The 144179-nt window shown below is 38.1% G+C and overlaps 8 protein-coding genes and 1 long non-coding RNA gene across 14 annotated transcripts in view; 4 read left to right on the top strand and 5 right to left on the bottom strand.

Moving 5' to 3' along the window:
• Positions 1-783: 783 nt before the first annotated feature.
• On the bottom strand, positions 784-4841 carry LOC307163100 (uncharacterized protein). Its single transcript, XM_079878958.1, has 2 exons — positions 4696-4841; positions 784-2535 (listed from the first exon to the last, which is right to left on the bottom strand). The coding sequence occupies exon 2, from the start codon at positions 2376-2378 to the stop codon at positions 888-890; it is 1491 nt and encodes a 496-aa protein (XP_079735084.1). The 5' UTR covers positions 2379-2535; positions 4696-4841; the 3' UTR covers positions 784-887.
• A 2212-nt stretch (positions 4842-7053) lies between these two features.
• LOC307162907 (uncharacterized protein) lies at positions 7054-84062 on the bottom strand. Of its 3 annotated transcripts, none has more exons than XM_079878648.1 (5): positions 84029-84062; positions 19182-19481; positions 13722-14033; positions 11580-11897; positions 7054-11495 (listed from the first exon to the last, which is right to left on the bottom strand). In XM_079878648.1, exons 1-5 carry the CDS (start codon positions 84045-84047, stop codon positions 11056-11058), a joined length of 1389 nt encoding a protein of 462 aa, XP_079734774.1. In that variant the 5' UTR covers positions 84048-84062; the 3' UTR covers positions 7054-11055. The 3 variants fall into 3 exon arrangements, with proteins under 3 accessions (XP_079734774.1, XP_079734775.1, XP_079734773.1); XM_079878649.1 differs by lacking the exon at positions 84029-84062 and adding an exon at positions 20054-20133; XM_079878647.1 differs by lacking the exon at positions 84029-84062 and having other exon boundaries at positions 19182-19622.
• Positions 31512-36016, top strand: prf1.3 (perforin 1.3). The gene is made up of 4 exons (XM_079878646.1): positions 31512-31596; positions 32957-33471; positions 34200-35069; positions 35253-36016. The coding sequence occupies exons 2-4, from the start codon at positions 32969-32971 to the stop codon at positions 35551-35553; spliced, it is 1674 nt and encodes a 557-aa protein (XP_079734772.1). The 5' UTR covers positions 31512-31596; positions 32957-32968; the 3' UTR covers positions 35554-36016.
• stx1b (syntaxin 1B) lies at positions 39146-82317 on the top strand. Its single transcript, XM_079878663.1, has 10 exons — positions 39146-39447; positions 55796-55870; positions 59168-59267; positions 68607-68681; positions 70389-70462; positions 71199-71307; positions 71575-71648; positions 73498-73635; positions 75458-75568; positions 77089-82317. The coding sequence occupies exons 1-10, from the start codon at positions 39418-39420 to the stop codon at positions 77167-77169; spliced, it is 867 nt and encodes a 288-aa protein (XP_079734789.1). The 5' UTR covers positions 39146-39417; the 3' UTR covers positions 77170-82317.
• Positions 84063-87840: 3778 nt separating the features above from the next.
• Positions 87841-100569, bottom strand: LOC307162918 (zinc finger protein 646). 2 transcript variants are annotated; one of them, XM_079878667.1, is made up of 5 exons: positions 100401-100569; positions 92338-95052; positions 90807-91958; positions 90635-90731; positions 87841-89470 (listed from the first exon to the last, which is right to left on the bottom strand). In XM_079878667.1, exons 2-4 carry the CDS (start codon positions 94836-94838, stop codon positions 90653-90655), a joined length of 3732 nt encoding a protein of 1243 aa, XP_079734793.1. In that variant the 5' UTR covers positions 94839-95052; positions 100401-100569; the 3' UTR covers positions 87841-89470; positions 90635-90652. The 2 variants fall into 2 exon arrangements, with proteins under 2 accessions (XP_079734793.1, XP_079734792.1); XM_079878666.1 differs by lacking the exon at positions 90635-90731.
• Positions 100570-112859: 12290 nt separating this feature from the next.
• Positions 112860-123198, top strand: gnb3b (guanine nucleotide binding protein (G protein), beta polypeptide 3b). 3 transcript variants are annotated; one of them, XM_079878724.1, is made up of 10 exons: positions 113127-113321; positions 114234-114295; positions 115174-115264; positions 115352-115497; positions 116049-116112; positions 117153-117309; positions 117395-117461; positions 119936-120137; positions 120327-120543; positions 122199-123115. In XM_079878724.1, the coding sequence occupies exons 3-10, from the start codon at positions 115208-115210 to the stop codon at positions 122303-122305; spliced, it is 1017 nt and encodes a 338-aa protein (XP_079734850.1). In that variant the 5' UTR covers positions 113127-113321; positions 114234-114295; positions 115174-115207; the 3' UTR covers positions 122306-123115. The 3 variants fall into 3 exon arrangements, with proteins under 3 accessions (XP_079734848.1, XP_079734849.1, XP_079734850.1); XM_079878722.1 differs by lacking the exon at positions 114234-114295 and having other exon boundaries at positions 112860-113321; XM_079878723.1 differs by lacking the exon at positions 114234-114295 and having other exon boundaries at positions 112938-113162; positions 122199-123198.
• LOC307162954 lies at positions 122237-126276 on the bottom strand. Its single transcript, XR_013821995.1, has 3 exons — positions 125822-126276; positions 124614-124791; positions 122237-122313 (listed from the first exon to the last, which is right to left on the bottom strand). It is a non-coding gene; the product is annotated as an uncharacterized lncRNA (long non-coding RNA).
• Positions 125986-130462, top strand: tpi1a (triosephosphate isomerase 1a). The gene is made up of 7 exons (XM_079878725.1): positions 125986-126106; positions 126816-126939; positions 127047-127131; positions 127297-127429; positions 127602-127687; positions 128860-128947; positions 129901-130462. Exons 1-7 carry the CDS (start codon positions 125995-125997, stop codon positions 130017-130019), a joined length of 747 nt encoding a protein of 248 aa, XP_079734851.1. The 5' UTR covers positions 125986-125994; the 3' UTR covers positions 130020-130462.
• A 3796-nt stretch (positions 130463-134258) lies between these two features.
• Positions 134259-144179, bottom strand: part of eno2 (enolase 2) — a 10355-nt gene continuing 434 nt past the window's right edge. Inside the window, exons 2-12 of the mRNA XM_079878726.1 lie at positions 142170-142255; positions 141753-141848; positions 140546-140604; positions 139604-139673; positions 138512-138645; positions 138160-138382; positions 137853-138050; positions 137002-137203; positions 136813-136921; positions 136615-136673; positions 134259-134889 (exon numbers count right to left, since the gene is read on the bottom strand). Of these exons, the coding sequence (XP_079734852.1) occupies positions 134820-134889; positions 136615-136673; positions 136813-136921; positions 137002-137203; positions 137853-138050; positions 138160-138382; positions 138512-138645; positions 139604-139673; positions 140546-140604; positions 141753-141848; positions 142170-142254 (1305 nt within the window). The 5' untranslated portion in view covers position 142255 and the 3' untranslated portion in view covers positions 134259-134819. The remainder of the gene's footprint in view (positions 134890-136614; positions 136674-136812; positions 136922-137001; positions 137204-137852; positions 138051-138159; positions 138383-138511; positions 138646-139603; positions 139674-140545; positions 140605-141752; positions 141849-142169; positions 142256-144179) is intronic.

Genomic DNA, 144179 nt, shown 5'->3' on the forward strand with positions numbered 1-144179 from the left:
TTCGTCCTAAACACTTTATGACTCGTGAGAATGCCAAAACATTTAAACAGCGACTTGGAACTAATAAGAAACGAAAAAGAAGAGTTTAAGAGAGTCTAGTTTCAGCTTCTTGTAAGAATTTGTTCTTCTACCACTTACGTTCATCTTTGATATCAAATCAAGCTTTTACTGGACTGGAAGTAGACCAGAAACCTACAGGTGCAGAACTTGTTTGTCATGGTTTCATTGATGCCATTTTAACAGTTGGGTGCAAGAGTTACAGATGATAGTTTCAATAAATCCCAAAATAACCGAACTCAAACAATCAAGTAGGCGACACACACCAGCCTTAAATTTCCGTCTTCCATCTATTTTGTCATTAGATGCACAGGTAATCAAAAATTGTACCAACCATTTTGCATTTGCATTTATCAACCATTGCTGTAAATAAAGGGAGACGTGAGAAACCTATTGAAACTCGGTTAAAAAAATAACAGCAGATGTTTTCGGGGTTTTTTTAACATTAGTTTCTTTAATAATTCATTCCAGTACATGGTTTAGGAATTACATATTATCAATAAACGTGTACACGGAGTATTTTACTGGAGGAAAGAAACTAGAATGGCACTCACTACGACACAGATCAGACAAGATACAAAGACTCTCTGTAAGCTCACCGATCCCAAACATAGACACTTTCATAAGAGAAAATCAGTCACGACTGTAACCAAAAGAAGATATTAAGAAAAGAAGAGACGTAAGGTATGAAAACATAATGAAACATATATATTTTATAATATATTTATATATATTGTAGCTTTTATTTTAAAAAAAGAAACTAAAAAAGAAGTGAAAAGCAATAAAATAAAAAAAGAGTAATACTTTTTGAGATGTAATGAGGTTTTATTTCAGCTACTATCGTTACTGAGACTGCTGCCACTGCTAAGATCTGGCCGTTCTCTTTTGTGAATCTGCTCGTGTGCTTTGAGATGACCTGATTGGCTGAAATTCTTCCCACACTGCTGGCAGGTGTACGGCCGTTCGCCCGAGTGAATTTGCTGGTGTGCTTTAAGATGTCCCAAGCGGCCAAAACTTTTGCCGCACTGGGTGCAGCCGAACGGTTTTTCCCCGGAGTGAATCTTCTCGTGTGTTTTGAGGACCCCTGAATTGCTGAAAGATTTGCCACACTGGGCGCAGCTGTACGGCTTCTCGCCCGTGTGGATTTGCTGGTGATTGCGGTAACTCGTCTCTTTAGTGAAGCTCTTGCCGCACAACGAACAGCAGAAGGGCCGCTCTCCCGTGTGGCTCAACTGGTGGGCTTTGAGTTCCTTCGTTTGACTGAAGCACTTCCCGCACTCGGCGCAACTGAACGGCTTCTCGCCCGTGTGCAGCCGCTGGTGCGAGCGGAGGTCGTCCGCTTTGGTGAAACCCTTCGGGCAGTGTGCGCAGGTGTAAGGTTTTTGCCCCGTGTGGATGAGCTGGTGCCTTTTCAAGTTACCGGCCTGCCCGAAGCTCTTCCCACACTGGGAGCAAGTGTAAGGCCTCTCGCCGGTGTGGATGCGTTGGTGAGTCTTCAGGTTACCCAGGGTGCTGAAGCTCTTCCCGCACTGAGTGCAAGAGAACGGCTTCTCACCAGTGAGGTTGCGAGGTTTGCGTGGCCCGTGGCCTTTTGTGCTGGTTTGGTTGTGCGCAGCAGGCGCTTTGTTGGCCTGGACGGACGTCAGTTCGTAAAGGTTTCCAGAGGGGAAATCCGAGTCCATTTTCCCCATGCCGTCGATGACGGTCTCGGGCCGGAGCTTGTTGAGCTCGGTGCGCAGCTCCGCCATGTGGATGGACTCCAGGGTGTTCATCTCGGTCTTGATGTGGCTGGACATGAGGTTGGGTTCGTACTCGGTCTTGATGGCGCCGAGCTCGCTGGCGTAGTAGCTGTGCAGGTCCGAATGCTGCTCCGACTTGATGTACTCCAGGCTGTCCGAGACGTGGGTGATGTAGTCGAACACCAGGCTGGGTTCATAGTGTGACTTGTAGGAGTCCAGCTCCGTGCTGTGGAAGGAATGGAGGTCGCTGTGGTGCTCCGATTTGATGTAGTCGAGGCCGCTGATCTCCATCTTGATCTGCTCGGAGCCCAGCTCGGCCGTGCACAGGGGCTGAATCACAGAGAGGTCCACTGTGCTGATGGGGTCGAGGTCGGGCTCGCTTTTGATGCACGGCAGCATAGCCATGGGCTCCACGATCTCGGACGCAAGCGAGCTGAGCGTAGGCGTGCTACATTCTGACGAGAGCATGGTTAAGGTCGGCGTGGCGCACTCCGCTCGCAAAGAGTCAAGTGGCGGAGAGTCGCATTCCGACACCAAATTATTTAGTCCTAAACTGATGCATTCTGTCTCCAACTCAGCCATCCTGGTGGAAGCTAGTCCACCGCCTGACCGAAGCTTCCGTTATGAGTAATATACCTTACTTTCACAGAGATAAAAGCGGGATTCCTGAGCGGGGATTGTCACTGCTGCCAAGGCAACCTCTGAACTGGGTTAGGAACAACCGTGAGTCCCCTGGCTCCTGGATGGAGAGGAAACAAACAAAGAAAAACATTCAATGTACAGCATTTAAATGTCCCTTTATTAGTATAAAAATCGTAACAACTTCACAAAAGATTTTGCACAATGGTACCAAAATTTAATATCCTGTTGTTAAAGCACATTTGAGCCCATGTCAACAAAAATCATTTTTTGGTGCTGTGTTCCACAGGAAAATTATGCACCAGTGCAAAACGCATTGCCAAAGACGGAGGAGAACCAACACACGCCTAGCAACAGTTGTTCTTTCTGTGGAATAGTTTTCCATTAAAGATTTAAATCCATGACTGTACTGATGTCTTTAAAATCAGACTTCTGACTTATTTTCATTGGCATTTGAATAACTTTGTCATTTTGGGCATCATGATTTAGAAAACTGTAATGTTTTATGTATTTTTTTCTTTTCTGTAAAGCACTTTGGCCTACCTTGGTAGTTTTGTATATGCTTTATAAATAAAGATTGAGTTAAGTTGAGACTTGGTGGACAATTTCATATTGTGATCTATTTTATTTCCAAACAAACACATGAAGCTTTTATAGCACTACTAAAACATAATGAAGAGCAAAGGATGCACATTAGGTGTGTACTTAATGCTTTATCTATCTATCTATCTATCTATCTATCTATCTATTTAATTATATGCAATGGAGAATGATGGGAAATATAGTTTATTCACACAAGTTTCATCACAGACCTGGTAACTGACTAGCTTTATTGCAATTCATAAACAAAATGTATAACAACTATATTGTACAATGAACAATGTACAATTCACAATTACATCTTATGACTTCAAGCCATTTGCTTCTCTCATTATTGATTTGATTCGGTTATGATGTTCAGTTTTCCACTGGTAGGCTAATTTTTATTTGGTGGCATTCATTTGGACTGAACACATGAATGCAATTATTCTGACACGACTTGAAAGCACCATGTGCAGGACTTTAGCTGTCAAAATTGTATCTACACTAAGGGCAAAAGTTTAAAAAGTAATGCAAGATCAAACACCGATTCACATGATTTGATATTTTGCACACTTCAAAAGTCATTTCAAAATGGCTGTTTCTTGAATGCATGACAAACCTGTTTATGCAAAACTCAAAATTAGTTGACACCTTTGGTATATTTTTGCTCTGCAGTACACTAATAAATGCTTATAGCATCAGCTATGAATGAAAACATTAACCTGTTAAATGACACGCATTTTCACATCAAGATGTCAAAGTCAATCTGACACATTGGAGAATCATTACAACCAGATGTTTACATCAGAATTTTTTATGAAATAGTAACACAAAATATAAATACCAAGCAAATTTGTGTGGGAACGAAACAAAAGAGGGAGACTCAAGCTTATAAGTGTATAATTACAACGTCGTCGCGTCATTTGTGTAATTGTGTGTGCTGACTGTCTAGAAGTACACGTTTTGGGCCGGCGAAAAATAGGAAGACAGAACAAAAAAATAAAAAATATAAGAAAACTTTACGTAGATGTACTTTGTAAAAACGAGCAAAAAGGCTCGTTGATTTTTTTTACCGAGAATCACTAAGCAACTAGTCAAGGTAGCTTCGCTAGTTCGCCACGCATCATGCACTTTTCTGCTGCCTTTCTTGAATCTGGCGGCGTTTTTGCACACAATAAATCTTTTGCATTTTCTTTTTCCACCAAGAGAACCGTTTAATCCACGACGCCTGGTAACGGCGACCGTGTTATACAAGCACAGAACGGGTAGCGAATAGCGGGTATATCGGCATGCAGGGCGCGTTTCGGTGTTTCCAGCGGTGGTGATGAAGAACATACAAAGACAGGAGGGTGAAAATGCCACAGCTTCAGCATGCGCGAGCCAGTGGCCATCTTGTTTGTAGCTGAACGTCGCTGCATCAGCCAACTGAACGATCCGCTGAGGGAAAGTTGAGCCAGCTGCAACTTTCGAACGTAAACGTCGATTCGTTCACCTTTGCATAACAATGCAAAAACGCTCGCTGCGATAGAAGAGCGTATGTGGTGAGTTGCATGACTTGCGCGGTACATGCACACTCTCATCACTACCTATCAGGAGAGACAGGAGGAGGAAAAAAAAAAGATGAAGACTGGAGAACGCGAATAAAAACGCTCTTGAGGACGCCTCGGCGATTTTTTACCTGTTCATTGCTTTTTTTTCGGCCGTCAACGCGCCGAAGCGGAACCCACACCAAACCCCTGCCGGACCCGCCACGTCCACCTCGGCCCCAGCGTCCAGCAGCCTCCCTGTCGCACACACTCCTTCTTTCCCCCTCTCTCCTCCCTCTCATTGACTAATTCCGCTTCGTTTTCACTCCAGTTGTCGCTTTCCTCCGTTTCAGCCGTTGTACTTCCGTCGTAAAAATGTAAATGCGCGCGCAGCAGTACCGTTTTCTGAGCAGCTACTTTGTTTACTTCCGACAAATGCTCGTTTTCGTGCGTATTATCAAAGGACGCACGGTCGAGGGAAATGAAATGAACATCTGCACGTACTAAGCTAATAGTGTTTTGTGCGACCAGATGTGTTTTTCATACTCTTGCTCATTTAGTGCTATCATGCATCATCTGAAGGAACACCCATCAGCAGTTACCCCTCATGACAAAAGCTGAGCGCTAGAGAGGAGCATCACATGCCCGGACACTCCAGAGTTGTTATGAAGTGGATAGATATTGCATGGTTATCATCAAGCAATGATGTGTAAATTATGAGACCTGCATTCCATTTTAAATGACAAGTGGGCCATTAGTAATAAATGAAAATTTTATTTGATTCTATTCTTTTGTCTTTTATGCATAAAATGCCAATAATATAAATTGCTGTAGCCTACAAAATATTGAGAGTAAATGGTAAAAATGAATCAAATAAAATGCATAAGAGGTATGTGTTGTGCTGTGGATGTGGTTACTAACATCTGTTACTGCTTAGTACATCACAATAGCATCAAACAGGAAGTCTTTTTCGAACTGCATCTAGCTGGAGGACTTTACTGTAGAATTTATTAGAAAGCTAAAAACACCCTTAGGGATATTTATTTGGTTGTCTTTTGCCCATCTGTGGATCCAGGCTTCGGAAAAACATTCATCTCTCATGATCCCAGCTGTAGTCCATAGAGTTTAGAAACGCACCCAACTCAAAAATGCACTGGTATGAATGAAGGAAGCAGATTTTATGGATGATACAAGATACAATTCAAGACTCAGAATGAAAAATGACAAAGGGTGTAATGGATGCAATTTTCCACCTTTTTAATGTATTGCCATAATTCAGATATACAACTACTTCAAGTCACATTAAAAGACATTTCAGTGATAGAAAACCCCCCCTTTTTTTTTGTTTTTGAAAAAGTAAATGCTGGTTACAACAGGCATTCTTAAGATGTAAAAAAAATCAAAATCATTCAACCAAAAACAAATATATAACTTCCCTATAGTAACAATTTCTGATCATTGACCAAATTTTCTGCAACATTGAAAATAATTAGATTTAGCATTGATTTTCTGTGTATGTGGTTCATAATTACCTGGATCAAAACAATGATTTTCTGTAAATTACACTGTAAAAAAAAAAAGTTGCGTTAAATTTAAATACAACCAACTTGGATGTTTAAGTAATTTCAACTTAAATTACATTAAACTGACTTAAAAAATGAGTTGTCAAAAAACATACGTTGTCATAACTTATTGATCATATAATTTTTTACAGTGTAACAAATATGAATTAAGTAGAGTTTTCATTAATCACCCAAACACTTTTCCCCCCAATTTAGAGATGTTTATTTCAACAAAATTATTACTGAATGTAAACGCAAAGGCATTAATTAAAATTTAACGGAGCACATGTAATTGTCTATTTTCACCATGCAACTATATATGTGAAAAGGTCCTGAGGTAATGAACTGAGCAAACAAACAATCTGATTTCCATGTAAAGCTTTCAGACTACCAACAAAACTGAGGTATGAATGTGTGGAATAACAGTGCAAAATATATACTGGAGAAAAGAAATAAAATAAAGGAAAAGTAAATGGTACAAACGTAATACTTGGCATTTATTGGTCAAATGCTGATCCTCTATAATCCATTCAGAGCTACTCTTAACACAACAGAAAACTACTAAACATGATCCATGGATAAGAGATGATCCAATTGGTCTGAAGAAGAGTTCTCTTCAATACAATGCAAAACAGATAAAAGGAGTCATCATGCAAAACATAAAACAAAACATCAAAATGCTCAAGTAGTTTGTAAGAATACAGTTCTCTGGGAGAATGAATGACTGCAAAGCTCTTAGAACTAATTTTTCTGACTGTTTGGCATAAGGTTGATTTTGCTTCATAAAAAAGGGTACAAAAATGAACAGGCAAAAGCATTCTTACAGGATATCAATGCTGGTCAATTGAGTCATCATCACGTTCAACTTCATGGAAAGTCAGTGACTGCAGACGCGCACACATAAACAAACTATTTTAGGCACTACATACCGCACAAAGTTGCAATGTCTTTTCTTTTTTTACAAGAGACTGCATCACACATTCGCTATTACTAACAGAATAAACAGCTACACCCCAAAGAGATTATACATGCGCAGTTTCTTTAATTCATGGTGATAAATAGATGAGTGTACATGGGGCCATTTCACTGCATTCAATTAAATGCAAAATTCTAGTCCTTCAATGTTCATTTAAATTGCTTATTGTAATCCAGAACAACTGGAAATATACCAATATCACCAGACCCTGTTCAGTCATTTGGATCAATCAACTATAATTCACCCAAAAACGTAAAATCTGTAATAATTTACTCACCCTCATGTTGTTCCAAGCCTGTATGAATTACTTTCTTGTGTGGAACATTAAAGAAGATGTTTTGAGAAATGTCTGAGTAATTTCATTTTTGGGTGAACTATCCCTTTCCAGTATCGTTTCTCCTGCATCGATGGAACAAACAAAGTTTTTTTTAACAATTTTAATTACACAGAAGTCAGATCTGACTAGCAGTAACATGGATAAAGAGAACTACTACAATATCTATAGCTGACTGTTCAGATGAAAGCACTAACCATGAGAAAGGAGGAGTTCTGGTACGTTCTTAGCAAAGGCATGGTGCTAAACAATGAATTAATCAGCTTAAATCTTGAATGATTAAATCTAGGCACTAGCAACAGATGATGTACTTCATTATAGTCTACTAATGAAGTTAAGGGTGTGGTCACACTTGTAGCTTGGTTCGGACCAAAAAAACACATTCTGTCCTGGTCTGCTAAGCGTTCACCCGGTCTCTTTGGTTCATATTTCATTTGAACCGCACCAGAGTTCGTTTGGAAGCGGAGCGAGACCCATCTTTTCAGCGGTCTCGACTCGCTTCTTTGAGGCACACCAGAGTTCAGATGGTAGCGTTCACACTTATTCAAATGAACCGCACTAACAGAGCAATCGCACCAGGGTTCGTTTTTTTCGAACCAAACATGCCAAGTGTAACACACGTTAAGATACTTTATAAACCTGAAAATAAGCTTAGACCCTGTCCCAAATGGAACCCTAAGCCCTTGCAATCTTCCTCCGAGTCCGCACTTTTGTGACGTAATGTGGACTAAACTGACATGCGCACGCAGCAGCCATTGTAAGTTCACAAGACCACAAGTGCATATGAAGTGTGCCATTTGGGACAGGGCCTTAGGGCTCATTATATAACATGTAATGGCCCATAATGAAAAAAAAAAACGCAAATAAAATACTATATAACATGTAATTGCCCATAATAATAAAAAAAAAAAAAAAAATTACAATCTTTTAAGAGCATGTATGTTCAAATAAGGTTCCCTTCATTGTACTCTTTGGGTTGCAAGTTCTTGGTACCTTCCTACAGAGAGATATTAGATAGTGTTAAACAAAATAAGCCACATTTTTAAATGCACAATCTAATAATAAGTAGGCCAACAGCAAGTCCCATTCCATTTGTAAACGTTTCTTTTGAACAGGACCTTAACAAGTCCCAAAGTATATGGTCCCATGGATGAGGTATTGATCCAAGAAGTAACAGTAACACCTTGTACTTTTTTCCCATCATGCTTATTACCGACAAAGATGATATTGTAAATCTTCAGGGAATGTGCGTAACAAGTAGGACTTCGCTGTTAGCGTTCCCTTCGATATAGGGCATAAATTGTAAGTGCAGGGTTCGTCTGCCTCTCTGAAAACTGTAGATAACAGCTTCCATAAGGAAGACTCCATATTTAGATGTATGCCACCGATGCTGGGAAAACCAAATATCACAACCAGCAACTGAGCCTTTCTCAAAGTTCAAGATGTAGAGCCATGCAAACACTACAACGCAATCAGTACAGGAAGACACTACTCTAGTTGAGGATACTGGGAAAGTCAGATCCGCTTATAGTCACTGAAACAAGAATATGAAGGGTTAGGAACTTCAAGTTTCTTTCCAATAACCATTTCAAAGCACTTTTCTTGTCCTCCTAACACCAACTTCATCCTTAAACTCCTTGCCTCTTGAAGACAGCTTCTTGGTTGTGCATGTCATGCGATGATGACCATTGTGCAATTTCAAGTCGAAAACTGCAAGCCATCCTCTATCCATGGTGAAAGGTTAAAGAAAATTTTTTGAATCGGACATACAAGTCAAAACCTTAATCATATAAAAAAAATCCAGTATGACATCTGAACATAAGAGGTATTTCATGTTGAGTAATAAGTCAGTAAGGAAAAGATGGTCGATTTGATCGCAGGAGACGCATTACACTATCTCTTGTTCATTTTTACACATTTAAAAAGTTTGTATAAAAAAAGAAAAAAAAGACAAGACCACCATGCTGCAAGGGATCTAGCAACTGCTCTCCTTTCCTTTTCCATGATAGTTTCATGAAACGTATGAAATATTTACAAAGTTTTATGAAAAGATTACACCAAATGGAAAAAGGAAATTCTTCAATCTTATAGTGATGTCAATATAGCCCTACTCTGATATTTACACTGTGTACACAGCTTGATACTGGTATTTGTTTCTTCCAATTTTCCCCAAAATTAGGGAACCAAAACAAAGGAAAAAAAAACAAACATTTTAAATCATGTCAGATGACAAATCCTTTATGTCCGAGTACCTTTCAACTAGCAAAAAAGGCTGCGAGTTTTTTGTACTTCCTTCAGTACTTGAAACTAGGGATGCTCCGATAGATCGGCCGCAGATCCGATCTCACAAACCGATCCCAATTTGATGACGTTAAACTTTAGCGGCGCAGTCACCTGCAGTCCTGTTCTAAAGAAATATCACGTGTAGGAACATTGGCTAAAGGATTTAACAGACCGTATTCAGAGCAGCGCCATGACAGGTGTGAAAGTGAGGCTGTGAGGGATAGACTTACCGTGGTTTCAATGGCCTCCGCTGTAAAAAGCCCCTAGATCACTTATAATTTTCCACAGATCATATTGGCGGGAGTTGTTCGTCTACTAGAATTTCTCGGAAAAATATTTTTGCAGTGTTTCGTCAGCAGAACAATCCAAAAACACATTAAAAAGTAGAACATCCCACTGAAGAGATATATGTCTATCCCTCACAGCCTTGCTTTCATTCATAAAAAAATCAAAGATGATGTTGCTGTGAATAAGGTCTATAACGAACCTGATTCGCTGCCTCTGTCGTCTGCTCTCTGTGTCTGAGGCAGGGCTCAGGCAGCTCCTCCAAACACACACACACACACACACACACACACACACACACAGAGCAGACAGCGACAGGGAAACTGAGGATTTTTCATTCTTCAGGTCAAATCATATATTCTTGAAAAAATAAGTTTGCCATCAGTTGTCAGAAGATGAAAGCGATAGTATCCTTTCAACCTTTTAAGGGTATTTCCCATGACTGGCATCAGCTCTGTTCAATGCACTGAATTAACACTACTGAAGAGAAATATCACCTTCAGAGTAACCCAGGTGACTCGTTGCTAATCGATTAAGCTTTGTAAAATGGCGCTCAAAGTTAAAATAATTTCAACATCTTGTGGAGCAACAATGTAACTGCACTGACTGACAGCCTGCAATTATGTTCAGTTATAAAGTCTTGTAGGCTCTTTAAGAAGCCAAAGTATCTTAATATGGATGGCGTTTTGAGTCAGCTGTTTTTAAAATGGCCTATCAAAATGTTAAAATCAATATTTGTTGTGCTTCTTTATTTGATTCTCAATTAAAACAATTACAAAATTACTGTAAATAATATAACCAAGGCAACATCTGTGGTATTACTTTATCTGAAAAAAAAAAGAAGCTAACAATTACAGTCAACAGAGCGTACATATCACTTCTATAAAGTTTAAATGATCAGGATCGGCTGATAATGATAAGAAATCGGTAGTCGGTATCGGCTGCAAAAAATCCTGATCGGAGCATCCCTACTTGAAATGAATTTGAGAGTCTGACTCTTCTCTGAAAAGCAACAAACATTTGAAAACATCCCTTTCCATTTGCTAAATTCCCTCTGAATATGAACACGTTCTCATATTGTTTTGTCCGTGTGCGTCCGTAAGTGAGCCTGAAGCCTTGAAGACTGGGAGAAACTCTTTCCACATTGTGGGCATTGGTTGAGCGTCTCCTCGTGCGTTTGCCGGTGAGCTCTGAGAAGATGCGGTCGGCTGAACTTTCTGCCGCACTCTTTGCAAGCATGGGATTTCCTCCTACCTTTGGGCTTCGAGGACTCACACCTGCCCATCGTCTCGTCGTCATCTTCGTCGTCCACCTCGTCTTCATCCTCCACTTCCTTTTTCTTATTCGCCTGGTTACTCTTTGAACCTTTGCCGACTCGCAAATCAGCTGGGTCCACGGACACTTCTTGATTGGGAACAGCATCCATGGACTCATCGTCATCCTCGAGCAGCTGGGATGGAAGCGTCAGGAGTCTTTGCAACATAGACGGGGATCTGATTTGAGAGTCGTCGCCTGTATATAAAAAGAGAGCGACTTGAAACGTTGGTATGCTTTTAAATTATAACCGCACTAGATCATCAGCACAGCGCCACCTACCTGTGGAGCTGACGACAGGAACGCCTTGTGTGTTTGAGGATAGCGAAACGACCTCCATATCGTCTACCTGCAACCAGGGCGGCTGTCCCACCTCAAGCTCCAGTTTCCTTTGAGTGGCCAAGCAAGACGGCATGAGAGCGTCTCTGATTAGGCTGTCCATGCTAGTTACCGAGCCCGAGCTCAGCTCGGTGCGCTCCTCCATACTGGTGGTGACCTCTTTGATTTGCCAGAAGTCACTGCACCACTTCTGCCCAAAGACTTTGTCCAGGATGGGCACCCAGTCTTGAGCCACTGTAATGACAGTCTGCTTGTCTGGTTCTGTTGAGGAAAAAAAAAATCAATTAAGGAGGAAATTAAGAACAATGACTTATTTTTAAGCTTAATTTATTCCATTTAAAAACAAGCTAATAATTAGAGTTATACACTGGATTAAACTGGAAATCCAAATGAACTTTGCTTGCTGATTTAGCAAACAAGGATCCAGAGGAATTTAGTTGTATTTTTATTTGTAAATAATGTAGAAATCGCTTTTAAATACCTGGGACATTTCGCAAAGTGATTTTTCATTTGAAAGCAACAACTTAGAATTACAAGTTAGAATTAAATTGTTAGAGTAACTGAAAAACAATGTTTCAAACATGTTTCAGCACAAGCACTTGGGTCTGGGGCTGTTTATACCTGGCCACTTCATGCGTTTTCTGTGAAAAGACCAGGTGTAAATGCCCTCCGAAACGCATTCGAGACAGATTTAAATCCGATCGCTCAAACCACTTCAGGAGGTGGTCTGGGCCGCATTTCAGACGAAACTGGACAAGTGTAAATGCATCTGGTCGTTGAAACCAAATATGTAAATTTTACTTCTCCCAAAAATGCTTAAAAAATAAATGTGTGAGAGTGTGTTATGGGTTATATGACATGTTACAGCCAGATATGACAGCGCTACTGCAGCACGCATCACCGCAGATGAGCAGCTGAGCGATCTATTCATCAAACCACGCAAACTATCGCAAATCAAAGTGAAAGAAAGTCGCAGACGCTTAACGCACAATCATCTTCATTCAAAGTAAAGAAACGAAATGATCTTACCAGTGCTGTTGCCACTCTCTCCTATTGCGGTCTTTGATTTTGAAATTAGCTGATCAATAAAATGCAGCTCGTATCTGTTGCTTTCGGTGACGTGAACTCCATTAAATCTGCATATAGCACGGGAATTGAAGATCGGATTTATATCCGTTTTGCGAAAACACATTTATGTGACCAGGTGTAAATGGAATCGTTTTGATAAATCAGATAGCTATCTGATCAGTAAAAACACATGAAGTGACCAGGTGTAAACATGCCCTTATTCACTAATTACCTGCAATACAGACAATATCTGTCTGAAGATGTTTAAAGAGAGCAATCTTGGGACGAATTGTTGGCCAGGTCTGCTTTGTTTTTACATAAGAGCTTAAAAATAGAATTTTGAATGAAACCCAAAGAACAGATGGCAAAACAAAGTATTTTTGTCTGGTCTGTCCACTGTTGAACAATAAACTGAGGTGTGCCAAAATAATGTGTTAATAAAAGGGGAAATTCAGTTTTGGTGTGTTGCCGTTTTTGAACAATGGGCATATTTTACTTAGAGACGTTAATGTGCATTTTTCTATTGATCGTGGGAGCTATAATTCGTCAAATCACAAGAAAATGATGCCAAAAAGCTGCATATCCAGCCTGATATCCAATCACAATGTAGGAACACTGTTACATTGACATTCAGTTATAGTAAAGTATTACTGTCAGGGTAGTCTGCTGAATCCTCCGCAACTTAGCTCTCAGAACTGATCTGAAAGACAGTTCACCTGCACCAAATAAATTGCATTTGTACGGTTACCTGGTTTTCATAATTCTTTTAGTGAACCGTGCGCTAAAACAATGCAGACCTTGCATGCAAATAAACAATGTTTTCAGCAGGCACAATTCATTTGGAATCAATTCTTCCCACATTGTTCTAAACAAAAATGAAGCAATTCTATCCAACTTTACATTTCGGTATGTTAAAAAACACTTAATTAGCAAGAATGCTTTAAATTTATTAAAAGTGACACTAAAGACATTTATAATGTCTATTTCATATAAATGATGTCTTTTTGAACTTTGTACCATTGGTGGGTTCAGTTTGATCCTTTTCCCACTCTCTTTTGGGTGATTGGTCCTGCAGGCCTTTCAACTCTTGCTTTTCTACTTTGGAACTGCTTGGAGAGGCGGAGTCATTTTCAAAGTCTTCCGGTACCACTGCAACCACGTCACTGGTTGCCACTACGTTCTTTTCCTGTAGCTGCTCTTTCAGTATCTGGTTTTCCCGCTCCTTCTTGGTGAACTCCAAGAGCAGGTCGTCAAAGCTGTCTTCCACAATTTTGGTCAGCTCACTAACGGCGAATTCCAGCACTCGTTCCATAACAGATTTTAACTGACCTTAAAAATGGAGACAAAATGGGGGACATCATGATATATTTACTATGTTCTTATGACAGAAACAGTTAGTTACTGCAAATAAACCCTCCAATCTCTCTCTGCACCATCCACACACCGCAGAGAACTGCACCAAATAAGACCGCTGGCTGACATTTATGAGAATCACACCAATTTGCTTCCCTCCTTACTCTCAGCAAGCAAAAGTTCAGATTTAAAGCCTCAATTACACTGTCAAGATTTTAAAGCAATCTAAGAAGAATGTCACTACCAAAGGGTTTCTCTCAATGGAGATGGAGAGATGGAGCAGGGATCTCTGTTACATACTGTATAAAATTGAGTGGTATATAATAACATTTGGCATAACAACGGCAGTTTGGGGCCTGCAAACACAAACATTTTAAAACTGGTTTCAAAATGCACGTTTTTTTAAAATGATACCGCTATTGAATTTGTGGAAACGTAGTGTTTATTTACAAAGAGACATCACCAACTACTGGCCTAGCATGAATAACACAGCGCTTTTAGTCGTTTTCGCGGATCCACGTGACAATGTTATCTTCTGTACGCGAAGAACGCAAAGCAAAAACTTTGTGTAACCGTACCCTAAAAAGTAGTCCAAAATCCTTAAAGGGTTAGTTTACCCAAAAATGAAAATTCTGTCAGTAATTACTCACCCTCATGTTGTTCCAACCCCGTAAGACCTTCGTTCATCTTCGGAACACAAATTAAGATATTTTTGATTAAATCTGAGAGCTGGATCACTCCTCCAGAGGCTTCTAAGGCATTATAACTTGCTGGCCCAGAAAATGCATTAAAGACATCGTTAATATAGTCCAAGTGACTACAGTGGGTCAATCTTAAGTTTATAAAGCGACGAGAATACTTTTTGTGCGCAAAAAACCCCCAAAATAACGACTTTATTCGACTATTAATTTCCTTCTCTCTAGGCCTCGAGTTTTTTCACGTAGTATAACTGCGCAGCGCTTCTGTGCTGTACGTCACACGCATCACACACATGACCAGCGTCGGCCAATAGTGAGCCTACGTGTGACGTACAACACAGAAGCGCTGCGCAGTTATACTACGTGAAAAAACTCGAGGCCCAGAGAGAAGGAAATGAATAGTGGAATAAAGTCGTTATTTTTGGGGTTTTTTGGGCACAAAAAGTATTCTCGTCGCTTTATAAACTTATAATTGAGCCACTGTAGTCACTTGGACTATATTAACGATGTCTTTAATGCATTTTCTGGGCCAGCAAGTGATAATGCCTTAGAAGCCTATGGAGGAGTGATCCAGCTCTCAGATTTCATCAAAAATATCTTAATTTGTGTTCCGAAGATGAACGAAGGTCTTACGGGGTTGGAACAACATGAGGGTGAGTAATTACTTACAGAATTTTCATTTTTGGGGAACTAACCCTTTAATGTTAATTGTGTGAGATAATTTTCAGGTAGTCCAATCGAAACTTCAGCAACATAGAAACACAGACAATCACAAAAAAACAATTACAATAAAACTAGTGATTGAAGTCAATATAGAATACATACATGTTTGGTCTTTAAACTATTAAATCATTAACTGTCGATATCAAACTGTGTTGACTAAGAAGATTTACTTACACCACATTTGTGTACACATTTGACACCACAGCTCACACTAATGATGAAAATCTGCAACATATTCTAGACAACATGAAATATCATTCCATACCAGTTTACTTCTGTAATGTGATGAATTGCAAAATGAAACCGGATATTCAAGAAAAAGAAATGTAGTACATGACTTGACTTGATCCTTTGGCAATTGGATGGATCATGCAAAGTGGTCTATAGGCCCTGTTTATATACTTGATATTAAGATGCGTTTTGGTCAATCGGATCACAAGTAGACGAGGGATACACACACCCATTTACACTTGGTGGTTTAATCTGTCTCTTTTGTCCACTTTCAATCACTTTACCTTTTGAAGTGGTCGAAAGTGGACAAGCTCAAAACGTTTTAGACACCATTTACACCTGTATTTAGCGTTGTCCACTTGTGATCGGACTGACAAAAATGCATAGTAATACCAGGTGTAAACAGGGTTTGCAGTATCAGGAACGGTACATTGTGCTTGGTAAGCTATGCTTTTCATCTTCAAACCAAAATTAGGTCTTCAGCCGACAAAGTTTAAATCCCGTCTAGCTAGCGTGCTTCCCGTACTGTTTACGCATCAGATCAGTAGGTGGAGAGTAGGCGGTCTTTCGTGGTCCGAACATTTACACTACGAAAGCAATCATGTCAAATGCGTTTTTTCGACTACCTCTGGAAGTGGTCTAAAGTGGACAAGCTCAAACTGTTTTAGACCCCGTTGACACCTGTATATTTATCATCATCTACTTGTGATCAGAGTGACGAAAAGCACTTCTTAATGCCAGGCATAAACAGGGCTTATATGACAGGAGAGAAGCTGAGGGTGTGTTCACACTTCACACAAAATTCGCTTGGTTTGTTTGGTCCGGACCAAAAAAAACAAACATTTAGTCCTGGTCTTCACATTGGCATTTTAACACAGAACCTAAAGATGCTGAAAATAAAGGCATATTGATATGTTTACAACCTGATTGGTCGGCTTTTATTATGTACATTTCGCAACAGAACTTATCAAACATCCAAAACAATGCTGTGTTCTGTGCTAAATGCACTCGTTGTGTGTGCGTAGCCTACATATGATGGTATTTTGACCAGCTGAGAACTCGTGAAGGAGTCAAAACAGTGGCAGGAATCCCTCCATTACACATACAAATGAAGATCTGCTGCAAGGAGACGCGGTTCTGACGCCTGTACCGAACTGTGATGGGCAACATCGTGACTATGACGAGAAAAAAAGGAATTCTTGAGCATTCCTGCTTAGGGTTAGGGGTAAATCTTGTTTCTTGTCCTGTTTTTGGTTCGTTTACATGTCTTTGGTCCATGTTGCGTTCGTATTTCATTAGACCCGGACCAGAGTTTGTTTGGAAGCGGAGCGAGACCCATCTTTTTAGCGATCTCAGTCTACTTGTTTGATGATGCGCACCAGAGCTCAGATGGCAGCGTTCACACTTATTCAAATAAAGCGCACTAACAGGGTAATCGCACTAGGGTTCGTTTTAATCGAATCAAACATACTAAGAGTGTACACAGCCAGAAAAGTAAGAGTGCTCTGAAACTACTAAAAAAGTAGTTTCAGAGGCTTTTATTTCTTTGGAATAATGAGAACTAATAAATTATTACCAAGCATTAAAAAAGGCATTAAAATCCATTAAATTAAAGATTTTTTTTCGGGCCCAACCATAAAATATGACCAAACAAAAAAGTATTACAATTTAAGATATTTAACACAATATTATTTCTAGGAAATATAAAAATACATTTCTAAAAAAAAAAAAAAACTGATCAATTTTCATTTTTGTAATGCATTTTTATATTTGCTTTAATTACATATATATTTTTTTTAATTAAATGTTATGATTTCTTAAATTTTCAGTTCTCTTCACAAATATATGTCTTCACAAAAAGATTATAAAACAGGCTGCAAATTACACAGCTAATGTATATAAATCTTGAAGGAAAATGATAGCAAACAATGCAAAATATTACTAATTGGTTTGTAGTTTTTTAAAACATTCCTTTTTTTGATGCTCCCAAAACTGTCGCCAGTCATTCTTGCATTGTCTGGAGATTTTGAATTTGAAACAATCACAAAATACATCAGATTGTGTCTGCAAGGCATAACAAGTTTTTCAGTGGCAACAAAGCAGTGGTTTCAAATGGCCTGGAACGATCTCACACTGACACAGGGTTAGTGGGTCATGCTTACTGTTGAGCCCTGATGTTGACTTTAAGAAAGCCGCAATTGAAAATAAAGATTTACCTGTATGCAAGGTAAATATCTGATATTTGACTCTAGTCTAGTGGTGTATCTATATCAAAGAAATTAAATGGGCATTGTTGAAAAAACGTAGGCCTATGCATTACCATAGCATGTTGACATGCAAAGCGTATCATTGGGCTCCTTTGTAATTTGACTGCAGCCCCTGCTTTTGTAGAATGAAGACTCTCATGATACTCCACCCCCCTCAAACCCCAACCATGGATACCCTCTGCAGGGTCTGGAAGGTGTGGCTTCTTCTAACCACATCCATTGGCTAAAATGCAAGGCAAGGACACCCTCCCCATGGCTACCGTCACCGCAGTATGAAAAGCAGCGCTAAGGAACAGCTCAACGACAGAAGCGTCATCACCCAAACCAGCCATTGGCAGCAGTCATAACAAGTCAGCCACACTCTGAACATCAAACTGTCTATGTGTACATGCCCACACAGGCCTGAGGACTGCTAAGAAAGATTCATTTCAAAGACCAGACATCAAAAACTTCCTTAAATGATAAGATTCCACTCAACAAAGACAAAGACATCTGTCTAAAACAATGGCTTGTTGTTCCCTACAGTCTGCTTTGAACAATTCTGCAGACTTGCACACTTCCTTCCCCAGAGAATTTGGTTTTAAAAACAGCTCCTTAACTTAAACAACTTCTATGGATGAGTTCATCTTAATTGCTATCTGAACTTCAGCAAGAAAATTAATAAGTTAGACTTACAAATAAGACTGAAATCCAGCTTTTACTATTAGTCATGTTTTTAGATCAGGGTAGCTGCATGGTTTCTAGCTGGTCTAAGATGGTCATAAGTTGGTGCAAGCTGGTAGACCATCTTAGACCAGCAAGAAAACAGTTTAAGCTGCTTTTTGAAACATGATGTCTGGTAAACCAGCTAATGGCCAGCAAGAAACCAACTACACCATTTAAAGCTGGATTTTCCATCAGGGCATGGTTTGGATTTAACAACTTGGTAATTCGTGCCACGTTTCTGAAATGTAGGGGCGTTTAACCACAATTAGGGACTTGAAATGCATGGGTGCAAAAAAAATAAAAGGGACTAAGTTTATTATGACTTCCTCCTTCCGTTCAAAATGGTGTTTACCCTTGTTTCAGAAACCTCGTCACTGCGTACCAAGCCATCGAGTCAGATTTGCATTGTAAACATAAGCGCTTCAATAACAGGTTATTGTACAATATATGAAAGGCATTTAGTTATTTTCTACTCAATAAAAACACAGTTTTAGCCTTACCAACTGCTCGCCCTTTCTGTTCACGCCTGAGCGTTTCAGACTGGTCGCCACATTCAGAGCTCTGACTGGGGGTGTGTTGCTTTGTTCCATCGTTCGTATCTGTTTTTCTTTTAGACGCATTGCTTTTACCGTTCACTCCGTATTCTAGCTCCCGAGACTGAAGGGTTGCCCTTAAACGCTGATTTTCCTGCTCTTTGGTGGCTGTTTCCAATAGCATTGAATCCAAAGTGGCCCCAACAGTCTTGGTGATTTCCTGAACGGCGAGCTGCACAACCTGCTCCAGTGCGGACTCCAGCTGACCTTGGAAAAACGAAATGTAGAGGGACCCGTTCATGTTTACAACCGCTCCGTTGAAAGACCTCTGTCATTCTTCCTCTTCCCACCCCCCAAAATAGTGTCAAATATACATAAGTCTCCCAGAACAACTGCCTAAAAAACAACAGTTACCCCTTTTCTCGAGAAACACATCGTGGACATGTATACACCCCTTATTACGCTGTACCGTAATCTACACCGCGAAGTCGCACAGGGAGTCAAAGTAGTTCAGAAGCACATTAGAGGATCTTCCCTCAGACGACCACTTCGCCATTTTGCCCCAAATTTGAAAACGTCCTGCGCACATTACCCAGAAACAAGCCATGGCAAAACGCCGTTTCAACATTCAATAAAATAAGTTTGATGAAGCCGTTAGTAGGTTTGTGCATCCGACGTTTTGTTGTTTTGGACTGAGGTCAAGCGGTGAGCATAAATGACCCGAGCAATTTAAACGTCTTTAACATTTAGTAGATTATAGCTATTCAGTTATTGCCTGTTATATACAGTTATGCACTACTTTTTTCGCGCATGCTATTTCGATTTTCCAGCATATTGACTACAGAACGTTTCAGCGTGCGCTCCTCTACTTTAATTACGGTAAAAACAGCCGCTGCATGATCGGCAGAGAAAAGCTGGGCGAGTATAATGGCAGATTACAGATTCAGACGCATGTTGTGGTGCATGGTGCGTTAAAATTGAGCTGGTTTTTTTTTTTTTTATTGCATAAGAAACATGATTTTGAGAAAATAAATCCAAGGTTATTATTAATTATGTGATTATTTATTATATTGACCACGCCCACAAACATTTGAGATAATAGAAAAGCCCATGATGTCTTCTTTAACGTGCAGTATGATGCTGGACTTACAGTGGACAAAAGCATATGACTGAATCTGCTAAATTTTCAGTTAGGCTACTGGAGCCATTGTAAAAGTCACTCATTCATTCATTAGCCTACTTCCACAGGCAAAATGTGTGCCCTCTTGAGGCTTCATGTTAAACAAAAACAAACAAACGTTTATTATTCTACTAATATGACTGCAGTCTTCATCTCTTGTATGTTCATCATGTTCAATAAGTGTTGTTCGTTTCCTTTCGTGTAAAACCTTTTAAATTTGTTTTTGAAGCTGTAAACGGCAGGAAAAGAGCTCCCTTGTCGTGCATAGGATCTGTGGCCACAAATATACCACAGCCCCGGTTCCTGTTCCTCCTAACTGCAGAGTGCAGAGGAAGAAGACTGCGGGACTCACACAGTCTTACTAAACTGTCGGATCTTGTAATGTGGCAAAGTGCGAGGCATAAAGCTAATTCGAGGTATTCTTTCTGTAGACATAATGTACAGCTTCTGTACACAGGATCATAGTTAATTGTTCAAGATCATATCATTATTCAATTATTAATTCATTTTGTAACCTAGGCCTACATATTGTTCATATGTTTTCAGATGATTTTATCTAGAGTGAGCTTTTGAGAAAACCGATCCTCCATTGACACAATTTTCTAAATTCACTGTTTTGCAATTTTAAACAGTTTGCTTTTTCCACCTTTTTTTTTTTTTTTTTTTTTTTTTTTGGTTAGCAGGTGAAGTCCCATTCATGCAGTATTCAACCATTAAACTTTAATGTAAGGATTAAAGCCAGATGTTTATCACGGCTGTTCTTGAAAAGTCTTTAAAGCATGTGTTTAGTAGCCTATACAAGTGACGGCACAAAACAGTTATTTGAGTACAAACATATTCATAGCCTATTTTAACACGACTTGGCAGCTGTAGGCTATTATAATGCCGTTTGAAAGCGACGACTACGTTTGAAAATACATTTCAACCAATAATTTTTATACATTTCAACCAATAATTTTTTTGTCATTTTCTATTAGCAAAGTTTCAGGCATTTGAAGCAGTTAATAAAGCCTCAAAGGCATTAAATGATTCAATCATAATAATAAGAATATTTATATAAATCATTTAAAAACTGACAAATGAAGGATGGACCTTTGTAGTAATTTATGAAATAATATTCTTGTTGTGCAAGTTTTGTGATGTCATTGCCAGTGCATGTAGCTCATGCAATACTGAAGATAAACCATGTATAGGAACAGGGCTTGTTACTATTGTACTGTGAATAACATGAGTTCAGTGATAGGCATGACAGATAAGCAGAAATGTACTCTATCATACCATACCATGTGCCACATTTCACCATGATAATATATATATATATATATATATATATATATATATATATATATATATATATATATATATATATATTTCACTCTATTTAAACAAAACTCGATTTTAAAATCTGCAGCATATGCTTCTTGTATAGGGCCTATACAGCTTATGAATATGCTCTAAAAACAGCACAGTTTTCAAACACCAGGGGGTGCAGTATGATAACTGTTATCAAATAAAACAATGTTTTAATAGCTTAAAATCATCCATTTTGGCATGATGGCTAAAGTACCGGAAATTGCATTAAACTTTTTCAGTGCAGAACAACAGAACAAAACAATGCCTTGAGTAATTAAAAGTAACCTGATTAGGGATTATATAAACAATTATGTTTACATTTAAGTAATTAAAAAACAGCTGCTAGAATTTTAGGTCAAGACCTCCAGTAAGCACAAGGTGACAATCGCTAGGTCAGCCAGGTCCTCACGGTCTCATAGACCTTTAAATCGTTTAAAACAAATAAAAATCATTTATTTCATTATTACAGTGCAATGTAGTGCAGTTTTATGCCAGTTGGATGGTGTGGTCTGCTTTTCTACCACACCAGCAGAGACCAGTTTGAGGATGAATCAAGTTGATATATCCATTTTACCAAATAGGACAGTATTCAGTTCTTACAGCCGTGCACTGAAATTACAAGAACATCCCAGAAAAACTAATTCAGAGCACTTCTCTTGAATTAAACATGCAGAATGTCAAACTTTTTTTCAGTAGAGCTGATATCTATCTTGCTTTTTAAGATTTAATCTAGCTATGTTACTTAATGTGTAGATGTTTTCCTGAGCAACCACTGGCTCTGCACCAAACTCACTACTTCAGACTTATGTGCCCTGGAGAAGCTTGTGTTCTGCAAGTGAACAGCACCTTGTGGTGCCATCTAAAAGTGGCACACAATCATTTTCACGGACCTTTACCTTGACTGTTCCATGCTGGTGATCCATCTTACTCAACCCGAGCTGCTGAGTCTTTAGCCATTTTCAAGAAACGGCTGAAGATGCATCTTTTTCCAACACTTGACCCATTAATATTAACACTATTGTATACCTATTTATAAAAAAAAAAAAAAAAAAAATCTTGCTAGACTTACTGGGAATAGTCACATGCAGCACTTGCATTTTGTTGCCCTAAATGTAATGTAGATGATTTTGAAACCTCCCGACAATATGAGCAGTGGAAAATTATAAGTGATCTAGGGGCTTTATACAGCTTTTTACTGCAGATGCCATTGAAACCACGGTAAGTCTATCCCTCACAGCCTCACTTTCATACCTGTCATGGCGCTGCTCTGAATAAGGTTTATTGCAGTGGTGAATTAATGACAGGAGCTGGAATAAAGTGCTGCAGGTATGACGTCAGAACCCGGAAGTCTAGTTTTCCGCTGGTTCCTTCGAGATTTTCCTATTGGGTTTTATAATGGGGTTTTTCCGTTTATGAGTCAAATAAAACCTGTAGTAAACTTTACGATACTTTCACGTTTTGTTCTACAATGTACACTGCACACACTCACACCCCAAGCTGTCTTATCTAGTTACTTATTAGAAACATACATTTGCAAAAATGAACATAACAGCTTCAAATGGATGTGCATTTTCACTATGGATGTGTGTAATTTACGTTGTAGAACAAAACAAAGTATGTTTACACAGGCTTTATTTTACACCTAAATCAAGGAAAATCTAGAAAATTTGTCTTCTGTGTAGTAGTTACTCCACAACCGCTAAAAAAGTACATTATATATAGTATGAATCTGAATAATCTGGACGTAGGCCTACTACATTCGCCATGTTGCCCTTATCACATGACCTACAGTGTCACCGCCATTCACAAATCCTCTCCCGTGGCCTCATGGGATAGTAAAGTGCCCATATGCACACATCAGAATCTCGCCGGAACTACTCTTTTTTTTTTTTTTGAGTCCTGTGAATTCGGACATATTGTCACATACTGTTTTTCGCCTACTATATTGTAGGTAAGTATGCAATTTTAGATGCAGCTCAGCACTTCATCCGTGCGCAAAATTACCAGTTGTACTATGATGAAAATGCAGCGAATGAATATTAATATGGCTACCTTGCTTCATAACATAATGCACCTATTTAATATACATATTCCCATAGCAGAATTCGTAAATTTACAAGCAGTACGGCTCCTTCTCAGCCAGTCATTTAGGGATAGTGATCTAATGGCTCGTTACGTTATTATTAAAATTCATAAGCCAAGACATGGATAGAAGAATACCACTGAGGCTGAGAACCATCACATCTTATCATATTATCATGAAAATGACCAGTCCAACTCATATACTGAACATAGGGCCTACACAACTATTTGAGTTTTGTTAAAGGTGCCCTAGAATGTGAAATTGAATTTATCTTGGCATAGTTAAATAACAAGAGTTCAGTACATGGACATGACATACAGTGAGTCTCAAACACCATAGTTTTCTCTTTCTTATTTAAATCTCGTTTTTGAAAAACACCCCTGAAAAACAGGCGAATCTCCACATAACACCGACTGTGACGCAACAGTCGGGATCATTAATATGTACGCCTCCAAAAATTTGCATATGCCAGCCCATGTTCAATGCCAGGCGGAACTGCACAGCCGAATCATCAGAAGTTCTGCAGGTGAAGAAACAAGCAGGAGGAGGATCATAGGGAAAATGGCAGATCTATCTATAATCTATCTATAATCGGATACCGCTACAGTTTAATTCGAAGTTGTTAGTTGCTCTGTCCATTTCACCACGGACTGTTTTTCTAACCTGGAACAATATCAAGCAGCCAGGCTTCTCTCGGCGTCTCAAACGGACGAAGGGGGCAATTTCAACTAACGTTATATTCCCGCAAGCGGTAAGTAGTGATTTTATTAACGATAATTTACACTGTGTTATCTAGATCCAGCGCGATATTGTTTTTTCCTCGAGAGACATCGTGGCTTGCAAACGAGCGAACGATGGCAGTTGCTCAGTGTTTGGATGTACAAATGAACACAAAAATATTTTTTTAGCTCCTTCATCCGAGCCTCTGAAGAACCAGTGGGTTATGTGAATTTCTGATGTGTAATTGTTTAAGTTCAGACAGATAATCTTTCTCTCAAAGTCGTTCAACACTGTTTATGCATCAGTAAATCGCGTTGCAGTGATAAGATCTTCATTCACGCGATCAACAGGCTGTCATCTGCTCAGTCCTCATCACTGCAACCTTTTATGTGATGGGAATAGATCTAAATACTTAAAAAACTTATCATGATTCGTTAATCCCGATAGCTGTAATAGTAAAAACGTATAAAAGCTGTAATAGTAAAAGTTTTCCAGATAGCTCTACATGTAATGCCAGATATTTCATATGCAATCATGTCAGCCAATCACAGCAGTGGGCAACAACACTGAAGTCTCACAGCAGACACGCCCCCTCAAACTGAGTGTTCAAATCAAAGGATGAAATCAGGCTAGGAAATATGCCTTTTATTTCTAAATTATAACAAATTTTGATCTAAAAAACATACTAACATTATAAGGGCACCCCAGGAAACATTATAAAATAATAAAATAATCCATTCTACGGCACCTTTAATGCAATTTTAACCTTTGATTGTGTTTTGTTATACATTCCATAACATCAAAAATGTCCTGTCATGGTCATGGATTCATATTATATGTCTGTTTTCTACCAATGTTCTATGTAATTTATTTTCTAAGATTAAAAATATCCAGTAATTTAAAATAGAATTTGTATTGTTTCGTGTGAGGGCGAAACTTCTCCCATTGCATCCGCTTGTCGGAGAAAGTGTTATTGGCAGTACGAACTGACGACAATCTATGGACTTTTAAGGTAATCCGCTATCCTAGCTAGATCTTTTTATTGTTGCTGTTTTATTCGATTTAAATATCTAAATGTTAGTTAGAAGAAGTAAAATAAAAAATAAAAACTTTTAGGCTATCAATCTATACGATGGACATTTATGCTCATCTTTGCTTGTTCCTTTGAATGTATCTTGAGTAAAACGGCTCTATATTTAACAAAGCACATATAAATGACCTGTTACAGAATAAGGAAGTTTGTTGCGCATTAGCCCAATTTAGCGAGTTGACCACCAGAAAGCTGCTTGGTTTAAAAGTGACTTCTGTGGCTATGCAAACCATGCTTCAAGCATTGCAACACTGCTGACAATGGACTTTTTTGACCACACCTTTAACATTTTACTTTAGGGATATGACAGTTTAAGAACAAGAATAATGCATTGTAGACTAGGGCTGAACGATATATCGTTATCGTATCTATATCGAGATATGAACTTTCAAGATATTACTATCGAAAAAAGCAACGATATAGACGATATAGATTTTCCCTCTCCGCGCTCGCCCTGCATACAACTCTGGCAGTCACAACAAACATCAGTTTTACGAGTGCCCTTGAATGCACCGCTAAAGCCAGCGCGCGCACACTACCAGGGACGTGGGAACTATATTGTGAGAGGGGGGGCGGCGTTTCCATGGTGACGCGTCATTGCTTGTCACGTGACACACCGCAGCAGCAACAGCGCTGAATGAATGATGATCTTCCTTTATGTCATTTTTCCTTTTTTATTCAGAATATTCACAAATGTGTTAGCTATGGCATGAAATATCTGATATTCCGATTGTCAAATACATGCAAGTGGAAGTATATTGTTGTTTAAACACCATTATAACGATCGCGTTAGTTGAGCTGTATGCGCGATGGCGGGCGCCGCCGTGTTAGTTTGTGCCGCAGACGCAGTTCAGAGAATCGGATCTGTTGGATTTACAACCTCTATGTTTACAACACGTGAATTCATCCACTTCTCCCGAAATACTTAAAAGTAAGTGGCTGGTGAGCTGGGAATAGAATAGAGTAAACATTGAAGTTACTTACACAATGTGTATCTGATATGAATAAAACGTGTCGAATTATAATGGAAAGGATTATTATTACCTCTTCCATAGACATCATCGTGTATTTTACAAACTCTAAATGTATTTTTTTTAGTACTTACGTAGTCATATCGTATTGTATCGATATCGAGATATCTGGCATGAAAATCGAGATATGAAATTTTGTCCATATCGTTCAGCCCTATTGTAGACTATGTGTATACTATTATGGGGCCCTTATTTAAAGCTTTAAAGCATCAGTCCACATTCAATGTAATTGCATGGAAAAGTAATCAGGACAATTCCTCAAAATAGCCTACTTATTTTGTGTTCCACAGAAGAAAGTAAGTCATGGGTTTGGTATGATTGCTATGAGGTGAGTAAATGATGACAGTTTTCATTTTGTTTGAAAAATTCATTTATTTGAAATAAAAACATTCAAATAATGTAAAAACAATAAAAATATAAAATTATAGAATTTGAATGGGAGAAAAAAAATCTTGAGTGTGCTCTTCGATTGTAAACCCCTGGGGCCCTGTGTCGCCACTTGCCGATGCTGTGCCAAATCCCAGCCAGATTATTACCCCAGTATGGGTAGGTTTAGGATTAGGTAGATGTGGGGTTAGGATTAGGCAACCAGGTAGCAGGGGGGTAATAATTTGGCATGGAGTTCAAATTTGGCACAAGAACTGCTGTAGCACTGAGATGCAGCTTGGCAGGCATTTAAGATAGACTGCAAGTTTCTCCCTTCACTGCCGCTGCACTCAGTGACCTGTACGCGGGTCATAAATTGCAGTACAGAATGCAAAACATCAAGCCCTACTGCAGCAGTGCGCTTGACACAGCCTAGCAATCAATTCAATGGTGTGTTAAAGAAAAAGTTCAGCCAAAAATGAAACATCTGTCATCATTTAGGAACACAAACCAACATACCAACGTTCCATTAGTCTATATGACTTGGCATTTTCTTCCTTTGTGTGATGTGCAGATGATACAGGTTTGGAATGATAAAATGTACATGACAGACTTTTTATTTCAGTGTGAGCTATTACCACATCTTGCATTGCTCAGTAAAGCTTGTATTCAGATCACAGGCCTGTCAGAACGAAGAACTTTACAACTGATGTAACATCTGGGTCGAACTCGGCTACGCTGCTGGTGTAAATGGGTTAACCCACATTCCACAGCAAGTGTTCATGGCCTAGATCACAATCGGGACTAACCAAGATCTGATGCTGCGTGGCACTGGGAACCGAGGTTACAAGTTATATACTTTAAATGCACATTGGTCCCACAACGCAAATTGCTATTTGTGCCTTTAACAAAGTTTGTTCATTATAAATTGGTCAAATACGACTGAGTACTAATTTAAAGTGGATTTCTGGTGTGCCAGAGGTACTGCTTGGATGAACAAAAAACAGAAAGCGAGCTTCAGAATAAATTAATCTAATCACATAAAGAGTTTTCATTGCTATGATCAGTGGCAGAATGAAACCAATAGCGAAACCTTATTGTTCTTGAGGATCGGATGAAAAAAAAATCTTGTCTCTAAAACAATTTTATTCTAAGATTGTCAGAGCTTACTTACTTACTATTCATATTAATTTGCATGTAACATAACTCATTGTTTATTATTATTTAAAATCTTAATCTTATTTAATCCTAATTAGTTTCATTTTGAATAAATCAAGCTATTGTTTGGCTTCTCAGGGCTTCCTTAAAAAAATATTGGACATAGTTGCTACCTCAAGTTTCTAGCTTGCATGAAACTCTGTTGTGTAGGAGAAAAGGGCTGAATACATCAAAATGTCATGATATCTGACATACATTGATCTTCAAATAGATGTTCTGAAGGAATAAAGTAATAAACTACCAGAGCAGAAAGATACGTCTCTCTGGAGGAGTCAGCAAGTTCCTCATCCCACAAAAAAAATCAGCTGCATAATCAATCTGCAAAGAGTCATGGTATTATTTCTGTCACTTCAAGTGACCTTTTTAAATATACCAGGTTAAAAATCTGTTATGCTGGAATCGAACTCCTGGCAGGTACTTAATGGGCAAAGGTGGGTCATTTTGACTTTGGCAGCCGATCTTATTGTAATTTTTCTTGAATTGCACTTTGAAAAGCAATGCTGCATTTAGATACCAGATACAAAATCTTCCAGGGAATCAACAACAATTTCACTCATTAAAACATATATAATGCATAAAAACTTATGACCTGGTTGCAGTTTGACACACACAGATGAGCCGAAACATTATGACCACCTGCCTAATATGCTGTTGGTCCTCAACATGCTGCCAAAACAGCATTGACTTGTTAAGGGATGGACACTACAAGACCTCCGAAGTTGTCCTGTAGTATCTGAGCAGCAGATCAATCAAGTCCTGTAAGTTGCGAGGTGGAGCCACCATGGATCGAACTTGTTGGTCAAGCACATTCCACAGATGCTCAATTGGATTGAGATCTGGGAAATTTGGAAGCCAGGGCAACACCTTGTTCTTCATCATGTTCCTCAAACCATTCCTGAACAATGTGTGCAGTGTGGCAGAGTTGTCCCGCTAAAAGAGGCCACTTTCACCATGGAACACCATGAAGGGGTGTACCTGGTCTGCAACAATGTGGCTCGTGTCAAATTGACGTCCGCATAAATGGCCGGACCCAGGGTTTCTCAGCAGAACACTGACCAGAGCATCACACTCCCTCCACCAGCTTGTCTTCATTCCCCAGTGCATCCTGGTGCCATCACTTCCCGATGTAAAAGATATACACGTAAATGGGACTCATCAAACCAGGCAACCTTCATCCACTGCTCCAAGGTCCAATTCCGACGCTCATGTGCCCATTGTGCCGTTTTCGGCAGGGGACATCATAGGCACTCTGGTTGGCCTGTGGCTACTCAGCCTCATATGCAGAGTGTGTTTGTGACACATTCCTCCCATAATCATCATTCACATTTTGTGTGACTACCACTGCCACAGTAGTTATGTTGGCCTCGGAAAAGACGGAATAGCCTTTGTTGCCCTCATGCATTGATGAGCCTTTTGGGTGCCCAACACCCTGTTGCCAGTTTGTGATTCTCATATCACTGTTGGCAAATTCTCACCACTGCTGACCGGGAGTGACACAAGCCTTGCCGTTTCAGAGATTCTCTGACCCAGTCGCCTTACCATAACAATTTGGCCCTTGTCAGAGTCACTCAGATCTTTATTCCTGCCCATTTCTCCAGCATCCAACGCACTGATTACGAGAACTGATGGTTTGCCCAAACCTTGGGCAAGGTATCTTGGGTATCTACCAAGGTATCTTGGGTATCTACCTATATACCTTTGGGTATCTAATCTACCCAAACCTTAATATGTGGCCTTGTTATGAGATGGTCAATGATTTTCGCTTCACCTGTGACTGGTCATAATGTTTTTGCTCATCTGTGTATAGAATGCATAAAAACATCACAAAAGTATGCAAATCCATGTTAAACAGCAACATGTTTTTGTAAAATACCTTTAAAAGGTATTCAAAGAGGTGAGTGTTTTTATTTTATTTTCTATTAATAGTTTTTTGCAGCTCATTCCATGCCCACGAAGCATAAAAAGAGAAAGCAGTTTTACAAAATTCTGACTGCACCCTGGGGACTTAATAAATGTGTAGATTTAGAACTATAATAGCTGCTATAATAAGATGAACAGTGCAATTGAATAAATGTGAAATGGTTGAAACTATAGAGTTAAAGCCTAATGGTTTTTGAATGCTTTGATGTATTGTGACAGAGGAATAGTGGTTTACACACCATTTCTGCAGACATTGCAGATGAGAGGTGTGAAGAACTTCTGTTTCACTCTAAAAACGTTTAGTCAGATATTCACCCCACATTTATGAATGCTGATACATCGAATACTTGCACCAAATGAAGTTGGTCTAGAACACACAAAGATCTTGATATGATAAAAGTCATTACATGTGAGAATTAGCAAAGCCCAAGTGTCCACAAGAAATATCGCATTGAACCTATTATATAGATTTGATGTTGTATACTAGTAAACCTGCACATTTACTGTGAGGTCCAAAAATGTGTGAAATCGTATACATGGTTGGGTCATTCCTCTAAAATCCCTGAGAGTGCAGAGTACAGAGACTGACTCTTGACTTGGTAGGAATTTTCATCCAAGTTAGATAACCAATCGGGCGCAAATCCAGAGATGCCAATCGCAGCCAGTGCGAAGGTCAACGGTCTGCAATTGAATGCATTAAATAGAGCAGACAGAGAGAAGACTGAATCAAGACTGATATCAAATCGTGATTAGTATGACCCTGCAGTGTGAGCTTCACTAGTAGAAGACTATATGTCATGATTCATTTGCAGTAAGTGCACCTCACTGCCATAGAGAAATATAGGCTACAATACAAAACCTAGTTTTAAAAGTGTTCTCCTGCTTATTGTTACAGCTAGGATGCTGTTATGTTTCATTGTTTCATATCTTTATCTCATATTGAAAAATCTGTAAAAAAAAATTTTTTTTTTGTTGCATTCATCAAGAAAAAGCGCAATGGAGTAACTTGACAAATTAAGTTACAGAAGTGTTATTGATTTTATTGATTGCATAGTAATAGATGGCCTGAGAAGAGTGTAAATAAGTCTATTCCTCACAGCTGGTTGCAAAAAAGGAGTTACAATTTGTTCAGAATCAGATATTTTCTGATTTCTTTTAACTGTGAGAGAAATATTTTTTTCTAGATACCCATAAAGATGTTACAAAAGATGTTAAAAAAGTGTGCTTGTGTCTCTGTGTTGGTGCTGTTGAAAAAAGTGTGAAGGTAACACATAACTGGTGTTTCTGAGTCTGCTCTTTTTGTCCCCCCCCCCCCCCCCCCACCACCACCACCACACCCCTTTTTTTTCTAACATTACGGTTATTTAACCTAATCGTCTGCCTTGCTCTACCCAAAGCTGTTAAGAAAACATCTCAGCAAGGTAAATGTAGATTTTTTGCTTGGTATTGTCATATTTTGTATAGGAATTATAAATTGTAAACTATTCATCTTTCTGTAAATGCTTAAATGTATTTGTATTTGGTACAACGTAGAATAAATAAGTGTTAAATTAGAACACTTTAAAGAATTCTGATAAAGAAAATAAAATTTTCCTATAAATTAAATTTTCCAAGTCTCACTTCAACATGGGAATGTGCGTTTTCTGCTGGACAAATTAGTGGATTTATTTAGTAGTTAAACAGGTCAAGTTTTACTTGCATCAAAAGTTTGGACACTCTTTGAATGCTAAATGTTTCTTGTTATCTTTGGAACCTTTTAATCTACAGCCTTCCACTTATAAGCTTGAAAGTAGTATACATTGTGCTATAAATATAATATTTACAGCCTGCATCCTTCTGGAGATGATTTCATATGATTTTACTCCTTCAAAAATCATATAAAAACAGAGAACTTTAAAATTTAGTAACGGTCTATGTAAGCAGAACAACAGAATTAGTATTTTACATATTTATTGTTTAATTAGCTGTTAAACCTATGAGGAACAGACCGTTTTTCAGCATTGGTTAATGATAGAAATTTGTTGACCTCTAAATATTTAATCAATGATCGATCAACTGACAAATTAAAATATTAGTAAACTATGTATAATATTTATATGGAAATACTTGGTTTGATATTTTGTTATAAAATGTAAAAACACTCAGACATTTTTACGTTAAAGGACAAGTTCGGTATTTTACACTTAAAGCCCTGTTTACAGATCGTTTCTGATGAAATAGAACGGTTAAGATTAAAATTTGGACACATGCTGCTGTCCCGAGAATTTTAGGTTTCTTTCGCTTCTCCCCCCCCCCCCCCCACCTACAGAATGGCAGCCTATGGGCAATGGAACAATCCTAAAAACGCATTAAACTTTCGTTTACAAAGACGTGAATCTCACCGAGTGGTCAGGGGTGTTCACGGATATGCTCACACAAAAATCGCTGCAAAAGATGCTTTCCAACAGGTTTTATTGTAGTTTTTGTCAAACACAAACAAACAAAAACTTCACGTCTTTGTAAACGAAAGTTTAATGCGTTTTTAGGAAGGATTGTTCCAGTGCCCATAGGCAGCCATTCTGTAAGTGGGGGGGGAGAAGCGAAAGAAACCTAAAATTCTCGGGACAGCAGCATGTGTCCAAATTTTAATCTTAACCGTTCTATTTAATCAGAAATGATCTGTAAACAGGGCTTCAAGTGTAAAATACCGAACTTGTCCTTTAAGTGTCCAAATACTTCTTGATCAGTTATTAAATTTGAATAATGTGAAAGAGTATCTCCTCTCATTTTCCTCTCTTTCAGCCTGCAGTACAAATGGCTCCTCTTCTCTTGCTCCTCTTTCTTCCTTTTGCCCTCTGTTGTGAAACGGTCCCCAACGAAGAGTGCAAGAAGCTTAATTTCGTGCCTGGGCATAATTTGGTGGGAGAAGGCTTTGACATTGTGCGGCTGAAGACCACCGGAGCTTTTGTGGTGGATGTGCTTACGTACATGAATGGAGGAGGGAGAGGAAACTGCACTGTATGTGAGAACTCACTACTCCAGGAGAAACAGAAGGTGCCAGCTTCTGTGATGGACTGGCGCGTCAAGGTGCAGTGTCGTCACACCCTCAGTACCAAGGTGTATGAATCGGCCAACTCAGTTCTTAAGGAAACCAGCAATTCCCTCAATATCGGCTGGAAGGTTGGGCTGAGTGTGCCAATGGTGGCAAGTGCGTCTTCTGCTGGCTCTCTTTCCATGTCAGCCAGGTTTGCAAAGAGACATTCAACTCAAGACAAGTACTCCTTCACAGGCCACACCTTCTCCTGTCGCTATTACTCGTAAGTGTGTGCACTCTCAAAAATAAATGATATTGGCATCATATTATTGGGAATAAGTAGGGGGGAAAGCAATTATTAAGAGTTTATGTAATATGCATCTGTACTCGTCCAATCAATGTGATTGACCTCATAAATATGCAAATCATGACATAAGCCCAGGGTTTATAAACGTAGAGTGTGAAATTTCAAAACTTGACTACCCAGGATTAACTATAAAAGATCAGTTATAAACGGTGTGCTTTTTTTATCGCACTGTAAAAACATAAAAGAGGTTATTGTGAGAAAGTTTCAAATGAGAAATAGTCACATTGTGAGATAAAAAGTAGCAATTTTTGACAGAAATGAAAACAAGGCTGTGAGAGATAGAAGTACAGCATGTTCAATGGATTGTACTTTTGTTTAACAACATGCCAATTGTTTAGCTGACAAAACCCTTCAAAATTTCAGTAGATAAAATCTCCATGAAACAGTTTTGAAAGTAATACAAAAAGAAAGTGTGATCTAGGAACTTTATACAGTGCGTGCCATTGTAAACACTGTAAGCCTATCCCACACAGACTCGTTTTCATCCACCTAAAATTCAACATGGCGTCTAACCTAAGGTCAATAAAGTCACAATTACCTTTTTTAAATGGTTTAACTCTATGGTAGAAACAGGCTTTCATATTGAACAGTGTGATATGTGTTATGTTACATTAGATTACTAACATGAAGCATGTTTTCATCAGATTTCGTCTTCATGCTAGTCCTCCAGTGACCAAAGAATTTGCCGGTTCCATCAGTTCACTTCCTGCTATATATAACAGCAAGTCAGAAGAGGCATACAACCATTTTATTTCTATCTATGGAACACACTTCTTGCGGAGAGTCGAACTGGGCGGCCACGTAAAGTCAACCACTGCTGTGAAGACCTGCCAGATTTCCATGTCAGGTCTGACAGCACACGACGTGAGCATCTGCTTATCGAGAGAAGCGTCCGCCGTCATTGAGGGTGTGAATGCAAGCGCGCAAGCAAGCTTCTGCGCAGCCAGGCAAAAGAAACTGGAGAAGAACAGCACCTTCAGTGGCTCCTTTTCCGACCGCGTCACTGAAATATTGGGCGGCAACGGTGAGCAGCATGACATCCTCTTCAATCCAAGCGTCAATAATGGATATGGCGTGTGGCTCAAGTCACTGAAGAAAATTCCTGGAGTGGTGTCCTACACCTTGAGCTCATTGCATATGCTCGTGAAAAATGACTCAGTTAGAAAAGCCAGTCTGCAAGCTGCCATCAGCAAATACATCACAAAAAACGCAATATCAACCGCTTGCCCCTCCAGTTGCAAAGTGGGCCGGCATGACAATAATTGCGCATGCAAATGCAGCGGTCATCAAAGAGTTGATAGTAACTGCTGTCCGAGTCAGCCAGGAGTGGCCACGCTGAAAGTGACCGTGATCAGGGCTGAGGGATTATGGGGCGACTGGTTCTCTAAAACTGATGGTTATGTTAAAGTGTTCTACGGAGCTGCAAAGGCTACAACCCCTGTGATTATGAACAACAACTTTCCTCGGTGGAACTACCTGTTCGATGTTGGAACTGTTGATCTGACTAAAAAAGAGTGAGTAATTACTGTATATTCTCAAACTCCATTTTCATAATCAAAGTTTCAGTTTCTGTCAGCAATACTGTAGATGCTTTCAAAATGTGATAATGCTCTAAAAAATCTTTAAACTTTTAATGTTGTAAAGATGTGAAACTTTAAATAATTGCACATCATGTCATGAACATCCTTTTCTTACAGGTACTTGAAATTTGAGGTGTGGGACCGTGACAACCGGTTTGATGATGATCTTTTGGGAAAGCAATCTTTTATCCCAGAGAAAGGGGACAATGTGCCGAAGAAGTTTGCACTCAAGCACGGCTCTCTTTTGATCTCCTACACTGCAAAGTGTGGCCCAAGCCTTACAAAGCCATATTGTGACACATACGCTCCTACGCCGGGTGGTGATGGTACTCTAAATCATTACCAGCCATTTGGCAGAGAGCAGCCCATTGTGTTTAAAAAATCCAATGGCTTAACAAGAAATGTGTCTTTCCTGTAATACAACAGCTGTAGAATGTAAGGATACTGTAAAATATGAATGAAGGGCCTTCTGAGATAACGCATGTATAAAAATTGCCATAAGCGATTTTAAATATTTGGCAAAGATACAGTGAAAATTGCTTTAATAAATGAAATACCATTGACTTGATCTGTACACAAATTTACAAAAGCTATTTTTTAATAGTCACTTCAAGAACTTGTATCTGAAGTATTTTTATTTTCGATTTTTTCTCAATACATGATTTAATTTTATAATTTTATGTGTATCTTATACAACCTGCAGCAGTATTACATTTAAAACATGCATTTTTCAAAACTTTCAGACTGATGCAATAAAAAAAACTTTATTGAAAAAAAAGTCTATTTTGTCTCTAGGTTTCACTTTAGGTTGCTTATTTCAATCATTATAGTGGGTGAAATGAGGTACTAGATTTGTGAACTATTATAACAATTAAATTTAATTACAGAAAATAAAAGAAATAACAGAGAAAAGGTAAAACAATGGTTCTGATAAATAAGGAAAGTAAACAATTGTTGTAAATATTAAAAACACATGATTATGAAGTACAATTATGCATTGATGGTTCTAATGAAAATGAGTCACATTCAATATGTCGGAAGATGAATATGGCATGAAGAAAGTGATACCTGTCACCTTTCTAAATAAGATGATACAGATGTGATCATGCAGACTCGATGACGCGTTTAAACAGTCATCAGCATCGTAAATCCAGCAATGTTTTTTTTATTTCATTTTTTTTTAAATTGATGACGGGCGTTGAATTGTTAGAAAAATAATGCACACCCGAGGTGGTAATGTTACTTTAATTTTGTGGCAAAAAAAACATGGAAATAATTTGTTATAATAATATTTTTTTGCTCGGTCAGTATCGTTGTGGGTTTTATAGTTCTGTGGTCTGTAAAGATATCTGGAAACATTTGGCAAAGTTATATGGAACTGTAATGCAGTCAAGACCTGCTGGATCTACTTGCACACGAAGAACACTGGTAAACCAATCAGATTCAAGCTTTCAACAGCCCTGTAGTACATGTATAACACTTTCTATTTTATTATCTTCGCATCAAATTACAAAAAAAAGAGTTAACACTGGTTGCTGTGAGTGTGTTTCTAATACAACAACTGTGGGAGTGACGGAAAAATGTACGTCTTTCTCTCTATCTCTTTTTTAAATTATGAAAACACTGTTGTGGAGTTTTTTCTTTTGCTATTTGAGCAAAAAAAAAAAAAAAAAAATATATATATATATATAAAAAATATATAAATGTATATATATATATATATATAAAAAAAATAATAATATATATATATATATATATATATATATATATATATATATATATATATATATATATATATAGTAATGTAGTCTCTCATTCAAGTTTACCCAACTATGAGTACTTCAGCTTCTGAGAAACCCAGAAATGTGAAAAGGGTCAATTAAAAATGACAAATCTTTTTCCTGTAACTGCAGTCTTTCTGAACCAAACAGTGCCCCCTGTAGAAAATATTAAGCTTTACACAATAAGGATCTCCTAAAGGACTTCTGCTGTGTTCAGTTCAATAATTTAGGCCCAAACCTCCCTAAAGCTGGTTCGTCATAATTACTATTGTTAAAGGCCTTATAAACATTAATCTGAATTTAACTTCACACACATGCATATTGGTGTTTGATGGGGTTTATAAATTAAAAGCCTTGTGGTCAAATGCAAGTAATGTATATGAACCACCAAATGAATTGCAAGCGCTGGTGGTGCAGAGATGACTCACGAACATCTTCAATGTCATTAAAACTGCAATGACATTAAAATAGTATTTTGTGTATAGCCTACTGCATATTTCTTCTTACAGAAACATTTGAACATGTGCAAAAAAACATGCAAAAAGTCATTTAATTTTACATGGGCAAAACTGCTTTGTGTATCTCTTCCCCTTAGATTGGGATGTCTTTTGTCTAATATGGAGCCACTTGACACTCTTATGGCACTGGGATTAGCAAAAAGGTGTTATATTATTGACCATATACTTTAAAACCAGTTCCCGTAGTTCACATATCTGAGCTCTGCCAGTCCAGGACAGTGAACTGGGGCACAAAGATGCACTGAAGATCCCTCCAACCCTGATCATTTGTTCCAGAAGTTTCCCTTTGGCAGATGTTTAAAACAATCCAAACCAAGACCAACAGACAACCGCAGTGCCAACGCTGTATCCCTGCTCAACTTAACAGTTTAAGCAGTGTCTCTGTAAAATTTGAACATTCACATATAGGCCTTTAAAATCAGCATGAAATCCAAAATGAATATATTTACTTTTATAATGCATGTTCCTTGCCCTGCTCTTATGGTTTTTGTAATCTTTCATCAAAATGTAGTACTTCGTTCTTCCTATGAAATGACTTTCATAGGATTATTGGATAATGGTTACCAATAATGGCCATAAAAAAAAATGTTTTAATTAAATATTATTTAAACTATTATTAATAATACTGATGCTCTATTAAGAGAATTCATCCTCACATTATAAACTTTCATAAGAAATCCCAAGACATTTCTAAAAAAAATATATATAGTTTTAAGTTTATTTATTTTGCATGAGGATGTGCATATCACACTCTTCAAAGAAAACAAAAAAGTAACTTTGTTAACAGCTATGTAGGATTAGTCCTTTTTTCTTCTGTTCATGTGTAAAAATGCTGAAAGGCACAAGCAGTCCCAGACAGAAGTTGTTCAAAGTTAATGTAAATAATGTTATGTCATTTTATCAGAGATCTGATCATTTACAGCTCAGGCCATATTAAATGTAAAAAAAAATGGCATTTAAACATTAAATGGCTATTAATAACCCATTTATAGGCTTAATTTACAGGCTTTATTCCCATTAAAGTCATCTTAATATGAATATCGACAATATTTGCCTTGGTACTTGCATTTGTTAAAAAAAAAAAAAAAAAAAAAAAAAAGTGGTATTGCTCATCACTAATTTTTGATAGATAAAATTAAGTGTCATTTTACATTTTGTTTACCCACTGAACATTGTAGTTCTTTTGAAAATATGTAATTATAGCAAAATATGCTGCAATTCAGGCTGACTTTAAAAACACCTGGATCACTTTATCTGTTATATTTCCTACATTGCAGATTAATGTATTGACTATATAAGCATGCATTTCTCTTTGTACACATAACAGTGACATTTGAGATCTGAGGTAAATTGTTACCTCACACCAATGGGGAATAAGGTTTAAAATGCATTGAGATAGTATCTTTTTCGATGCGTCCTACCCCCTTTTCTCTCTATTAGAATAAAACAGAACCGCATCGATTATTTCGTGAAGCCAACAAGAGGCTCCTGGTTTTGTATTCCGCCTAATACAAACTACAGTTCCCTACTTATAATGGGGAACGTAGGTCAGTTACGCGCTGCGGAGACACGCAGTACAGCAAGCGAGCGGGATGGGGGAGGGGCAGCAGGTAAAGTTAGACGGCGGCGCATGCGCAGAAGCGCTCCAGCCCTCTGCATCGCTCCCCTCCCCCCACCTCTTTTTTTTTTTTTTTTTTTTTTTTGCAGCATCAGTACCGCGTTCGGAATCGCATTCGTGTGCTGGAGTCAGAGCGCGCTGCGGGGCATCACTGCACCGCCACGGAGGACACACCATCACAGAACCGGGAACAGGGAAAAGGAAAAAAGGCGTGAAATAGTGCAGAGGGGAAGAACAGGGCGCTCTTTTTTTGAAATCACCGAAATCTGTGGGAAATTAAACAGGAGCCAGACATTTGCTAATAATAAATACACGAACGCAGCGGACATCTCAAGCGATATTTTTGGCCAGCACGGCGGGGAAAAATGAAGGATCGCACGCAGGAACTACGAAGTGTAAGTCTTTATTTCTGATGCTTTATCGTTCATCTCCTCCCATATTCTCCGTCTCCTCACTGCAACCGGGCGTCAGCAGCTGACATCTCACTTCTGCCTGCTCACGGCTTAACATTTATGGGCATGGTACGGATTTCATACATTTTCCGATATTTGTTCTCCCTTTTATCTTTTTTCTTTATGCAATTACAAATTTAACCGTCTACCACATTACACGTTATGCTTTTAATAGCGGCTCTCACGCGAGCACTAGCTGTTCCATGTGCGATGGATCGATTTATCGATCAAATACGGTTATATGGCGTAATTCGCGAAATGAGCCCCCCACATTAGCATGCACACAGACTACCTTTGATACATGTCGCCCAGGAGTGTGATCTAGAGTATAGACTGCTGCGGATAGTTAAGCAGTATCCTTACACTGATACGCACCATCCCAATATCTAATTCTATGATCACCACCATGATTAATTATTAATACCTATTTTTTTGTCAAACGAAAATGACATTCATCCGAACAGGTTCCCCCTTGTTCCGTACCCTATGAACTCTATTAGATTTTCCCTTCTGCACCAGAGGATTTTGAGTATCTTCACTAAAGCTCCATTCTGGTTACATGCAGGCTACATCTACATCGGACGCATTTGGATCATTGGATGGGATGTGCGATTATTGCAGCACACATTGTTCCGTTCTAAGCCCCTATATTAAATATGAAAGGGTGTAATATTGTAGGCTATCGCCCAATTGAGCTAAACGAATACAACATGGCCGCCAAAGTATTTCTATTTGTAGTCGCGACGGTATAGCGACTTAATCATTTATTTATTTCATTTTTCAGAAATATCGAAGGTGGGCCTTAAAGCTTTAATGCGTCGCCCAACCTCCACGAATTTTCCGTCGCCAGAGATCAATGGAATATCGTAAAAGGAAACGCCTGAACCCAGTGCACTGCACACATCAGTGTGTAGTGCGCTTTTGCAAGGGAGCGAAAGGGGTGGGGGTGACAGAGAGATATGTACATTAACATGTTTGTAAAACAAAATATATCGGTAACTAAACAACCAAGCCCAAAGACGTGCATCTTTCTCGGTGAGCCACTTGCTTCATCATAAAAAGTCATTAGTACAAAACCCCGACCGGAATCAGTCCACGACTTCTCTTATTCCCCTGGAGACCCGGAGCATCTGATATCAGCATTTGCTTATCAGACGAAACGTAGAAATGTAATCTACAGATAATTGGATTTACAGAATTCGCAATTATACGTGACGCGCGTGCAGACTCCCTAAAGCTGAGTGCTGTATGCTGGCGCTGCCAAACATACATATAGGCTATAGGCTATATAATATATCATTAGTCTAGCTTCAAAAGGTGTTAATAGTTCAGCGCGAATCTTATGCGACATGATTGGGCAATAATCGAATTTTATGTAATCGTCAACATCACTGTGACGTATTGGTCGCGCGGTGAGGGAAGTGTATGGGTTACTTGGACTGTGGGCGTGCGCAGGGCGAGCGTGTCTATGCATAGTGGAGACAAGCAAGGATAAATCAGACAGAATTCATTGACCTTGCCCCTTTCAATATTAGGTTTCATTTGAATAGGGGAGAGATCTGACATTAAATGAATGAGTAAGATTGAATGGGATAATTACAGCCTGAAGTATTTCTAATGAAATTGGGCTGGGAAAGCATTATGTCCACAGTGGCCAAAGCAAACCTTTGGCTCCAAAAAATAAAATAAAAATAAATAAAAAAATAAATAAAAAAAAGGTAAAATAAAATGACACATGACTGTTGATTTATGACTTTCATGTGTACTCCAATGAAGACATCACCATAACAGCCTCGTTCAGATAATTAGCACACTTATTTTATTATGATTGCACTGACAACAGGCAGAAGGAACCTACAGAGAATTGAAAAGAATATCAATGGCAGATCCAGACAATAGACCTCTATGGATCTGGGGCTAGTTGTCGCACAGGAGAAGTTGTCACTCAGGCTATATCTCTGTAATTGTAAGGTTTTGAGTCAAAAGTTAAATTAGACAAATGTGTACATTGGTTTCAAACACCTAGTTAAAAAAATGTTACTTTTTTTTAAAGTAGACATCAAAATATCCAAAGTGAAAGGTTAATGTATATATATATATATATATATATATATATATATATATATATATATATGTGTGTGTGTATATATACACACACACACACACACACACACACACACACACACACACACACACACATTAACCTTTCACTTTTGATGTCTCATATTGTTTTGTTTTTCATAACTGTCTTACTGTTTAAATATAGCCAGAAAAATGAATAGGCTGTTAAATGACAGGTTTCACTTTGATAACTTAACATATAGAGTGACAACATGCCTGCTATATCACAAAAGGTCAATGTATCCTGATTGAACCTTTTTCTTTGGCAGTGGAAATGTTCAAAAGCTTTTTTGGAACCAAGACTTTATAAGGCATCAGCCCGTATCTGAAACAGACTTTCAAAAATAAATCTACTCTAAGAAATATTCACCAGAGTAAAATGTGTGACTCTCCTAATATATGATAATTCCATATCCTAAGCATCATATACGGTCTACAACAGAGAAGTCTTTTCATGAGTAATGCCATGTGTTGGCTGTCTTTTGAAAAGCGGATAGAGTTTATGTCAGCATTGGAGTGTTAATGTGACAGAGCAAGCAGGCAATAAATATGATTAAAAACATAACATTTAACATTTAAACATAACATTTAAAACTAAACATGCACAATGTATTGTTGTGCTTCACTGTGCCCTGTAATGTCCTTGAGAGAGGCAAGGTTGAATGTCTGTGTCTCTCAGCCTTTCTCTTTTTTTTCTCTGCCTCTCAGTTAACAGGCTTGAGGGGTAAAGTCATATTTAAGACTCCTAACTTAAATTATATAGGCAGTGAATTAAATGTGCATTATTGAATGCGAAACAAGTTTTTGTTGTGCCTTCAGAATATGGTATATTAAACAGATAGTTCAATCCAAAATGAAAATTGTTTCTTCCGTCTGCTGAACACAACAGAAGATATTTTGAAGAATGTTGGTAACCAAACAGTTTTGGTGACCATTGGCTTTCATTGCATGGACAAAATATTGAGACATTCCACAGAATAGCTTCTTTTATTTTCCACAGACAAAAAGTTACAAGGGTGAGTAAAAGATGACAATTTTCATTTTTGAGTGAACTATGAAGAAGTCAGCCTGTCAAGTAGACATGTTTTGCCAGACCCAAGCTAAAAGCCCAATAAGTTACAAGATATGTCTGGATGTTATAGCCTGTTAGTATAGGCTCAGTGTTTAAATATTGAAATGTACTGAGAACACTGAATATTGGACTGAATATTAAAATTCATATTTAGTTATATGACTGTACTGAAGAGCTTTCTCAGGTCAGTTGAATGTAGGACATGGTTTCCCACATGATATGTATATTTCAGGTAGTTGGCTAATGAATGGGTGAGAATATGCAAAATGTGGGGAAAATGTAATTTATTGTGCATCAAAATAAATGAACAAGCAAGCAAAACAACATGAAAAATGCATGAAAATGAATAAGTCCCAATAAATTAAGACCCCAATTAATATTTGTGTTGGAAGCCACTGACTCTTGTTGAGTGATGAATACAGTATTTGTAGAGAGCATGGCATAAAGAATTTCTTCATCGTAATCGTGATATGTTTTGCAATGAACATGATATCCAGATTATTGTTTGGTGAAAAACCGCAGGTGTGGACTGACTGGAAAGTTGGCAACCTAATATTAATTTACTCAGAAGCGCCAGGAAGGCAAAGACTATGTGACATCACATACTGTATCTTGCCCAGTTTTGTCCAGAAAAGGAGAGGTCAGACATTGTGCTAATTGATACTAAATGAGTGCTAATAGAACCCACAGATACAATTCAGCAGCACCAATTATGACCATAAACAGGTTGTAAACTATAAACTCAATAACATATTTGTAAACTTAATTTCACAATTCTGGGTGAAGATGTGATATAGGCCTAAAAAATAAATAAATAAATAAATAAATAAATAAATAAATAAATAAATAAATAAATGATCTAAAATGAACACACACAAATATCACTTGTTTTTGACGTTAGAATTTATGAATGACCAAGCAAAAATTGCTTCTGCAAATCAGTAGGTTTAAATAAAAATGGGGCCTAATTGGTTGCATTTTATTTAGAGATTTTATTAGAACAAATGCAGGGAATATGGAAACATAATGCTTAATGCAATGAACTTAAAAAGTTTTTTTTTTGAGTGGGCACTCTTGTTCGGACACAGAAATGGATTGGACTGCCAAATATATGTTTTTATTTCGGAATCAACAAAATTAATGTTCTGGATCACTGCTACCTTATTTAACCCCAAAACAAGCGCTCATTTGTGACTTTGATTGGTTGCTAACCTGTTAGATGCTCAAAAAGGTTTGTTTTTTTAACGTGTGTGCCGTGGTATTAATTCTCTGGACAGATGGAACAGAAGCAGGGAACCCCGGTAGCCGACGCGACACACAGAGAAAGTAAGCAGCGAAATGATAAGCAGCGCTACAGCTGACGGCAGCAAGAGCTGAGCTCATGGGGAAAGTGAACTCAGTATGTGTCTTGTCAGCCGACGGGGCTGGAACAGGTAGATAATAATTGGCAGAGAGTGGGAGACGGGAATATACAGCTACATATGTGAAGCTGGCCGCTGCCCAACAACAGATGCAACAGATAGGTCAAGATAGGTCACGGATGTGGCTGTGTCAGTGGGAAAAGGGAAGAATGAAGCTCTGCAGGTATCAAACTGCAGTAAGGTTAGAGAGGGAAGTGGAATTTCCCCAAATCTCAGAAAAGGCAGAATGGGAAGAGGTAGAGAGTGGAGAAAAGAAAACGGGATAAGCAGTGGAGGCCACAGGTACTGTAACAGATGGAGAATAAATGAGATGCATCATAAAGACATGGTTAGGAGACAAATAAAGGTTTAATGATTCGGTTGTGGGGTTATTGCAGTAAATGTACACTGGGTAGATTTGCTGATGCTGACTGCTTTGTAATACTGTAAAATTAATTTTGAACCTAAACCGATTTGTTTGGCTCTTTTTGCAAATAAATAGCTCAGCGGTAGGTTGTGAAGTGAGGATGCTCAGAGATTAAACTGAAAAGTTCTCTTAAAATAGTACAGATTTTATGAAATTGTTAGTGATTTGTAACTGGAAACTGGGGCTGAATGATACAGACAAGTAGTTAAAAGGGTTAAATGTTCAAGTAGTTGAAGGACTGTCAGGGGATTCTTCACAATCTAAAACCAGATTTAGAAGAAATGTGGCAATGGATGCACCCTATACATGCTAATGACTGTGTCAAGAATCTATAGTGTAGGACTGTAAAACCTTTTTATATTGAAATAAATCAAAGTTTTTGATCTGCTATAAATACATTTTACACAAGTGCACTAGTATACACTTAAGTGGCACTTTAATCCTGAAGGAAAGATCTGGATACAGTCTTGAACATTTCTACAAGATATGAAGATATCTGCTGGCATGTTAGCTTGCAGTATTATATCTGGCTGATACCTCACAGTAACTTTAAAATTGTATTTAAAAAAAAATACAGAGTATATATATTTGGTATCAAGCATGCTTAGAGGATTTATGAGCTATACACTGACCACTGAAAATAGCTATAGTAGGCTTTCTACTCTACTGGTTCGTTGGATGCTAACTTTGTTGGGATGGGAATTGTAAGATCCATTCCGAATCGGATTTCTTATAGCGTTTCTTATTCATTAATGATATTATGAATAGTTTTATTAGTACTTGAATAGTAATTTTACCTAACTATGAGCTTAAACATATTAAAAACAATAATATTTGAATATTATTTTCTTTTAATTTGAAGAAATCTCTTTTGGATGGGTATTTTTACCTCTGATTCAGTGGTGATTAGGCTGATTCAGACTGATAACCCGTGAGTTTCAGATGTTTTATTTTTTTGGACCAATTCAGAACCAGCTTAATGACTCAAAAGAGTCATTTCTTTGCAAATCAGGCAACACTGGTATATGGTTTGTGAGTACAATGCAATAGAAAGCTGGTTGTCTATCTTTTGCACTCACATCTCTCTCTCGCCCTAATCACAATTAATTCAGACTGCAAACACACAATTCAGCTAAATCTATTTCTTTTTGCCGTGGTGCAGCGGATTCAGAATAGCAGTGCAGGAAACATTGTAATGGTACTTTAGTGATAAAGTTTGATGTGTATAGGATGTGCTCCCCTATCGTTTCTCAAATGAAGACCTGGACAGTGGACACATAATAGCATCCAAGGACTAGTTTAATCTGTCATATACTCACCCTTATATTATTCCAAACCAATATCTCTTTGTTTTTTCAATATATATTTTTTTGTCCTAATCACTCTGATTGCCGTGTTTTTTTTTTGTTTTTTTTTGTACTGATGTGCTGGTTGCTCTTTTCCATGCTGTTACAATTAATGTGGACTGATGCTTTCGAACTTAAAAAAAGGATGCAAAAGCACCGTAAAGGTGTCATAATAGTCTTAAATTTCAGTCTGTTCCTCAAACAAAGCTACAGTATGGATTCAGAGACCAGCACATTCTTCAAAATTTCTTTTGTGTTCCACAGAAGAAAGTCAGTCATAGAGGTTTGAAACAACATAAGGGTGAGTAAATGATTTTGAATTTTAATTTCTGAATGGCCAGTTCCTTTAATCTGTCTAAACATATGGGTGGGCGCCCACTGAAATAATTGGATTTTTTTCTCGTATGGTTGCACCACCATTAGCAGTCTTGGCAATTACTGAAGAATTTGAAGAGGGAGGTCCTGTCAATAACAGCATTAGTATTGATCCATTCTTTTATTGATCCATTTTCCTTAAGTTTTTGGCTTTTGAAGAACTACAGACAAATGCAAAAAGGGATTGAATTGCAATGCAATTTTTTGAAATATTGACTCCAATATGATTAAGGTCAACAAAGACCTGACTATTGGAAAAGTGCATGATGAATATAAATTGAAGTTGCAGATGAACAAATGTTCATATGACCTTCTACTAAACTATATTTCACTCACATTTTGCTTAGTCATAGTCAAAGTAAAGCACTGACTGCCACATAAAACACTGTGAATGAACATCTGCAGAGCATCATCCATGATATTGCGTCTGTGGCACATTTTTCACACCATGTAATGGAAAATTCATAATAGACCAGGATAATCTTTTGTAAGCGACGTCAAGCATCAACATCAGGCAAGTTAGACTGAGGTCAGGCTGCATGGGCTTTCAATTTCATTAAGACTGAATCACAGTTTTCCCTTTCTGACCAGCTCTGATTTAATTCCTTTTAGTCATGCCCACAAAATACCGCCCTGATGGGTAATTTCAATAGATCGGCAAGGTTCGCCACGATTTAAAAGTTACTGGGTGGATTTATGCTTTAAATTGACTGCGGACAGAGAATGAGTCAGCAAGTTTCTTGTTCATTCTCCAGAGGCTTGCTGTCATTTGAACCAGATAGTTATTTTTCATACCCGAGTCATTATTGACTAATGTGAAAAGGCAGTGGCTATTCCAGTGGGAAACAGAAAACGGTTTTATCAGTGCTGGTATGTGGTCGAGATGTCAGTCCCAATCGCACCTTTTTGTGTTTCTAAGAAGTGTCTGTTTCTTTGGAGCTGCTGCCACATTTCATGATCTTATTAACATTTCTGATTTTACTGACATTATTGTGAATATCATCAAAATATTTTTTCATGATTTGTTTCCTTATTAAAACACTAAATGTGCAAGGACATGATTAATAGTTTACCCAAGCTGACATGTTGTGTTATAGACTTTCCTGGACACAGCTTCTGTGACATGCAAGCTGTTGTTATTCATACATTTCATAACATTTGATAAAACTAACAATTTATTGTAATTAATCATAAAACAGTCCATGGTTTGCAAGAACTATCACTTTGTTAAGAATAATATTGGTTGCGTGGCACATGCAATATGATTCAGTAGCAAGAATCATGCTAATCAAAACCTTATCTGGTTTTCTTTTGTAATTTGTAAGAGTATAGAGCAATGTTTCAGAAGCATTGTTTAAAACACTAACAACGTGTTTTAACCAACACTGTAATAAGCAACAGGACATTTTGTTGATTGCTGGTTTCTATTTTTGCACTTTTGTGCTGCACTAACCCCACCCACTGAAAAATCTCATTGGTCCAAAATTACATTTCTTTTAGCTGTACATTAAACATCTAATATCTTCATTCTCACATCATACATAATTTTTGCGGATATCAAATTCTGCTGCTGTAAAGTTGATTATATTATTCATTTTCTTAATTTTAAAACCGTAAAAAGATTTTTTACAGTTTTGGTCATTTGTATTTTTTTAATGAAGAAGTTGTGCAGCCCTATAGTTATAAATAGCCCTTGATTCATTTTAGGATTGTGATGTACGGTCTTTTATTTAGGCTTGTTCACATCTGCCTCAATTGATTTCTAATGGCATGAGGTTACTCAAATGACCATATATAGCCTATGCTTTTAGTTCTTTGACAAATGACTCATCAACTGTCTATTTAGTTTCTTCTTGTTATTAGCCTCGGTTTATAGCACAATTGAACTGGGAATAACCCCGTCCCTTGGGTGGAGAGAAGGACATCATGCACCAGACAACACAAAAGACACAATATAATGCATCTTCCTCATCTTTTATACACAGTTATTGCCTGTTTTTTGTTTTTACAGCCACAATTTTTCCCTTAAATGGAAGGTTCCCTTGAAGGAACTTGGATATTGCTAGACATGATGCAAAATTTTATGCAGTAATTATATATTGCATTGCCATAATTAAGCATAGAATCTAATAAAATTATCAATTAAATGTGATTGAGGATAAAGGAAACACTTTTCTAGGAATAATATTGGTTGCATGACACATGCAATGTGGTTCAGTAACAACAATCATGCTAATCTTAATATTGTCATCTCTTGATAATATCTTTCCATGCTGTTTGTACTTGTATTTTCTACAGTTCTCTCTCAGTCTCATGACGGAACACACATCATTTGGTGTTGCTAGATGTGATGCAAAATTTAATGCCATTCCTCAAATGTTTTCTATCCCATAATGCACCATTATATTGAAAGAATCCACGGGTTAGAGCAGGAATGTGATTTACTTCCACTTTAGAAATATAATCACATTTTCCACCACTTCTCGCGGTTCCTCATGTTTGTCAACAGAAACTAATGCAGTATTATGAGGCTAAAGGAGGTTACTGTCTAACGCTGTAAGGACTTCTGTTGCCTGTGGCCAATGGCCATCCTCAGCGCAGATGGGCCAACGGCAGGGATGCAGGATTATGACACTTCTGCATTACCCCCACACCTGATTTTTTACCGCATTATTCCGCGAGAACCCGGCACAGATTCAAGTGAAAATTTCCGAGAGCCTGCCGTGTACTGCTAGCGAAGGTCCTCGTCACCTGCTTGGAATGGGATACTTTTTTTAAACGTCCTTTTCCGGTGACAACTTATTCCGCATCATTCTGGCCCCCCCTCCTCCCCCATCACTCTCTCTTTCCCTGTGGAGGTCTGTCTCTCTCCCCATCCCCCTCTCATTGCACTTTCCTCACCCTCCCCCTACAGCTGCACACTTATTCCTCTTGATTCTCCCTGCCACACACTCATACACTCTTGCTTTCGCATCCTAAGCATACTCACTATTGCTCGATTCCTGCCAAGAGCTTTTTTTTCTAATCGCAATGTGGGTAAATAAATCAAAGTATGAAAAAGCTGAAAGTGACACACATTCATTCCGTGGAAAGCACCACTTGAGCAATTCAGCGTGTTCTGAAACTTATGAATGTGGGCAATTTATATGTCAGAATTTTTTTTTTTGTAAAATAAAGAATAAAATAAGTATTTAAAAATAACAATTAAGTATTTCATAAGAGGCATATTTTATGCACATTTTTTATCAGTATTGTTAATAATATTTTCAAATTAACTAAAGCAGCATTTGATACCTCATATTTAAGCTTTTGGGAGTCTGAAACTTTTATATCATTGCTGAAGCTTTTATATTATTTTCATGCAGTATATTGTGCAAGTCAATTATTAAGAGCAAAAATAAGATACTTGGCGGCATATTTATAACAATGTACACATGTACCGATAGGGAATAAATGCCCAAATTATGTTTGTATGCGTGTTTGTATTCCAATCACTGCGTGGGTACGACTATGCCTGCAGTATATTGTGAGGACAGTTTTATTGCAGGGACAATGTCATGTCCTCCCTGCTGCACACCACCCACCAGTCTTTAACACCGCCAATAAAACAACTAAAACAAAATGGCTTCCTGTCTAGTTATGGTACAGCTGGTTTGCAAAATATACCATTAAAACCAGCAAGTCAGAAAATGTGAATATTTCACTATATTTGTTTCATTTTTGGTAATTGTACACTAGGTGGGATATAAATTCTGGCCCACTAAAGTAACGTAATAGATGCAGTCTAGCAAAATCAGTTCAGTAAGATGGTAAATATTAGTGACAACAAAGTCAACATATTTCATTTTATCTTGACAGCTTGAAAGGGAGGCCCTGCATAATTTAAAGGTAAATATCAGCGAGCTGGATTCATATACTCGGACTAAGTTCCTGTTGCTCTGGTAGTAGTGTATGACTCTGGCAATATCAAGATCATGGGCTTGATTCCCGAGGAAGGCGTGAACCCTAAATGTAATGTAAGTCACTTTGGATAAAAGCATCTGCCAAATGCATAAATGTACGTTATCCATCTCAGACTTTCTATGTAGGTGAGTCAATTACCTGAGCTAACTACCTCCTGAGGTTCATGGTGAATTAGGGCAACAGGGTGCCACTGGGATTTCTCACAATCTGATTCAGAAATCATAATAGTATAAGCCCTACAAAATAAGTGAAAATGGCGATTTTTACAAATGTTAAATGCATCTGGAACAAGCAGCGTATGTTGAGTTTTGAATGCTTGTTTACTTGTTGTCCCAATGCAAGCTTGTCTTGTTTGAAGCTGGTTGACAATGGGACTCTTGATGGCTAAAATTAAGAAGTATAATTATAGACCAGTATAATTAATTGAAGAACAATTTCTGGTAACACTTTATTTCAGTGGTCCACTTTAGACATTCTACTAACTATACGTAACTTTGCAACTACATGTCAACTAACTCACATTAGTTAGTCTAAATTGGACCATCAAAATAAAGTATAACCGGTTACACTTTATTTTACAGTATGTGTACAGTGTAGTTACCCAAGAAAGTACTGGTAATATAATGCAACTACATGGGTTAAGGTTAGGTTTTTAGGGATATTTGTTATTGTAATTGATATAATAAGTACATAGTATGTACATGCGGAACAGGACTGTAAAATAAAGTGCCAAAGGTATACTTCATTTTCCGTGTTCACCTCAGTTGAGTGCACAAGTCTTTCAAAGTATACTTTATTTGGACCTCCACGAACCCTCGTGATGACGAAAATTAATGACGAAAATTATGTCACATGGACCGTGCTCAGACCATTACGGAATGCGGAGGGCTGAAGTATACTTTGGGCTTTAGACATTGATATATTAGACATGATATTCAAAATGAGTCATGTACATCAGTGTGTCTGCATACTTTGTCTCCATGTCCTGAATCGTCAGCATTTTATTAGCCTCTTCTCTCCAGTGATATACAGATGCTGTTGGAGCATGCACATGCTCATCATGCAACATAATCTTCCTAACTTTTCATTAATTTTTTCTTCTTAAGCCATAGCAGGTACTTATGTTCGGCATTTTCCTAAGTATCTTTTGCCCTTATTTAGCTTGTACGCTGTATTAAGGTGGTTCTTAACTGGTGGGCTGCAGATCTGTTCTGATTGGTTTATAAATAATAAACTTCAGGTCAGGCATAGTCTTAATTCATTGTGTTTGTTAAAGTTATGATGTCTTTCATTGAAAATATCAAGATAATCCAAATAAAATGGTCATAAAATACAGTTTCCCCTCACAGCTGTGCTTAGGTTTTGTCTCCCTGTGGCCTGTACAAGTATAAGATTAAAATAATTTAATAATGTCCATGTATTTTTTTTTTTTTAAGTAGCCGTGTAACAAGCAGGGTAATGTACAGTCATGGACGGTCATTGGCAAAACAGACGCTCTCAGGGTGGTACAAGACCAGATCCTGAACACCCTGTCTGGGTTTATTTTGCGATAATGGCCCTCTGATTGTATAATATCCCTTGCTTAAAACCAATCTCAGACATTTGCTGTGTACCCAAATAGACTATAATGACCTTGGGTTGCTTATGCTGTAGTTTTGCAGAGGATCTGTCATAAGGCTGGCAATGAGTAGATGTGACATATCCCCAAGCATACAGTGGTGCTCTTTTTAAAAAGAAAAGCCAATATATGTGAAAAAGAACCCTATCAGGGTTCTTTATATATCTATATTTAATATATATTTGGATTGCAGAGAAGGAAATGTAAAAATGTCCTATACCTACATTGAACCAGAAAGGACTTTGTTTTTGTTTTTTGTAAGAACTGGTCAAATGAATACCCTGAATGCATTGCAAGTCGCTTTGGATAAAATTCAGAAATGTACAAATAATCTGCCTTAAGGAAGGTAGGTTTTGTGTTCACATGACCCCGATATGACTCTCTGCTTTCTGTGTGCAAAAACAGCTAGACAACTAGCAGAATGCATTTCATCTAAAGATGTGTTTTTAAAAGCTGGACTATTTTAAGTTGTGAAACGCCCCACAAACAGCATGAGATGCAATAAAATGGCCAAATGCAACAGCATGCTGTCAGCACGCTAACTATATACTGTAGCTCACTGCTAAAAATATCAAAATATAAATTTACATTAATATATGAAGAGTTCAGATGCAAGTGCCATCTGAAATTTTCTTCTAGAATGATCATTTTTATCAAGCTCGTATATTTAACTTCAATAATTTCACTTAAATGGCAATGCAAATTACCTATTAATTGTCATTTAAGTGAAATTACTTAACTTAAATATACAAGCTTTATAAAAATGATCATTCTAGAAGAAAATTTCAGATGGCACTTAGAGGCTTTTGCATCTGAACTCTTCATATACACTATCGTTCAAAATGGTCAGTATGATTTTTTAAAGAAATCTGTACTTTTATTAAGCAAGGATACATTAAATTTGTCAAAAGTGCAGTGAAAACATTTCATTTCAGCCAAAGAATCCTGAAAAGTTTTCCACAAAAATATAAAGCAGCACAACTGTTTATTAACATTGACAATAATCAGAAATGTTTCTTGAGCAGCAAATCAGCATATTAGAATGATTTCTGGAGGATCATGTGACACTGAAGACTGAAGTAATGGCAGCTGATTCCGCTTTGCCATCCCAAGAATAAAATACATTTGAAATATATAGATAAGTAAGATAAATATATATTTCTTATACAATCTAGATAAACCTCAAAAATGTTGTATTCTGTTGTTTGATGACTAATAATGACATCTTGTGCTACTTAATTTCAAGCCAGTATAAATCTCCTTTTTCAGGCTAATATATTTTGAGGTAGTACCAAATATATCTCTAAAACAATTCTCTAAAATGTCTCCCCTTGTTTTAGCAGAGAATCCCTTCTTGTCCCTCAACAACAAAAGGGATGAAAGCAGATATGAATTGTTTATTGCTGTCCAACTGTGACCCTTGTCTAACATCGTAGGAGATTTATTGTCTCCAAACTCTTCCCCCTGACCTTATCTGTGCTCTCCAGCTTTGTAGACACAGAATGTGTCTTCCCCCAAAAAAGGCAACAACATGTGCAGAATCTTCCATCATCACCCACACACTCACCACACTGGTAGGAGGCTTCGGTGGCACAACTCAGCACTTAAATTCAGAAATCCACCTCTCCTCCTTCTCCTCCTGAAATCTGTTGCTATAGAATTTTTTTGTGAAGGTCATTAGCGACTGATATTGCGGTACCGTAGACATACAGCGCAGGGGACCACAAAGCCACTCCCCGTGAAAGCAGATGCTGAGGGGGCAGGGAGGGCAGGGCTCGGGAAGGGAGCGGCCAGATAAGGGGAGAAGCAGGCGAGTAAACATTAGCACGGCTGATGAGACAACACACAGGTCGCTTTCTGTTACTATTTCATTGTGCTTTGACATGCAATCCTCGTCACAGGGAAATGCATAGAATCCGGTAGCTAAACCAGAAACGGCTAGCTAAAATGTTGACTATGCAATTGTCAGTAAGCTAAAAGCATCAGACATTTCACCTTTGCTCATGGGGGAAGGGACTTTATTGCCATTATCTGATGACGGGAGAGCGAAAATAGCCTCTGCATGAATTAAATGATGCTAGCTGGAGATAGACAGGCTGATGCATCAATCACCCGACAGGCAGACAGTTATGTCTTGCATAGCTCTATATACTGTAGAAAAATCTAAGATTAAAAACATTCAGCTCAAGAAATAGCCAGTTATCAATCACCTAAATGTATTCTTGTAAATTTATGTCAACCAATTCAACACCAGAATACAAATTGAACCTTTTTGCCCACCCACCTTCTTGGCTTTTTTAGCAGCTATTTTATTTTTTCTATTCAAATATAATATATTAGATATTATTATATCGCGCCAGAGCACAAACATTCACCCTCCATTTTTTGCCCGTAGTGTAATGGAGGAATAATGCCATTTATCCATATACTACATACTGTATATATTACTTTTAAAAGGAACACTTTATGGTCTGCCCAAGGCTACAGTGTTAAACAGAATAAATAAATAAAAAATTCTTGACTACTTTATTTATAACTGTCCTTTTTATAGACATAATAGGTGCTTAAGATGACATTAGACAAATATTATTGTTGTTTTTTACTTTGCGTTTATAGTTTTGATTGGAATACATCATATCAAGTTGGATTGTTGCGTACAGTTTTAACTGTACAAGTTGAAACATTTGAAAGTATCCAAAGCTTAAAACAAATATGATCAGAAAATGTCACTTCGGCAGAGAGTTAGAACTCCATGCAGCCCTCATAAAACTCTCCAATGGAAATGAATCATTTCTTCTAAGAATAGCAAGTTTTTGGGAAAACTGTTTCAATATGTTGTTTTCAATAACTGCATTACTTAGTTATTTAGAATTAATTTAATTATTCAATTTTAATATAACCATGCCCTGTCTCTTTCATCTGCATGAATAGAATATCTGCTCTCCGTTTAACTTTATTACAGTTAAAAATATATTAAGAGCCTGCCTGTGGTGATGATAATTGCTCAAAATCCTCATAAAAGCTGTATTAGTTTCATTGGCAACAATGTCACACATTTGTCCAAGAACTGCTTTGTAAATATTAATGATTAACCGCTAAATATTAACAAGTGCCCATGAAATTCCAAATCGTGTTCCAGTAAACAAGATTCCAGCTCACCCTCCTGACTGTCACTATAATCTATGTTTTCTCTTTGGACATAGCCGTTTCATCGGCTGCGAAGCAGTGTGCTTGAAATGAAGAGCTATTAGTTCCCAGTAAAGGTGCAGCGGTTGGGACGGGGGATGGTCTTTATGGCTACACACACACAGGAGAACATCCTATTCCACTCAGTGTGGATTGGTCGTACAGCTAATCTGAGATCACCCTCCAGCTATCCCCAATTCTCAAACCAATATGTGAACACAATCAAACAATCTTTTAAATGTGACACCGTGTGCTCATCTGGAAACATGTGATTTGCATTGGTTTATTAGGCTGCCCTACTTTATTCTATATGAGAAATGGAGAAGCCGCTGGATGTGTTGAATACGGTTGCTCTTTTGTGTATATGGGCCATTAAATCATCACTGTGTTCTTGGCTGAGAATGAGATATTGAGTGAAGTCACCAAAAACAGCAGCAAATGATTATTCTGCATTGATGGAAGAAATGCTGATTAATACTGGTGATTGCTCTTTTTTGAGCAACTGTCTCTTTAAGATGAATCGCAATTGTTGTATTCCTCCTTTGTAAGTCGCTTTGGGTAAAAGCATCAGCTAAACTAATCCAAGTAAATGTTAAATAATTTTATAGTAATACACTTTTCCTATTTACATACTATTTACTGTAGAGGTATGTTGCCCAACATTTCATTTTATTTTCACTCCTTGCTTGTATTGCCCAACATTATAAAAACTACTAAAGAAATGATTTGTCTTGGATTGAGATTATTAAGATATTCTAAGTGATGTTTTTGTTTTCCTCACAGGCTAAGGACAGTGACGACGATGAGGAAGTCGTTCATGTCGACCGAGACCACTTTATGGATGAATTTTTTGAACAGGTAAACTTTATCTTTAGGCAAATATCATATCCAGTTATGATTTATGCAGATGTAGCTGATTTGATTTGCTCATCAGGTTTTGTTCATATCAATCTGTAGTGCTGCTGTCATTAATGCAAAAGAGAGACAAACCAATTACTAAAACATTCTGAGATTCATGTAGAAACCTCGTATTGGCCAGAAACCTCGTATCTCCATATTTCGTCTTTTTATTTTATTTTTTTCATAAATTTATTACTATTGGTCACCCTTTACACTTGTCTGTGGGTTTTGCAAATTTTTAACCAATGAAAAGGATTAAAAAGAGTTTGTGACTAAACCTGCCTGTTGGTAAAACCACGTAACTACACCCCGCCTCAGGTCGTTTGCAGTGGAAGGGTAAATAAATAACTGGTTGTTTGAATAAGTACAGCATTTTCTCTACAAACACTATGGGCCAGATTTACTAAACAGGGCAAATTAGCACGAGAGCACAATCCCATAAAAGTGCCGAAGGGAGAGGAAAGTTCTGTGCGTGATCTACTGACGACGTGCAAATGAAAGAACACAGACGCAGCCGGATCATTTCCATAATGACCAACGCAATCGGCCAAGAGCAGCGCAAATTAGCATCTGGTTTAACATGCTTTTTTGGGCGGTTAATAATGCCCCAAATACCAGTAAATTGACCAGTGCAAACCATAGTAAATCACCTTGCGTGATTCATTTAAATACTCTCCACCGATAAATCTTGTGTCTGAAAGGGAAACTCGTACAAATGCATATGCAATAAGGTCAGCCGCAAAAATAACCCTGTCCTGACAGTAGTTTTTAAACGCCAAAAGAGGATTTGTGTTGGCGCAAGCTGTTAGTAAATCTGGCCCTATATATAAAGGCTTCAGTTTTAATATATTTGAGGAGCAGAGAAGAGTGTCTTAGTGTTTTTTTGTCATCGAGTCATAGCCAATACTGCCTTAAATAGCCTGTGCACAGCACTTCATCTTTTAAAACGAGATTTTGGCCAAATAGAAAAAATAACTGAGCGCCCACATTGCTACAGTAAACGTTATAACCTCTAAGTTGATGAAAACGTAATGCGATGACCTTCACTGCCTCAGAAGGTCGTTCTAATAAAGGACAAAAACACGACATTCACTAGTCAATTTTATTTGAGCTTGATTTTGGTAAAAATGTAAATATAATGGCACATGCACAAGTATATGATCATATAAAAAATCCACAATATCAACTTCGACAATAGTGTTTAATTATTTAAAAAGTATGTTTTTTTTTCAATTCCTTAAAAGCAGCTTACAAGATTTCAGACCTTGGGCCTATATCACAATATGAGGTAAATCCGGCCCAGAACACACTATTTGATTTAAAAAATCTGAACAGATTTTAAAACACTACGCATCATACATTTGCTGACTTTATAAATGGTTACAGAGAAAGCCTGGGCATCATTAAAGTAAATACATATCAAATACTACCGGACTTTCAAGTTATTCCAAACACAACAAACTCACACAGAAACACGCATCTCATTGACAGAAGATGCATGACAAAAAATGAAAACAATGTGTTTTAAAATCGGCTCAAAATATTAAATGTTTGATATCCTATCCTCTGACTGGATGGAATCATAGTCTGAAGCCAAAAAAAAAAGAAAGATGTCTGTGCCCAAATGCCCATCATACACTTCGTGATCCGACTGCACAAAATCTGCAGATTTGCCCTGACTTTCAGCAACTAGCGTTGACCCGTCCAGACTGTAAATCAGGGCAAAAAAAAAGTTGTGTAGTGTATTTCAGCCTTTAACTTCTTAAACTGTAATTTTGATCATATAATTTGTAATGAAAACAATCTACAGTAGTGGTCAAAAGTGATGTACGGAGGGGATATTTGTTTCTGACACTACAAGTTTGATTTAACTATTTAAATATAAGGAAAATATTCATATATTTGTTGTTATATTTTAAATATGCTGGAATAACAAAACACTAAACTTGGTTAAGTTATTTATCTGACAAAATTATTTGGCTACAGGTTTTATTTTACTATGCATAGAAAAAAATGCATAGAAAAACAAAAAGCTCACCAGATAAAGCATACATTGACTACAACAGACTCAGTTACTAATATTAAGTTGGTTTTCTCTTGTTTTTGCATGTGTTCATAATTTCTTTGTATGACAGCCAGGCCAAAAATTATGTCCGAACAATTTGGCTTATTTTATTGCGTTATCACAAACAAAAGTTTACTACAAGCCCAACTACGCTTACAAAATCTTTTATTTATTTAATGATCAAGTCAAGGCAAGTCACTTTCATTTCTATAGCACTTTATATGATACAGATTGTTTTAAAGCAGCTTTACAGTGAACAGGAAAATTATGCATTTCGCTGTTGTTGAAGTCAGTTCAGTGTTGATTCAGTTCCGTTGTAAAGATCATCAATTATTAAATTAGTTCATTTTATCTATATTGTTGAATATTAAGTGTCCCCAACTAAGCAAGCCAGAGGCGACAGTGGCAAGGAACCCAAACTCCATCATGTGACAGAATGGAGAAAAAAACCTTGGGAGAAACCAGCCTCAGTCGAGGGGCCAGTTCTCCTCTGGCCAACGAGCGAACACGGTGTGATTATGATTCAGGCTGCATCACAAGTCAGAATCGGATTCGTCATGCCAGTATGAATAATATTTGAAGAAAAAAAAAAGAATAAAGGGTGAGGATGTCAATTTTCCTTGGCCGGACATCACTTTTGGCCAATACTGCTAGTAGATTCAAAATGATTAAATCTAAGAAATAAAAAAAATTAAAAAAGTCTCTTGGCATTTTTTCCCATACTGTTCTTTATTAGGCTACTTGAACATAAGGAAGCATAGTAATTCATTTTTTATGCAGTTCACACCTTAAAGCAGTTTAGTTCCTGCATGCTTTCTTCCAAATTATGAACATTGATCGCAAATAAATTTCTACAGCTAAGCTAACATTTAATGTGACATGAAATAATATGGTATCTGTAATATGGGATATAGAAATATGATGAAAATGTCAAAATGTTTCATTTTTTTTAAATATATAATCTAAATATATAATTATATTATATATATACATTATTATTTTTATTATGAATAAATACAAATATTAATTTGCTCCATGTTATTGAAGCTAATTAGCCAATTACTTTCTTTTTTTTTTACACAGAGTTTCACAATATGCAAGTAGTCATTTAGATTTAGTCCTCTTTCATATAATTTGCAAATGTCACTATATGGATTATGAGCATTATTTAACGCATGTTCTCTTGACAGGTTGAGGAGATCCGTGGCTGTATTGAAAAGCTGTCAGAGGATGTAGAACAGGTCAAGAAGCAGCACAGTGCCATCCTAGCAGCACCCAACCCTGATGAAAGTGAGTTCCACCCATCAGCACACAGTTTTATCCAAACTACTGCCTCTGCTTTTTCATTGACGCAGTGTAAACGCTTTCACATTCATTTCAGTGTGGTTTAAAAATGAATATTCTGCCTCTAGAATATGGTTGTTTTTCAGATCACTAACATGAACATGAATGTGACACTTCATCAGTGAGACGTTCAGGCATACAAAAAAAAAAAAAGTGCAAATTTATTGTATTACCTCCCCCATATCTCCCTGTAGGATCTATCCATTCGCGCATACAAATATAAACCTAACACACTGACACATGTTTGTAAATGCATATCTATATCTCAGGGCAACATGACACATTTTTACATTAGCTTTTAACTTCACCCACGTTTTCAACATTAAAAGTGATGAACTGTATATATTTGCATTGTCTACTATACTGCTTGCCCTTAAAAGGATCGTTCGCCCAAAAATGAATCATTTACTCATGTTCATTGCATAAAATATGACTTGTGTGTTATATTCAAAATCTTTACATGGGAATTTAAAGTCACATGTAAACTTTTATGTACAGAAGGTGAGTAAATGATGACAGAATTTAAATTTTTGGGGGAACTGTCCCTTTAACATATGTGCAACCTCTAAAAAATTATCATACATGCATATTCGGTCACAATGCAGGAAGGTTTGAGAGGTGCAAATTCGATAAAGTATTTATCACTTTTTGGAAAGCACCAGCTCCATGACTTGACTGCAGTTGTGTGGTAAGATATATGAGCTCATTGGTGAGCCTATTCAAGCCTTTCTCCAATACCTTGCATTTGCGCCACCCACTCTACAAAAGAGTCGCCACATCGCTCCAAGTGTTTGTTAGACCCAACCCACACACCTCATAGTGCACCAGCCCACACTGCATCTATAGAGGCTGTTTCTTCAGCTCCGAGTCCTCAAATGTTTCTAAAAAATCCTGCTCACCTCATCTTTCCCCAGCAACAATCTTCAATTACGGCAAATGTCTATGAGTGTTTGAGTCGTTCCAGTACTGTCTGTGACTAATGTGTGAGGTCATTCTGACAGAGCAGCTCTTTAGTAAATGTGCAGTAAGCCAACTGTTTCCAAATCAGTGCGGTTACAATGTTATTTAATGAAGAAATGCTTTTGTGGAATCTGTTATTTTACAGGTACTCAAATATTGCTTCTAAATTAACATTAAATAGCAAATAGACAGTTTTTAAAGGTGAAGTATGTAATTTTGTGTGTACTTTTATCCCATTTAATAAGCAGAGACAACCATAAGTATCCTTATTCATAGGCAATTTTTTCTGAAAAGCAAGTGAAAGTCATTATTTTTGCAATTCCTATTGGTGGCGAAAATACATACTTCACCTTAAAATAGTAATCAAACATCAGTTTCAGGCCAAGTTAAATTTATTAAAATGTAAGTTTATTCGCTTACAAAAAAAAGGGCCATAGTCATTCCACTTTTTTTCTTTTTTTTTTGGACATGTACCATTTAAAATGGAAGTAAATGGTGCTTTCATTCCTGATAGTTTTTTAAAACAAATCATTTGAGTAAATGATTTAATGAATCACCCAAAAAGACAGTCACTTGTTTCATTTCTGATTGAATTAGTGTTTTTAAACAAATCATTTGAGTGAATGATTCAGTGACTCTTGGAACGCTGCTCAGCCAATCAAATTCGAGGACCAGAACTGTTTAATATTGTAAATAACCACACAAAACATGTTATTAAAGAATTCTATTATATTAGTCTCATGTTTACCTGTTTAATATGGAAGTATTGTGGCTATACTATGCTTATGGCTATATTTTAGCATGTATTACCTGCCTCTGTTTACTTCCATTGTTACTGAAACTACAAATTTTTCTAAATTATTTTGTTGTATCTGACTTTATGCCACAAATGCCGTTGATACATCTTATTGAACGCACTGAACCCAAAACCCAGAGTGCCCTCTGAGGCTGCCTGGCTTAGATCCAAGAAATCCACAGCCTATGAATGACTCAGCTGCTATAGATGAATCTTTAATAGATGACGTCTCACTGTGTCTGACAGTTTTGGTTCAGTTTCTTACATTTAACTGCATGTGATTCGCTTTGGTTTCAATGCATGTTTTCTTTGTTTCTGTTAAGTTGTTGCATGCATGTATAAGAATATTATTTTCTTTCTTTTTTTCCTGTTCTCTTTTCTTTTGCTTTCCCCCCTGTCTGTTTTCACCATGCTGCATGAAGGATGAAGAGAACCTGTGGAAGTTGAGTGTCTGTCTCGATATCTGTGTCAGTGTGAACCGGAAACCTGAGGAGAGGTGGAGAACATATTTAATAAACTAATTCTTAAAGGAATAGTGCACCCAAAATGAAAATGTTGTCATTATTTACTCACGCTCACGTCGTTCCAAGATGTTAGGAAGACTTTTTCATACAAAAGTAGATGGTGATTTATACTGCCATGTTCCAAAAATGACCAAAAGGAATAATTTTAGTAGTCATATGGACTATTATACTGTTTTTTGTCATTTGTGGTTGTGTAAATCACCATCTCCTGTTATTTATGGAAAAGGATGTTCAGACATTCTGCTTAAGAACGACTTTTTAGTTGTTCGGTAAATTATACAGGAAAAATGACTTGAGAATGAGTATATGACATGATAAGATTGCCATTTATGGCTTTAAATGTCAAACTTAAGTTGTTTTCCTTGCATTATTCTCCTTCAGTTTCAGTAGTGTTGTGTGTGTTTTTGTAAATTATTGAGCTTGTAATGTTATACATACTGCATAAATTGTGCAGTATAGAAGAATTCAAGGCCCAATGCCCATTTCTCTTTCTTACAGCAGAAGCCTTTGAATTCAGTCACAAGACATACAAAAATGGAAAGACAGACACTGTTATTTTTCATTTAACAGATGCCTTTTATCCAAAATATCCTACTCAGAATATAATGGCAGGAATATGATCTCAGTCACTGGCAAGTTCATTGGGATCAAGCTAACGTTTGTGTACTTAGATCTTTAACCAAGACTGTAATACCATCCCCCTCACCCTCAGTAATACAGGGTTATTGTGATCTCAGAAACATTTTTGGGTCAGTGCTTCCAGAAGCTAATCCACAACTTCTATGTTAGCAGCCCAAGTTCTCCATTAATACACCCCCACCACAAAACCAAAGCATTTCATGGATTTTTTATTATCCTTTTACTGAGGTCACCCTACTTTTACATTACATTTTTGTGTATGTGCTACTGTACAAAGCTAAATGTGCAACGTTTGTGAAAAAGCCAGCTTGCTAAAAGATGAGCGAATTGCTCTCTTTTAAATTCAGCAATTGTGACCTTGAGCAAAAATGTTAACCTCTGTTGGCTCTTCGGGTGACTAATGATTACCTCTTTGCCCTAGTTCATCAATTCACCCAATCAGCTTAAATGACCAAATTAGCCATCAGAATAATAGCGCATAATGAACTCCTGCCCCTGAAAGTCCTCCATGTTGCCCTGCAGGTGAGTGACGTTAGCAAGTAAAAATGAGCTGTGCGTAGTTTACTTAGCTGAGGGGTGATGATAAATTGGACGGTTAGCTTTTCTATACTGCCAATCCTTGGGGGTTGAGAACTTTTTGTGTTCTGGATGGATTTTGTTGGATGATCAGTATTCTGAAACAAACATAAAAGCATTGCTATAAGTGCTCACTTATTTGTTGGAATGTTTTGCTAAATGCATTTTGCAGTAGGCGGTAATATGTGGCTAAAAATAATAATAAAAAAAAACCCTACTGAAATTACATAATCTTTTTTTCTTTAAAGTAGACATCAACAAACACCATATGCTACAAAGAATTCAGGTTCATGTAGTTTATCTATACTGCCCTACAAAGGCAAAAGACCTTAAGTCGCTAGAGTGTGGAACTGAGAAAAATGACTTTAAAGATTTTTAGTTGTCCCGCCAAATTAATTATAGGTAGGACACTGGAAATCTGGCAAATAGATGTTTTAGTAATGGAAATTATATACATAAAAAAATCTTGAGCTCAAACTTGACTTTTGACCACTATTTTAAAGTTACTGTACTCTGCCTTTGTATTGTCAGCAAAAAGTGAGAAGTCATGCCAAGGCAAAAGGCAGTAACTTCCACATTATCAATATTTAGTTGCTGATCACCATTAACAAAATCATTATAGTAACACCTGTATAAAATCTAGTGATCATGGCATTTATTTTGTACGATTTACAATTATTTATAGCCATCTACTTATTGCTATCCTGTGCTTTGGTTGCATTCTGATGGCATTATTAATACATTTGACATGACAAAATACCTATTAGTCCAGCGTTGACTCGATCGACCGCGTTTAGGGCGGGGCTGAAGGCGAAGTTTTGGCACTCTGCCAGCTAGTTTGCCAAGCTTTAATTCTTGGTTGTATTCATCTGATACGGCAATGTGTAACGTTTTTCTGTCAACTCTGCATAATCCTTCGCGATCGATATCGCACGTTTGTCGATGGAGCAGACCATACTAAATGTTCTGACCGCTCTGAGAACATCAGAAGTTAGAGCGACTGATGGCAGCTGTACAAAGTACACAGGCTACACCGTACTTTAAATTTTAATGGACATTAAAACAAAGGCAGATAACCGTACAATCTGGTAGGTAGCATTATTTGATTGAACACCGGCACAGTAACTTCATATTGACGCGCGGCTAAACAAAGGCAGAGCACCGTAACTCGTAATTTGAGCGTTCCAAAACAAAGCCAAAGAGCGGTAACTGATGTTACGGTGTTCTGCCTTGGTTTCTCATGGGCTTTTGGAAGTTACTGTTAAGACAAATCATTATTTTCTCGAAAAAAAACCGGAATTGATTCAAGATACTTATCCACATGATAAAGAAGGTCTTGAATGTGCCAAAAATATAAATAACTCATTTTCGACCAAAAACGAAGTTACGGTCTTTTGCCTTTGCACGGCAGCATACATCATAAATGACTAGTAAATTCATATTAGATAAACATTAGCTGATAAAAGATCATTAAAGTCAGTCATTAATAGACAGAGCCAGACCTGTAGAGCTTTTTTACCTCAAAAAGGTAATTTTGAGAAGAAAAAGAAATCTGCAGAATTCTGAGAATTTGTGAAAAATATTTAATAAACAAACATGCAGGGGTAGATTTTGTAGAACTGTATGAATTAAAATTTTGCTGAAATCCTAAATCTCATGTTTCTGCAACAGGCCTGATTTAGCAATTTTGTGGCGACTGCTAACCGATATAAATAAAATCACATTCAAGATCTATTAAAGTGCTGGTTAGATGTCATGTTAAACAGTGGGTGTGACAAGAAACATTCTCATCGGTCAAATCGATCTCTCGACCACATGAGCAAAAAAAAAAAAAAAAAAAAAAAAAGCTGACATGAGACAATGGCTTGTTTAGAACAGGAAAGAGCAGGACTGCATTTAGCTGTCTGTAAGGACAACAATGGTGTAGCGGTGTGCAAATATTGTGATGCGAACTCAGTGACAGGAGATACATTACACTTTTGTTAAATCGATGTACAGGGGAACTGGCCACACCCTGACTACAGCACTTTAACGGACACAAGTGACTAAACAGATCATTTGTTTTACAGGACAGCATTGCTTTTTAAGCGCTTTTTTACACTGTTTTGTTTGTCATGTACTTTTTTTTTTAAAGCTTAGCTGCACTATGTAACTTTTTTGTGTTCAAAATTTATATAATGTGTGAGTACCTCATGAATCCATTTTCCAAACCGTGTTTTTGTCTTATCCTGAATCACTACGGTACACCTATTATAAGTGCTTATGAACATATATATTTAATATATTTTTTCAAATAAGTTCCGGCATACTGAATTTTGTCAATCCAACATGCCAATCAAAATAATACCCAATTGCCGAAAGCTAACCATCAATTAACTTAACTAAAGAGATAATAAATTGAGTCAAACAGATCAGTTCTGGCAAATTTAACCTTTCAACACAAAATTAGGAAAAAGTAATTAAGGACACACAATTAAAAAGTTTAAAGACATTATGATCTCTCCTTTAAAAGCTAAAAAAGCAATCATCCTTGGGAACAGAAAATTTCCCCTAATTGAAGAATCACCGGTATTTACTATGAAACACCAATCAATAAATTACTGTTCACAACGTATAGACGTGTAATTTATCACCCTTCTTCCACCCGCCGCCCACCGTCGATCCCCTGAAAGTGATCAGCAGGAGCCACAATATTGATGGCCAGGAGGAGACGCTGAGTGATTTGAAGTGTGAGGCTTCTATAAATTCTCGACCCAGCTTATTAAAACCCTATTTAGTAATAAGTTGTGTATATGTATTTCTTGACAACTTGACAACACATGGAGTGAATTATTTAACCAGCATTTATTGGCATGGCATGTACATATTCTTAATTTTGGCAGATGAAATCTGCTACGCTGCTGCTAAGAAACGTAAGTACGTAAGGACAAGCTGCTGCAAGAATACATTAAAAACCCCATAGCAGATCTCTACAGGTGGCACTTGGGAGGAGGAGGGGTAAACAGAAGTTTTCATAATCACACAGCATCATGTGGATTAGGAAGTACGTCTGGTTGGCTAATGCCACAGTGTTATAGGAACAAATCAGCGCTCGGTTAGAGTCACGACTGAACTATTTGAGACTTGCACATACAGTGCTTAGCAAATTTATTAGACCACCTCCCAATGTAAGGTTTGTGCAACAGCTGCTCTAATGTAACAGTATTGGTGATTACCAAAATAATTTTTTAATAATGGTTAATCCACCAGTATGTGTTGTCTCTTTAGTCACAGTTGGCCAAGTCAAAGTCCGGACTTGAATGCTATTGAACAAATTTGGGATTTAGTGGATTCAAAGATAGATCGCACAAAAGTTTCTTAAAAAGAAAGTATTTGGGAACAACTAGAAACTATTTGGAAGTTAATAACAACAGAGACTGTGGAAAAGTACTGTACATAAAAACAATGCCAGCAAGAATGCAAGCTGTTACCAAGGCCAATGACGCCATACAAAATATTAAGTTTTTTGGTTATTATGTGTGAATAAAGGCTATGTAGTTTCAGTTTGTTCAGGGTCTGCAGAATTTTTAAAGTCAAATTTAAGTCAAGACATAAAATCAAAAACCTTTTAAGACCCGAAGAAATCAAAATTAATACTGTGCATTAGGGGTGTGCAATATTGCAATAAAAATGTGTCTTGATATTTTCAAACTTTTGTTGATAATAGTTAGATAATATTTTACTGATTGTGTTTTTGTGCTTGGTGCCATGGCTGGTTTAGGCCTGTTGTTGACAGCTGACTCACGAAGATATTCATATTTTTCATATTCTATGCAGTGGTCAGTTCACAGCAGTGACAGAATTTTTTTATTTTTTATTAAGGGGGTAATATTTGCCACTTTAAATTGATTTCCGGGGCATTTTCACCTATATATGGACATTTGTAGATGTATGCATCACCTTTTATGTCAAATTCTAACATTCAAATTAAATTCTATTAGAATAATAACACAATACCACTGTTACCAGTCAAATTAAATCATTAAATCAAAATCCATCTTTGCAGTGCAGAAGTGACACAGAAGCGGCATCAATATATTTACACTGCATTTACAATTGCATAAATAAAGCTATTAGATTGTTTGTTTTTTTAATTCAATATTTAAATATGAACTGATTTCTAATTTTAACGTTTTAATTAAAGGGTACTTTAAATGTGAAACTAAAACCGCTAACTAAAAAGTGAGTCATTCATTCAGCCGATTTGTTCAAACTGGTTTCATTTTGAAATTCTCGTCTGCAAAACAAAGGGAAAACAAAAAATAGTGACAATATTGTTTATGAAATGTGACTCACAATGTTCATTTATTGTTCATTTAACTGTTATATAAAATAGATATCGCATTTGCAATTGTGCACGGGAAAATGGGACTCTTGCTGATGTGATATTGTATGATAACAACATAATATGATATAAATATAAGGCAAAAACTCATTTGGAGATATACCTATAACTGCACTGACACATCACGCAGTGAAAGCAGAGACAAATGCAATGTCAGCTCACAGTGCCTCGTACATCGTTAAAACAATGATTACAATATCATAATAGACAATACACATCGCACTCCACTACGCACATAAAGAATGAACTTACAATTGAACTGATATTTATCAACTTGCTTCTCCTCTCCTCCTGTTTCGCGTGCAGGAGACAGACGTAATGCTGCCGCGAATGTGACGCGAAATGTCACATGAACAAGCAAATCCACAAAGAAAGAATAAATAAAGTACACTAATTAGATAGTTTTAATTTGGAAAACAATTAGATATGTCTAAGTCAAATTCCCATCGAAAATTTAAGACCTTTCATAAGTAAAAATAAGACTTTTTATGGCCTTAAATTTTAAAAATCTAATTTAAGACTTTTTAAGGATCCGCGGAAACCCTGTTGTTATTTGCATAATAAATGACAATAAAATGTTTAGTTTTTAAACAGGTTTTTGACAGATTCCTAAAATAGTTGTGTTTTCTCTTTATTATGACGTGGTCTAATAAATGTGTTAAGCACTGTATATTATGATAAATATTTCAGTATGAATTTGCAAGTGCTTTATTCCTCTTAATAAATGCATAAATAATCCCTGATGATAAATTGATATTGGCATTAATACTCGCAGAGGAAGAAATGTCATGGTCATCAAACTCATGGCTGGAGAAAAGAGAGAAAGCAGCGAGGGATTGGATTAGTCAGAGGAAAGGAGAGTGTGTAGGTGGGAGTTGAAAAGGCTGAGGTGGTGTCCAGGGAGTGAATGGCACTGCAGTAACTATCAATCAACATATGACTGCAGCCTGCAGTCTGTACACACATCCACCGTTTAACAAGAGAGCACTCATTTTTCTCTTTAAAGAACAAGAACTTTATATGGCCTGAGATATTTTCAAAGGTTAAAGTCATAAAAACTAATAGACATTGCACTACAAAAATCAGGATTGTTAATCTGTATTTTGGTCATGTTCTCCAGTAAAACAATGGATAAATTATGTAAGATAAGATAAAACTTTTCATAGAATACATCTTGAACTAAAATTATTTGTGCATTTATTAAGCACAAACCTTTTTTGTTAAAATATATTCTATATAAAAGTCTATCTATCTATCTATCTATCTATTTGTCTGTCTATCTATCTAAATGCAGTATGTTGTCACATGACTTTGTACCCTATATAATGCAACCAGTGCTCATTAACTTAACTCAACATTATATGCATTTAAACTAATTTGTATTTCCTTGTGTTTTTATTCTGCAGAGACCAAGCAGGAGTTGGAGGACCTCACAGCTGACATTAAGAAGACAGCCAATAAAGTGCGCTCTAAATTAAAAGGTATAAAAAACAGAATTTTTTACTTTATTAGCACTTTTATATTTCTGTATGATTGTTTTAGAAAATAACACACAATTATGTAAAATATCGCAAACAATGAAACAGATCTGAGATCAGTTTGAGATGGTGAACATTCTTGCACTGTTCTTCGACTTCTTTGAATTTAGCGTGAGAAAATTAGAAATGTTTTTGCTATTTAGCTATTTGCAAGTATACATGAAGTTTCTCCTAAAAGTTTAGCTCCTAAAATCTTCATGCTCGCGTAGGCAAATCTAATTTGGAGTCAAACTTTGATTCAAAAGGCAGCCACCTGAGGGAAAGGGAGTTAAGCAATAGAAAATTCTTAAGTAGGAGTTTGGACTAATCTCTTTTGAAGTGTTCTCCTTCTGAAGTCGTGCAGGAAAAGACAAAAAGTTACACTCCACGCCAAGAACAAGATAATATTTTTCAGCAACTTATTCAATGACAATATGAGTGTGTAATTAAAAATTGAAAATTGATTTTATTACACTACTACCTAATACATGGAGAGAGGTATCAGTAAGCATTCTCATTCTTCTCAATGGCAGTCGATCGACCAGAGGTACATGACCTGCTTCCTGCCAGCTTTGTTTATGTGCACTATTATATCTGTTAAAACTTTACCATGTCAGAAGATGCAATTCAAAAGAAATTTCGCCTGCCACGACAGCAAATTCAGCAGCTTTTAGATCTTGTTGGTCCGACACATACTTGACGGAGCTCTCAGCCCCGAAATTCAGCAGGTTGAGGCATGATACATTTGGGCTTGAGGTTGCGGGTTCGCGCACTCTTTTCGAAATTATATAAAATATCCAGGGTTGGATTTAGTTTGCAATTTGGATTATTTATTTTCATTGATTAGATCCCATGAGTACTGATAAATGCAATTTCAACTATTTCTGAAGTGCTTCTTTTATAAAGAACAACACTTTCTCACATAACGTAGTGAAGCAGCCCCTGCATGAATGAATAATTGATTCTCGAGCCATCGATATTAACCAATTTAGCACCACCGCCGCGGACAGCACCTGGTAAAGTCGCACGTAAGAAGGAATATTTTAAGCAACCTCCTAAGGTATAGTTCGGTGAACACATCTAGAAATAGTATACCTTTAGTTAAGTTATACCTTTAGAGTCTTCGTAGCGCGCTAAGAGACAACGTTATCTGGAAATCCAGCCCTAAATGCCATGTGAATAATCACTTTGGAAACCTTTAAATCTTCTCCATGCATGTATAGCCCACAGTGACGGTCATTCTGATCTAAACTTCATCTACACTTTCATTGATATAGCCAGTCCAGTGACACATGGTGCACACAGCTCCATTAGAAGTGAATGGAGTGTGAATCCCATCGTCTCCTGAAGTGGACAGTGAGATCTATTGTTCTTCTGAGATTAAGGGACTTGTTATTACTCTGGGACCACTTTGTCTGACAGCTAGTGTATGCACTTTCATTGTAACAGTTCAGTCCGCCAATTACTTTTTCATGTTGTAGTTGCTGTGCCACCTCAGTAACTGTTGTAACCAGGTAACCAGGGTGAGACAGCTGCTAAATGAAATGTCAATCATTAAAATATGTTGAAGGGGCGATATTTATCATGGTGACTGCATGTGCATAGACTTGGTTTTAGCACAGGCTGTTTTACTACAATTTATTATATTCAGTTTATTTCTCTATTCCACAGCAATCGAACAAAGTATAGAGCAAGAGGAGGGGTTGAACAGATCATCTGCAGATTTGCGGATCCGCAAGACACAGGTATAAAAATAATGACAAACACCATTGTAATATTCTAAATGCTTGTCAAAACATTATTTACAATCTTTATTCTCCTAACGATAATCATTGTCAATCTATTCAGTCAAATCAATGTAATGTGTAAAATAATTGACAACTTAAGAATTTATTATTGTTAGTTTAGTTGTCTATTGTCAAGCAACGTCACAACTTCTTATATTCAATATTAAATTAATAAATAATCTTAGAATATTACTTTTACGGATTAACATTTTTTAAATGTTAAATGCACTGATATCAGACTTATCATTCGTTATGAATAATGTCCATCAAGTTCCACATATGCATGTCTCTAAAAATACATGCATCGTGTCTTTCACTTGTGAATTATGTCATAGGAAGTGTTCAGGGGATATTCAAGACTTTCAAAGCTTTTTTGTTAAGTAAAATAGTTTTTCTAAAAGGGAAGCAATATTCAGCAAAACAGTAACAAATCTGACCTTCAGGGTGTCCAGTGAGCTCAGAGACTGACATACTTCCTGTGAACTCTGCCCTCCCTCTGAGCAGCTCTGTCAAACACCCTCCTTGGCACCATCTGCTGTTCAGAAACAGAATGTGTGCAGTAATCTCTCAAACTGCAGCAAAAGCAGGGGCCGATTTCACAATGTTCACACTTGGCCCTCAATATTATTATCCAGTCAGCGAGCGAATTCACATCCTGATGTGCCGCCTCAACATCTCTACCTTTATCCCACAGCATTCCACGCTGTCACGCAAGTTTGTGGAGGTGATGACGGAGTACAACACCACGCAGTCCAAATACAGGGACCGCTGCAAGGACCGCATTCAGAGACAACTGGAAATTAGTGAGTTCTGCTAGTACGCACAAAGACACACATATGCAGAAAGTTGAGAAACATCCTACTGTACATTACTGGAACGCACAGTTACATTTTCACTACAAATCTTACTAACTTAAGCAACAAAAAAAAAGCTATACAGCATGTTACTGGATCAAAAGCATGACCTGTGCGCCATATTCTACCCATTGATCTAATACAGGAACACAAATCTGATCAAAATACCCAGTATGCACCATAATGATACCATGTACTTCTAATATTTTTAATTAGCTGGCAGAACAACTACCAATGAGGAGCTGGAAGACATGTTGGAGAGCGGGAAACTTGCTATCTTCACTGATGATGTAAGTTTAATAGTCGGAAATCAATGACAAACTAATTTTCCTATGACTTTCGATTCCATGAAAGTCACAATTTCAGGTCAAATTTTAACACTTGCGCTTTAAAATGTAATTTTACTAAGGTCCAGTCACAAATAGCAGCCTGAGCCCTTACGATACTACTCTGAATGCACACCATATTATCTGTTGGGTAATAGTCCACTGTAAAGTGCAAAGCAGCCCTAAAGGAAAACTAACTTCTGAAAATTAAAACGGTAAATGAGACACCCTACAGCAGTGGTGAGGCTATATAAGGGCCAGGGTGGCACTGACACACTCAGATTGATGTTTGGTCCACCCAATCAAATGAGGCACACACAAAAAAATTTTTTGTGGGGAAATAGAAAAAAATGTATGCATACATGACAATAATAATCACTCAAATACATGCATTTAGTGGATGTGACTACCGAAACCCTACAGCGTGTGCGTGGCCGCTGGTCAAGCATGAAAAACAAAAGTTTTATTCACATTCTGAATAAATTCAAAAATCACATTATTTATGCCTGCCTCAAGGGGAGGAGTTCAAGTATCTTGGGGTCTTGTTCACGAGTGAGGGAAGGATGGAATGGGAGATTGACAGACGGATCGGTGCAGCTTCTGCAGTAATGCGGTCGATGTACCGGTCTGTCGTGGTGAAGAAAGAGCTGAGCTGCAAGGCGAAGCTCACGATTTACTGGTCAATCAGCGTTCCTACTCTCACCTATGGTCATGAGCTGTGGGTCATGAGCGAAAGAACAAGATCCCGGAAATGAGCTTTCTCCGCAGGGTGGCTGGGCGATCCCTCAGAGATAGGGTGAGAAGCTCGGTCACTCGGGAGGAGCTCAGAGTAGAGCCGCTGCTCATCCACATCGAGAGGGGTCAGCTGAGGTGGCTCGGGCATCTTTTCCGGATGCCTCCTGGACGCCTTCCTGGGAAGGTGTTCCGGGCATGTCCCACCGGGAGGAGGCCCCGGGGAAGACCTAGGACACGCTGGAGGGACTATGTCTCCCGGCTGGCCTGGGAACGCCTCAGTGTCCCCCCGGAAGAGCTGGAGGAAGTGTCCAGGGAGAGGGAAGCCCGCGACCCGGCCCCAGATAAGCAGACGAAAATGGATGGATGGATGGACATTCTTTATTTATCACTTAGTAATAAGCGTGCAAAGAGTGGTCCCTTAAAGCTGTCACTCTTAGTTCATCGCGAAGATGCAATCTCACAAAGTTGCGTTATAATCAATGAATCAATCTATACTGCACAATAATAAATATCTTATTTACATAATGTCTACTACCACACTTTGTTTATTATAATGACGGATTTGCGAACATGCAGAATTCAGCACTGGACAAAAACTCAGATTTGAGCAGTGAGTGGATTCTGACTTAAACACCTCTGATTGGCCGTTGCATTCAAGAAATCAACAGATATGTCTACGACTGGCTGGCATTAACATTGCTTAACGCTGCACAAACACGTTGTAAATAGAAACCTTTGACACTCTCTAAAGTGCAAACACAGATATGCCTTGAATCGTTTGCCAACACGCCAATATCCTATTACATAGAAAACTGATCCTAGTCCAGCAGTTATGGGCAGCAAATATCTGGCCTCGCCACTGCCCTACTCATACACTTCCCAGACGTGCAAGGGAGTCAACATCAAGTGTGCTATTTGAGACAGAAACTATGAATTTGGTTTCCATGGAAGCATATTCACATATTTCATAATTTGTTTCACCCAATCTGTATGTGCAAAAAAGCTATGTGCAAATGTATGCTGAATAATAGTAACTTAACCTGCTGCCATGAACTTTTTCTAATATTCTGTTTAACAGATCAAAATGGACTCCCAGATGACCAAGCAGGCACTAAATGAGATTGAGACCCGACACACTGAGATCATTAAGTTGGAGAACAGCATCCGTGAGCTGCACGACATGTTTGTGGACATGGCCATGCTGGTGGAGAGTCAGGTACAACCAAGAGTCCAGCATTTCATCGGAGCAAAAACGCTCCAAATACTATTTGTTCAAATGCTACCAATGTAATCGTGTCACAAAAGTCCCTTCCACAAGGCTGTTAGTAAAGTACTGTATATAAAGCAGTGTTATTCAAATGGCGGACTGCGGTTTGGTTCCATCCGGACCACGATACATAATTGCGGCATTTTACCGTTTCTACAGATTAAAGTGAAAAGCGCGGTTCACACCACAAGCACTTAGGGTTGTTTATGGTAATGATGTTTCGGAGCTATATCTATAATATTTTTATCTAGAGCCAAAAGTATTTCATTCAAGCCCTTTCCGCTCTGTGCGTGTTGCTTCTCTCTCTCCCTCGCTAAAAATGTAAACCGACACATTAAGACTTGCAGATGACAAGGTTATTTTACCAACAGTAGCAGAAACACGGTGAGAAGAAAAATAGATACTTTCGCTAAAACACTGCACAAAACGAGAATGCAGCTAATACAATTATTTTTATCTGTCATAAAGATGACTCTTTTTATGACTTTTTTCATACATTTAGCATTATTAATAAGCATATAAAGAGCATTTCATAATAAACATTGTTAGAATTTGGAAAATTATTTAGAGATGGCAAGGGAAGGCAAAAAAACTTTTAAATTACTAGTTAACTTTGTTTTGTCCTCGTGATGAGAGTTTTGATTATTAAATTATGTACATTGTTTGTTTTTAGTTGTTTTCTCAGTCCCAAGGCCTTCTATGTGCCATACACCGAGGTGTCTAAATGTAATTATTATTATTATTTTTAAATAGCCTGTTAAAATATCTAATCTAACCTTTTTATATTCATATACAATTGGGAGAAATATTTACTTTTTTTTTGGTAATTTTTTTGTAAAAATTCTTAGACATCACTGTTTTGGCTCTCTGGGCCCAAGATTCTCATCTTTGATGATTATTTTGAGGTGTTTTTTTGTACAAAGTACTATGGCTGCCTCAATGGAAATGTATAACTGTTTCAAAAAGTTTTGTCCGGACCTCCACTGGGAAGGAGATATAGAGACCGGACCTCTTGGAACTTTAATTGAATACCCCTGATATAACGGATTGACGATTTGAGAAATTTTGCCATTTATGTCCGGAAGTAATTTACTTAAAGGTATAGTGCAGGCAAAATTAAAACTCTATCTTTGTTAACCCTTACGTCATTCCAAACCTGTATGCAGTGTCATTTAAGTTTTATTTATATGCTATTTTATTTATATTGCATTTATTTGTTATTTGCCAAGGCATAATTTAAAATTTTAATTAAAAAAATTCCATCTAATATTTATATTTTATCAGTTTTATTTCAATTAACAAAAACAAATTTTAATAGTACAATTCATAATGGCCACTGTCGGGCTTGGCCAATGATACACCATTTTTGAATTCTGGATATAAACACGCACTGGACGAAAACTAGACTTCTTTGAGCTCCAAAGTGATGCTTAATTTCAAATGTAATTCACAGATAGCAATTTACAGTATATATTCCCACGCAACCAAGGACAGTGGAAATAGTTTATCCAACATTATCCTTGTATTTTAACATGATGGCATTCTATAGCAGTCCCCGTGGATCACCCTGGGGTTAAGGGCCTTTTCTCAAGGGCAAAGAGGTGCACTCAGTCATCACCGCTTGTGGGGTTCGAAATCAGGCTGAATAAAGCGTTCAAATCTTAACTTTCAAGTCTTCTGATTTTTGCATTGGTTACAGTGATTGTCGTGTGTGTATGTGGATATTGTGAAGAAGTTGTTTTTTTGAAGTGCCTATTTTTGTCATTCACAGGGAGAGATGATTGACAGAATTGAGTATAACGTGGAACACTCAGTGGACTATGTAGAGAGAGCAGTTTCTGACACCAAGAAGGCTGTCAAATACCAGAGTCAGGCACGCAAGGTAAAACACTATCAGCAGTTACACCTGACGTCATTCAATATTATGCCCTTTGTGTACGATGATTCATGCTTTCTAGAGAACATAGGCTCAGTGTTAAGATGTCATGTACAAAGAGTAATAGAAGAGCATTTTGAAATTATTCCTAAACCATCCAAAGAAAAACTATAATGCTCCTATGCCACTCATTGGTTCTTCAGCAGATAATGTCTTCTCCCAGCTTTTTTGCTGCAGTTTTGCTGGCTAACGTCCATTGCAGTGGTTTAAAGGCTGCAGACTCTTGGTGGTATGCCACCTACTTTTATGCTTTCTGATGAGTCAAATTCTGCAGATCTGGTGAAACATAATCTTTACATTTATGCACTTACCAGAGCTTCAGAAATGCCTGGATTAGAATTGTCAATGATTGATTGATCTACAGTTATTTGCAGCTAATAATCAAATCAATTAAAGATACTAATTAAATAAACAAATGATAAAATCATTCAGGTTAAACCATGCACATTGCAGCTTTCAATGATAACATAAGTGCAACTTCTAAGACAAGGGGTCGCAAATCCCCAGCAAGCTATTGCAGGTCAAATTTGAAAACATGATAAAGAAATTCATCAAACCAGGGTAGCACACCTCATCCAGAAATACTGTTTTGACCAATTACAGAATGGTATACAGTAACACTAAACGCATGTAAAGAGTAGGTCAAATTGTCTGTATGTACTGTAAAGTCCAGGTTCTAAGCTTTAAAAATGGACACTTGTTTTGTGTTTGTCAAGCGAGTAGTTGCTTATTTATTTGGAAAATAAATTTTTTCACATCATATATTTTGAGGGAACTTTTGTAGACTTTTGTGTCTTGGTATCGCTCATTTTGGATTTATACACCCCCAAATTGGTCTATAAAATAAACAAAAAAGAAAAGCATTGATTGGTCCCTCTACATGTCAGTCAGTTGGTCACCAGAAAAAAGCGGCAAAGTAAATGTTTATTTGCTTCAAACTTTCATGTGGTTTTTATGTCCAACCAAGCAACAGCATTTCCATTTAGTTGCCTCTGTTTGGCATTAGTCCCTTGGCACAATATATTTACAGCTTCCCTCCATGGCATCATCACATTCAGTACGTTTCCTTTGGAGTTTCCAAAGTTTAGAATGATGTTAGGACTGTATTTAGCCTTTACAGTTACGCGGTATCTAATCACCACCTTCTCAAATGCAGTCAATGTTTAATACATTCAGTATTCAAAGGGTCAATGTCCCAGAGTGTGTCCTTTCATCAATAATTGAATTAACTTTTAATTAATTTAATGATTTACTTTGGTAATGGTTTAATTGTTCATGGTTTCATTTAATGATTTAAAGTGTGGTTAAGATGAGGTGATGCTACTTAGATTAGCTGACTGTGTATTACTGCACAATCGAGTAATAGAGTAGCTAGATGAACAAACCAAATGATTGTTGATCTGTTGGCTGTTTAATTACACCTTTCTTTCTATCTTTCTTTCTTTCTCCTTTTTCGCCCTCTGCAGAAGAAGATCATGATCATCATCTGCTGTGTAATTTTGGGAGTGGTTTTAGCGTCCACTATCGGAGGAACCCTGGGCTTCTAAACGACGTGAAGAAAGACAAACACTTGGAAAGCTGAGTGTTTTATCCACTTAAACACGAGATAAGGAAACTGTCATAAAACAGGGGTTGGGTAGGGTTAAAAATTGAATATTCAAAAATCAAACAATCAAAAAATAAATAAATAAAAGGAGATGTTACGTACTAGCTGATTTAAAATATATAAAAGTGGGTTCAAATACACATAATATTTACAAAACTGTACATGTAAATGTATTGAACATAAAAGCAGCACATGGGTTACTACCTGTAAAGGAATAAAACTCAATTTATTTATTTATTTTATTTTTTATTTTTTTTAGTGTCCTTTATTTTTGGGGGGGCCTCCAGGACAGTGCCAGCCACTGCTAAATTGTTTTACGTTCCGGCAGAACACGGTGTTTGGCAAACCATACTAGCATTATGAATACTAACCAACTGACTGCATAGATGTTATAGACAGTAGTACTACTCCGATTTCAATGGCCTAACGTTCCGAGTGGTTGCTTGCATTCAGATGAAATCTCATTTTTTACCATATTAGCTCATTACTGATGGAGTGCTATAGATTAAAAGCACCGTCAACCTCATAGCTGAATTTCAGTCTTAATAGTTTTACTGTGGGCAACTGTAAACAAACAAAGAAAAAAAGAACTAAGAAGCACACATCATTGTGAATTGTGAGAGGAAGTGTTATCGGCAAGTTTGTACATAAAGATGATTTTCTTTTGACTTAATTTGCTGTACTGTAGATGGTAGGCAGTGAAGTAACAGACATTTCATTTTAACATATAGAAAGCTGGGATCGATAGGGTGGCAAACTGTTGAACTATGCAGTTTTGATAGTAATTTCCCCCCACTTTTTGAATTAATTCATGGCAACCTTATGGAATGATTCTGAAAGATTTCTTAGAGGGAACATTTTGAGAAAAGAAAATGTCAATACTTGAAACAACACCTAACCTAAATATTATCTTTTGGAGGGTGGTTAGGTCTGCTGAAATTAATATTCCTTATTTTCCGGTTAATCGTTAGTTTTGCATTTTTTATTTGCCTTGTTTAATGAATTGCATATATATTTTATGTTATGATATAAAGGATAGGCTTGAACGGGACCATTTTGGTTTTGAAGGATCGATTTGGGAGTTTGACGTTTTTCACCTGGTGCTAGTTAATGAAGAGAGACTAATAAAATTAACTACTAGGACTTGATAGTTGGATCTTATAAAATTCTACATATCTGAAACAATGAGATGAGCTCTTGATGAGCTATCCGACTAAATATTTACATGTAGACGCATTCTTCAGTTCGGTTGAAGAAACTTGTAGGACACTTATTATGCAGCGACTAATTTTCACAAACTTTATATGAAACAACTCAAATCCTGCTCTGAACGCCAGAGAGACAGCATCTTGTCAAGATAATGCTAGCTTAGACTAAGACTCTTTGATTTTGTCCAAAGATTTATTTATTTATTTTTTATCAAACGGCTGTATCATTAATTCTTTGCATCCTTTTCTTTGCGGACAGAAAGTGCCAGCTTGGTTAATTATGTACTGCTCGTTTTAAATTCAAGGGCTAAAATTTAAAACCAAACTTTAGCTCTGTTTTTTGCTTTTGTTGATACAGAATCCCTCTTGGCTTGATTCAGATTCGTCGCACTCTTAGAACGCCCTCACCCTCATGTTCATGACGTTACAGAACATGTATCAACTCTCAAAGTACACTCACTCCTTTTCTCAATACAGACTTTATTTTCCATGTACTGCTTATCATAGAATATATAACAGGAGCCCCCCCACCCCGTCCCGCCACCCCTTTACCTACCTAATGCGAAGTAGTAGGGAACAGGAAAGTTTTTGGGGATATACACTGTACACCTTTTAGAAAGCCTGAGGCAGAGGGCCGGGACTATTTTGCTTTAATCATTCCAGTAACGTCCAGCATGTTTTCTTTCAAACTTCTGTGTATTTAGTGTCGAATCACTTACATGTATGGTAAAATGAGGTAAATATGTATGTCGGTGTTGTTTTTTAGTAGACGATATAGCTGGAAGGCCCTTATTTGTTAACGCATGCAACTTTCGCTTTGTTAGTTTGCATGGCTCTCGATCATGTGTGCACTTTACAATCAAAGAAAACTGTCTTATGCCGCCACATTTTTGGGTTGTACCGTTTTCTGTTTTGTTAATATGTTTATTTGTTTTTTTAATTTATGATTATTTATTATGAATCTCTAAGGGTTGGATTGGGGGTGGGGGGATTGACTTCATTTAAGATTTCTCCTGCCTATTTCATCATGACCCTGACGATGCTGGAGTTTTACCGTGGTCCCCATGAATGTGTTCCCTGTGGATGTGCACATGAGTACAAAATCTGTTTGTTGTCAGGTATTATGTTCTTAAACCACATTCATAGTGTAAAACGACGTATTGCCCCCCCCCCCCTCCTCCTCGCCCTCTGGAAACACTCTGGGTACGAATCATTTTTGCGCATCTTGTTCATTTCCCCTTCCCCTGATGTGTTCCCAAACTTGATTGTTGTGCTTAACTGGTGATGATATGTGAATTCTTTCGTAAGACTATTCTTTATTGTGAGTCGTGTGCTGCGGTGTCGAATTGTGCAACTCAAAAGGCCATGTATGCGTGCCCTGTCCCTTCGGCATTTTTCCTTTTTTACGTACACGTTGCTGTATAAGTGAGCATGAGCATTTGTGTGTGTGGATGTGTGTGTGTGCTCGTTTGCTGTTGGAGCCCTCGGTCGCACCGCAACGCTAACTGGCGTCGGGCGCAAGGGTCTTTCTCTGGTCTGCCGGTCTATGGTATGCAGCTCTAGCGCTCCAGTTTTGTGCCGACTTCATTCAAATGTTAAGAAAAGTAATAAGACTAAAAAGCCAAAGCGTTATGCGAGTACAGAGCACAATGTTACAGTCAACTGTATTGTGTAGTCCTCCCCACCCATAAATCTTGTGAACTATCTTGCGTATACATTTACTACGTTTTCAATTCCACTTCTTTCAGCGACAAGGTTCTCGATATAAAGGTTTATTGATTTATTTATTTATATTAATTCTGAACAATATGTATAATGTATACTACACAAGCTTGTTCCTTTTAAAGCACTTTCTCCAAAAACAGCTACGTACAAAACAAATATGTTGTGTGTACTGTATGTTGTTTTTTATTTCTCCCCTCAATGATGCTGTTTATGTTGCCATTTGCCCCTTGTTCAGCTCACTTGCATTGCTTCCTCTGTGCTGGCAATACATTAGACGTAGACATTAGATCAGCTCTGGTTAAAAGAAAATGAAATAAAAAAAAAATGTATACTAACATGGGCACAGATCTGGATGAACGTTTTCTCAGTTGTCTTATTTTCATTTTTCAACACTGTTTTTGGATGTTCGTCACACAGACACTGATATGACCAGACAGCACTGGCATAACACAGCACATTGAGAAGGCATTTTGTAAATGGGTGAAAATTACAAACTACTTATATATTAAAAAAATGATGTACCTTTTAGAGTTTAACTGCATAATAGTCTTTTTTGGTTGGGGTTGTTGAGTGCCTCATCACTGCAGGGAAAGAAAAAACCCTTACACCCAATCTGCACGGCGAGCGAGCGGTGATGCAACAAAGCTAGAACGCTCCCGCCATGATCAACGAAGCCGTCTCAGCTACGTAGACTGCTTTGTGTATTGTAATGCTCGCTGCTTAGTTTCCACATGTGCTTTAGCTGTCTATGAGATGCAAAGCACCTGACTGACAGCTCTCAAAGACTTTGACGTTAACGGATATGACTTCTCGGTACCCAAGACCTGCGATTGTGATTTTTCTCAACAGCCCCAGCCATGATCCTCCATAATTTCATCCTCTTTTGTGTCATTCCTTTGATGTATATTCCCATTAAACTTTATACCAGTATTCTTGCTTCAGTGTTAGATTTAGAACGAGGAAACAGTTTGTGGAGATGGTGCTTAAACTGTGATTTCAGCAAAATGATCATCAATTACAGAGGATGGCCTGTAATGATGTGATGAAAACACTATTCTAATTAGAACGGGAAGATGACTGGATAAGGATGACATAATTGAATTATACCATTATCAAATGTGATGAATTATATAACTACAATGATTTAAAAATCCCGAGAAGTTGTGTTATATTAGTAGTAATATTGAATGCTCGCGATTTTGTCAATCTGAACTGAATCTTTGTCTTGTAATTATTGTAAATATTTCAAAGAGAGAAAAAATGATTTGCATGTCCATGTATAAAACTACTAAAATAGTTCCTGTCAAAGTTGTGAGGTTGATTGATTTTCTTGTTCTTTGCCCTGGTCGCAGTGCTTTGCTACCGACTGCTCGCTTGTCTTAAAGCAGTGATGTCAAGGGTGCTCTATAACGGAGAAAAGTTGAGCAACGCTTTAACATCAGAATCAATACAATATGTTGTCGTGTTACCTCAGAGAGCCGTTAGCGGTTCAACTCTGGGGGAAAAAAGTGCTTCCCTCCATGTACACAGGTCAAATGCACACAGTCTGTAGCTTCCATGCAACTTGACTACTTTTCTTGCAGAGGTCCACCATATTGGCAATGTCAAATTTTTAACAAATAGTGGCATTTTCATGGTATATGTTTGGACGCTTTCACATTAAGTGTCGGTTAGAAAACCTTGCTTGCATAAACTGTAGCATGGCTGAAGTTCAAAAGCTAAACGTAACACAGGTTAGGCTCTGGTCTTATACAAAGGAAGTAAAAGAAAATGGCCGTTTAAAAGTACAGTAAGAAACAATAATGCTCGAAGCAAACAGAAAAACACTCATCTGTGCAATACAAAGAAAAGGGCTTTCTCACACACACATTTGAAAGCACGAAAGAACGCCGACATCAATCTTATTATGGGAGTTGAGGGAAACAACAGCCACTAACCGTGGTTCCAGCCGTCGTTTTATGTGTCGCCAACTGTCTTCTCACCCCACTAGGATCTAAGTTGAACGTGAATTCAGGGCAGAAACCACATTGAGATGGGCACCAAGGATGGGAAGGAAGAAATTAAATCGATTTCTGCAACTTTGACTGGAATTGCAACTTCTGTCTTTTATTTTCTGTGTGTGTATGTGTGTACTGTATTGTAAAAAAAAGGAAAAAGATACAAACAAACAACCTAACTGTCCCTCTCTCCCCCCTCTCTCTTGTAATACTGTTTGCTGTTCTGTTTGGTTAGTGTGGCGTACCAGTATCCCTCTCAACCCCTAAACCCTTTGCTATCTTCCTCCCTTCTCTCACAATCTCTCTCTCTCTCTCTCCCTCTTTTCTCCATGGATCTTTAAGATGAGAACTCTATGCAGATGCTGTCTTTTATAAGTGTGTCAAAATTTTAAGTTGAAATGAAAAATGAAAAAAGAAAAACCCCAACAAACAGATATTATGAACTGAAACAAAAAATAAAGAAAAACGATTGTCCAGTGTACAACTGCTGTAGTTGTCTTCCGTATTTTTACTCCATTCTCAAATCATGGGCAGGGGTGGGGGAATTCCATAACGTAACAAAAGAAGCTTGTATAGCCTAAGCATTAAACATGTATATTGACTTTTGTTTTACAGTGTTTTTGAAGTTAATTTTCACGATGCACTGCATGGTGTAGATGTTTAGATGTTTTTGACAACTTTCTGTAAAAAGTATGGCCTGCACTGAAAAAAAAATTGGTATAGAAATAATTTTCACTCAAAAATTGCTAACAAAGAAACAGCATGCAACATTGAATTAAACGTGAAATTTTTAAGTAAAGACTAAAATAGTATTTTATTGTAAAACCTACTCCAACAATCTTTGTTTTATTTTCAACTTAAAAAAAAAAAAAACTTTTTTACAGTATGCTGGCAATAAAAACTAAAATCAATAGAGATTTTGATCAGAACAGCCACTGTGGTAGCAGCATCAGGTTTGATCCTCACCTTTTATTCCCTTAATAACACATAAAATGTTGTCATTTGTGCAAATGTAAATTTATAACAACAGACACCTTAGTACAAATGACAGAAGTCACATCTGAATCAGTTGATGAAATAAGATGCCCTCCTAGTAATTGTAACTCAGCTGTCATTTAGCAAACTAATTCTATCTGAATAGTGCTAAAGATGTTTCATCCACTGTAAAGCGTTGGACACACTTTAAATTAACTATTAAGCCAGCCACATTCACCCCAGACCCCTGTGTGCAAAGTAGATAAAGTTATTTCGAAAGATAATGGGGTTTTGCTCAATTACGTTGTTATTGATTGCACCAGAAGATGCCCTGGGAGCTGTGCAAGACCAACAAGTGCTTATCATTACTCTAAATTAATTAATTTAGTTCTTTCAGTGGAAACTTGCCAAACTTGGCAGGTATGAAGGGCTGGTTTTCCAGTTGCTAAGCAACAGGCAGTACATTTTCGTTTAAAAATAATTTAGTCGGATAGACTTATCTGTACTGTTTGAGCTACACGCTTTCTATGTTAATGTTTTATGCTGAGTTTTAGATATATTACTCTCAATTCAGACAAAACATGAATTATGCATGTAGTTTCTATAGGTGTAAACATGCAATTTTCACTCCACATCCTCAGAAGCACACTTTTCAAGCAGGACCCAAAACATGGACTTCACAGCCTCAAAACAGGTACAAGTTGTCAATAAAATTCTATGCGGAGGACCTGTATGGACTCTCACGTGTAAATGCCTCAGCTAAATCTGAATTGAGAAGCTGCAAATTGCATTCTCTTGCTCTCAAGTGCAGTGTTGCTTTGAAATAAAATGAAGAAACATGACTAGGCTACTAAACGGGCCAAACAGATAAGTCTGTCTGAAGGTGAAAACTTACCTAAAGGATCTTTCACCATCTAGTGGACACTCCAAGACCTCAATCAACGAGTTCACTTATTCATAGACTATTCTGCACCCAGCACCTGTGAATCAGATGAATTAACATCCACACTCAGTATCCCAAAAGCAATATGCAATTATAAAGAAGTTGTAATTTTTTGTGAATAAGATGGATACCTGCATAAAAACGTTCTGATTATTATCTCAAAGTCAGTATGGCTCGTGTGTTATATTTCAAGTCTTCTGAAGCCATTTGATGGATTCACGTGGGTAAAAAGACCAAGTTATGGACCTTATTCACAGCAGCGCCATCTTCGATTTTAGCGGGAATGAAACCAAGGCTGAGGGATAGATTAGAGTCTCTTCAGTGGGTTGTACTGTCATTGAATGCGTTTTGGATTGTTCTGCTGACAAAACTCAGCAAAAATATATTTCCAAGAAAGTTCAAGAGACTATGAGCTGTGGAAAATTACAAGTGATCTAAGAGCTTTTATACAGCTTTTCACTGCAGATGCCATTGGAAACACGGTAAGTCTATCCCTCACAGCCTCGCTTTCACACCTGTCATGGCGCTGCTCTGAATAAGGTCGAATATTCAAAGATAATTTTCACCTCAGGCCAGCCATGTTGTTATGGCGTCAGTGTACATCAACGGCCATTTCTGGACGCAAACGCAAGCTTGATGCCAGCTTCGGTTTGTGGCCAAAACTATCAGTGAAAAACGGCTTCATTTTTGTCTGTTCCTCACAAAAGTACATTTGAAATATTAAATATATATATTTTTATGGTGATTTTTGGTGTGATTGACGGACTATGTCACTATGAAGAAGGGTTAACAGGTTTGAAATGACTGAGTAAATAACTTTTTTTTTTTTTAGTTAACCAATTTATCCGGATTAGGCTAATTAGACCGGATTAGACTATTAGGATAAATGTTCTGATTAAATTTTAAATGGCATATTGTATAATATGAACAATGCAGTGTTGTATAAACTTAAATTTCTATAAGAAATTTCTGTAACGAAATTTCTATCGTTACCTTTGGGAAATGCGATATGTCTGTTGCTCGGTAGTCTCGCGTAGCCAGACCTTCAGACTGACTTTCAGCCAACGGTCTGTGGGCGTGACTACGGTGGAGAAATGGCGCGCTTTTCTTGTAGCTGATGTCATGCGCGGTAATTTCTTAAGGCACCTGCAGTGGTCGCTTTCGATGCAATACTTATCATGAATGCCCATATTTTATAGACACATCTGCATATTATTACATTTAATTGGCATGTGATACAATTAATCGCCTTATTTTTAGTTGATTTACTCTGGTTCTGATTTTGGGCTGATTCAAAGCCATTTAAAGGAACAGTTCACCCAAAAATGAAATTTTTTTTCTCTCTTTGAAAAAAATTCTGTCATCATTTACTCACTCTTATATTGTTCCAATACTATATGAGTTTCTTTCTTCTGTTGAAAACAAAAGATGTTTTGAAGAATGCTGGCAATTTTTTTCCTACTATGGAAGTCAATGGCTACCGTCAACTGTCTGGTGGTAACCAACATTCTTCAAAATATCATCATCTTTTTTTTTGAACAACATAAGGGTGAGTAAATGATGTCAGAATTTTAATTTTTGGGTGAACTGACCCTTACACTTTTGTACGCTTTTGCACTTTAGATAAAACTGCTGTGAACATGACACGTCACACGGCTCAAGGACATATCAAAGCTGTTCGCTCACAAGGACGCAAGTTCTAGTCCGACTAGGACATGTCCCAATTGCTCTCCCCCTCTCCTGTCTAAACTCCACTGTCTGGAGTGTAAAATGTAGAGGGAAACCACTGACACAACCCCATTTTTGAGACATTATTCTGAATTCATGAATTCATTATATCAGTAAAATAAGTTTTACATATTCATGACATACAGAATAGAGAAATATTATAATTGTGTATTTACCAAAAGTGAGGAATGTTCAAAAGTTTCAAGAAGGATATCTAGATTTAGCAACAAGAGATCATCTAACTTTGTTGAGTCTTAACAAGAAGCAGGGTATTATTCTTATGTGAGGAAAGCAAGCGTCAAGAGCAAAATCCTATGTGGTTTATTAAATAAGTAACAGTAAGGAATATGTTGTGTTCTCATCTAAAATCTTACTGACCACAGTAAACAAACTGCTTACCCCAGCTGTCAGGTGCATTACACATCATAAAGTTCATAATTCATTCATAAAAATCAGATTTTAACAAAGACACCATGACATTGAAACCAAATGATGGTGACTCTTTTAGAACAACAACCATGAGTGACAAACTTTAAAATCACACATAAATTTGAAGTGAATGTTACATTAATTTTCCAGCTATTTATTTTTATTATTTGAGAGCATCGAGGTTATAATTCAAACATGTTCTGTTAGGAAATGAATTATCAAAATGTAGTTTAAAAAAAGTATACAGTCACATATATATATACGTGTGTGCGAGTGCATAAAAGTATAGTCATTATATATATATATATATATATATATATATATATATATATATATATATATATATATATATGACAAACAAGGAACAAAAAATTAAACTTTTATAATTTATATTTGGAATCAAAGTAGCAACTGTGCACCTGGGAAGAATTTCCTTCTATCCAATTGTGTAAAATTTGCAAGGACATGGGTATGTAAATATATAATCGTCCCATGCTCTGATCATAGCGCATACAACTTCATTTTCACTCAAAATACAATTGACTTAGCACCAGTGCTCCCAGGTAATATAGGCTGAAAACAAGCTCAAAATAGTAAAATGCAATTAAATAAAAAAAAGCCCAAAACAAATAAATACATGGGTTAATATAAAGGTGTAACTGAGGAGTTAAAATAAGATTGCCTTGCTGATTGTAAAGACAACAAAATCATTCCTTAACGTGCGCGCTCAAAGAATGAAACAGGCACATCCAATCTTGACATGAGCGTGGGGGGACAGTCACGACATCACGTGAGAAAGGCAATAATGATACAGTGATATGTTTACACTCATTGTACTGCAAACAAAACACACATTATTACAGTTCCCTGTTTATTGCACAAGGGACAGAAATGTTCGTTTAAAAGCATAACAAATAATGGCAACAAAATAGGAGATTACAGTCACTATAACAAGTGTTCATTAGGAGTCCTGCCATTCCTGACTCCATGTCCAATAGCCTCTGGGGAATAGAGGGGTTGAAACAAGAAATCCTAAAACTGGAGTTCTAAAACTAACGTTTTCAGTTACAAGTGTTAATATAAATAAAATGCATACTACAGTGATCTTTTATAAAAGTTTTCCTGTAAATAATACAGTCAGAGGTACAATACAATACAAGGTAAAACCAAATGCCATTACAAGCCTATCAATATACATTTTTTCCCCCTTTTGCTTTTCTCTTTTTTTTTTCTCAGCACAATCTATCGCTTCTATACACTAGCAAGTTAGTTGCAGTTTTAAAATATGGGTTCTGAGCAACATCATAAAATTAAAGGGAGAACGAACGAATGATGCCACTAAGAAATGAACCCAATAAGCGCAATGCTGTCATCTGCTGAATAATAATGTTTGAAGCTCATCTTCGTGCTGCAAGGAACACGCAAGTTAGAAAAGTTAAAACATCAACAGAAAGGGGGAGGAATACAAAAAAAAACGTTGACAGTCCTATGCAACACAGAAATGTGTTGCCTAAATTAACTGAAGACGTTTCAATTACGCTCTATACACTGTTAAACATAGTTACTTCTACTTGTTAAACATACAAGTTGCTCGACATGTCTCAGAATTCATCAGACAGTCAACATGTTTTCTTTGTATTGTCTAGGATTGTAAATTGTGAATGCTTTGAAGGCTGTCATCAAAGCGGTAACTGGGCATGGGATGAAATGTATGTTTTTCAAATGCTTGTTTCTTGTGACATTACCTGGACCGTGGGGATGCGCATCCATTTTTAACCTAATGTGGCTACAGTTTAACCTTCCCATTGTGACATCACAAAAACAATACTGACGTAACAGTACCATGGTGGGAAATGTGCTGTTTTATACACAACATATATGGAAATGTCTCATCCAAAAGCAATTCGTTTTCAAGAATTAAAACAAGACGCCAGCAGCTAGTTCTTCGAAAGGCTGGTATCAGAAATGAAGGCAGTGGCCCTCAATGTCCCCCACCCCCAAAGGGAACTATGAAAATGCAAATAAGGTCACCTGTGGTGTTTAGGGTGAGGGTAAGGGTGGGGAAAATGTCACTATGACCTAAAACTAACAGTCAATGTTTAATCCACTGTTTCAGGGTACATGCAGGGACAGTTCTGTTAACCTAAACAACAACCTGTGCAACAAAAGCCTCACAGCCACACCTCAAGCACTAGAGATGAAGATGGGTGAGTGAGAAAGGGGGTTTTGGCACCTCCAAAAGCCTTGGCATGGATATCCAAAACAAACTGCAAGTTCTGCTTCCCAAATATAACCCACTATAAAAAGGGCCCAGATGGCATACCCAAAAAGTTGGTGGTACCCATGTTCAGACCAGTAGGAGGAGCCGAACTGTTCCAGTGGACCTTTTGATGGTGCCTTAAGTTGGATTTGCTGGAGAAGCGCTTATCACACTGCTGACATGAGAAAGGCTTCTCCTTGGTGTGGATGCGGCGGTGACAGATGAGCTGGGTGGAGACACGGAAAGCCTTGCCACAATCCGGGCACTGGTAACGCTTGGGTTCTGTGTGGATGCGTCTGTGGTTTTTGAGTGCCATCAGGTTGGAGAATTCCTTCTGACAGGAGTTGCAGAAATAGGTGCCCATCTTGTGGCTGTTCTTGTGATTCAGAAGTGAGCTGGCGTGCCGATAACCACGGCCGCACTGATCACAGACATGCGACTTACACCCCGCCTCATTACGACTCTGCTGTAACTGCTGTTGTTGTTGTTGCCCAGATGAGCTGCTGCTACTGGGGCCATGGCGTGATGGGTTAAGCTTTGGGAGCCCATTAGGATCCAATCGTTGGGCCTGCATCAGCGTAAGGTCAAGCCCAGAGCCCCAACCCAAATTAGAGCCACTGGACGAAACCCCAGGCTGTTGCGATATTTTTGGGGCACGGCCATGTTGCATTTCCAAGTGGAGCCGGAAGCTAGCCTGGGTAGGGAAGCTCCGCTGGCACAGAGTGCAGGCAAACTCCCGCTCCTTTTGGTGCACACGGCGGTGATTTTGTAACTGGGAAGAGACGCGGAAAGCCTTTCCACATTCTGGGCAGCGGTGCCGCCGAGTTTCAGAATGAATGCGACGGTGGTTCTTGAGTGCGAGCAGGTTAGAGTAGGTCTTGAGGCACACAGCGCAGTGGTAGATGCCGACGGTGTGGGTGTTTTTGTGATTAAGGAGTGAGCTGGCATGCCGGTAAGAACGGCCACACTGGTCACAACTGTGAAGACAGAGACAGAGGAGAGAAAAAGTAAATCTCACCTGCTCGTTGTTCTTTTAACCCCTCTATAGTTAGTAACCTAGATTAGTCTGAAAGTAACCTGACGGTATGTTGTTGACTTTTATGATAACAGCATTGATGGATAGACAAGTACAGGTATATGATCTTGAATCCAGCTGCCAAAACTCAAAAAACTGTCTCAGCTTGCACAGGGTGACTTGAATAGCACTGCCTATTAAAGAAGTTAATAAATTGAATATGAATGATAAAAGTATCAACCAATTGTGTTTAGTGTTAATATAAAGTCAGTGGTATAGTAATCTATATCATTTATGGTGGTAATATACAAACTGTTGCCGTATAGGGCAAACCTAGTCCTTACAAATACATTATAAAAATGTACTGCAAGTCACTGTTTGTTTTCAAACTCATAGTATTTACTCATATTTTGGTAAATATGTTACCAAGTATAGAATGAGTACACACAGAAAGTCTTTCAAATGCTTACAAAATTGTACAGCAAATAAGGTTTTGGGATTTGGACCTGAATTCTGGTCGGAATCTAGCATAACAAAGGTGTGGTGAACTTGTTTCCCAAGCACATGTGGTAAACCAGTATGGTACCTTATTTATTTATTTATTTATTTTAGAATTTGACTTCTCTATACATTTTTGTTCTGATCATTTATGTAATTTGTTAGTATGGAAGTTCTGTGTTAGTATGTTGACACATTTTTTAAAAAGTTTCTTCCTTTTTTCCTTTCATTGTCTCAACAGCAAATGAAACATTTTTATGTTTCACCACAGTAGCAAACAAAGCTATGTTTATAGTACTTAAGAAACGTGCATTTAATAAATGGACGGTTTGCTGAGTGCTGTTGGGCCTAGATCAGTATTTATTCCTGGAAGCACTACAACTAATATAAGATGGTCAGTATGAATTATTATGGCAACTGAATGCTCAAATGGTAACAACAGTAAACTATACCATACACTCTAGAATATTATCAATAAGATCAATTAAGAAGGAGGGAATAAATGATTTGGCTATATTTAGTACAATACACACAGATCTACCTAGTAAGTACATCAAAATGTACCTATTATATCAAGACATCCTAACAATCTAGTACATATTGCTAACTGAAAGCAAAGGGGGGTAACTTATCTGGTCTCCACTAATCATACTGTCCAAACTTCAGAAAAATCCGAATTCCGGCACGCGTATGGTCCCGAGGAAGCCGGATTGGAGATCATATACCTGTAATAGACATGTAGAAACCTGTGATCTTTACTAGTTCACTTCAAAAAACACGAACAACAGACGTAAACTCACGTGAACCGGTATTCCTCTCCCTCTCTTGTGCTTGAAGTGTCCTTCCTCACGCCCTCCTTGCCTACCTGGTTGTCCCCGCAGCGGTGTCTGGCCAGTCCAGAACGACCCTGGAAGCTCTTCCCGCAGGTGGGGCAGCCAAACCGGGTGTGGCCTTCCTCGTGGACTCTCTGGTGGTTCCGAAGAAAGCGGGCCAGCCGGAAAGCCTTGCCACAGGTTGTGCAGATATGCCTCTTCTTCTGCGTGTGGATACGCATGTGGTTGCGCAGGGCCATATAGTTGGAGTACGGCTTGTCACAATATGAGCAGCTGAAGTTGCCAATTTTGTGTGTGTTTTTGTGGTTGAGCAGACTGCTAGCATGCTTGTAAGAGCAGCCACAAAGGTCACAGCTAAAAGGGCGTTCTTCACGCTCTGGAGATCCCAGATCACCCGTCTCCATGCTCATATTAGAGCTGTTGAGGGAGGCAGAGGAAGAAGGAAGCTGGGAACTGCAGTTATGCGAGGCCAGATCTGTGGTTGTAGTAAAGACTTGAGAGCACCCATCGCATTCATATTCGGTTGGAGGAGCAGCAGTTTGCACGCTGGGACCAGGAAGGGGAACAGGAAGATCTTTGCAGAGCTGGTTGCCGGTGTGTGTTTCAAGCTGCCTCTGGTTCCTGAAACCCCTACCACAGTCGGAGCAGGTATATTTTTTCAGAGCGAAATGCATTCGGAGGTGGTTCTTCATTGCCAGTCGATTTGGATAAGTGGAGTTGCACACGTTGCAGTGGTATTCACCAATCTTATGTAGGTTCTTATGATTGGCCAGACTGCCAGCATGACGGTAAGTACGTCCGCACTGATCGCAAGCAAAGGGGCGGCGGCCGCTGCCATCATCCACTTGCTGGGCCCTAGCCCCCGCATACGGTTTCTTGAAATCTTGAGGTTGACCATAATTGGTGTTCACAGGAGGATTCTGAATTTTGGGATCTCCCATCCTCATAGCTTGAAGCTGCGATGGGCCTCCCTCATAGCGGGCACCATTAGGGTGAGACATGCTTTGAACACGTTGCTCTCGATCTCCAGTCTTTGCTCTGTGCTCTTCGTGCAGCCGTAGATGATTTATCAACTGCTTTTGAATCTTGAAGGCTTTGCCACACTCCTCACACTTGTGCCTGTGAACAGACAAAAACAAACAAAAACAAACAGATAAGAAAGCAGTGTTAAAATGCACTTTAAAAAAAGAAACAGAAAGAGGGAAGTTCCCCTTACAAATACAAAGATGACTACACAATGCTCAAATGGGGTACAGACATTATGAAATTCAGACTCAACTGCGTGTATGTGTGTACATCAGTATGAGTTATGTTTGTTGCCCTGGGAAAATCACCAAAGCACACTGCCTTGACACAAAATTTCATTAAAATCTATTCATTCAGTGATGACCTGGGTAATCACATGAGTGGGGAACTCATGATAATACATAAGTATTCAAAGTATGCAAAGAGAACTAAACAGTTAGAGTATAATAGGGCACATGCAATGCTGGCTAACCTCTTTAAGTCAAAATGAGTCCTCTGGTGGTTCTTGAGAGCCAGTAGGTTGTAGTAGCGTTTTTGGCAGACAAGGCAGCGGAAGACCCCAGTCTTGTGAGATTTCTTATGGTTGAGCAGGGAGCAGGGGTGTCTGTAACCCCTTCCACACTGGTCGCACCTGTGGGGCCGATCATCAGAGCCTGGCATCTGCTGAGGGTTTGCTGGGCCCCCGCTGCCACTGGTACCAGCACCACCCGTCATCCCTTTAGCTCCATTCATACCCTTGTTCAATGCCCCCACTCTCGCCTTGCCTGGACACAGGTGAGTGATCAGCTGATGGCGATCTGCAAAGAACATGCCACAGTCAACGCAAATGTGGTTCCTTCCATCCATTTTGCCATTAGAATTAGAGCTAGTTCCTCCCAAGCCCTGTGTAGATCCATCTGCCCGGGGAGGTCCATGGACTAGCTGATGGTTAATCAAGTCCTGCTTTCTGCTGAAACTCTGTCCACATGTGCTACAGATCAAAAGACTGGTTGTATTACCCTCTTGTCGCCTCCTCCACTCTTGCTCACCAATTGGAGAGAGGGCAGAGGAGGGCCCTGCCCCTTGGTTAACCCCATGGCTTCGTAAGTGGCTACGAAGTGCCCTTAGGCTAGCATAATGGTTTCCACAGACTGTGCACTGATAAACCTCTCCATCATCATCGTCTTTGTTATCCATTCTCTTACTGTTGCCCTGGGAGTTGTCTTGAGGACCTCCAAATGGCATCTGGTTGTGACCACGTCTCTGACGAGTACTTTCTTTGAGGTTGCCACTGCCTGGCAGAGAGGCACCACCAGCACTATGGAAGCTTATGTTACTCAAGTAACCATTGGTCATACCGCTTTGGTTGACTCTATCTGGTTGACGATGGTTTTGTGGAAGAGGTGAGTGACCAGAACTGCTTTGAGCGAGAGAGCCGTCAAATCGGTCATGGAATTCCAGTGAATCCAGGCCACTGTTATGGGAACCATCTGGGACAAAGTGTGCTGCATCACCAAGATTACCAGGCAGTGAAATTGGGGTTGCTGCACCACTCCCCTGATCCTGAGAATGTACAAAGCCTTGTTGAGAGTCTAGCCCTGTGAGTGGCTCAGAGGAAAGCCAATCTCCCTCTGTACCCATCGATTGTGAATTTGGCCGGGTTTTGTGACTACGGAGGTGACTTTGAAGGGCTGCTAAGTGTGGATACTGCTTACAGCAAACAGTGCACTGATATTGACCAGTTTGATGGGAGCGTTTATGATTAACTAAACTCCCAGCATGTCGATAGCTTTTCCCGCACTCTTGGCACTTAAATTTGCGTTCAGCATCATCAATTGTAGACTGCGCCTGAGACCTTGTCTCACCATTGGATGATGATATTGATGGTTGAGAGTTTGAAGCCAGTCCATTAGAATTTAACATAGCAGGACCATCTTGACCATGGCTTGTGGTATGAGGGTCGTGGGTAAGATAGTGAATTTTGAGACTCTCTAAGTCAGGATGTCCCGCTCCACAATATGCACAGGTATATATGGGATTATTAACAGCAGGGCCTAGCATTGGGTCATAACGCTTGTCGGGTAATGGAGGCAGTGGAAGAGGGTCACCTAGAGCAGGTGTGTAAGAATTCACAGCTGGGGACCGAACAGAACTATGAGGCACTATCCCAGGGAAACTACGTGTTAGCCCCAACGAAGATGATGCAGCATTATGTAACGTAAGGTGCTCTTGAAAGTCATTCTTATTAGGCAAAACCACTTGACAAAGATGGCAAAAGCTGGGTATCATGTCATCATTCTGGGGTCCAAGGGGACGAGGGTCAGATTGTGCTTCAGGCACAAGAGCCCCCATGGACATTCCAAGGGGCTTAAATTTTGAATGAGTGCGTTCGTGAGCATTGAGAGCTGCAAGATTATTGAACTGTTTGTAACAGACATTGCACTTATACATGCCCTCTTGATGAGACTTCTTATGGTTAACCAAGCTGCCATGATGACGATATGTCCTTTCACATTGGTCACATTTGAATGGTCTGTCCCAGGCATCTTCAGATCCTGGAGATTTCTGTTTGTCATGGTCGTGGCCAGGCATTATTCCACTGTTGTTTATGTGACTCCTGAAAGCTGCTTCAGACAGATCTTGTGCTAGATTATAATCCCTCTCTTCGTCAACATTGTCATCGTTCTCCTCTTCTGCTTGGGCACTCGGAGACAGGGTGTGGATGCGGAGGTGGTTTTTTAGCGCCACTGCATTGGGCAACGTTCTGGTGCAGACCGGGCACTGGAAGGAGCCCATCTCATGAGTTTTTTTGTGAGAAGCCAAGCTACTGGCATGCTTAAAAATGCGTCCACACTGCTCGCATTCAAATCTGCCATTCTCTTCTTGATGATAGTGTGCTTTCATGTGCTCCAGTAGGCTAGGTGTACTTGGGCAAATGATGTCGCATTCTTTGCAAGGGAAACCCTTGGCACGATTCATATCATGCATAGCCATGATGAGAAAATTGAAATGGAAGGGGGAAATGTCCACATAAAATGATCCTCGAACAAAGAAGAAAAGGGGGCAATGTGTGATGTTCAGCTCTCTGCTTCTGTAGTATCAGCCATTTTACCTGGGTGACAGATATTCTCTCCAATCAGCCTTTCAATTCCACTCGATCACAGCAGTTCAGAGAGGGTCTGGACAGTTGTGGGGCATCAGAGGAAAGCTGAGAAGATACAAAAAGAAACATTATTTTAATTTAACACTGTAATTACATTCACTATTTTAATATATGTAGTGTTGGAAAAAATACACTTAAATGACAGAATCATTTTATAAATGCGTAACAAGCAAAACAGGTTATAAAAGCTGTTCATTAAGGGTAACCAAGAGCCTTTGATAAAAACATTCACTGTGATAGGCATGTGGCCACATTACATGATATTAGCATTGACACATTTGATCTCATATTTAGGTCATATGACAGAAACACAGGTTCAAAATAGCTGAAATAAGTCAGCTTTGTGTATGTGCGCATCACTCCTTTGATGTCAACTGTACTGATAAATCACAGCTACAGAAACCATTATAAGCAAAACTTTCCCAACAGTAAGCAAATTACCAGTACATTCAATAAATATAAGCCGAATTCAAAATAGGTCGTCAGTACATAGTGTAGGTAAAGTTCAATCTAATTCTCAAGCTAATCCATAATTCTACCAAAACCAGGTTTAACTTATTTTACTCAACAATGAAGACATTATGGGCTAGATTTACAAAGTCATTCAGTCTGTCCCATGTACCACATTCATGTTCAGATTCATAACTATAGACAATGTAGTCTTGACTAATTTTATGGCATAACGGTTGGTTTATGCGGAAATCTTTTTAATTTAAAGCCACATATGTGATGAGGTCTTGGCAGCACATCAGTTCCAAGATTAAGACTGACCAATAATTTTTTAGATTCTTGACCAAGACTGACCACTGCTTTAAGATTTTCATCACTAAAGCAAATGAAATTTAGTTACTTGTGCTCCAACCTAAATACAAAACCAGTTTAATACAAATATAACATTGGTAGCTGGGAGTTCAATAAAAGGGTTCAGTGTGTTTGGTGTCAGTACAGCATTAGGGCACTTTTGTATTCATGATCAAACTTAAATCTCACAGTTTTTATTATTCAAATGGAATTTGCTCCAAGAGAACTAGGCTAAATAAAATGCATGACCACAAATTCACTTCAATTAGACCCCACGGGGGAACAATTCATCTTACCACACAACTGGAATGAAAGAAACAGTGTTCCTTTACCACACACAATGGCCATTAAAAAAAAATGAAACACTAGAAATTTCAACTGGATTATTTTCCTGCCTCTCTCAAGCCTACTGTATGGCATTATTTCGCTGTCAGTACAATAACTTCAATAGTCACCTCAACAATAACCCCATGTTCAGACAATGTGTGACTGATATCATAACCTTTCAATGTGAAGTGATTTGGAAGAAAATGAGGGACCAGTAAGACAAAGTGTTTTTTTTTACACTGCAACTAGGTTTGAAGAATAATTTGAAATAGTAGTATAGTTCAATAACTGCGAATGGGTCATAGTTTCAGTGCAGCTCTAAATGAGCCTATATTTTAGGTCACCAAGTTTGTTGGAAAAACGTGATATCCTTGTATGCATCTTACATAGATATCTGTCATTTCAAATTAATAGTTCATAAATCACATTTAAGATAGGACTATAACTATAATCAAAACTATTTATTCATCAGGTAAGTCCAGTATCAAGAAATGTATTACTTTAAAATATTGTGGGAAACATAATGAAAAATACTGAAGAAACAATATTTCTTTAAGGCTTATCTAAATAGCTGAGGTGAGAATAACATGCATATTTTTTCCATTTAAAGGTGCTCTAAGCGATGTTGGGTGACGTCACTTCTTGTTGACGTTCGAACAAAACGGAGGCTAGCTCGACCCCCCCTCCTCCTCCTCATCCCGTCCCCCGTGGTCCAGGCTGGGCCAGTTTGTTTTTGTTGCCGTTTGTGGAGCCTGGGCTGTCTACAGAGACCTTGGTTTTTTTACAGTGCGTTTAGGAGACAGACAGCTTGCGGATAGTGAGGAGATGTTTGCTGTATGTGACAAAAAATGTTTCGGCCTAAAAAACGTGTGACATCGCTTAGAGCACCTTTAACAAAAAGTGTTTTATATCTAAAATGTTACAATGCAGTTTACATAAAAAAACAACGCATTTTCATTGCTTAATATTTCGTTGATTAATATTTTGAACAACAGAAATTAAGCAATGTACCACATCCAAACGTCTTTACCTGAAATATATAAACTGTTGTGACCAAATTAACAGATTGTGGTTTCAACTGTTTTTTATATTTTGTGCTACAAGTTGCAATACAGATTCTATGAAGTGTTTATTATGTGATCATCACTCATGCATAGCACAGTCTGCTGTATGTGGAATGAGTCTAGAGTCATCTCACAGCATCTGTGATCTCAGTTAGGATGGCACACCCTTAGGGTATATAACCTGACCAGTGGTCTCTGACTCAAGACCATCTGGATGCTTAAGCGACATCAACGCTGTCAAAATCCATACTGCAAAATGCCATATGGGTCCAGCTTTGCAGAATAAAATGAATACAATAATTTACAAATACACATTTGTAGGTCAATCAGTGCACAAGTGGTACTTGAACCTATTTGTAATATCATGGTACATATACATGTGGTACTGAATGTTTCACAATATAATATTTAAGTGGAACTTTAATAGGCTTGGCAATCGAAATTCCAATTCTGGAATAAGATACTTGTAATAAAATTTTAATTCTGCCTATCGATTCCTTTGTGCACATTTTAATTTATTTCTAATTAATTTTTCAAGCACAAGACAACGTGAAAAAACTCAATTCGGCGCTTGCACGGTTTTCTTTTTTTGTGCTGAATTGAGTTCTCATACACGTCTTCTTGCGCTTGAACGCACAAATATACAAAATTATGTCAAAATATTCATAAACACAGTCAGTTTTGTCTTAAGTGAACGTAATCAGTTGAATAAGAAAAAGCATGTGTAACAGTATATTGGATCCTGAATGAGGCCTTAAAGTGAAAGAAAGAAAATCACTCACTGACCTTGACTGAATAACTTTTGAAACTTTAAGGATCCATTAAAGGACACTTAATATTCATATTGTTGAATATTAAGTGTCCCTTAATGGATCCTTAAAGTTTCAAAAGTTATTCATCTATTGATCTGATTGCATTGACACCGAGAACTGAACTGAGCTGTTTTCTCCAGAAAGAGCTGTTCACCATTTTCTCCAGAGCTGCGGTAGATAAATGAACTAAATGAATAACTAATGTTTTTTTACAACGGAAATGAATCATCACTGAACTTACTTAAGCTGGACAATGACTCTATTTTCTTCTAGAGCTGATGTACAGCCAAAACAACCTTTGTTGCATTATTTTCCTGTTTTCACTGTAAATCTGCTTTGAAACAATCTGTATTGTAAAAAGCGCTATATAAATAAATGTGACTTGACCTGTATTTATTTGTGCTATTGCTAATTTGTTTATTTGTTTTTATTTTAGTACGGTTTAATTGTCTTTAATAATGTTTGAAATGTATATTAATTAGTTGTTTTTGCTGTGGTATTTTTTTTATAATAAAATAAACAGAATCGGAACTGCTAAATTTTAACTACTTAATTATCATTGTACATTCCCAAAAAACATGGCATTATTATGGTAACATAACCAAAAAAAAAAAAAAAGTAATATATGTATATATTAGTGAAATAATCTAAATCTATAACTCGCATAAATACACAGTGATAAAGAGTTTTAAATGAATAATGAATCATTCAGACCATTTTGTGGTTGGCCAACTGACAAAAAATCTAAAGGAAAAAAAAATTGCCTCACAGATCAAATATCACAGTGGCTTCCTAGAAAGTTAGAATATGCAGCCATATATAATAGATGTGCAGAACAAAACTAGAAAAATGTGTAAAAATAAATAAATTCACAGGCCTGTAAAATACAATTGGCTGATGGCCATGGGAATTCTGTGGACATTCAACTTTTTTTTATGAAAACTAAAGATAAAAACTACATAGAGGCTTTGTGAGGAGTAAAACATGGGTGCATAAAAACACTAATGTTCATTCATAACAGCTTGGCTATTATTTTTCCTCTAATCTAAATATGTTTATGAGCCCCCAAAACATTAGAGCAGCATCTATTAATGCTGAAACATGTTATACGTTGTATTTAGTCATTACCTAACTAGAATATTCACTAATATAACATTTCCATGACATTTAAGATATTAATAATTTCCATCCGTGGAAAACGCTTTTTTTTTTTAAATACCCTGATGACCATGGGAACCCTATAAACATTGAGTACTCTTATGAAAATGAAAGATAAAAACTAGAATATAGTGGCAAAACACCTGGGTACATAAAAACACACAATCATTTGTAGCAACTTGGCCAATATTTTCCTCTTAATCAAAATATGTAAACTGAGTGCCCAAAACCTTGTTACAGTTGAAAAATGTTGTTATTCGTGTGTGTTTTTTTTTTTTTTAACATTTTGTTATTTCCCAATGGCGCAGCTCACAAAGAAACAAACGGGATGGGCCTAACACGTATGTGGACCCCCAGTAAAAACCGAATAACAATATTTTTCGTTAACAAGAACAAAACCTGGTTTTTATATAAAATGGAAGCGGTTAACGCTTCGCTATGACCTTGGCCTGACGCTCCCACACCCGCTTTTTATCCGGACAAAAGCAGATACCCGACATTCCTTGTCATTTTCCCTCCCCAGACTCACCACATTAGACGTCAAAACCCCCGAATTAAGACAGAAATTACCGTATATCCATTTAGGCTCAATACACGTGCATTTCTGTAGACAAATACGTGTGTGCATCGTTGTGAGGGAGACCAAAATTTACATCCCGACCCGTATGTTTTTCACAGGATGCGCGTCGCTGTGTGCAAATATTAGCCGGTGGGCTACAGCAGCTATTTCGACTGTGAGGGGAGGGGAAAAACGATGATTTTCGAAGCGTCAAACGCTTTGGTCCAAATATTCGAGCATTTATTTAGTCTACATAGTGTGTGGATTCGAATGCACGAAAAAACATCCAGCGCTCTTACGCGATCGCATCGATTATTTTAATGTGTCTGTCTGTCTGACAGCGACAACCCCCCCGCAGCTAACGCGCTAGCCTCCCCTCATGATACTAGCGCGAAAGGAGAGCAAACGGTGCAGTCTCGTAAAAAATTAGCCGTACTGATGTCGTAAATTTGAAGTAATAGCCGTGTAGATAAAATAATACTCGTATGGATTAGACTGAATCGATACACTCCCGGCATTTACTGTGAAATGGTTTCTGCTTTTAGTAGTAAGGTCAGTGCTAATCGGCTAACAGCCTAGCGACACAAAGATCCGGAGGCTCGCGAGCTCTGATTCAATGAATGTGGCCATTGTGTGCAATTAAACAAACACCTTCAAGCTGCAACTACTTACCCGACTTACAGACGTGCACAATGATCGGGGATGGGGGTTTTATGCTCTTTTTGATTGCGCGGAGGATAAATGGCATGTTCAGCCGATCGCCATTATTATTTTAACTCTTTTTTTTTTCCTTCAGCGGGCGGCTCCACCGTGTTTTTCTCGGTGTATTTCAGCACTTCCTGCTGCGGGCTGAATGGAGATGGCGAGCTGCGGACGTGCTTCACCGCGTCACTCTGCGCTCATTCTTCGTGTGTTTGCGTTGGAAGTAAACATTGTCCAATGTACCGTAGAGCAAAATTTTGAACTAAAATCACACAGCAGATGTTTTCGTAAAGCTATTTAGGTAGCACACAGACCGTGTCCTGCAACTATTTTGTGAAATGCCACGAAACAAAAAGTACTACCATGTTTTTTCACATAGCTACAGCATGACAGATCCATGGTATTTGTTTAATAACCATGGTACTGGAGACCGGGACTGTTGTCACAAGGAATGTATTTCAGTAGGCACAGTTTTAGGTAAAAAATCAAGTACACAAATGCTTGTTTCCTCAATAGTTTGTGAAACCTTAAAATACCTTAGGGGGTTTCAGGGAGTGAGGGTCTAAAAAAAAAGTGTACAAAAAGATTAAAATAAATAATTAAATAAATAAATTAGGCAAGGCAAGTTTATTTATATAGCACATTTCATACAATTAAGTGCTTTACAGAAAGGAATTAAAATAACCACAAAATAAAAAAAAGGAAAATTAAAACAGTTAAAAGAGATAGAGTTATAAAATTAATTAAAAGAGTAAAAAGATGATACATAGATCAACTTCTCACTTGGCAAAACACCGGTGTATCATATTTATCACAACTCCCAGTTTTACTCTGAGATTTTCCCATGGTGATTACACTGTGTCTGTGGTGTTCATTTGGCGCGCCTAAGAAATCTGTTGGACGTCTCCGATGGACCCGATTTTTCCCTAAAGGACAGGAGGAGCTCTAGGACTGACTCACGGGGTAACCTCGGGTTCACTGCCCCATCAGTCCGCACCCCAAAAACACATTTGTTCGTAAGCTCTAATGGAATCGATCCAGTCCGCACCCCACAGAACCTTGAGTTTAATTACACATCAAACTCACTACTCCACCACAGACCCAGGTTATCAGCAGGGTTTCATCTCTCAAGTTCCCCAATTAAGTCATTTATGTTTGTCTCTTACCCAATTCTCAGTGCCATTTGAGTTCAGTTTAAAATCAAAAGGAGGAACACAGTGCAATCAGTCGGACATACAGTGGATACAGTTATTAAAAGAGTAATAAGATTATACATAAATAAACTTCTCATCTGGCAAAACACCAGTTTATCATATTTTGCACAGCTGCTTGTTTTACTGTGAGATTTTCACATGTGGATTGTACTGTGTTCTTAGATTAAAATAAATAAATGAATTAAAATATCCATCCATCCATCTTCTACCGCTTATCCGGGACCGGGTCGCGGGGGCAGCAGTCTAAGCAGGGATGCCCAGACTTCCCTCTCCCTAGACACTTCCTCCAGCTCTTCCGGGGGGACACCTAGGCGTTCCCAGGCCAGCCGGGAGACATAGTCTCTCCAGCGTGTCCTAGGTCTTCCCCGGGGTCTCCTCCCGGTGGGACATGCCCGGAACACCTTCCCGGGAAGGCGTCCAGGAGGCATCCGGAAAAGATGCCCGAGCCACCTCAACTGACCCCTCTCGATGTGGAGGAGCAGCGGCTCTACTCTGAGCTCCTCCCGAGTGACCGAGCTTCTCACCCTATCTCTAAGGGATCGCCCAGCCACCCTGCGGAGAAAGCTCATTTCGGCCGCTTGTATCCGGGATCTTGTCGTAGATTGACCGGTAAATCGAGAGCTTCGCCTTGCGGCTCAGCTCCTTCTTCACCACGACAGACCGGTACAGGGACCGCATTACTGCAGAAGCTGCACCGATCCGCCTGTCAATCTCCCGTTCCATCCTTCCCTCACTCGTGAACAAGACCCCAAGATACTTGAACTCCTCCACTTGAGGCAGGAGCTCTCCACCAACCTGAAGCGGGCAAACCACCCTTTTCCGACTGAGAACCATGGCCTCGGATTTGGAGGTGCTGATTCTCATCCCAGCTGCTTCACACTCGGCTGCAAACCGTCCCAGTGCATGCTGGAGGTCCTGGTTTGATGAGGCCAGCACGACAACATCATCCGCAAAGAGCAGAGATGAAATCGTGTGGTCCCCAAACCTGACCCCCTCCGGCCCCTGGCTGCGCCTAGAAACTCTGTCCATAAAAATTATGAACAGAACAGGCGACAAAGGGCAGCCCTGCCGGAGTCCAACATGCACCGGGAACAAGTCTGACTTACTGCCGGCAATGCGAACCAAGCTCCTGCTCCGGTCGTACAGGGACCGGATAGCCCTTAGCAAAGGGCCCCGAACCGCATACTCCCAGAGCACCCTCCACAAGATGCCGCGAGGGACACAGTCGAATGCCTTCTCCAAATCCACAAAACACATGTGGATTGGTTGGGCAAACTCCCATGAGACCTCCAGCACCCTGTAGAGGGTATAGAGCTGGTCCAGTGTTCCACGACCGGGACGAATACCACACTGTTCCTCCTGAATCCGAGGTTCTACCATCGGCCGAATTCTCCTCTCCAGTACCCTGGCATAGACTTTCCCAGGGAGGCTGAGAATTAAAATATGATTACAAATATTAGCTTTTAACATAATCTATTAAATAGATTCAATAAATTAATAAAATGTACTATTAATATACATTTAATAATGTCCCTCACATGAGGACGATCATAATTGGGTTTCTGTGGCATCTAAAATATTGAAAACCCCTTCTCTGAACAATATTTTTCTATAGCTGCTGTGTACACACTGACACGTTTAGTTTCAACTGCCACGTTTTAAAGTCCCCATGAAATCATGATTTTGATGACATCACTCTGGACTTCAGTGTCTCATCAGATTTTCTGTCCAATCAAATGCTCTCTATCTGAAGCGTCCCGCCCCCATATTATAAATAGACGCTGAAGCTGCGGCTTAAATCGGTCACTTGTTCACACATTTACTATTTTCTACATGGTGAATGGCACATAGTGCACTACATAGAGAATAGGGAACGACTCAGACAGTGTAAATATGCTTTCCATTGGGGCGAATGAACCGGCACAGCTCTTGTCCAGAGACACGATAGCACAGACCGGATCATATGCGTGAGTCAGCGCAGACCAGAAAACGTATCGGACACATTTGAATTCTGCACCAAATGCTATATTTTAAAGCAACGTGAGGATATTAGCGTGAGAAACTGCTAGAGATTAGGAGGAAGCTGCGGCTTTACTGAGCTCAACGGCTCTGGTCGAGCTGTCATGTAAACTAAATGCTATTGGCTATTTTAAAAAGGGGGAGGAGCTGTCCCGCCCTGTCTGCCTGTTTTAGTGGAAATTACGTCAACACATTGAAAAATGCTGCGCGTTTCAAGGCACTTCAATGGGCCAGTTTTTAATTACAATATTTAGAGGCCCAAACCATCTGGTTTTATATTTTTTGCATTGCATTTGCAGTTTCATTAATTGTCTTGTTTTCATACATTGCTGAATTCTGTATGTCTATAAAGAAATTGACTTTCAGTTATAAACCTACCTTGAGAAAATATACACTTTACAGCATTACGCATTATTAGCATTATCAATGTTTTTCCTTTACTATGCGGTCAACTCATTAAAATTAATAATATATAAAAAAATTCAAATCAGTGTTGTAGTTAAGACCAAGACCAGAAGAGGGTCGAGTCTGAGTCAAGGCCAAGTTCTGACTACCTAGAAAAAATGGTCTTAGACTCGGTCTCAACTTGAAAGAGCTGGTCATGACTAATTCTGTAATGAAATTAATATTGGCCTATAGGCACAATTAAAATTTGTTTAATGTACATTTGTGCAGTGTATATATAAATCTATTACGGTATTGCCATCTGTCATTGTACAACACTGAATTAAAAATTTTCTACCCATTGTCATTTGAAATATAATAAATATTGTACGTACCTGCAGCTTGTATAGTTTTGCAGCAGACCATTATTACATAACCAGAAACGTATTACATGGCAAGTAATCAAAGTTCTGTTTATCCCACATCATTTTCTGGATATAATTAATTATGAGCACAATCTGTGGCAAGTCATAATATTTTCACAAGATTAGACCCATTCCAATTAAGGATAACAAGCACATGCATTTGTGAGCATTACTATTTTAACAATAATTAAAATATGAACCAGAATAATGACTACCTCCTAACCAAATGTTCAGTATCATTTTAGCAGCAATAGTGGCAAAGGTATAGAGCAGTTCATGTTTTATACATCTAGAAATGCTGACATGTATTAGAGGTTTTAAATAAAGATGAATTTGTAAAAGTGATTGTCCATTAGTTGGTTTTATCTGAGTTTTACAGGGAACTAGACTGTATGATTTATGGCTGCAGCTGACATTCATTCCACACTCAAATGGTTCCAACTCATTGCAAGACATGCAGATAATTCTGCACAATCATTATCATTCACTTTGCACAACAGACTGAATTGTTTAGTGATTTTTATCAGTGTAATGTATGATCAGCTCTCTGCTGACTTTTTTCCCCCCTGGATAATGGCTTTAGTTGTTGGTACTTGGTACTTGCTTAACAATGACTTCTCCATGTTGTGCCTATAGTATTATTCTTTTTTGTCATAACTGAAGCGCTTTTTAACTTAGCATTGTTCAGTTGGAACCTCTGAAAGTAACCCCAAAATCTTCTGTCTTCTTGAGCCTTTCAAATGTGTGACTGTTTTGTGTTCTCTTCAGTTACTACATGTTCACTTTGTCACTTTATTTGTACCTTTACCTGCAGAGTTGTTAGTGTGGTTACACTTTATTTCGATAGTCCATTCTCCTAACTTAAAGTAACTTTGCAACTACAAGTCAGCTAACTCTCATTGATTTGCTACTAAATGTCAACTAACTATCGTATAGAGTATTAGTAGACCGTTAAGTTAGGGATAGTACAATAGTTGACATACTTGCAAAGTTAGTTATTGCAAAGTCCCTTTAAGGCAAGCTATTTCACTCGGCTATTTCACATCTTTGTAACGCCTCTCGGGCAGCTATTTCAGTATGCAAGCAGCTCCACTCTCTTTAAAGGGGACATATCATGCTAAATCCACTTTTTTAGCCCTTAAATGCATTTTGTTGTATATTTGGAGTGTTTAGAAGTACAGAAAAGTTTAAATGATTCTCTTCAGGTGCTTCGTTGATATCTTTATATTCTGTTTTGGCCTTATTTTTCAACCTGTTCCGATTTTTCTGTTATCTATGACGTTTTGTGAACTATTACGTCACAGTATTTGCAGCGGAACTGCCAAATAAGGACATTGACTTCCAGCCCAACACTTCGAGCAATCCGCCATTTTTATTTCTCGCCGCAATTTTGTAGTCCAAGCTCAAAGATGCAGAACTTACGAGAGGGTAAGTTAAAATGTTCGGTTGTTGGATGTAGTAACCCACAAGCTTCATTACACCGTCTAATGTAGATGAACTGCCGCACTTGTGACAAGGCGCATGTTTAACTGAAAGAACGAGCAGAGAGAGAGACCCGGTCGCGCACACGCACTCTCTCTCTCTTCGGAGCCAGGCGAAAGTGTAAACAAGACACCGTCGCCAAACTAGACGCTGTCTTGCTCTCTCTCCCTCGCACATATTAATCAAAATAAATCGACACGGTGGTAAAAGGTCGGAAGACCAAAGTTTCATGTGTAAATACAGTAACACACCATTGCGATACATCCATATGAAGACGTTGTTCTGCAGGTTCGTCGTCTTCATTTTCATCTCGCTCCGGCTCCGACTCTGGCTCGAACATGTAAGGCTGGCTGGACAAGTCTTCCGTTGTTGACATTTTGTTAATAACGTGTGAATAAAAAGTTTCTGTGCCGCTAGATAATCCTATCTCTGCTATCAAACTACAAAAATGGCCGAACGGGGTGGAGTTGAACCGAGTGTCACCTCTGCATCCTGGAGAGGGGGCGGGGTATGAAGTGTCTCAATTGAGACCGCACCAAAACGAGTTGCTCTCAGACGCACATCAGAAAAGGGGTAGAAAAGGGGCCTGTGGAGCTATAATAATGAGGAATTCAGACCCAAGCATTGCAGTTCCGCTTTATATAGACTACAAATGTATGATTTATATGTAAAAAGGAACGATTTAAAAGCATGATATGTCTCCTTTAAATGGAGAAACATCAAATTCTCCAAAGCTGTCACCAAGCTTACGATTAAATTTCATATTTGAAATCACCAATGAAATCTGACAATTGTCTCATAAATTTTGTTTCTAAATGCTCAAATCATGACAAAAACTGCATTTTTCAGGATGGAGCAGCCAATGCCCATGTGCAGTCATAAGCTCACGTCTCAAAACACTGACCAACTTTTATAGGCAGCTGCAGTGATGCATTGACTTTACCAATTGGTAATTGGCTCTTTTATTTAGAAGGCGGGACTTATTCCACCATATTGTGTTGCACTTTCTCCCAGTAATACCTTACAGTGAATACCTTTGCTTTAGGACTCTCAAACCACAAAGCAACCAGAACTATGGTCATCTATAAAAAATTAAATTCCTCTTCTTTATTTTAATTATACATATATACCTCCTCTCCGATATGTCTTACTTTTCTTTCTTTCCTTAATGTGTGAATTGACTGTTTAGCATCTTTGATATAAATGTTACCTGTAATGTTCTTCTCATCTTATAATGCTCTGGATTAATTTTGAACTTTATATGTGAAATATTTGTATACTGAATTATTACATGTATAATTCTGCAAATAAAAAAATAAAAAGAATACTGTTGCTTTATATACACAGAAATCATTCCATACAGTAATTATCTCAAAATATTTCCAATGGTATTTTAGCCAAACCACATATTATTGCTATTATTAAAGTGAATTGACGTGTGCGTGTGTGTGTGTGTGTGTGTGTGTGTGTGTGTGTGTGTGTGTGTGTGTGTGTGTGTGTTTGTGTGTGTGTGTGTGTGTGTGTGTGTGTGTGTGTGTGTGTGTGTGTGTGTGTGTGTGTGTGTGTGTGTGTGTGTGTGTCTGTCTGTGTCTGTGTGTGTGTGTGTGTGTGTTGGTCCAATGAAGTTGAACTCAGCCACAGCCTCACTCTGCACTGAATCGCTGCTTCTTCTCACATTATTATTCAGTGACTCTTGGGAATGGCCTTTGTTGCATATTTATCCTGTACGGAAAAAGCTTTGTTTGTTTTAACTTGGGCTTATTGTTTGTGGTGTTGTTTATCAAGGTGACCAATGATAACCTGTGGCAAGCAGGATGAGGCCGAGGGACCTGCACGCTGCACCGGTCTCGAGTTTCTCACAGATGAGCTTCGGAAGCATAAAAGGAAGAGCGATGACAGTGTGGACTGTCTACTACAGTCTAATACTCTAATGAGAGTTAATTGACATGTAGTTTCAAAGTTACTTCTAGTTAGTAGAATGTCTAAAATGTCAATTGTAAATTTAAACTTAAAAATCAGTCACTCCTGCCACGACAGGCTGAACCAAATGCATTTCATTTGTGACAAAGATCCCTCCACAAAATGCAGAACCCAAATTAAACTTGCTTATACAATGCCAGAAGTGAACAGAATGACTGAATGACAAATGCTGTCACATCAATGCCTTAAAATTCCTCAGTTTTCCACCAGAGGTCTCTCTGTCCATTACATCCATGCTGACAGCTTGTAGGAAAATAAAAAAAGATATTGTCAGATCAATCACATACACTACAGAGTATGAGTCAGTTTGCCATTGTGTAGGCATACTAATATTATTCAATTACATGAGTTTTTTTGTCTGATCATGTTGCAGAATCAATAATGAGTGATTGTTATTATTCTGATCAATTAAGCAATGGCACATTTATAACACATTTCATTGACAACAAGTACTACAGTGTGATGTGTTGTTCATTTGAAGATAGTTGTATCCAAACTGTGTTGTTCATTTGAAGATAGTTGTATCCAAACCAATCTTAAAGGTCTCCCCCTACCTCCTGTTTTCTGACTCATCTTTATTATTGATGCAGCCTACAATGGAACAGTCATAGGAGACCTTCTGTGGGTGGTGTGACCTTGCGGTTAAAGATCCAGATCAGGTTGGCAGCTTAAATCCCAGAAGGGGGAGTTTCATGAAAATGTTTCATGATAATGTCAGGTTTCTCCATGTGAACTGCAACACTGTAAATCACTTTGGGCAACAAAATGTGTATTAAATTATTAGTCTGAACAGATATGCATTTCCCTGAGGGTAACCTTGTGTTGTTCATCACCACCATCCCTGACACAGTTACCAGGACCGTCATGAGCTCATACCTTTCGGCAAATAAGCGTGTGCTCAGGAAGCACAGGAAGGTCACTAATTAAAGCTAAGTGGCCTCAATCAGGCTGCTACTAACTGTAGTTAGTTTACATCATTTTATTTACGGGTGTTTCCTTGCAATGAAACTACTTTCTACTATTCCCATGCACACTATCAAAAAATAATACACACAACACTGTTTTTTCTTTGTCATAAATATATGGTATGCTTTAACACTGCCTCAAATGAACTTGCGTCAACATGTAAGGAGGATTTTAAGGGAAGGTGGCAGTTACATACAACACGACTTGAGAAAATAAGCCTTTCTTGGCATGTTTACCTTGTTAATTAGATCCATTCGCTTTTCAGAGAATGGATCAGATAGGGTTTATTGTGAATATCTGTTGTTGCAAACTTTAGTCCAGTATATTGAAAATGTTCAAAACCCAGTGAACTTGTGTCAGTGCTTTGGGGTTCATTTGGCACTTACCATATCCAAAAAATATATTATTATTTAAATATTATATATAATATTCTATTTTCTTGTATAATATAGCTATTGTACTCAAAAAGTCGGTTAATTGGTGTACTGTGTGAGCTATGCTTCTGAACCAGGATTGACCCATAATTCAACTTCACAAAGATCATTAGCTATGTTTCCATCCAACATTGCGAAATTAACTTATGTGCAAAATTGGAATATCGCATATAACATTTAAGAATAAAGCAGCGTTTCCATCCCATGTGTTCAAGAGAACAAAATCAATTTCCTGGGAAATTGGCGCGAGATATTAAAAATGGAAGTTGCTGCAATTGTGGAAGGGCACTGTGGCTCTTTTTTCCCTTCATAATAAATGACTTGCGCACTCAGAACGCACAATAGAAATGCAATAAACGCTGTCATATTATCTCGCGTTCAGATGCTTGTGTTTGGGAACGCAATCATGTGAGACGCTTCCCAGAAAGCAATAGCCATCACTTCACATATAGGTTAACTATAGACCCGAAACCACTTCTAGCCAAAATAACCTTGAATTTGGTGACAAGTCAACGTGATTACAAGGTGTTTGGTTTCATTAATTCACTCATTTAATTTCTTTGTTAATTGATGTTTGAAAGTAGGCTATTGCAGCATCTGTAACTGCTCGGGACAGGCTCAGATCACGTCGCTTTCCTGCTCATAAAGCATCGCCGTCTACATCAAGCACCGATTTCGCCGCGATCCGGGGTTTCTGTCGCAGACCTTGGAAATCTGTATGCAACATCAAAATCCAGCCAAAAGTCGTGTAGTGTGAACTTGCCTTTATGCCTGATACACGTTGTACGATTGTGGCCTGTCCCAGACTAAAGATGACCAATTATGGCGATTTCTGTGGTTGTGAAAAAATCGGAAGGTGAAAGAGATTCAAAGACAGCCGTTTTCACAGTCTTGTGACCGGAGCCGGACAGTAACGGAGTACATTTACTTGAGTACAGTACTTAAGTACAATTTTGAGGGATCTGTACTTTACTCGAGTATCATTTTTGGGGAGTAGCCTACTCATGACTTTACTCAAGTAGCCTTTGAGAGGCAAATATTGTACTCTTTACTCCGCTACATTTCTATCCATAACCGTGAGTACCCTCTTCTAAAAAAAATAATAAATAAATAAAAAGGAAAAAAGAAAAAGCGAGTGACAGTGCGCGAGAGAGACCGAAAGTGCGCGAGAGAGACCGAGTGTGTCTGCGCGTGCGACCGGCTCTCTCTCTCTCTCTGCTCGTTCTTTCAGTTAAACATGCGCCCTGTCACAAGCGCCGCAGTTCATCTACTTTACTCACCGATCAAATAAGACTTTGGTGGGACAAAAATTCACTTTGGCGGGCGCTAAAACAAGTTCAATGCAGGAAAATTCATGCGTGAATTTAACTGAGTAGTAGGCTACATGACCATGCACTCGCACAAATGCGACCACATAAAATTTTAACTCACACATTCTCAATAAAATGGTCGCATATTTGGTCGCAGTCTGGAACCCTGTGATTTGATTGATGAAAAAAAGAGAAACTCACATGTACACACAATTGTTAGCTGAATTTTCTTTTCTGATATTACACATTAAGCTGAGCATTTGCTTTGATGTTCTTGAGTATGCGGTGTGTTTAACACAGTCGGGTTCAAATGTGGGTGCAAAAAATCCATTAAAACTCTAGCAGAGGTTTGTCAGAGCGTTGCCATTGTGCTATTGCCTTGTGGGCAAGTGAAAATGTTAAATAAAGCAACATGGTAAAAAGATGAAAATGACTTGATTTTACTTTCAATTTCTTTACATTCTCCAAGGTATTAACATTAACATTTTTCATAACTCCATGTAGGACGTTTCTGTACATAAATGTAAGCACTATGGCAGTAGTAATGCAATATTTAGAAAATGTACTCTTGTACTCTTGGTACTCAAGTACTTTTAAAAACAAGTACTTCAGTACTTTTACTTAAGTAGACATCTGACTGTAGTACTTTTACTTGTACTTGAGTAAAATTTAGCAAGGGGTATCTGTACTTTTACTCAAGTAGCCTCTGCTTGTGACCAAAGATAGCCTGCAATAATTTTCTGATAGTGTCATAAATTTAGCCTGATTAGCTCACAGTGTGTTTGCTGCTACGACCTACGTCTACTGACTAGCCAATAAAAATGCAACATGATGATGAACGTGACATGGCGCTAAAACTCAAAACTACTTACCTCAAGCTCTATTTGCAAAATTAGCCTCTCTTCCCTAGCCACGACCGCGTCCATATTCTAGTCTTTCGCGTCCTCCTCTTTTCTTTCAGCGCACATAAAACCACAATTGCCAAAGTGCGATTCATCTTGCTGTATTTGTTAACCACTATAGCACATGCTGATGAGGTTTTATTCTTCTATACTAACTTGCGTTGTAGCCTATGATTCAATAGGTGTCATCGTAGTCTACATACATGTCGTACCCACAAGTTTATTAGATCCATGTCGTACAGTGTAATTTGTAATGATCTTATAGGATTGCAGAAATCGTCTGTAGCAGGCATTAGTCCAGTTATGCAATCACATCCTCTGTTAAGGCAGATTCATGTGTGTTTTTTGTTGCACATCGAGAGATTTCTAATGTAAATGTGTTTCCATCGTAGTTCATGCGCATTATCGTATAAAATGTGTCCTCAATTAAGGTCATAGGTTTTTTAGAGCCTTTGAAACAATGATCTCCTTAAATCAATTATTACAATTTGTGATCATAAAATGACAATATATAGAAAATTTGTCAGTGGTGCATGTTGATTCAGAGTTGGAGTCATCTAAAGTCCTCGCAGGGGTTGGCGTCATCTCCTCGCAGGTGTTAGGTCATCTGAAACTTCATAAGAGGCTGGATTCCAAACTGGAGCTGGATGGGCATCCCGAGGTAGAGACAGAAAAGCAAATGGAAATTCAAATGTTGTTACATGTATGCAAATGCTTGGCTAAAGAGATGCGTCTTTAATCTAGATTTAAACTGGAAGAGTGAGTCTGAGCCCCGGACATTATCAGGAAGGCTATTCCAGAGCCAAAGGCAAAAACGCTGTCATTATTGTTTTCTATTGCATATGACTCTCCCCAGAGTTGGCAAATGCAAGACATCCTATAAGATCAAATATAAAATTGTCATGAGAACATCACCATCATATCATCAAAACTTTCATCAGTTTCCTCACTTTCCTTCCTCTGCTGATCTTTGTGTCACCTATGACGTCTGCTCCACAGATTCACCTGCTCTAATTCCTTAACGGGATTGCCTATTCCCCGGATATCCACTTAGAACCTGATTAGGCGAGCTCAACTCATTAGCTCTGACAAACCAATTCAAACCCCTCAACCCCAAAGCCAAAGCACAGACCCCCTTCCATTAAGTGTTCACCAAACCATTGACCCTTTTAGAAATGACACATCAAGTGTTAAACTTGCTCAAATGTGATCAAACTAGTGTGAAATGCTTTGAATATAATGTTAAAGCCCATATTGCTCAACAATGATGGGTGGTAGAAACAACACTGAGAACTTTATGATAGTTGTAAGATGTTCTTCAGGAATCAACCATATTTTTGTTCATGCCACACACTATCCATCCCTTCCTCTGTCCTCTGCTTTCTGCACTCACTCTTGCCTCGTCTTTCGACCCCATAACCTGACTTTCCATTCCAATCGGTTTACCTGTTCCCTGCCCTCCCCTTTCCTTCTCTCTTTCTCTCTCTCTCTCTGTCTTACCCTTTCTCTGCTCATCTTTGGGCTTATCCTTTCATCCCTGATCTTCTTCATCCCCTCCAATCCTCATCTGTTCCTCTCTTGCAGAAGGGGAAGAGAAAGAGAGAGTTTTTCCACAGGTAAGTTGCATCCAGTCTGTTGGAGTAACTTGTGGGAGGCAGAGAGAGAAAGACGATTGAAGAGCTGTCTTGTGGACTAAGCAAATTAGAGACTGATACAGAGAGAGAGGCTTTGGAGTTATTGAGGAGAAAGGGAAGAAGCTTTTTTTGGGTAGACAGGTGAGTTTGTTTTTAGTTTGGTCGTTCATTAGCGTGTGTAAGAACATTGTATATAGCGAACAAATACAAACCTTGTGCATTGCGATAAACTTGAAGTCATATGCCTAAAATGCTGTTTTTAATTTGGCATGAATGCAGAATGCACGGAAATGCTTTGCTTTATCTGTGCACGTTCATGCATTTTGCACACATACTACAGATTAAAAACCTTGCATTGTAAGAAAATGATTTCCTGTAAGTAGTTCCCAGAACACGCTATCACGAAAGGTTAATCTGCAACTTTAAAAACACATAAAATTACATTGGGATGTTAATGATGGTATTTCAACCATCACAAATGCATCCAGCACTTTCAGGAGGTTGTAGCAAAGTTTGTTAACTAATGCATTCCTGTGGTTTTTCATTTCTAAACGGATTATAATGTCGTCGCAACTGGCAAAGTTTGCACATTTGTCTCTTTGTAGGATTAACCTAATGCTAAAGCTGCTCTTGAGCGAGTAATCAAAGACACCTTAGAAATCTTGAGATTCGTCAGGTCTCATTTCATCTTGATGAACTTTCTTACGTGTACACATACAAATCCCCAAGTCTTTTCTTGCCCTTTTCCTTGTGTTTTGTCTTTGATCTCCCTACCTCGGGTCCCACCTGATCCCGTAGTAAAGAGCAGTCGGTAATCGGATGACAGGAGATTTGATAAGCCACCCCCAACAGCTCCTGCAAAGGCTTAAACCTTTCTTCTAGCCTTGACATCAATAAAACAACAGCTCTCAGCAAGAGCTGAACAGACATCACGTAGTAATCTTGTAACTATTATAACATATCATAATTTGATAATTGGCGAGACAGTTCTGCAGATCACAGTTTCTACAGAGCAGTAGGCTCTACTTCTTAACCATGAATTAAGTTCATTAGGATCTCCGTAGTACAACAAGGCTGACAATTCCTCATCATCTCTTCTGGCCTCCCACCGAGAGGTAAATTCATATGTTGGTAGACTAGCAACCAAATATTTTTATAGTAAGTTGCAGCTTAGGTTGATGTACATCTGCATGAAACATTTGCAATATTTTATTTTAGGCAGCATTACAGATCTTGATTAGACTTAGACATTTAAAATCTAGACATTCTCATTGGTCAGGTGCAGACTTACTAAGTCAATGACAAGCCTCAAGTTTTGTTTATGGGTAATATTAGATGTAGCTTACTTTACAATATTTTTTGTTGTTGTTGCTGTTTCATAAATTGCATAATATTTTATAATACAAACGAAAGGATTGATTTGGAAGTTTGCTTGAGTTTGCTTTCACTTTGGTGCAATTTTTTTTTTTTTTTTTTTTTTTTTTGAATATCAGTATTTGAAATTGGAATTTTCAATAACAGATTCTCAGTATCTATGACAGTAAAGTTGAAATACCCAACAGCACTATTATTTATGTAACGCTTAGCATTTAGCTAACATTACTGAACATTCAATTGGATTTGGCTTATCTAACTTCCTAGAGATTCTAAATGACAGGCCATTGTTGTTCCACAACTTTTGCAAATCTGTATTCAATACTGTCTACTAAGCAGGAAGAACTTGCTTTTTGAGATGTTACATGAAAAGTTCAGTCTTAATTGGTCTCCAGTGAGATATTGGCTGAAAGGTTTTGTATGAAATCAATATTCGTCAGTTCTATGTCAAATCATACATCTTCAATATTATTAAAATGTCTTCCACATGCCTGATGATGTAATAGTCACATACAGGGCCTGCTCAGATTAATCCAGTCATTTTATTTATTTATTTACTTCTACTTGATTACATATAAGACCATTTTAAGTAGAATTTGTATTTTGTGATTGCTTCTAGCTTGTGTTGGTAAGCACCCCGATCAACAGCAGCTATGGGTGAAATGGAACAGATGAAGAAGGAGGCCGAAGGCCTGAAGACACAGATCGAGGTGAGACTATATGAGACTAATGCAATGACTAGCTGTTTAAACAATTAATAATGGAATACTAATATTACATGTTTGTTCCCCTTCTAGGCGGCTCGTAAAGCAGTCCATGACACAGACATGGCCGCGGCCGCTGCTGGGGTGGCCCCGGCCCCTCGGGTCCAACTCAAGACCAGGAGGACCCTCAAAGGCCACCTGGCCAAAATCTATGCCATGCATTGGTGTACAGACAACAAGTGAGAACATTATTATGGGTCAAATCAAAGTACGAAATGAGATATGATGGGCTATACTACACAGTAGATGTATTCATTAATTTTTTTATCAATTTGGCCTCCAAACGTACTTTACAGGATTAAAAAAAAATGATCTAACAGAATGTGAAATATATTAGTTTTAGTTGATGCTCTTGCTTGTCACATGATCTGCTCAGCCAGGTTAATAGCTCTCACATGGAATTCAACTGCATCTTGTGGTCACCTTGAATTAGCTAATTCTTAGTTAGATCAATTATCAGGGTCAGTGACCTGAAACAGACTTAAGCCTCAGTGTTTTAAAGAAGGGACTTAACCATGTCTAGGGTTAAACTGCAGTGACAGCAAAATCATATTTTATCCTTAAAATAGTGAGATTTCTGAAGATTTCTGAAATGTGTGAGATTTCAAAATTACAAAAATTAAAAAATACAATGAGGGTTGGAGTATATTAACTGGATATATGAACAATATCCTTTCATCCTGTTGTCTTACCAGCCTTTCTTTGCTCTTTCTTTCATTGGTGTCTTTAGGCTAATGGTCAGTGCGTCACAGGATGGCAAACTCCTTATCTGGGATTCTTACTCTGGAAATAAGGTGAGTCTGACTTACTCAAATACACTTTCAAGAGAAGACGGGGAATCATAAATATATTTAAGCTGTATATACCAGCAAGCAATCTCTAAATATTTTGGGCTGTAGGCTACATCATAATGTTGCCATTCTGTTCTCAGCTTAATGAATTAATGATGCATATTTTAAGCTTCTTGAATGGGCCATTTGATTTTACATTTTTAAATATCTCTCTAACTTCTAATAATACACAGGTATTGTAACCATGACAGTTTTCAACAAGTTTCAAAAAACTTCATGCGTTTTGGCTGTTCATTTACACAACAATGGCGTTTTTGCGGCCTGAAAATGCATACTTTTGAAAAAGGTATCGTTATCGTCGCTGTGTAAACTATAAAAATGTGAATTTGTGAAAACGGTGACGTCATGCGCATGCATATTATGTGTTCAGTCTATAGGCAAATAGTGTTTCTTTACAAAGTGGCATCGCCAACTACTGGCCTGGCATGAATAATACAGCGCTTTTAATCGTTTTCGCATATCCGTGAGAACGGTGATCGTTTAGACAATGTTGTCAAACACAAAACTTTTCAAAAACGCAAAGGAAAAGCTTATTCCATTTTTACTACATTGTTGTCTTGTAAACGTACCCTAGTCAACTTTACACATAAATAAAAACGTCCAGTTGAACAAAGATTTTTTATTTAAAGGTGAAGTTTGCAATTTTTGTTGTGAAAATACTCACAACTTCGTCTACTATTAAAGCTTATGTGCAAAAACAGAGCATGTGATTTTTGCATAGTGTGGTTTCGGTTGTACTAAAATTTGTTTAAATTTAAGTACAAAAGTTATTGACTAATCATGACATTTGTCATGAATGAATCGTGAATGTGGCACTTTAAGAATATTAATTTGTTTTGAACAGTTTCTGGCAGGACAGGATCTGTTTAAGCAATAAAACCTGGAAAACATATTTGAGAACAGTGATTATTTTGAAATTACATTTGGTGGTGCAATTCTGAATACGTTCAAGGAAAAGATTTAATATTTGCCTCTTTCTTTAGATGAATGCTGTTCCCCTCAAATCCTCATGGGTGATGACCTGTGCATATGCTCCTTCTGGAAACCTTGTGGCCAGCGGTGGTCTCGACAACATGTGTACTGTCTACAACTTGAAGACACCCGTAATCAAGACCGTGAAAGAATTGGATGCTCACACAGGTAAAATATATAAGTCATTCGAGAATCTTTACTTTATTCTTTCATGTGTCTGTTATGTAATTGTGTCTCTCTCTATTTTTTATAGGTTACTTGTCCTGTTGCCGCTTCCTCAGTGACTCTCAGATTCTCACCGCCTCTGGTGATACCACATGGTTTGTGCATGTAACTTTTACATTTAAGAGGATAGTTCACCCAAGCATAAAAATTCATTTTATTACATTTTTGTATGAGTATTGAGTGACTTTATTTATTGATTTTTTTTAAAGGGGCTATATGTAGTATTCAGAAACCTTTGTTATTAGCAACACCAGTGGCCGTTAAGTGAATTGCAGCCAGCAACTTATTGCTTGCGCTTGCACTCACACTCTTGCACACGTAACAAATAAGAGGCTGAACGTGATTCAATGACCCGATATACGCACGGCAAAATTCTTTTTCACTCTTAGAAGTAAAACGAAGTTGGAAATACCTTTATAGTGAGTGATATACTGATATAAACGAACATCCAGACGCCATCCATGCTGTTGTCGTCTGGCTTCCATTTATTTAAAGAGGCTGTATGAAAGAATTTTCATGTATTAATCGCTTTTTTATTGACAATGTGTGAACAGCTTGTAACAAAACTTAAAGGGATAGACCAATTTCGAGCCGACGTCAGTTACGTCACGGCTGGTGGCAAGACAAAGGGAAAACTGGAGGCGGCCAATACAAACCAGCACAGATTCGGCTACATAATAAGGAGCTTAAATTATTATTATTGTTATTAAATGTCATCTTTGTGTGTTGTTGGGTGCAAGAATCGACAGATTACAGGCTGCAATTTGAAATTTTATCGCATAATGTTTTCTAAATGATTGTGATTATTTGTGAATCATCTATGATTTTATACATTGTTTTGATTGATTGTGACTATACTTTTTGAAGAACCTGGTGAGAAAGGGTAATCAAATACGTAGTTAAAAAATGAATATGCTGTATTTGGAATTTTTATTTCTAGAAAATATTCACATCGTTAAAATTGCACCATAATGTTACTCTTTACATTGTCGTCTTCTGTCTGGCCTTGGCGCTGGCTAGGCAGAACTGCGGATCGTAGGCTACCACACAAGTCTTGTACGTAACGTGACCATTTAGTACAGTTATAGGCATCTAAAGATTTATATGCCCTCAGTTTCTCTTTATGCTCAGTTTCTCTATTGGGTAGGTGTTGAAGTCAGGTCACTTAACCGGAGGTAGTGTTAAAGTTAATCCTGTCAGATCGTCCATCCATTGACTGAGCGCGTACGGGTCCGCCAATCTGGGATGTCCGTTAAAATTAACTTTTGCAAATAACAATCGCGGTCCTGGACAGTGAGTGTCCTTGCACATTAAGATAAAATCGGATTTTCTCCAGTCATTATTAAAAAACAAGCTAACAAAACTTGCAAACTAACGTTAGTGAAGCGGCCAGAGGGATCGTTCTGCCACCACCTAAGCTCCGATCACAAAAAAAGTCACCATGTTTACCAACTGAAAATGTATCTATAGTTCACCTAAAAAAGAAAATTAGCCCATGATTTATTCACCCTCAAGCCATCCTAGGTGTATATGACTTTCTTCTTTCAGACAAATACAATCAGAGTTATGTTAAAAATGTCCTCGCTCTTCCAAGCTTTATAATGGCAGTCCATTAAAAGTCCATAAAAGTGCATCCATCTATGATAAAAGTGCTCCACACTGTTACGAGGGGTTAATAAAAGCCGTCTGAAGTGAAGTGAAAGTTTGTGTAAGAAAAATATCCACATTTAAAACTTTATCAACTAAAATAACTAGCTTCCGGCAGACGGCCTACCCAAGTCGACTTGCGCCAAAAGAGTAACACTTGACAATTTATGATGTAGATGTAGGGAGTAGCGTAAGCTTAAGACGCCTCTCGCGGTTCAAACAAACAGCGCTGGGCAACAAACTCAAGCTCCTCCGACATTTATCTTTATAAATTCTCGTTTTAGACTTCTAATTCGTGATTGGTGTTTTGTTTTGCTCTATCCTCTGCGCTTCCGCGTTCGTCATTACGTTGTGCGTCATGTCAAGTGTCACTCTTCCGCCATAATTCGATACGTACGACCGTCTGCTGGAAGCGAGTTATTTTAGTCGATAAAGTTTTAAATATGGATATTTTTCTTACACTAACACATTGCTTCACTTCAGAAGGCCTTTTTATCATGGATAGATGGACTTCAAGACTGATACGGCCATTCACTGCCATAAAGCTTGGAAGAGCCAGGACATTTTTTAATATATGTCTAATTTAATGAACTATCCCTTTAAAAAAACAAGGCCTTCCCCGACTTCCTAGGTTGCTTATGAAAGCCTGTAGACTGATTTTCATGTGAAGGACTTGGGACGTTTTTGCCGGGAAAATCAAAAGGATGTTTTGTTCACGCTCTCCCCCGAGAACCTCTCTTCCGTTCTATAACACATTATCTGGCTAAACTGCCAAATTTGCTGCAACCCTCATTCAGCCAAACAATTGATAAACATATCCATAAAAAAAAAATCATAAAAAGTTAAATAATGTGAAAATGTAATAAGCTTTTGTTAGTTTCTATTATTATTATTCATTTTATCCCGTTTTTTTTCCCCCCAGTGCAATGTGGGATTTGGAGACTGGAAAGCAGACGACAGTTTTCCTGAACCATGTTGGTGACTGCATGTGTCTGGCTCTGTCCCCGGACAACAACGCCTTCATTTCTGGTGCTTGCGACTCTCTGGCCAAGCTGTGGGACATCAGGGATGGCCAGTGCAAGCAAACCTTCCAGGGTCACACGAGTGACATCAATGCAATCTCAGTGAGTTTAAGGGAAATGTTGGATGCACTACCAAGAAAATACAGAAAAGGGCATCAGTTATTTTTTAGCCAGTAATTTCCTTCTTCGTTGATGATGCTAACCTTCTACCAGTTTCAACGATTTGAGTTTTTCCAATTGATAAGACAAAAGCACATAAATGAATTCACCAAACTGTGTCTACCTCTTCAGTTCCTCCCCAGTGGCAACGCAGTTATCACAGGCTCGGATGACTGCACATGCAAGATGTATGATCTTCGCGCTGATCAAGAAGTGATTTGCTACCAGGATACCGCCCTGAACAGTGGCGTTACATCACTGGCTCTGTCCATGTCTGGCCGCCTCATCTTTGCTGGCTACGATGACTTCAACTGCAATATTTGGGACTCGCTAAAGGGCGAGAAAGTGGGTAAGTTTAAAGAAAGGAGAAGCGGATGGAGTGAATAATTGCATTGGTGTTAAGTAAGGGATAATGTACATCCAGCCGGTGGTTCTTTCAAAACAACCCCCGACAGGGTGATGAGGACCCTGATGTGAAGAGGATGGGTCTTGATCAGCCTGAAGGGGGTTATTTTGAGAGAACCACTGGCTGGATGTAGGCTACATTATCCCGCTTAAAGGTATAGTGGAGGATTTTCCCGAATTTTAGAAAAGAACCGCCCTCTCCACTTTTTGAAAAAATGCACATCCGCAACACTCTACCTGCTCCCGTGAGGGAACGCCTATTAAACGTGTGCACGAGCCTAGTTCTCCTCGTGCACGCTCTGTTCACAAGTTGCTGTCGGCATGGCTCATACAAGCCTACTTTAGACAAATTGAGATGTTTACCGTGTCTGCGCGGTGCGTGACTTGTGCCAGGGCTAGCATCGCTAATCATAGCTTACATTAACTTTTACTAGCAGTGATTTTAAATGGATTTCTCCATATAGCATGCCAAACTTTACATGTCGAGTAGAAAATTCGCGACTGAGGCATCAGTGGGAAGCCCAACCTGTGCTTTTAGCGCATGCCAGCGTGTGAAATATTCTCCCAAAAACACTCTGGTCTTGTTTCTTTCTTCAGAGGCCTTTCTCTTCTTGTCATACAATTCGTAGACACTTTTCTCTTGCGACCCTCAGACATTTTGAAAAAACCCGGTGAAAACGGCAAGCATCAATGAATGGCTGAAACCGTAGCTCACCACACATATACACCTGAAAGTGCGCATGCGCAGAAAGCGAAAACTACCTAGGGATGAGCACGTACATAACGACGGCCTTACGTAAACATATCACCAGAATGATTGACAACTAGGAGGACCAATAGTCTTGATGATCCACCCGGAAAAAGATAATCCTCCACTATACACTATACACTATATATATGATGTTTTTACACAGCAGATGCTTTCCAGATTAACAGATCTTTAGCAGACATCTTACAGACATAGCTGTGCTATCTGATACTATAATCACCGATATTAGTTCAAAGGTGTTTACCAGCCGGAGTGAACTTTTCCAGACATTTCGCTCTGCCAAGCTGTTTCATACACCTGAAACGAACTCCAAAAAATGTTGTCCTGATTTTGTTCTTATTGACACACCAGATCGTTCTTCAATTTCGCTTGAAGTAGGCAATCTCGGGGCTTTAAGTCGAGGAAGTCTTCTATAAAGTCGGCATGAAATGAAAATTCACCATCTATCTTTATATTATAGATTTTATTGTAAAAAATTCATCCATGCATATGTTAATTTTTTTTTTTTACCTCATAATGTTTAATCAAAATGTAATAACTGCATCCTCCAATGAAATTACAGACTGAGAAAGCTCATGTTCGTCTTCCTCCACTTTTGAGTCTTTTTTCTGCCTCCACAACAACCAATGCATAAAACCAAGTCCCCACCCTACATTTTTTATTTTCCGAATAATCTGTTACACTCAGATTTATGTCACAATACGGAAGAAAAGATTTGTTGCAACTTGCTACTTCCGTTTCATTGCATCTTTGAATAAAGAAGCATGCATGAAGAACAAAGTCCTATCAAATTCATATTCTCACTTCCTTTCTTCCTTTCTCTCTTGTAGGCGTGTTGTCTGGCCATGACAACAGGGTGAGCTGCACCGGAGTACCATTAGATGGCATGTGCGTTTGCACTGGCTCATGGGACAGCTTCTTGAAGATTTGGAACTGAGCTGGACCCTGAAACAAGATGAGAAGAGGATAAGACAGAAAGGATGAGTAAAGGTTGAGAGAGAGGATGAGAATTGAGAAATTCTAAGCAACAAAGAATCTCTCTCACACACACAAACAAACACATGATTGTCACATCTGTATGTGTGGGATTTCTGGAAGACTGGATTTTATTAGAATATTTACATGGAATATTTAATTGTAAAAATGTAAGTTACAACGAACACAGGAATGCAGTTTGCATTATTGTTAAAATGACAATCTCATCATGACAACAATACTTTGACTTGAAATTATAGTGTTTGACATCTTAAAAATGAAGAAAATGAATAATTATTCAAGAATAAAAAATATAGTTTTTGTCTGTTAAAAATCCTCATCATTAGGTGAAAGTTTGCATGACTATTTTTATGCATTAGAAATGATGATAGAATGCAGAAGAAAATGTACAGTGACTTTTCCCAACAACTCCACTGACTGAGATCTGATGGCTCTTTGATGCTGTTGGCAACTTTAACATGGCATTTTAATTTCTAACAAACTTCCCAAAGTCCAAATGGTACATTATGCTAAAAGAGACGATGTCTGTATTTACTTCTTTCATCTTTTTGTAGGGCTTTTACATACAAGACAGTTCCTCTTAAATGTTGCAGTGATTACTCGAATTCCTTTCTAATAAACATAGTATTCTGCATTAAACGATATTTTGGTGTGTGCTATTTGTGTCTGTCAAGCTGTTATGTCCAATAAAATACGTGTTTTATGATTTTAGGACATTTGAAGAAATTGATAAAAAAACTATGTTGATCTTGACATCATTACTATGTAAAATACATCTAAACTACCTTATTGTGAAAACTTTGCACTAGGCACTTATTAAAGAATCGGTGACAGAAAGAAATATTATTGGAAAGGAAATCTAATTAGGCCACAAAACTACGTTTTAAAGGTGAACTAAGTAACTTTTTTACCTTAACCGAACAGCTTCGGAGTCATTGGAATAGTTATATGACTGTTTTCGGGTTGAATGGTGGTCGTCTCGCACCCCCCTAGCGCCTGTGAGCCGAAAAACCACCCTTGCAACTTTTGGCCGGCGGGCCGCAAATTTTGTTTTTGCAGGGTGGTAGCAGAAGACTCATTAATATTCATTAGGGAAGTCATCCCTGATTGGTCTTAACCCCAGTGACGGGTAGGTTTAGGGGCGGGGTTGGGGTAGGTCATCATAGACCCCAGTGACTGGTAGATTTAGGGGCGGGGCTAGGAGTAGGTCATCAGACCAATCAGGGATGACTTCCCTAATGAATATTAATGAGTCTTCCGCTACCACCCTGCAAAAAAAAAATTCAGCGTCAGGAAGTATCGCGTGATATCAGGTCTCGCGATGTAACGAATTGCTTTACGGCACTGCACACATACACTATCTAAACATGTATATGCTAGCCTTCTGTGTATCATACATACCTCAATGGACATGGCTCCGTGCGTTCGCCGGGTTCTTTGAAAACAAATGCACTTGACCAGCGGGAGAAGATGGGAGGGGGGAGATTCGCCAACGAGTTTTGACGACAGTGTTGTGAAATATCTATTCCGAAGCTGTAGGGGGAGCTCTATAGAGAAACCCGCGAGCAAAAAGCGAGAAAACAGCGAAGAAATTGGCAAAGCTGCATAGTGCTGCTTTAAAAAAACGTTTAATAGCAGGATAAAGTTCATAATAGGAAAAAGAAAGATATCTGAAGCTGCATTGTAAAATAATAAAAATAATTCAGCCCAGGAGAATTGAATGTTTAGTTATCCAGGTCAGAATTTGTTAATTATCAAATTCTGTCATGACAACTCTTGGAGAGTTTTGGATGGTAATGAGTATGACCATGTCAATGTGTTTGGTGGAATAGATCTATACGCTGCTTTTGCTGCAGAGCAAATCTGGAACTTGCCACATTCACGACACACTGCTGTGAGAAAGTAAGACATGCTGCTGCTGCACAAGCACACATGAATCCCCCCTAGCAGATCTATACAGGTGGAGCTGGGGAGGGTGGAGGGTTTCTGAAAGCATGCTGCACACTGCTACAGCAAACCATAGTTAAGTTTTCCAGTGTTATTCTACCAATACAGTGGGAACCAATCAGCTGTGCCCTATAGAGAATGATGTAATTGCAAGCAGATTGGGTTAAGGACTTATGAGCCTGTGCTATCTAGAGTTTCATGACAGAACTTTGTATTATAGGCTTTCACTTCTATAATGAGGTCACAACCTAAGTAAACCTATAATTCCTTTAAGTATATTTTATCACCTACTGCAATCTCACCTTGAGAAAGTAGATCAGACAGTTGTTTTTTCTTTCACTTCAAGAAGGAGGACGTGAGGCTTACTCTAATCCACTTTCAATAGAGCTTTTCCCAGAGAAACATTAGCAAGCACTGAAGCACAGACTAATTGACTAAAGGTGAAGTCGGTGGTGCACGGCTGAGATGACCAAGCTTTGGCTGCGAAATGAGAAAGAAGACATAATATAATATGACATAAAAAACAGTTTTGGAACAATACTCATTGTAAGAAAAAGCACACATGGGTGGCAACAGCATTCGGAAGGGCATTAAAACTTCTTACATTGTAAGAAATATAATTTAAAATAATTAATATTAAAAATAATTACACAGAATGAACTTCATATCTAAAGCTGTATGATTTAAAGTGACATTAAAAAATAAAACAAAAAATAAATAAATAAATGAAGGCCATGCAAATGTCATTGGCCATGTGAACTTTCTTAAAATCAAATGAAGCACAAGATGCTCTTCGGAACATCCCAAAACCATCCTGGATAAAATAGAAAATGTAATTTGTATTGAGGAAAAAGTACCGACTTAAAAAAATGCAAAGTAGATGCAATTTCATTAGTGATCTCATACTTTTGTACCCCATTGTACATACAAATATGTGATCCTGGATCACAAAACCAGTCACAAGTCTCACGGGTCGCTATGTTTGTGGCAATAGCCAACAATACATTATATGAGTCAAAATTATCGATTTTTTTTTTATGCCAAAAATCATTAGGATATTAAGTAAAGATCATGTTCCATGAAGATATTTTGTAAATTTCCTACCATAAATATATAAAACATTTATTTTTGTGACAACTTAAAGGCGATTTTCTCAATGTTTCGATTTTTTTGCACCCTCAGATTCCAGATTTTCAAATAGTTATATCTCGGCCAAATGTTGCCCTATCCTAACCTAACAAACCATTCATCAACGGAAAGCTTATGTATTCAGCTGTCAGATGATGCTTAAATCTCATTTTCAAAAGATTGGCCCATATGACTGGTTTTGTGGTCCAGGGTCATATTTTTAAATCCATTGAGCTCTTCTATGAAGCCCATAGTTAAAAAGATTTTAGGAAATTTGACTGATTAGTATTCCTAAGGTTTACATTATGAAAAATAATTATTATTATTAAATATCTATGCTTACTGTCCATGGGCACGATTGCTTTTCATGGCGAGGCCTCACCTCATGCACATTAATTAGGTTATTGTGACGTTTCTTGCGACCTTCCAATGACAAGGGACCACCTCCTGAATATTAACGACCAAACCTTCTCCATAGTAGGATTCGCAAATTCGCTTACGGGAGCGATAATACCGCAGTAGGTGTGTTTGGTCCGTTTGGTTTGTCTCGCAATAATGTCTTCAAGAAAATTCTTCGTCGGGGGAAACTGGAAAATGAACGGCGATAAAGAGAGTCTGGGCGAGCTCATAATGACCTTGAACACGGCCAGTCTCAACGATGAAGCAGGTCCATGGCGTTATTTGATGTTATGTTGTTTACCTGAGAGCATATTAAAGCAGAAAGTATTTTAGTTTTCATTTTAGCCAATTAGTCTGATGTATTTTGATAGAATCGATAGAGATGTTTAGACGGATCAGAGACGCTACATCGTCACGTGACACTTTAAATGGATGCATGGCTTGTGTGCACAGACTAATTTAATTATAAATAACTTATACACTTGTTTATAAACTTGTTAATATTGATATTGAGTTGCTTATTCTTGTATCATTGCATGCCATCACAGTCATGTGTTATTTTTCCTAAGAAACGCAGGCAATTTTGCATAGGCCTGCTGTAGAAAGCCTCATCACTCATTTACAATTGTTGGTTCTACTGACTATATCTGTCCTATCACATATTTGTCCCATAAGCATACAAATTTCATAAAATCCAGTTTATTATATAAACAATTGTTAGCCGTATCCCATTTTGGTCCCATCACTTGCATAAAAAAGCATTGTTAACCAAATGTACCCATTCTCTCTGTGGGAAATGATCTAATAAAGTCAGAAGTCAAAAATAATAATAAAATAAATATTTCTCACAAAAACTGTTGCAATTGTAAAGGTTGACAGATGTTTGGTTTTTGGGTGAAATGTCCCTTTAAAAGTAGTCATGCTGGCTTTCATGATCATTATATCATCTTAACAGTGGCTTTGTCTTCATGGTTTAGAGGTGGTGTGTGGAGCACCGTCCATCTATCTCGATTATGTGAGGTCTAAACTGGACCCGAGGATCGGTGTGGCCGCCCAGAACTGCTATAAGGTACCCAAAGGAGCCTTCACCGGGGAGATCAGGTATACATGCTCATTGGTATCTTTAATAGTTTTTATGAACAGCCATTTATCACTGTCAAAACTCTAAAAGCATATTTCTCGCTCTCTCCTTTTCTTCTCGGCTGTAGTCCAGCGATGATTAAAGACTGCGGCATCGACTGGGTGATTCTGGGCCATTCTGAGAGGCGTCATGTGTTTGGCGAGAGTGACGAGGTTCAGATTTGAGAAGGAATTTTATTTTTAAATGATCTAGGAGTCAAAACCCTTTTATGTCTTTGCTTTTCTGTATGATGAAATTCAGACATCATATTGATGCATATTCATGCTATTCTGCATTCAGCCCTGTCTCAATCTGATTGGCTGTGATGTCTTTTACAGCTGATTGGCCAGAAAGTGGCCCATTGCCTAGAGAATGATTTGGGTGTGATCGCCTGCATTGGGGAGAAACTAGAAGAGCGAGAAGCTGGAACCACTGAGGATGTGGTGTTTGAACAGACCAAAGTCATTGCAGGTCATTTATAAAAAACTAATTTATGTAATTTCGACATTGATAGTATGGATTGTCAGCAAATATGCTGAGCTGTCTTATTAGGAATATTTATTTTGTTCATGACCTTGTTCATGATTGTATACATATAACCTATAAAACACTAAATGCCATGATGATTTTATATATTTTATAGACAATGTGAAAGACTGGGCTCGTGTGGTTTTAGCGTATGAACCAGTGTGGGCGATTGGAACTGGAAAAACTGCCACTCCTGATCAGGTAAATCTATTGACATAATCCATAGATCAAATTTTCATCATATCATGTTTCAACTCCATGTTTTATAACTTTCATTTTCTATTTATGAAATGCATATGCACTAAAGCAGGAGTCATAATATGCTTAAAGGGATAGTTCACCCAAAAATGTAAAATTATTTTGTTCGAAACAGATTAATTTATTTTCAATGAAACCTGAGGTTTCTCTCCCTCCATTTTAAAGTCTAGTTAACCAAAACTAGATAAATCTATATGAATCAAGCAATTTTTTTGTCTTGTGAAAAGATAAGATTGCTTTATATGATAAACGGTTTTAATTTAGGCTTTTATTCTCATATAAACACATTACACATACATAGGGCACATCACATATGTAAACACGGAAGCTTGTGAGTGTGTCACAAGCAGTAATCGGATGAAGTTAAAGTGCTTCAGTTTAGTTTTTTTTTTACCAATTGTGTACATGCATACAAGGTAAAGCATCACATCTTTTCTCAGAGTGTCTGAAGCAGTTGAATATAGGATTCGGTCTCGCTAAACCCCACCTGATTGGTCAGACGGCTCAGTCTGTTCTGATTGGTCCACTGCTTACAGTGCGTATCGGAAACTAAAATGCCCATTATCATATCTGAATTTCAGTTCCAGATCTTTCTCAGCACTTGATAAACAGTGATACGAACAGTTATGATGGTGTCAGTTTTACTGTGTCAAGTCCTCATCCTTTTGTAGTGGATTTGCTCTCGCAGCGCTGAAAACAGCGTCTTCTCGACATGTCGAAAACACGAACCAAACTCTTCCAGGCCTCAGCTACAATTACAGTGTTTGAGGGTGGGTCAAAGTAGATGTTGTTCACGGGAAGCCATAACGACCATAGGCTGGCATTATGCAAATGTGTTACAGACCTACATAGGTTTAAGCAGGAAGTGAGACTGGAATTACTGACGTCTCGTTTCAGGCAGTTCAGAATCGCTTTATTCTTTTGGGAAACAATAACTTTATTTGTCGTGCACTTTGGTCTATGAAACTTTTGCAGACTTTTTACATTCACAAACATCTGACTATATTACACACTACATGAGAGATATGCAAACGAGCATAATGGGGCACTTTGTCATTCAGTTCATGATCATGTATTTGAATCGGTGTGTATAAGAAGTCTTGTATGTGCTACAGGCTCAGGAGGTGCATGAGAAGCTGAGAGAATGGCTGAGAGAGAACGTGTCGGATGCAGTAGCCGGATCTGTGCGCATCATCTACGGAGGTGAGTCTGATGTGCAGAACATCCTGTCTGTTCAGTTCTGAGTGGCCTTAAAGAAATACTTCACCCAACATTGAATGTTCTGTCATTTACTCTGCTCATGCCACATCACTATGATCTTCTTTCTTCTGTGGAACACAAAAGTAGTTTTGCAGAATGTCCTTACTTGTCCATGCATGATGCAATTTAAAGGGATAGTTCATCCAAAAATGAACATTCTGCCAGTAATGACTCCCCCTCATGTCGTTCCAAACCCGTAAGACCTTCATCCATCCTTGGAACACAAATGAAGATATTTTTGATGAAATCTGAGAGCTTTCTGTCCATCCATAGCAACATAATGACCACTTTCAAGGCCCAGAAAGGTAGGAAAGACATTGTTAAAATAGTCCATGTGACTCCAGTGACAAGAATGCTTTTTGTGCGCAAAAAAACTAACTTTATTCAACAATCTCTTCTCTTCCATGTCAGTCTGCTTTGCTGTTCACATTGTAAACAGTGCAGCGCTTCCAGGTTCTTTTTTTGCGCACAAAAAGTATTCTCGTCGCTTCATAACATTTAAGGTTGAACCTCTGGAGTCACATGGACTATTTTAACGATGTCTTTCCTACCTTTCTGGTCCTTGAAAGTGGTGATTGCGTTGCAGTCTATGGAGGGACAGAGAGCTCTTAGATTTCATCAAAAATATCTTCATTTGTGTTTCTGAAGATGGACGAAGGTCTTGCGGGTTTGGAACGACATGAGGGGGAGTCATTAATGACAGAAATTTCATTTTTGGGATAACCACTAATTTAATCATTTCACAATGACAGATATATTTTAGTTTTTAAATGAACCTATAATGTATAATTTAATGATCATTCATTTGTATTGTATTTAAAATATATTTAATAGAAAAATAAAAATTCTGATTTGTAACTCTTGGATTGCTTTCATGCTCTTCCCTCATTTGACAGGCTCTGTTACTGGGGGAAACTGTAAAGAGCTTGCGGCCCAGGCTGACATTGATGGCTTCCTGGTTGGAGGTGCTTCCCTTAAGCCTGAGTTTGTTGACATCATAAATGCCCGCTCATAGAGATGCTCAGCTGTTTTGAGGGTCCAAACTACTGCACTAATAAGTATATACCAGCTTCTTATCATTCCAGCAGGTCTGAATGTTTATTTGTGGTTGTATTGCTTTAACTCACCTGCTTGTTAAATGGTTGAGTTGGGTTATTGGTCTGGAATACTAATATTATCTCCCTTCCTACTAAAAATGTGGTAATATAAAGGTAAAAGAGAGCTTAGACACATTAGTTCTTTATTTGCTGCTGCGCTTGAGTAAACCACTGTATTGTCTATGCACTTGCAAGAGCACATTACTTGAAGTCTAACACACTGTACACTCCACACTGATGAACTTACAAGATCAGCGGTGAAGTTTGTAGTGACTTTAAGAGCACTTTATCCTCTGTAGAAATGACCACCTCGGTAGAAAATAAAAAAAATGTACTTATCCTGCCTTCTCATGGTGTGTTCACTTGGTCTAAAGATTGTTTTTCTGCTTTTATCGTGTGTGTGTGTTTGGTATGTATATGTATATGTGTGTGTGTGTGTGTATATATATTAGTGGTGGGCCGTTATCGGCGTTAACGCGCTGCGTTAACGCGAGACTCTTATCGCGCGATAAAAAAAATATCGCCGTTAATCTATTCCCCAAATTGGGTTGGGAGATGATGACGCAATCTACCCGCGGCCGCGAGGTAAACCCGGCTGCAACGCATATTCGTCGTCATCTTAAGTAAACACGGCTGAAAGTGAAAGCTGCAACATCCATTATTTGGACTTGGTTCGGATTTAAGCCGTCCGACAAACAGCAGCAAACTATAGACAGAGTGTGTGGGGTAACGGTTCGGTAAGTTAACACACGACTAATCCGTTCTACCAACTCAAATTCAAAACGAAACATGATATCACTGAATACCAGCGCGCGCGTATTATTCTCATTCCAATATATCTTAGTGGTGTAACGTTAACACATAATCTCTGTCTATGCCCGATTTTAAGATTCGTTGTTGTGTTTCTTTTTAACTGAAAAGACATCAGTTAGACAATATTACCACTTTAAATTTGGGGTTTCATAAGCTCAAAGCTATAATAAACATTAGACCTACTTAAGTCTCTGCAGCTAGTGTACTTAAATTTTATTTATCTGCAAAATTATGTTGTATACTTACAGTTTTGCACAATATATGTTCTCAAAACTACATATACCCTTTAAAAAAAATACATTTAGCAGTTGTTTAGCAGGGTCTGTGTAACCTGTTCTGAAATGGTTTTATTATAATATACTGTATATCGTTATCGCAAGAGGCTGCAATGTATATCACAATATGGATTTTAGGCCATATCGCCCATCCCTAATTGATAGCCTATAGTAGTTGATAATAACATAGGCCTACCTAATGTTGCCTATGGACGGTAACAGTACAGTAGTAACCTTTACAGTCTATGAGTAGAACAGCTTTCTCAAGCAGTCTGTGATGCATTTTGGAAACAGGAGATGAGCCCCTGGTCTAATGCGCCACCTGGCTTGAGAAACCCGTTCACAAAGACTTACTTTTATAGTCATTATTTGGGTAGCACACATATTCTGAATGCCTTCGGCAGAATTCAAATGAGCCATTTTAATCTAGATTAATCTAGATTAATTTCAAAATTAATCTAGATTAATCTAGATTAAAAAAATTAATCTATGCCCACCTCTAATATATATATATATATATATATCTCTATCTATCTATTTTTTAGGGCTGTCAAACGATTAATCGCGATTAATCGCATCCAAAATAAAAGTTTGTTTTTACATAATACATGTGTGTGTACGGTGTATAATTATTTTCTATATATAAATACACACACATGCATGTATATATTTAAGAAATATTTGCATGTATATACTGTGTATATATATTTATATTATATAGAATTTATATTATATATAAATATTTTATATATAAATAACACATTTTCTTAAATATATATATGCATGTGTGTGTATATTTATATATAGAAAATAATTATACTCCGTACACAGACATAAATTATGTAAACACAAACTTTTATTTTGGATGCGATTAATCGTTTGACAGCCCTAAAAAAAATAAAAATAAAAAATATATATATATATATGCATAGAGTTCTCCCAAAAGAAAGAACCAATTCTGAACTGCCTGAATCAAGTATGTGTATATATATATCATTCTAATATGCTGATTTGCTGCTGAAGAAACATTAATATTATCAGTGTTGAAAACAGTTGTGCTGCTTCATATTTTTGTGCAAACCGTGAAGCATTGTTCAGGATTCTTTGACTGAATATAAAGTTCAAAAGAAACAGAAATCTTTTGTAACATTATAAATGTCTTTACTGCCACTTTTGATAAATTTAATGGAAAGTATTCATTTCTTTCAAAGAAAAAACTTTTGAACAGTACTGCATGTATTTTTTATATAACTATATGTATTTATTTAGAGTAATTTTACATTTGTAATGTAGGTGACAAGAGCAGCAATTTTTAAAACCCACAAAAGCATTCACATCTTCTGTTTTAATGTTTCATAATTGAGCATCTGAATGGCGAAAAGCCATTTAAACGTCCTCCTCTGCTTTTAAAGAAGAGAAGAAAACACACTTAGAGACTCGAGGGTGACGAAAGTAATGACAGCTTTAATATTCCATAACATTATTCTTTGACAGGCTTGTCAGTGCTTTTTTATTTTCTCTCCATCTTGCTTTCTTTTCCTTCTTTCACGACGATAATCCCACAAAATAACGAAAAGACAAGTCATCAAGGAGAAAAAAGATTTCAGGTAAGAGGGAACAAGCCAAGTCATAACCACAAGAAGGGAAAGGGGTGGAAGATACAGATGAAACAACGAGAAAGGAAGAAACACAGACTGCAAGTCCAAGGTGGCAGAGAATAAGGAGTCGTGTGTGTTGAGAGTGAGACTTTGCTACACAAATGTGAGTGAATGTGTGTCTCTATTCGTGTAAGCGTGTCTGTCGGTCGAGTTCTTGAATTAGATCTGTCATTGTGATAGTTATGTCTCTCTTTCTCGTTCACTGCTGGATTAAGATCATTAATCTTGAAGAAACGTGTCATTTCTACTGCTCTCTCTGCCCCGTCAAATCATGATTTGGACGAAGGTAGCTCTGCCCCAAACACACGCCATTGGTTGAGCCACAGATCAACAGTATTTACAAACTCTACCTACGAATGGCTCACTTAATATCCACATTAAGATGGGAGAGGAGGAAGTGTTTTACCCATTTAAAGGGTTAGTTCACCCAAAAATGAAAATTCTGTCGTCATTTACTCTCCCTCAAGTTCTTCCAAACCTGTACGAGTTTCTTTCTTCCGCTGAACACAAAAGTAGGTATTTTGAAGAATGTTGGTAACATACTACGGAAGTCAATGGCTACCGTCAAGTGTTTGGTTACCAACGTTCTTTAAAATATCTTCTTTTGTGTTCAGCGGAAGAAAGAAACTCGTACAGGTTTGGAAGAACTTGAGGGTGAGTAAATGACGACAAAATTTTCATTTTAAGGTAAACTATCCTTTTAAAGAAAATTCACTTCCCCTTTAAGATCCAGGGTGAAAGAAAATGCGAAAGTACATTTTAAGAGTCATTGCATGAGAAAATCAGGCAGACGTATGAAGATTTGGGGACTTTTGAATATAATTATTGTGAATAAAGTGACGTGAACTTTGTTCAGTACTTTTAGATTAAATTATCTCGTATATGTGTGTGTGTGTTTGACTGTGTTGGTCTATGTAGGGTGAAGGTGATAATAACATAATCACACGAGGACATATTTGAGACCTCCCAACTCAATGACAATCTTATGAAAACTTTCAAAGTTGGTTTAAATAGCGAAGCATCTTTATGAGAAGAAATATATTCTACACACATTATTTTGAATTTTTACTATACTAAAATGAATGAAACTTTTTTTTTTTAAGTCAATGTTCAAGCACCATATTTTATTTTATTTGCTGATTTGGTCTTTTCTTTTGATTGATAACAGTTTGTTTTAAAAGGCTTTTTCTTCAGCATTCTTTTGGGTCAGAGATAGACACAAAAACTGCATCTGAGAAAGAGAGTACTGTTTGATAAAAAGCCTCTAATGCCCTAGGCAAACTACTTAGTAAACTGTCTTTTAGAGTAAACGCTGGTCCCTTATATATCTGAATACTTCACATTGTCAATCTTCCCATTGAAAATCCCACTGCTGCATTAATATTCATGTAAATATTTTATTTTTCTACCATTTCTAACATGTTCTCATGCAATGAACCATAAAATTACATACATTTGATTTCTTTAGTGTGGCAAGTCAATCTAGATTTTTTTTTAAATGTATTTACATATATTTCACATCTAAATTGAAGCTTAAATTTAAAGATTACACCTGATTCAAATAAATCTCTACTTTTATTCCATCTGAGTTAAATCCTTCTTTTTAGACAACAAAGTCTTTGCCTTGTTAAATTCAAGGTCCATTTTCTGGATCTTACGCATGCATGTCCAACCTGTGCACGTTTTGTCCGTCAAGTACCTCAGAATCACTTGTGCATAATGTTGGTCTGTCCAGGATCCGCTGTGCATAATATTTGGTCTATCAAAGCCTGTCCGAAGTCCAGTTCAGTTTTAAATACATCTTTCGAGTGTCTGAGTAAGTCGTTTTTAGTATCTCAGTGCAAATAGTGCTGTTTTGATGCATTTTGAATGATTTTAGGGAATGTCAGGGGGTAGTCAGTCGGTTCAGTGCAGTACATACTCTGTTTGTCAGTTGTTTTTTTCGTGTGAATTCGGTGCGGTGACGTCAGTCTCACAGAGCGCTAGGGTTTCTGAAATTGTGCCCGGCGAAACGAGCCTGATCACCCAATTCTTCTTCAATCCTGTAAGGCAGGGGAAAAAAAGAGACAGATGGACGTGGATTAATTATATGGGAACAGGAGGTGACGGAGAAAGAGCTAGAAGCCTGTAATCAGCAATGTTAATCAAAGTAATTATATTGGTTCTTTTTGCGGCCACTGTTATTTTTGAGACTGGGGCTTTTTAAGTACAACAGTCAGTTATTATGCAAGTTGAGTCATTTTCATGAGAGCATGTGTTGAGGCACAAATGGAATCGAAATGAATGATTTTTACATTTTTTGAAGAAAATATGAATGGCGTTTTTGTTGTGATACTAGTGGCACTACAATGTTAGAATTGTTGCCAGGGCGTTGCTATGGTGGTTTGAGTGGTTTCTAAGTGCTTGATTACTGGCCAGTGGCCAACAACCTAGCAATGCTCTAAAAATTGCAAAAAGATTTCAAAACGCACCAAAAAGTCTCAAAATATGGCTCAAGTCTTTCATTCAATGGAAGTCTCTGGGGTTTTTGCTATGGAAGCCTGTTTCCACCACAGAATAAAAAATTTAAAATGTAATTCCACATTTTTAATCTCACAATTCTGACTTTCTAACAATTGCGAGAAAATGTCAGAACTGTGAGACAAAAAGTCACAATTACCTTTTTTATTTTTTTATTCTGTGATGGAAACAAGCAACAATCAATGAAAGATGCTTACATATGCTATCCCTTGTTTCTGCTTCTTTTTCAACTGTTTTAATCAGGAGATTCAGTATTCTTTCAGAAGATGTGTAATAGCGCCCTCAACGGTATAATAGTGAAAACATGGAAAGCCGGAAAATTCCATCAATGGCGGGAAAGAGTTAAAGGAGAACTCCGGTCAATTTTAACATTGAGCTAATTTTTTTGTCAATTTGGAGTGCTGTCAATACAGAGAACAACGACAAAAATCGGTGTTGCCTACACCGTGTTATCCTCTTTTTAAAATTTGCACCCTGTTGACTTCAATGGGGCAAGTTTTAAACCTGCTTTTAGCCTCTTAACATCCTTGATGTGTCATTACAAGTGCACAGGTCATGTGAGTGATTCCTTCAGAGTGAACACGAGTGAATCTGACTGCAGTAGATGTGAAAGATATGGATATAAATGATGTTATTTAAGCCAGCGCAAATACCTGTATTTACATCCTGTTTTCGGTTGAAGTCCAAAGTAGTCGATTGCCGAGTTCATGCGCGTGATCATAGGTAACTAAACCTATGCGCGTGAACTCGACAATCGACTACTTTGGACTTCAACCGAAAACAGGATGTAAATACAGGTATTTGCGCTGGCTTAAATAACATCATTTATATCCATTTCTTTCACATCTACTGCAGTCAGATTCACTCGTGTTCACTCTGAAGGAATCACTCACATGACCTGTGCACTTGTAATGACACATCAAGGATGTTAAGAGGCTAAAAGCAGGTTTAAAACTTGCCCCATTGAAGTCAACAGAGTGCAAATTTTAAAAATAGAATAACTCGGTGTAGGCAACACCGATTTTTGTCGTTGTTCTCTGTATTGACAGCACTCCAAATTTACAAAAAAATTAGCTCAATGTTAAAATTGACCGGAGTTCTCCTTTAATAGAGGCAAAAAGCATGCAAAAATTATTTGGATTTGTTTACTTTGTTTACTTTTGTTTAAAAATTATTACTTTGTTTTGGGGATTCGAATGGATGTTTTTACTGCATTGCTAAAAATTGTGTGTTGAACGCGCTCTTGCCTCATAAGTTGGTTGTATTTGGCGAGACGCTCAGATCTACACGGAGCTCCTGTCTTTATCTGAAAGATAAGAGAGATAAAGAGTGAAAGTTTGTCAAGTTAATCAAACTTGATTATAATTGTTTTGTAAAACACATCATAAATATAAAAACCATATCATTTCTAGACATACTGGTTACATTTGTGTAAGTGTGCGTACCTGTCCAGTGCAGAGTCCCACCACTAGGTCAGCGATAAAAGTGTCTTCTGTCTCTCCTGAGCGATGGCTGACCATCACGCCCCATCCGTTGGCCTGAGCGAGCTTACATCTGAGGGATACACAGTTCAAAATGGGAAGTTAAGGAGCTAGAAAACGCTGGTTTACTAGACATAGTTTAGAGTTACTCACGCCTGGATGGCCTCTGTGACGGTGCCGATCTGGTTGACCTTCAGGAGCAGACAGTTGCACGCACGGTCTTCCGCTGCCTTCTCTATCCTCTTTGGGTTTGTCACGGTCAGGTCGTCGCCCACAATCTGGATCCCCACAGAACCAGTCATGTTTGTCCAAGCGGCCCAGTCATCCTGATCAAACGGGTCTTCAATGGACACCACTGTCAATGATGATGGGAACAAAAACATGATAGAACATTCTGGGTTAAAGGGTTAGTTCACCCAAAAATGAAAATTATCCCATACTCAACTCACCCTCAAGCCATCCTAGGTGTATATGACATTCTTCTTTCAGCCAAACACAATCGGAGATATATTATAAAATATCCTGGCTCTTCTAAGCTTTATAATGGGAGTGAATGGTACCCTAGATTTTGAAACCCAAAAAAAGAGCATCCATGCATCATAAAAGTAATCCATATTGCTCCAGGGGTTCATAAAGGCCTTCTGAAGCGAATCTATGTGTTTTTGTAAGAAAGATATCCATATTTATAACTTTATAAACTATAATCACTGGCTTCTGGTAACGGCCGTACTTGAGTCTCTATCCGGCGAAAGAGTGACCTCTGACCCGACACATGACATACTGACGAATGCGAAAGCACAGAGGATAGAGCAAAATGGCCGTTACCATTATAAAGCTTGAAAGAGACTGAATGTTTTTTAATATAACTCTGATTGTGTTCGTCTGAAAGAAGAAAGTCACACCTAGGATGTATATAATTTAAATGGACCTCAAGGTGACTTTATTAACATTTGAATTTTGAAATCTATCTCCTTTACATCTTTTTTTTATTCTTCACAATTTACCTGGATAATCGTTGACAAACGTCTGGTAGATCTCTAACAGCTCATCGCCGGTGATGTGTCTGTCTGGGTTTGGAGGGGACTTGAAGTCAAGGTCGTACTTCCCGTCGCGGTAGAACTCGGAGGCGGCTACATCCATCCCGATCACAACTTTATCTGTGAACCCGGCCTTCTCTATGGCAGTCTTTATCAACTCAAGAGCTGTGGAGACGTGATAGAGAAGCCAACAGAGCAGAAGAGTAGATAAATTCATTAAGATTAAATTGGATCACAAGCTCAGACAAGGCGATGCACAGACTCATGAACACACCTTCACTGTTCTCCAGGATGTTCGGGGCAAAACCTCCCTCGTCACCGACGTTGGTGGCGTCTTGGCCGTACTTCTCCTTGATGACACCCTTCAGCGTCTGGTAGAGCTCGGCTCCGACACGCAGCGCGTCACGGAATGACTCCGCCCCCACAGGAAGTACCATGAATTCCTGCATGGCGAGCTTGTTTCCAGCGTGGGAGCCTCCGTTGATTACATTAAACGCCTGACAAATGGACAGAGAGAATGTGCTTCGTCAGTCTATTTCGCGAGATAATCAAGAAAAAACATACCTACAGATGTGAATTATTATGTTGCGTACTAAGTCGTGCAATTGAGTAATGAGATTTCTTACAGGAACTGGCAGCACCAGCTCTGTGTTTCCTGCCAGATCAGCAATATGACGATACAGAGGGACGCCTTTCTCTGCCGCACCGGCCTTGCAGATGGCCAGAGACACTCCCAGGATGGCGTTAGCACCAAACTGGGCTGTAGACATGATGAACAGATAGCAATTATCATTCTTTTTTATTATCATATCATTTTTTATGTGATTGATATGGTAGTTTTATTGTGTAGAAAAAAATACATATACTGTACATTGAAAAATTTGTAACATTTTCAAAACAAGTGCCGAAATTATTACAATTTCTTTTTTTAAATATCAGTTTAAAAATTTGGGGTCAGTAAGATTATTATTATTTTTTACATGACGCATTTAAGGGATCAAAAATGACAGTAAAGGCATTTATATTGTTGCGAAAGATTTCTATTTTAAATAAATGCTATTCATCGTGGTTTCCACACAAAAAAATTAAGCAGCACATCTGTTTTTAACATGGATAATAATACATGTTTCTTGAGCTGCAAATCAGCACATTAGAATGATTTCTGAAGGATCATGTGACACTGAAGACTGGAGTAATGATGCTGAAAATTCAGCTTTGATCACAGGAATACATTTTAAAATATATTCACCCCCTCGGAAACTGTTCTTTTAAATTGTTATAATATTTCACAATATTTCTGCCTTTACTGTATTTGTGATCAAATAATTGCAGCCTTAGTAAGAATAAAATACTTTTCTTTCTCCAAAACATTAAAAAATCTTTCCAACCCCAAACTTTTGAACAGTAATGTATTTTAGAAACTATTTTGAGTTCTTTATAAATCTTATATCCTATTAAATCATATACCGTTTTTTAAACTTCACATTTGCAAGACAAGGAATATAGCAACTTTTATGCTGCTTTTTTGTCCTTCTTGGTCATTGAACTTTTAGCGTTTAGAAAATACAGTGTTGAATATCTATTTTGTGTTTCAAAGAAGAAAGAAAGTCATACAAGTTTGGAACAACATGAGAGTGAGTCAATGATGCCTGAATTTCCATTTTGGTGGAACTATTTCTTTTAAAATTTGATTGTTATCATATAAGATAATAACTCACATTTGTTCTCTGTGCCGTCCATTTCAATCATCATGTTGTCTAGTTTCTCCTGTTCCACCACACTGATCTCCTAAAGTTCACATCATGAAGATAAAACTCTCCAGATTAATAAAATACAGTGCTTGATTGATGCTTGATGAAAATGTTGCCTAATCATTAGCCCTGTAAAATTAAAAATCATCATCAAAGTCAAATCAGTCTAAAACTACTCTTGCAGCATTTGAGTATCTTTGGATTTGCTTTAGCTTTCGCATTGTAGACATGGAAGTAAAAAAAAAAAAAACATGAAAACGAAAAGAATGGAATGTGTAGATCAGAATGAAAATCAAGACCTGGATAATAGGAGATTTTGTGTCTCTGCCTTTGGGAGATTTGAAGCAGTCAAAAAAATCTCCTGTTACAAGTAAATGGGTATAAAATATGAAAAGAAAAATGATTCAAAAAGTGCAGGGGTGGGATCTGATTCTGATCCCATCTGATCGGAATCTGATCTGTAAAACAAACAAACAAACAAACAAATAAACAATAACAAATAATTAAATTAACAATTGCTTAGAAATGAACTGTGAAAAAAATCTGATTATTGGGAAAGTGCCGACAAACATCTGAAGAAAAACATGTATGAATGAAAAAATATCGGAGGCTGTAAAAGAATGTAAATCATAGTGGGAAAAAAAATGCAGTCACATTCATTTTAAAGGAATATCGTAGGTTTAAATACAAGATGTGCCCAAGTATATTTTGAATATTAGTTGCAAATGAGTTGTCATTTTTTTCTTGCAGAAATGAGTCTCAGCTTAATGTAGATAATATTTTCCAGAAGTAAGCAAATATGCACAGATTGCCGTTTATAATCCTTCTCATGCTGGTTGAAAACAAATAGTTTGGTTATTTGTTATAAAAAAGAAGGTTAATTAAACAAGACCATTTTTTTTCACTTACAGATGCAATGATGGCTGGTCCAAGAGTATCATTAATGTGACCAACAGCCTTCAGGACACCTTAAAAAACAAGACGTTCACAAGAAAACAGGTCAAGACAGATCAAAAAACAAAACTATAGCAGGAGGCTACAAAACTAATTATCTAATTAGTTGTAAAGTGCCCCTATTATTCTATTTTAAAGGTCCTACTTTTGTTTTAAAGACTACAACAGGTTTAGATGCACCTGTAAGGTCAAAAAACACTTTATTTTTCTTTATTAAGCATTTAATTTGCTTAATTTAAACAGGCAAATGCTTAAGAGTCTATGACTGGATCATTATCGCAGTGATTATTATGTTTCTAGCATGTTATATGTGTGGCAACAGTTATTCTAACCCTTGACTCTTGCATTGTCTATACAAGATCTTGACCAAAAATGTATACGCCTCTTGATGGAAATAACATCGCAAAATTTATTTCAATCAAGAGGTCCATTCATTTTTGGTCAAGATCTTGTATTGACAATGCAAGAGTCAAGCACTCTGGAAAGTCTATATAACATGCTAGACACAAAATAATCAATGCAATAATGATCCAGTCATATCATCGACCCTTAAGCATTTGCCTATTTAAATTCAAACAGCGGCTTCTTTTTTTTTTTTGGTCAGGCAACGTATATTGCACATCACCTCATTTCTCAAAGAGTCTGAAAACAGTTTGCTTGAACATTGAGTCTATCGAAAACCCCTCCTTTCCGCGAGCTACTCTGCTCTGATTGGTCAGATGGCCCAGTCTGTTGTGATTGGTCCACCGTCTACATCGCATTTCAGAAACGAAACGACCATATCTGAATTGATTGATATCCAGTAATACGAACAGTAACGATGGCTCAATTTGAGCTCGACATTTGCAACGCTGAAAACAGCGTCTTTTCGACATGTCGACAAACACGAACCAAACTCTTCAAGGCCTCAGCTACAACTACCGTGTTTGAGGGCGGTTCAAAGTAGACGTCACTCGTGGGCAGCCAATGAAGTGCATAGGCTGGCATTATGCAAATTTGATACATTGTCGATCTTTAAAACTTTGCAGACATTTTACATTCACAAACAGCTATAGACAATGCATAAAATGTAATATTAGAAAACGCATAACAGAGGCACTTTAAACAATCTAATGTTATATAATAGTGCCAATGTTACGATGGACTATCTCTGATCGCTCACCTTTGCCCTTGTAACGGCTCTTGTCTCCATCTCTGAGTTCCAGAGCCTCATAGATGCCTGTCGATGCTCCGCTGGGCACCGCAGCCCTGAACAGACCTGAAAACACACTGACACTTCAAATCTGTCATTCGTTTATACCGGTGATTAATACATAGTGCGTCCATATCTTACTGATGGCGCTGCGTCAACATAATTAAAATTTTATGCATTTACATTTGTCTCTTAAAAGTTACTTGCATGTGGACATAACATATTTTGATTTCGTTTTTATTATATTTATCATAAATTGTATTTCACATGTATGCATTTTGGAAGATGCTTTCAATAAATACACTTTATTTTTAATTGACATTCATCCAGGAACTCAATTTACATTGTAGATAACACATTCCACATATTCCTTTGCTTTTGATTCACCTTTATCAGTTCTCAGGTCCACCTCCACTGTAGGGTTTCCCCGAGAGTCCAGGATTTCCCTGGCAATGATGCTCACAATGGACATCCTTAAAGACAGAGAGGAAACAAAAGAGCATGAGAGCTTAACTTCTGCCATCACTGGTCATGATGTTTAGAAACTTAATTGACTTTGCATGAGAAAGATAAATATCTAACAGTGAGTGGGTCAAAACACTGTTTTGGTCAACCTGCATCTGCCATAAATCTCCTTTTACATATTATAAATCTTGCTCATATGCAAAATACATAAATGTAAGTGATGAACTAGGGTTTTTAATGGACACAAAGTATTCTGTGATCCAGACAACGATTAACAGAATGAGCAATTTGTGAACAAAAGGTATTTCATGAAATGCATAATGCATTTTGTTCGTCAAAGGTGTTTGTAAAAGTACATTCATGTACACAAAATGGAATTTTTGGGTTTAGAATTCTGTTGGCGAAAAGCAGCTGGCTCTTGTCTTCCTGTGTACGAAACTGCATTTTGTCATGAAATACTGCATTTTTACGTAATTCTTTCAGTCCACAGAATTACTCAGGTTACATTAAGCTGCCTGTCTAAATGAACATGATCACTGCCTGCTCACCTCCAAGGGGTCAAAATCTGGATGTTTTTTTGTAGGAAAAATGTTGGATTGGATCACGAATAATGGGCGTTCCGTACAAGAATATGAGTTTGCTAAAACAATACCTATTTGGCTATTTACAAGCTTTTATTGAGCAGCTATTAAATTTTGATTTAAGATAAAGAAATTAAACATTTAGAATGATGTGCACTGATTAACCGTTCAAAATAAGACCAGGAACTTGCATAAAGTGAATAGCATCCATTTTGACTCAATATGCAAATACATCAGGAGTGCCAATCAATCTGATTGCTTTGAAAATAGGACTTTTTTTCTGGAACATTCAGTTCCGTCCTTCTTACCAATGAGAGATATAGCTCAAGCATCGACAGCGACATGCCACGCTGGCAGCCAATAAAAAGCCAGAACATGCAAATTTCATTCTAAATGTGCCACGACCGACATGGGCACACGTGCCACCTTGCTAATGGAATGCGCGTCTCATAACACCGACCACCACAATTTAGACTAGGGGGAGGAGGAGGGGCTATTTGTAATGACAAGAAGGGCATGTATATGCCCGCAGGTGCCGCACGGTGCGACCAATCGTGCATCTAAATCCGGACGTTGCTAATTTACGCCGTGCCAGTGTGGTACTGCAGCAAGCGTGCTGTCAGCAGATATACAGGGGGGAGGGGGCGATCAACGGAGGGGTGGGGTGGATACCGCAGAAAGTGGCGTGATGGGGCAAGAAAAAGATAAATAATTTATCATCCCTTTGGCGAAAAGATGAGCTTTCTTGATCATCGAAGCGCGCATTGGAAACGGACGGAAATAAGAACCAGCGTAGGGACGTGCACGAGCGATTCGTTCTTTTTTGCGTTTGTCACGTGACAAATATACGAAAAACTCGAAACTCGCGCGGTGAACTAATTATTTATGCTTCTCATAGCCTACTTAGCTGTATTAATTGCTTCGTTTTAATAATAATAATAATAATTAAAAAAGCACTTGAAAATATAGGCTGCACTGCTATGCTCAAATGAACTTGAATTGGGATTTTACTCAAGATCAATACAGTAAAATTGCCCGATCATCCCGTCACCAATGAGAACAGCTTGGACGCACACTGATAACACGTAGCCTATGTACAAACAGTAACGCTTAGCAGACACATAGTGCGGGATCTATCTGTCCGACCCCTTAGCAGCGGGCACCAGAAAAAAAAAAAAAAAAAAAAAAAACACTGCCACCCAAATTCACATCCAGCATCCCAAGATAAGGAGTGACTCCTCATTCAGGAGACTGTCCGCAGAGACATGCCCTAAACATCAGCGATGTCTTGATATGACAATTCATTCCTGGTTAATTAATGCAACATGCACAAAGTCATGCCCAAACCTAT

The sequence above is a fragment of the Squalius cephalus genome (genome assembly GCF_949319135.1).
Source record: "Squalius cephalus genome assembly, chromosome: 8".
Taxonomy (NCBI): Eukaryota; Metazoa; Chordata; class Actinopteri; order Cypriniformes; family Leuciscidae; genus Squalius; species Squalius cephalus.

What these genes read in the sequence shown, in the direction of transcription:
- prf1.3 (XM_079878646.1), top strand. Translation starts at nt 32,969, where the DNA reads ATGGCTCCTCTTCTCTTGCTCCTCTTTCTTCCTTTTGCCCTCTGTTGT. An exon ending in TTCTCCTGTCGCTATTACTC is followed by an intron (nt 33,472 to 34,199) that starts GTAAGTGTGTGC and finishes TGTTTTCATCAG; the next exon opens with ATTTCGTCTTCATGCTAGTC. An exon ending in GTTGATCTGACTAAAAAAGA is followed by an intron (nt 35,070 to 35,252) that starts GTGAGTAATTAC and finishes CTTTTCTTACAG; the next exon opens with GTACTTGAAATTTGAGGTGT.
- LOC307163100 (XM_079878958.1), bottom strand. Translation starts at nt 2,378, where the DNA reads ATGGCTGAGTTGGAGACAGAATGCATCAGTTTAGGACTAAATAATTTG.
- stx1b (XM_079878663.1), top strand. Translation starts at nt 39,418, where the DNA reads ATGAAGGATCGCACGCAGGAACTACGAAGT. An exon ending in TGGATGAATTTTTTGAACAG is followed by an intron (nt 55,871 to 59,167) that starts GTAAACTTTATC and finishes TTCTCTTGACAG; the next exon opens with GTTGAGGAGATCCGTGGCTG. An exon ending in AGCACCCAACCCTGATGAAA is followed by an intron (nt 59,268 to 68,606) that starts GTGAGTTCCACC and finishes TTTATTCTGCAG; the next exon opens with AGACCAAGCAGGAGTTGGAG.
- gnb3b (XM_079878722.1), top strand. Translation starts at nt 115,208, where the DNA reads ATGGGTGAAATGGAACAGATGAAGAAGGAGGCCGAAGGCCTGAAGACA. An exon ending in CATTGGTGTACAGACAACAA is followed by an intron (nt 115,498 to 116,048) that starts GTGAGAACATTA and finishes TGGTGTCTTTAG; the next exon opens with GCTAATGGTCAGTGCGTCAC. An exon ending in AGAATTGGATGCTCACACAG is followed by an intron (nt 117,310 to 117,394) that starts GTAAAATATATA and finishes TATTTTTTATAG; the next exon opens with GTTACTTGTCCTGTTGCCGC.
- tpi1a (XM_079878725.1), top strand. Translation starts at nt 125,995, where the DNA reads ATGTCTTCAAGAAAATTCTTCGTCGGGGGAAACTGGAAAATGAACGGC. An exon ending in GCCTTCACCGGGGAGATCAG is followed by an intron (nt 126,940 to 127,046) that starts GTATACATGCTC and finishes TCTCGGCTGTAG; the next exon opens with TCCAGCGATGATTAAAGACT. An exon ending in AAACTGCCACTCCTGATCAG is followed by an intron (nt 127,688 to 128,859) that starts GTAAATCTATTG and finishes TATGTGCTACAG; the next exon opens with GCTCAGGAGGTGCATGAGAA.
- LOC307162907 (XM_079878647.1), bottom strand. Translation starts at nt 19,515, where the DNA reads ATGAACGGGTCCCTCTACATTTCGTTTTTCCAAGGTCAGCTGGAGTCC. An exon ending in ACAGAAAGGGCGAGCAGTTG is followed by an intron (nt 14,034 to 19,181) that starts GTAAGGCTAAAA and finishes TCCATTTTTAAG; the next exon opens with GTCAGTTAAAATCTGTTATG. An exon ending in TCCTGTCGTCAGCTCCACAG is followed by an intron (nt 11,496 to 11,579) that starts GTAGGTGGCGCT and finishes TTTTATATACAG; the next exon opens with GCGACGACTCTCAAATCAGA.
- LOC307162918 (XM_079878666.1), bottom strand. Translation starts at nt 94,838, where the DNA reads ATGGCTATGCATGATATGAATCGTGCCAAGGGTTTCCCTTGCAAAGAA. An exon ending in ACTCATTTTGACTTAAAGAG is followed by an intron (nt 91,959 to 92,337) that starts GTTAGCCAGCAT and finishes GTCTGTTCACAG; the next exon opens with GCACAAGTGTGAGGAGTGTG. An exon ending in GGAGAGGAATACCGGTTCAC is followed by an intron (nt 89,471 to 90,806) that starts GTGAGTTTACGT and finishes CTGTCTTCACAG; the next exon opens with TTGTGACCAGTGTGGCCGTT.